The sequence below is a fragment of the Ambystoma mexicanum genome, chromosome 9 (genome assembly GCF_040938575.1).
Source record: "Ambystoma mexicanum isolate Mex_15411 chromosome 9, UKY_AmexF1_1, whole genome shotgun sequence".
In the NCBI taxonomy this organism is placed as follows: Eukaryota; Metazoa; Chordata; class Amphibia; order Caudata; family Ambystomatidae; genus Ambystoma; species Ambystoma mexicanum.
In genome coordinates, this window is record NC_090931.1 from 777767506 (window position 1) to 777911684 (window position 144179).

Below are 144179 nucleotides of genomic sequence, written 5' to 3' on the forward strand. Positions count from 1 at the left end.
ATACAGTGCCATTTACAAATTTAAAATCCATATGGCTGCTGTAAAGACCATTTGTCCATGTGTTTTTGGAATCTCCAATCACTGGGTTTAGTAAACAAAGATCACATTCTACCAACACCTCCCTCCATTTGTGGCCCTCAATGGTATTTTTTTGCCTCTCGTGGTCCTTGTGTGTCCTTATTATGTTTTCTCTACAATCTGTATTGAAATCCCCAAAACTATGATTCCGCCCTTAGGATGTCAGATTTGCCATGTACGAATTGTGTCACTCAAGCTGTTTTGTAGTGCAGAGGTTATGTTCCCTCCCGGTGGATCATACAGTGTAATGACCAGGATAATACCTTTATCAAAGGGAGAATTCCTCAGTACAGCACCTAGTGAATTATTATTGTGAGGGCTTATTGTGGGCAATTCTATCAGATCATAAACCGATATGGCTCAGATACAATGGCTATCCTTCGGACGGCCCGCCTTGGGGACGGCGATAAACGAAACACCAGAGAGTAGCCATCCAGGGCAAAACAGGGAGTCAGACACGTTTTCTGAAGAACAAACATCTGTGCATTCAATAATTTGTCTACAGCGTAGTTGCTGTTCAATAAGGACTGATGGCCATGTGAATTCCATCAAATCACATGAAAGATATTTCTTGTCTCTAAACAATCTTGTCGTTGGGGCATTTCCATCACCCTTGACCATTGCCATGGGATCCGCTGAATTTCCTGTTTAGTTTAATCATTCATATCTGTAATTGTAAGGTAATTGTTCTTCGGATTCCTTGACCTTTGTTTTTTTTTATTTTTTTTTTTATTTTTTTTATTTTTGTTTATGACTCAATGCGTCTTTACAAAATGTTCATACAGATTCCTTGACCTTTGACTATTGCTCAAGTACCTATTATCCGAGGGATGGAAAACATAAAGTTCAAAACCCAAATCCCAGAAAGCTCCGGCATTGTTACAAATGTGCTCCACCACCACAGGGGAGACAAAAGAGGCTAGCACGCAATTCGTAACACTGTGCATGGGGGCATCTCCAACCCATCAATGTCCTTGGTAGTGACTGTGCATAAATCAGGGGTTAGGTTACACAGTTGTAATAGCCATGTCCGATTTAAGAAGGGATTATGACCGTTGGGTTTGTCTCTACAAACTGAATATACTTAGCACTTGCACACCATGCCGAGTCGATTGTGGCTCGAAAATAGTCTTGCCTATGGATTTGGTGAGATTCCGCATAATGTGACAAAGTCTCTTGACCGACATTACTGCGTGGTCCCCTACGCGTAGTCTGCCAGTGCTCGGAGTTGGTAGCACCGCTCTGTGGTTGCTTACACACTGATTGCCGCTGGCCCTCTGGGTGTGCTCCCTTGGCTAGTGCGAGTCGATTTACAAAACCCACTCATCTTTGTCCTGAGTATCAGATGAAGTTGTCACCGAATGAGGCTGTAATGCTTATCCTTAGGTCTGTGCAATAGATCTTGCCGGACCATGCCATCACCAGTTTTATTAGTGATGGTGTAAAAACCAGTAGCTGAAGGCAACATGCCCTTAGTAGGATGGCCCGTCCCCGATTTCTTGTTTGCTTTTTTGGTATTTCCTGCATGTGTGGCAGGCCAAGTGGCTTTTTGCCGCTGGGATCTTTCCTTCTTGAACTTGGGGGTGGAGGGAGGGCAACAGGTGACTGTTGAGCATGGAAGTTCCAAGCACAGGGCTTCCAATGCACACCCCCTTGTGGAAGCGATGACGTTAACAGCACCCTGCTGGTCTACAACTATATTCGGGGGCCTTCCCCTGCCACCTTTGTCGATTCCATCACATTGGTCAATTGCCTGTAAGAAGCGTACTTCTGCGTGAGATGTTGCCATGTTAGCCGAACTGGTATGATTTATGCTCATAATCTTAGATGCCGTTTTCCCGATAGGAGAACTGTTTTTCAAAATGTAATATCGACTGCTTTTGCCAGAATCGTATTAATTTCCAGCTGTTCAGCCGCTACATTAATGCACAGATGAAAAAGGGCTTCCAATTTGGATTCGATCAAGTTCAGCGCTGGCATATGGCACCATGTCGACCTTTCCAGGGGGAGCATATGAGGTAGTGTTTGGGTTATATACCTATGTTTCTTCTTCTGGATCACTGTCGCTAAAGGAGGTCTCGATCACAGAGCCGATGTTGTCGAGATCTGGAGATGGCGATAGGTTAGTGCCAATGATCTTCTTATAGCTCGAGTTGATAGGTCCTAAGGAGTTGCGTTTGAAATTCAGACAGAGTTTTAATAGTATTCCATTATTGTCTATAGAGGGGGAAGTATTAAGCGAGTTGGCATTAGAGAAAGAGATTGTTCCCCGGGGATGAATTTCCCCAGATTCCCCAATTACTACAACAGTGTCACCTGGAATCCCATCCACATTAGTTTCCACCTGTTTATCCAGATAGCCAGTAATCTTCGGTTGGGTCCCATTTCCCTTGTTGCTTTTTTCCCTTTTGTCTTTTTTTGTGCACGGAAAAAGCATTTTGTTGCGCATGCTCTGTGCTCTCTCTTCCCCATCTGGTTGACCATACTGCGTAGCCCGTAGCAATGTTGTTTATATGTATTCATGAGATGTTGCGACCGCAGTATGTAATGTTTGGGACCCAGGAAGGAATAATGATTTTCCCAATAGACATGTTAGGGAGAGGCACATAAGAGAGAGCAGCGTACCTTTACAATGTCTGCCGTTTCCAACCCTTCTTCACTGAGATGGGCCAGATGTAGTAGAGCTCACGCTCTTGCCGATTGCTAATCTGCCATTCTGCACTCTGCCAAAAGTGTGCACGCAAATGCGTGTGCTCGATCTTTTTATGCTGCTTCCTGGCAATGGGGCGGAACTTCCTCCAAGCCAACCAATGGAAAGAATGGATGTAATAGCTGGTATTTTATGCAGAGATTTGAAATGGGGATCGGACCAGCGCTGCCAAAACAGGCCAATCTGCACTATCCCAATCTGCACTCCGCCAAATGCGTGCGCGCAAATGCATGTGCTCAATCTTTTTATGGTGCTTCCTGGAAATGGGGCGTGACTTCCTCCAAGCCGACCAATGGAATGAATGGATGTCGTAGCCACGCTGCTGACACAGGCCAATCTGCACTTTGCCAATGTGAACTCTGCCAAATGTGCACGCGCAAATGCGTGCGCTCAATCTTTTTATGGTGCTTCCTGGCAATGTGGCGGGACTTTTTCTAAGCCGACCAATGGAATGAATGGATGTCGTAGCCAGTATTTCACGCAGAGTTTAGATAGGGGGATCGGACCAGCACTGCCAACACAGGCCAATCTGCACTCTGACAATCTGCACTACACCAAATGCTTTGTAGGCAAAAGGTGTAAAATAGATTTAATCAGACTGTAGGGCCACAAAAGGTGTACCATGAGTACGGGTTCTTTTCAGAGTACCTGATCTCAATCTGAGCTGGTTTGATGGTGTCAAACCTGGCTACATACTGTTGTGCTTGTGGGTCAAAATGGGTTCAGAGGCGGTGAGACACTTTGATCCCAGGCAGCAAGTCAGTGTTGAGTTAGGTTTGAGAGGGTGCGTCGTGCAGTTTGAGGCAGGATCAAGTGATGCAATCTGAATTGATTACCAGGAGTGGTTCAACGATAGAGCGTGGTGGTCGATTATGAGCACAGCTAGATCAGGTTGCCAAGTGACACGATGTTCCAGCAGTACGAGTCAAGCTGTGATGTTCTGGTGGTTCGATGCAGCCATTTGTAGTTGTCTGCACAGGGTGCTGGTGCTGAAGTCAGAAAGGTGAAGAGGCATTGCTGGGGTGATGCTAAGTCTAGCCGGTTTCATGTGGTTGGCACAGTGGTTAAAAAATCGAGTGGCTGGCAAAGACAGTACTGGTGCATCTTTCTGGTTCGAATGCAGCATGCAAGCTCAAATGTGGCTCGTTCGTTTTGATGCCATGAAGAAAATGATCCTAGCTTTTTCTGGCCCTCAGGATGCTGTGAGACCCTCAGCAGGGGGCTCTTGGACAGGGGAGTCCTTTCAGGTCCTGCACTGCCAGCCTAGGGAGGTATACAGGCAGAGTGGCAGGTCCTTGTCCTCAGCATAAGTCATCCCAACCTTGCCCTAGGAGTGGGTAGGAAGCAGAGCATATTCCACGGTACTACAATTTGCGGAAGATGCTGATGATCTGTCGAAACGGTTGGAACATTAGGGATATCCACGTAGGTCAGTCAAGAATGCACGAAAAAGAGCAAGCAATACCCCACGGGAAGTCTGTCTCACGAAACAAACAAAAGCGATCCAAGCCAGGATGACCCGTGTAACAATATATATTCCAATTAGCAATACAATTAAGAAAAGTATCCTGAAACATTGGCCTCTGGTTAGCACACCAGACTTCAACCCACCAAGACCAAGGTTTGCTTTCAAGAAAACAAGAAATTTGAAAGAAATGCTAGTGCATACCTCTGAAGAGCGGACTGAAAACAGGGCAAAACAGACCAACCTGTGGGGGTTTCTGCCCGTGGTGGGTCATTTCAAATGCGGGCAATGCTCAGTGTGTTCCCTCACCAAGAATATGAAAACCATTGCTCTTAAAAATATAAAGTGGGACATCAAAGAATTTACCAACTGTAAGACCACTTTGGTAGTGTATGGAATAAAATGCCTGTGAAACCTTCTACATATAGGCAAGACAAAGAGAAAAGTTTGCCAACGGATCTGCGAGCACAGATCCTGCTTGCAAAAAGAAATTGGCAGACAAGCCTTTGCTAGAACACTATGTAAATGAAAAACACACCCATACAGATCTACAGTGGTTTGTGATACAGACTGTGAAAGCCACAAAAAGAGGGGGCAACAGAGATCTGGCACTCAAAAAGCTAGAACAAAAATGGATCCAAAAGCTAGACAGTGTAAAAGATGGCCTTGACAACGGTATTGAATGGAGCCTGTTGCTTTGAATACAAACAAGAAGGCAACCATCTGATGAACAACAGCTGCCATGCAATATGCCAGATGGATAACCATGGATAGATGAGTGGTCTACATATGGGATCTTGTGCGACACTAAGTAGACAATGAGACTAATTTCCAAATTAAGCCTTAGGCAGATATATATTGTCTCAAAAAGTATGTTTCAGCATCATCTAGACAGATGACCTGTTCTGACATTAACCAAAATGCGAAACATGCGGATTTATGTGATAGTTTCACTATGTGTTAAACAATGAAAATCATGAGCAAAAGTGTTTACCCTGTATTGGCTTTGCCTTGCTGTGTTTTTTGCTTCTATCTCCCTTTGAATTGTCAGCACGACGACCATCAGTGTTGAATTAGTTTTGAAATAACATAAGGAAGGTGCATGTTATTAGCATGATAAACCAATGTACTGTGGAATGCATTCCATGAGCACACCTGATGAAATGGCATTATGTAGGAGACGGTGGACTATATATTAAAAACCTGTGGTCACAAGAAACTGCATAAAAAGCTTTTGCAAATAGGGGAGTTAGATCCCAATTGTCCCTCATGATATGGTCCTGTGGCTCACTGTGATAGAGAAATACACCTTTAATAAGCAACCTAAAAGAAACTGTGGTAGTAATGACAGTAAGACACAAAAGGTAGTCTATATCTAAGAAATCTGTGTTGAGTAAAAGAATCACAAGAATACAATAAAATAAAAATAAAGAATACAGACAATCATTTGTGTATTTCACAATGGCATATGTAAACAATAGGCATCCAGTTAGTAAAAAACACTAAACTGGACCTGTAGTAAACCAATGTGAACACGGTCATTAAAATATTACACACAACGTTACATCGTGGTGTGATTTGCAACATCGAATATATGACAGAGGCACATATCGATAAGAGAGGTATTAAATGTGACAATCACATAACCTGCCGTAGAACTGATTGCTCCAGCTATGTTTTGAAACCAAGGGAAACACAGTCCCCTTTCTATGCCCATGGTAGATTCACTGCCGATGGGACCCGGCGTATTTAAAAACACATGATGCAGATGTTCCATACATTTGTTACAGAAAGTCATGATTCTATTAAAGACTCGGAGGCGAAAGATTATGCTCAAACTTCTCTTTACTCACTCGAGCAGCATCAATAAAACAATCATGAAAAACAATAATCAATAAACTACAAATCCCAACAAAAACCAACACATTTGTAGTCCGTTTTTCATAGGTTGTTATGAACACGTGACTTAATTCCCCAATCACGATCACTTCTCCTCTATAATATGCTCTGATTCCATAGTGCTTCCTCTTTCTTTCGCTGAACTAATTCAAACTTGCGCCCCAACCGGTAGACGACTTAACTCTCCCTTATATCCTTCTCAAGGTATCGTTTTCTGTTACGTCCCTGAAACAAATATAAACTATTACCAATCTCATTAGGAATGGGTGGGCAATCGCATAACAATAACATTATCATACCAAATACAACATTGCATTCTTTTTCAAATATCACATTTATCTACTTCTATAGCAGCAATTGAAATTGGGTGGAATGATCTTTCGCCTCTGAGTCTTTAATAGAATCATGACTTTCTGTAACGAATGTATGGAAAATCTGTATTCTATGTCAAGATTCGGAGGCTCAGATTATGCTTGTTTAAAGCTTACTTACCACCAACGACGCTACTTGCTCCACTGGTCTAAAATAAAAATTCTTAAACGTCTCCTCATTAGACCAGTCTGCCGCCTTCAGAATATCTTTCAGACGGGCTGCTGCCATAAAAGCAGATGATGCCGTAGCACCTCATGTGGAATGTGCCCCGAACTGACTTACGTCTACACCTGCTTCAGCCATACACCACCTGACCCATCTAGACAAAGTGGCTGATGCTACTGCTCTAAAAGGTTTTCTCATAGCTATCAGCAATTGCTACTCACCCACAGGTCTCACTCTATTTGTTCTTTCTTCATACACTTTCAAGCATCTAACTGGAAACAGTTTAGGTTTCCCCGGAAAAGCCACATGCTCGACCAAATTAATGTTTGTCTTTGTTCTCTTTTCTAAATAAAATACTAACCCTGATGGTGAACAGGATTTCCTATTTACTTCTAAAGCCTTCATATCGGAAACTCTCTTACAGGAAATCAGGCATAATAGGGTAGTTAACGTAGCCCACAAAGCTTTCCTAGATAAAAACTCATTATCTGGCCAAGTCTCAAACATCTTTAATACTATACTCACATCCCATAAATCAGAATATCTAGGTGCAGGTGGTCTCATGCATCTGATGCCTTTCAGAAGCCTACATACCAGAGGATGTTCGCCTACCGGCTTACTCTCAATGTACACATGACCTGCCGAAATCGCTGATCTATAATTATTAATGGTCCTGTAAGCCTTCACCTGCGCCGCCTGCGCTGCCAAGAAATTCACTATATGAACTACATCTGTACGTACGGGATCAAACTTTCTCTCCATACACCAATCACTCCATTTACTCCATGCCACTCTATTGGCCTTCCCTGTAGCCGGTGCCCATGATTCTCTAATAAATTCTTGAGCTGTCCCTGAAAGCCCTGGCTTAGACCAATTTTTCCTGAAATCGCCCAAGCTATGAGACTCAAGTTCCCTGACCTCACCAATGGGTGAATATCTCCTGCTGGGTTTAACAATATATCCTCTCTGTCTGGTAACCGAATTGGAGCCTCGTAAGACAACTCCAGAAGATCCAGAAACCAAGCCTGACATCTCCAGTCTGGTGTTATTAAAATCACAGTGGCTTGTTGTCGCCTGACTTGTGCCACTGTGCGCGCTATCATGGCGAAAGGAGGGAAAGCGTATTCTCTTGCTGGTCCCCAAACCTGGAGAAATGCATCTGTCGCTGTCGCTTCCGGATCTGGTCTCCAGCTGTAAAACCTGGAGATCTTCCTGTTCAGTCTGGAGGCGAACAGATCTGTCTGACACGGACCCCTGTGATGCATTATCTCCTGAAACACTTAGTCGTCCAGCCGCCAATCGCTGGAGTCCCTCAAGTATCTCGAATTCCAATCTGCTACCAGATTGAGATCCCCTCGCAGATGCTCCGCTCTCACGCTTATTGCCTTCTGGAGACATATCTGCCAAAACTCTTTGGCCATCTCCGTCAGCCTCTTCGATCTCGTTCCGCCCAGTCGATTTATATATCTGACCGCCGAAACATTGTCCATCTTCAACAGAATGGCAGCTTTCACTCCTTCCCGGGTCTAACACCGAACTGCGAAGGAGGCCGCCAGAAGTTCCAGGCAATTGATGTGGAGACCCAGCTCTTCGCTCGATCACCTCCCTCCTGTCGATTGGTCTCCACATCTGGCTCCCCATCCCCATCGGCTGGCGTCGGACTCTATCACCAGGTCCGGGGATGAGCCAAATATTGCCCTGCCATTCCATGCCTCCATGTGGTAGTACCACCATTCCAGTTCCAATCTCGCTTCCCGTGTTACCCTCACTTTCTGTTTGTAAGATAGACCTCTCCTGAGATGATCTATCTTCAGCCTCTGCAACTCTCTGTAATGCAGAGACCCTGAATTGATGATGACAGACGGCCTACCAGTCTCGCTATTTCCCTCAATGAAACCTCTTGCTTCGTCATCATACTCTTGATCTCTTTCTTTACTGAGTTCAATTTGTCCAACTGAAGCTTGAGAACACCCTTTGTCGTCTCTAAGCTGAACCCCAGGAATTCCATTTCCTGCGCTGGCTCTAGTTCCGACTTCTCCCAGTTTATCAAAAATCCCAGCTGTTGTAGCAAACCCATAGTTATCCGAACCTATTCTACTAGAATCTCCTTGTCCTGACACATTAGATAGATATCATCCAGGTAAATGATCAGCCTGATCCCTTGCTCTTTCAGGTATGCTACCACAGGTCTCAATAGCTTGGTGAAACACCATGGCGCTGAAGCCGACCCAAATGGAAGGCATTTGAACTCCCACTTCTGTCCTTTCCATAGAAACTGCAAAAGTTTTGTCTGCTCTGTCTGAATTGGAATCGTTAAGTATGCACCTCTGAGATCTATCCTTGTCAACCAATCTCCCAGCTGGAGAACATCTCTTAAAAGATGAATCCCTTCCATCTTGAAGTGCTTGTACACTAGGAAGTAATTCAAACCCCTGAGGTTTATCACTGGCCTTACCTTGCTTTTCCTTTTCACTAAAAACAAATTGCTTACGAAACCTCCCGGACCATTTGAGGCTGGGCCTATTGTGTTCTTTACCCTGAGTAACTCTAGCTCCTTGTCTAGAAGTTCCTTGTATTCTCTGCTGAAGTTTATCTGCCTCGGCAACACCTCCTGATATGGCTCTTACCAAAATTCCAACTGAAAACATTGCACAGTCTGCCTTATCCATGCATCTGAGGACAACTCCTCCCATTTTTCAACATGCAACTTCACTCTCCCTCCTACTGGAGGAATACTCACATCCAACCTTCCTGTGCATTCTACAACTCTCACCTGAATTATTCTGGTGCTGGTGTCTGCCATTGTTCCTCCAACCTTTACCTCTGCCTCTTCCCCTTGAAGGGAACAAGGGGTTGGATCTCCGATCTTCCTGTTTACAAGAAGCTCTGTCTCTATAGGGGCCTCTATACTGGCCACGGCTGGACGAGCGGCCCTTTCCTCCTCCAGCCCGGTCGAAAACCTTTTCGGCTGAATATTTTCTTCAGAGAAGATTGGGCCCTATCCATTGAGACATACGTACTGGCGAATTTCGCCGTGTCCTTAGTGAACAGGTCCCCAAACTGCTTGCCTTTTTCTGCCATTGCCTGCTCCGATGTTGCCATCTCACCCAGCCTGGTATCCAGTTTCATTAGGATGGACCTTCTCCTCTCTGTGGCTAACGCCGTATTAGCGTTCCCTAGCAGACAGAGGGTCCTCTGAGCCCAGCCAGCTACAATGTCCGGGTCCATGGGCTCTTTCTTGGCCTTAGCCTCTTCCGCCATCTGCCAGATTCTCGTAATTGGCCCTAGCATGTCCAGAAACATATCCTGGCAGGTCCTCCAGGACCTATCGATGTCCCTCTTCACATCCCTGCCATATCTGCCCAGGAACGTAAGGATTCTGTCATTGATTTCAGGGGTCTCCGCTACCCCGTCCGGAACCCTCCATCTCGGGCACTCCGCTTTCAGTTTAGCTCTTGCCTGCTTGCTCAGCGGCACCCTCAACCGTCTTCGGATGTACTCCACAATCTTCTCCGGAGGGTCCCACTCATTGGACCTTGGATGCACAAGGTTGTCAGGATCGAACTCGTCTCTGAGAGGTTCCTCCTCTTCCCTCCTGCCTCTTTTACTCTTAGGCTGACTTCCATCCTCTTCTGAGGTGGTCTGAGATTCTGATGAGGCGAATTCCTCAGATCTAGAACTGCTCCTGCAATAGTCGTCATCAGACTTGCTTGAGTTTGTGGCTTGCCTCTCACGAGACCTCCCTTTCCTTTTCGCCGGGCTGGATCTGCAGAGTGAACCCAGGAGTGTCTGGGCGCTACGGTCCTGCAGGTTTTATGTTTGCTTCCCCCTTTCTTCCTGTGTGCCTTGCCTTGCGACAAGGCAGCCAGGCCTCGCAAAATGCCCCTCTCTCCGCGGGGCCTCTCGGCACTCTCCATTCTCTGGACTGCCTTACACATGCGCAGGCCGCTGATGTGAGGACCTTCAGATTCGTCTGAGTAATCACTCATATTAATAGTGCCTTAATAGATTTATTTGCAGTTTACCTGGCTGCCCCCGTCAAAATGTATATATTGTATATTGTAGCTTAGCGACTCTCGGTATCAATTAGCAGTTTTGCCTGGGACTGAGCCCGTCGATGATATCTTTCACAATCTCTTAATGCCTCCTCCCCAGCAAGCAGAACAATGAGGGGTCTGTATGAATTTACCTGGTTGAACCAGTCTTGTAGGCTTCAAATTAAATGTCTTCTTGCCTGTGGTACCTTTTTACGCCACCAGATGGCGCCTGCAGCTTGCAGAAACAAGCTGCTGCTCTTCTGCCGAAGCTACAGCAACACAACACTGTCAAAGATAGCTTTGTATAATGTAAATTCCCTGGAAGGCTCCCCCATACACAAACGACCTGCTTTCCACAAGAACGTAAATTCGTAATGGCGCCGGAACCCAAAAAGTCCTGTTGCACCGTTGCGAACTTCCGTGATCACAGTGCCTCCTAACGAGGCAAAGCCGACGCCGAAACGAAAAGTTCTGTTGCGTCTTCCCCTGCGGATATGCTCCGCCAGTCAACACCACGTGCCGCGTACCAACATGCTTCTCTATGCGCGCGCGCCTACTAAAGCGGAATCATAAATATAATCATTGTCAATCCAACAACAACCACAGAAAGTAAACATATATCACTTATCTCAGGCTGCTCGAGCAGCAAAGAAAGAGGAAAGACTATGGAATCAGAGCATATTATAGAGGAGAAGTGATCGTGATTGGGGAATGAAGTCACCTGTTCATAACAACCTATGAAAAACAGACTACAAATGTGTTGGTTTTTGTTGGGATTTGAAGTTTATTATTCTTTTTCATGATTGTTGTTTTATTGATGCTGCTCGAGTGAGTAAAGAGAAGTTTGAGCATAATCTGAGCCTCTGAGTCTTGACATAGAATCAGGAGAGATGCAAAGGGCTTTTTTCTCGCGTTTGGCATCCACAAAATGGAACCACGCCATTCATTGAAACGGTAAGAGAAATAGCCCAATGTTTGGACATCTTACAAAACGGCGGCAATTGCTGCCTCTTTAAGCATTCACTCTAACACTACACAACGAGAGCATGTCTGGGGAGGATAGTTCAGCGGCAACGTGCTCGCCTTGGTAAAAAGACAACACGGAGCAACACAGGTTCGTTTCCCGGGTCCGCGCTTACAAACCTCTCGGTAATTAAGCGAGTTATAAATAACCTATCATATCATATTATTTAGCTAATATGCACGAATGGGCACACCATCGGTGCATTTTGCCGTTTCATTTATTCTTGCTAATGTGAATTCTAACTGTAAATGGACTCCATGGACAAAAGTGGGGGTCAGTTCAGAGAACATTCCTCAGCCACGGCACAAAGATATGCAGAGACCACCATATTATGCTGAAATGAACTATGCCACACATGGTGAATAAATTGGCACACTAACAGCTAGATTTGTACCTGACAAGCCCATCCCATGCAGGATTATATGTGCCTGTGATTGAGTGAATCCAGGTACACCAGCTCTCCATCCAGGAGACCTGTATACCGCTAGAGGAAACCAAACAGATGACCACAGTGCATACAAGATTGAGGTACATGGCCCAACATGTGTTTTTTGACACAAATTGTCATCTGTGTTGCACAGGATGTATTAACATATACGCCGGGGAAATAATTCTCTTAATAAATATATCCCCTTGATGTGATTAATTTCGCAGGGAGAAACAGCTGTCTGAGAAAGTGGCTGACAAATGAGAAGTCTGTACCTGTATTGTCTACTGAACAAGTTCAGTAGAAAAGGCCCCTAAGTTGTTAGATGCACAGTAAATATGAAGGAATAGAAATACGGGCCATAATACCTGTGATGTTTTATTACATTTTTTAGATTGTCCGAATGAATGTGAGGTCAGAAGATTGAGGACCCTTGAAACAAACAGCTATTTTCTGTCCTGACGAAGGCCTCGTGAAATGTTCAGGGGAACCTACTTGGGATAGGGTCCGCCTTCAGATTGATAGGCCAAAATCCTGTGCGTCGACACACCTTTTCAAACATCCTTTGGTAAAAAGGTATTGGGATAATGGATATTAGGTATTGCTCAGAGATTAACAAGGGCAGGGAAGAGATTGAAACATAGGACAGTAGAAGTGTTTGTTCCCTATAAGAACATATATGAGTGGATGTTTTGTACTGATATATACTGTCCATGATTGTAAGAACCTAGAGGGAAGAATATTGAGTGTGCTTTCTCTTCCAATTCTTTTGATGCTCTGACTGAAGGAGTTCTGAAATTAATTGAACATCTGTAATTATTGTTCGATAGTCAACCAAGGAACCCGTGGTACAGGAAATGTGCCATCTTTGTATACTAACCCGTGAAGAATGTAAACAATTGATGTATGTGATTATGAAATATATGATGTGATATATGCTTTTAGCAATGAAACATTTTCTATAAAAGAAGCATTTATGAAATTAATAAATAATTGATATTTTGCTACATAAAAAACATCAAGGTATGGGATTGGGTTTGGCCTGTTGATATGAGTGTCAGCAGATACTATCTCATGTTGGTCTAAAGCACTAAAACAAAGAAGAAGGAGGTAGTCTGTGATTCCTGTATATGATTTTGTATTGACCCTATTATAGCACAGACCCCCAATAATAAAAAACGTAGGGTTTGACCTATTGAATACACAACACTTTACAGTGGCATAAGATTGTTCAACATCTAAAAATGCTGATTGACTATGCTTTTTTGCAGGAACCTAAACCCCTTTATGGAACCACTTAGAAACCCCAATGTCTGGGTTAAATTCTATAATGCACCATATACTTCACACAAATGAAGGGTACCTATTCTAACGACAAAAACGATGCCTTGTACATGTGAAACCGTAACATCAGACTCAGAATATTTATATGTATTAACATATACATCAGTTTACACTTATTGATTCGCGTTGAACCTACTAGGAACGGTCTTTCCCATAGATGGGATAAGAGGTCCTATGAATGACTCGCAGGTCACTTGATGCAGGTCTGTAAGACTAGGGATAACAACTCCCTGGGCTATTACTCGCTATGGACTACTGGCGAGAGACCCCTGAATGAATGCATTGCTGAGGGCATTAATTTGTCCTCCACTGGCAGGATCCTTCCATCTTTGATCCCACATACTCATCATTCTGATCCCAGTATTAGGGAGTCCAAGAGACACAAGAGACAGGCTATAAGGCATCTTAGGGGCTTGGATATATCTGATTGTGAATATCACAGACCTAGGATTAAGGAGGTTACTAGACATAGGAATCTGGTCAAAGTACTTAAATGTGATCTTTATCGACACAATAACCAGTTCATGATGAAGACACTTCTTTAATCTGATAGTAGACACATTTTGGCTTGTATAAATAAAATACAGGATTCCCCCTATGACTCTAGAGGAGAATCCATAAAAGAAAGCATCTGGGTCTCGTATTATGCTAATACATTTGGTACATTTCCACTTATAGCTGTTGGCCCATGTGTGAGGCACCCTGCCCTTGGGAAACAGTGAATATAGTATGGCCCATATATAAACTTGAAAATCTGGTCCTGATGGCCTTCCACCTTTTCTTTTAAAATAGGACCCAGAATTCTGGGATGGTTTCCTTAAGCACACTTTTGACGAGATACATGCTACCAACAAGGTTCCCTTGTATTGGAATGTATTGGAATGAGTCTATTGTGATTCCCATGTACAAAAAGGAAATTCATGGACCCTAGGAATTATAGGCCCATTGCTCTTACCGACTCCACCAGCAAAAAATGTTCTATTCTACTTTTAAGGGATCTTAACATCTCCCAGAATCAAAATACTACTCTTTCACGCTTTCAGGGGGGCTTTCATCAACATCAAGAAATTAGCACACCCTTCAATGCCACATTGCTAAAATATCTATTGCAAAAAGCCAAAGCTACCTAGGGTATGGAAATCTATATGGCCTCGCTGGACTTGTCATCAGCTTTTGACTGCGTAGTCCGTGAATGTCTGTGGGCCAAATTAACAAGGCTCCCATGAAAATTATTCAGCTGATTGCCTAGCTCCATCGTGACTCAAAACTTTGAGTATGCTTTAGTAAGGATGGTGTAGTAACTGGTCATATATTGGTTAAGTTGGGGCTTAAGCAGGGCAGTACCCTGGCTCCAACCCTCTTCAATGCATACCTTAGTGATATTGAGGAGATTTGGCACGTCCAGGGCCTGATTCTTGTTAGGTTGGGCCATCTTGACATTCATAGGTTGTGTTTTGCTGATGACATTGGGCCTCATTACACGGTAGGCGGTAAGGGTTTACTGGTACCGCTAAGGGCACCGGTACCGGTAAACCCTTACCGCCTTACTACGAGATCCCTTTGTGAGACCCGCCCTTAACGGCTGGTTTTACCAGCCGTTAAGGAACGGGCCCGCTAAGGGACCTTGGTGCTAATTACGGTACCGCAATTTGCGGTACCGTAATTAGCGTCTTCCCCATTCCCATTGAGCCCTATGGGGGCAAAAATGGGAATCGGGAAGTGCCTTGGTGAATGGGGAATTACCGCCCCCGCTCACCTTGGAGTAGGGCGGTAATTCCGCCATCCACCAAGGCGGACACGGTAAAATCCCGGCGGCAACCATGGCGCTAATAGCGCCATGGTTACCGCCTACCATGTAATGAGGCCCATTGTCATCTTTGACAGAACAGTTCAAGGTCTTCAACATAAGCTCAATATTTTTATGAGTCCGCCCAGTCTAACAATCTAGTGGTGAATGTGACAAATACAAGATGGTAGTTTCTCGTGTGGAAGAAAGTCTGTGGTCAAGTGGTGGGTATTGGGCACTGGACAGGTGGAGAGGGTGGCCTCTATCCGTTACTTGGGGTCTAACTTGACTTATGCATCCTCAGTCAAGTTGTAGAAAGAATTACTTAAGGCCAAATTATATCCATTGAGATCCAAAATGAAATGCATATTTTGGAGACTTTGTGGCTTTTCACTTTTACCACCAGTCAAATTCTATCTGGGCAAGGTAGAACCAGTCCTGTTACATGGCATCTGTTGATGTCCAACCACTTCTTGATAGCCTGCAAGCACTTATGCGGAAGAACTTATTGGTCCTAGCATCATCAGTCCCTAATGTGATAATTCGCCATCAACTAGATCTCATTTCTCTCGATGCTCGCTATCAATGGAAACAACTCTAGATATAGTACAAGTTCTTGAGACAGCCAGTACGTTCTCTATTTTTGGATTTTCAATTCATGACTGAAAAGGGAACAGTTCCCTCCATGAGTAAATTTAGGACATGTTTGAGGGAACTATTGGAAGAAATTGGCTCCTCAGACATGGAACTTAGTTTGAATCAAGAACAAGTAAAATTCAAACTATTGCAGGACGATTGGAGGCGGACCATTGAGGCTTTGTTCAAGTATTCACTCTCCGGAGAATATGCTAAATTCCCCCAAAAAAGGGGAGACCTACTTATATACCTGAAGTGTTTTCCTTGCCAAAAGACCCGGCAGATTTTTCTATGTTTCAAACTCAATCAATTCTACTCTAAAGAGTGAAGTGGGCACTGGTCTACGCCTACTCATGGTACGGGGACCCCCCTAAATGGGTGTTTCTGTAAATTTCACAAGGTCACTAAAACTCTTATGCACTGGATATTAGATTGTGAAGCACTCAGTAGAATCAGACAGACTGCTTTTATTAAGGTACAGGAGTTTATTTCTTCTGAGTATTCTAAAGAACTGTTTTGGTGTAGACTGATGTGGGGAAGTAATATCTCTTTGATTATTGCGCTTGTTCGTTTTCCGATTGGAATCGATTTTAATTGGTAACTGCAATTATTTCTTTTTTTCTTTTTATGGACTTTGAAAATGAATTTTTGGGTTTGACATCTGTATTTAATTTTAATTTCTTTGTACAAATCAAGATTGGTTTTATTCCTTTTATGCGTATTATCAGATGTTTTGTATTTTGTGGAAGTTTTCTTGTAAACCAAAACACAATAAAGAGAAAAATATATATATATATATATATATATATATATATATATATTAATAATGTGCAGGCCTAACTTTAACAGTCATTCTTCTCAAAGTGTATCCACCGGTGGGAGATAAGTCTAACTTTCTTCTTTACATTTCTAAAGGCACCTCATATTTTACATATATAACAGTCAATAGTGGGGACTTAATTTTAACCTCACAATCATCTCCTCCTTAGACAGACCAACCCAGACATGTGCTACACCAACACACTCAGTAAAAGCTCTTGTTAGAACTTAAACAATAACTTTATATGACAGGGGTTTGGTGGGAAAAGCACTCCAGAGAAGTAGATGATACATATTACTCTCTGCCACATGCCCAATACCCCAGGCTAGACCTTTGATTCACATGCAAGAAGTGGTTTTCAAACTTGACTATCTGTTCCATCCATCCGATAGTGCAGTCAGACCACGCACCATGCCCTAATGGTGCTCAGGTTACCTCCTACACCTAGAACACCCCGAAGAAGGTGCTCAATTTGGCCAAGCTCCAAGATGAGGATATCAAGCTAGCCATTTTGCAAGCCATCTAATGTTTTTGGTCTCTTAAGCATATTTATATTGTTGGGGGCACAAGGGGATTAGGTATCGCAATAATGACTGGTGACCAAAGCATAAATGTACAGTTTGTTCAGTTGTACAGTTATACAAAGCCCCTCCAGATGAGGTGAAAACCACTCCTCTGGCCGCCAGTCTTGAAGGGGGAACCTTCCAATCCTGATGGAACTATATTTAGAAATCTGGAATACTCCACAATAAAGAGGTTCAAGCTACACACTTGGCTCTCCCCAAAGGGAGGCCTGTTGGTCTATCAATAGATATGAACAAAATGTTTAGAAAAGAACTGGACCCCACAGTTTTTTTTAGGTTTTCCCGAAGGCCGTAACAATAGAGAAACTCCCACATACATTTCACTATGAAACTGTAGGGTTGTTTTTTCAAACAAAGATAAAGAACCACTCACCTGTGTCCCGTATAGACACATATAATTACTTAGTACCGACATCAATATTCTGTCAAAATGTTCATTAATTCACCGGTAAAGATTCCTACATAGGTTAGATCACTGAAACCGAATGGGTTTCATTCAGGAGAGGCATTCAACAGACAATATTTGATGGCTTGTTAAGAGTAGCTGAACACAGAAGAGGGTCTCACACAATACTGTGCTTTGATGCCAAAAGGTTTTTGACAGACTCAGACGGGATTTTTTAATTTTATTTCCTCAAAGAAAATTGGGCTGCAGGGATCATTTAATAACCTCCTGAAAATCAAAAAAGTGTTGATACATACTAATGGACGATTCTCTTATCCCTTTTGTTGTTTTCTGTGATGGTTCATGGTTGGCCAATTTCCCCTGTTTTGCCCATGCTTATCATTGAACCCTGGCTACAATGCTCAGACAATCACAGTTAATGAAAGGCATTGTGGTCGGTGGTACCGGAATGCAACATCAGCATATGTGGAAAACCTTCTCATTTACATGTCACAATTAGAGAACTCTATTCCAGACCGTCTAGATATTCTTCACCTCTATGGGAATGCTAAAGGAGACAGAACAAATTGCAGAAAATCTGAAGTTATGGTCCTCCTTGAAGGACACTAACTGGATATGCAATTATTTTGCCCTTTCTGGCTGCAAGTGAATAAGGTAAACTACCTAGGACTATGGTTTTCCAAATACTTCAAAAAACTACTTTTATTAAAATATGTTCCAGCCATGTAAGAAATGAGCCAGACCTAAGAAAATGAAACAGCCTTGAATTCTCCCAGAAGTGAAGAGTCAATGCAATAAAATATAACTTGTTGCCCAAATTAATTTATGTGCTTCATACCGCTTAATACTGCGGGAAACTTCATTGTCTTGCTTCCAAGCCGAAGACGTTGCCCCAGAGCTACCCCGCCAGCCAAATGGTGTATATCTCATAGATGTTACCCATTCTGATTCCAAAATTGTTGATAAAGGGCTTGACTCAAATGTGATTAGGGTCTTATGGCAGGGTAAGAATCTGAGGCTGAAGCTAAATATACTAAAAGCAAGTAAACCTAATGGGTGCCTATTGTGCCCTGACTGGGCTATGTACAACAGGTTAGGCAAGTTAGTTTTGATTAAGAGGTGGGTTAACCCCCTGGATGACCCACTGGAAGAGAACAAAGAAAGTAGCACCTACACCTTACTAGTACCCGGTGAGGGGGTGTGGCGCCCCCCAGCCAATGAGGAGGCATGTAACAGGGTCCTTACCACACAGGGAAAGACCCCGCCCCAAGCCTCCTTGGAGCAGGAGGCCACCATCTTCCCTCGCTGGGACTGAGGGTAAGTGCGCTCCCATGTCCCCTTTCCCTTCCTCCCACCCCCACCCCCATTTTCCACATATCTGGTCCCCTCCCTACCCAAACCCCACTTACCTGCACTCCTCTGTGCCTCGTTGGCGCCGGGAACAAGAATGTTCCCGGCGCATCTCCATCGCGCAATTAGAAGCCATGGAAAGGGAGACAGGACTACATGTAGTCCCTTCACCGCCACTCACCATAAGAAACAAAACCTCCCACCCTGCATTCCACAAAGCACTCAAAGCCTGGCTGTTTTGCTAACCTCTGCACCCCTGCTTTGTGACTTACTCTTGCGTACTCATATTCCCTGTAACCAAATGACGAACTGTGTATACTTCATATGTTATGTCCTGTAACACTGTAATTAATTCCTGTACCACTGTAACCAATTCACCTACCATTGTTATATCTTTATGCTCATTGTATGTACCACTGTAACTAAGGAGCCTACTTACCTCTGTAACAGCGCCACGATGCCCGTGTGCTGTTTGTGCGCTATATAAATAGAAAAATAAAAAGATTGAGGCAATTTTGTTTGTTTACTTTTTTAAATTAACCCCTTAAGCACCAAGGACGAGTATGCTCGTCCTTTTTGCATAGACTTGCATAATAGCCTGGCAGTTATGGCTGCCAAGGGAGGGAGAAGGGACTACATGCCTGGCAGGCATTTTCTTTTGCCTTTTTTTTTCTCGATTTGAGAAACAGTTTCAATGTCGTTTCTCAACTCAGGAAATATTGCTATTAGTACCCCGCTACGATGTGCTCGGGTACTAATAGCAATTGAACCCAAGGAGGGGGGAATTACTGGTAGGGTAATGCCCAGGGGTTATGTTCTAAGTATCACGCTGGGGGCATTACCCTTCTGGTAATGCCCCCCTCCTCGGGTTCTATTCCTTAATTCTTTAAAACATCTTTTGATATTTCCATGCGAATACCACAACAAATAGAAATGGATCCCAAAGTTAGGTACAGCCTGACGTGTTTGAGATTCACTCAAAGTAAATGGGAGATCCCATTCAATGAACTTCCCCCTTTCTTGCACATTAGGCATCTAATGGAACCTTGGAGTCTTGGGATGATAAGGTAAAGGTACTGCCTGACAGAGTAGGGCAATACCCATTTAACATGTTATATATGAATCAAGTCCTAATTCCATCCTCCACCCTGTGAGAGTGGTATCTAAAGACCTGGGGCTGGCTACACTATAGTAGAATCCAAGATACACCTAGGAAAACATTAGATCCTGCTGCTCCCATTCCTACATTGAACTGCTGGTTGTGCAATAGCTTTTGGGAACCTGCCCACCCTGAGCACTTCCAATATTTATTTATTTATTGTGCCTTTGTAAGGTGCTTATACGGCAAGTTAATTGGGTTTCAAAGGACCCACAGGACAACAGGGAGGGAGCATGGGAATTAAATCAAATATAGCAATGAGAGATAGATGCGGACCTGCTAGACCTCATGAGCATTCACAACGTGCAAGTGCAGAGAGACGGAGAGGGATGAGGGATGGTGGATAAGTGCAAGGGGTAACCAGGAGGGAAGTGCTAGGTAGTGAGCAGCTGTAAGTGCCTAGGTGATTGCTCAGCTGCCTATAAATAAAATAAGCATAGGTAAATGGTAAATGCTGGGAGTGAGCAGAGGCTCAAGGTGATTGGGTGTGAGAGGCAAGGACCCAAGCAGATACATAAGGGCCCTGGTCACCAATCTCAGCAACTGAGAGGATTTTAGTAGAGGAGGGGTGAAGGGAAGGAGGAAGTTAAAAGAAAAGTCTTGAGGATCTTCTGGGATTTGAGGAGATCTGGCTCAAGATGAAGAGTAGAGGGGGCTGTTCCATTGGAAGGAGCCTGCTGAGGAACGAGATCAGCCACCCGCTCGCTGCTTAGCGAAGCGCATAACACACAGCGAGTTGGTGCGGGGGGAACGTAGAGAGCTGGAGGGAGCGTATTTAGTGAGAGAAAGTTGTGAATAGCAAGATCCCTGGCCCCAGATAGCCTTATGGATGATGCAGAGGGATTTTAATTAGATCCTTGCAGCAACTGGGAGCCAGTGGAAAGTTTTTAGGGCTGAGGATAAGTCTCAAAGCCCTATTCTGGATTAGCTGGAGCAGTCGAAGAGATGAAGCGGGTAGATTAAGGAAAAGGCTTTTGCAGAAGTCTAGCCTAGAGGGAACCAGAGCTCTGGAGACATTGAGATTCTGGGGATAAGTGAGGAAAGTAAGAATTCCATTGTGGAGGTAGAGTTGAAGGTGTGACTTCTTTGCAAGGTCCAGAATGTGAGAGAGGAAGGAGAGAGAGAGGAGTCGAAGATGACTCCAAGGTTTCAGACTTCAGATGAAGGAGAAGGGGGAGAGTCTATAGAAGTTGGTCAGAGTGAGGGGGACAAAGTGCCAGTAGAAAGGCTCTCATTCTTGCTGGCATTGAGGCAGAAATCATTGGAAGTGCACCAGGACTTGGTGGCAGATAGGCAGTAAGGAATGATGGAGGAAGAAAGGAGAGGGTCAGAGGGAAGTTTGAAAAAGTGCTGTGTGTTATCAGTGTAAGACTGGAAGTTAGGGGAGAAGGTGGAGATGAGGTATGCAAGCGGGGCAAGGTAGTTGTTAAAGAGCCAGGGAGAGAGGTTGGAGCCCTGGGGGACACCGCAGGTGGAGATAGAGATGGGGGAAAGAGCCCAGAATAACCTGGGATAGATGGTCAGTGAAGAAGGAGGTCAGCCAGTCCAGTGCCTGCTTCAAGATACCTAGGGTGTTGTGTAGCCGTTTATGAGGATGGAATGGGTGACCGTATCAAATGCAGAGGAGAAATCAAGTAGAATGAGAACAGCTGGAGAGTAGGAGTCAAGAGATGCGTACAGTTCCTCACAGGTGTTCAGAAGAACAGTTTCTGTGCCTCTTGATGCTCGGAATCCAGATTGATGGTCTCGGAGGCAACCAACAAGTTCAGCATGCTGGGTATGTTGGTGGAAGACCAGCTTCTCTAAATATTTCCCAAGGAAGGGGGTGATAGATATGGGGCAGTAGTTGGCTGGGAAGGAGCGTCTGCAAATATGACTGAAAATCAATATCGTTAATATCGCTCCCAATATCGGCTGCTCAACTGTGTAGCAGTGTTTTGGTTCTGCAACAGCTGTTGGGAGCAACAAGATTACATATATATTTTAAACATGGTTATGTTTCGTTTGGGTCCTCTACTCAGCTGTTGCAGAACCAAGACACTGGTACATAGTTGAGCAGCCGATATTGGGAGCGAAATGAACTATACCGATTTTCAGTCACATTGGCAATGCTAAGGGCGTGTATGTTCATCCTGAATTCCCATAAGGAATGATTGTAGGCTCCGCCCACTCCAGCATTTAAGAGGAGTGCAACTGAGAAATTTAGCTCAAAATACTACATCGTATTTATTGCACCCCACGTAGATTATTTACCGTGGGTCTGAGAAACTCTCTGAAGTGCTTGAGCACGTGTGGAATTAAGTTTGGTGAGTCATATAATCTGGGTGTGCCCAAAAGTAAGCACACTATGGTTAAGGGCTCACACGACGCTTGAGATTGTGTGTAAACGTATGCTGACGTAATCAGTGGCCTTTTGGTTAGTTGGAGAACGTACACTTCTCCTTGACATTCCAGCTGCCGAGAAACAGGTGTTGCAGGCAATACTCTTTTCTGCGGGGAAAACAATAATTTAGTCTGATGGAGGACCTACTGTGCGAAAGTGGCACGCTCATATGTCCCAGCTGGTGGTAGCAGCGGAGAGAAATGATTTATACAAGAGGCTCTCACCACAGAGAGCACAGACGATATATGCTGTATTTGATCGCTTCTTTTAACCGTATAATAAAATTATTGTCTGGCAGTCGAGATAATGATACCTTCTAGAATGTGAACGTCTTACCTTGCTGCTATGGACTCTGTGGAAATTAGAGCTTGTGACGTTATAGGAAGGCCTTGTAGGCTGTATTTGTAATGAGTAAAAGAAGCTGGATCACAATCGGGATACATACATATGTTGTTTCACTTATTTTGTTCTCTCTAAATTTTGACACAATGCAGTTGGATGCATTTTGGAGATCGTGCAGGAGAATACGTTCTCCTTTGTTTGTCTCAAATTCTTGTTCATTCTTTCAGTCATTTTACTAAGAATTAAATGTTTGACCAATTGCACTTGCTCAGACCCTGTTACAGAGCTACCCAAAAAGTAGTCCTATTGTATAAATGAGCTATCATTGATATTGTCTGTTGACTGCAGAATTGACCAGTTAAGCTACTCATGAAATGATGTTTACTTTTACAAAGAACCACGTGATGTTTGGTTATTAATGAAAGTCTTATGTTATGTTATTGAGATTTATACCACGCACCGCTGACGTTTTGGTTTTTAAATAACTTTTTCACTTGACCTGGATTCAGTTATTAGTGTGGTATTTATTGAGCGCAGACCTGGCCTGGAGAAGCAACGGAGCTCTTTACAAAGGTATACAACAGTACAGATGCATAGCAGAGTGCTTTTCAAAGTTAACAAGAGAACAGATATACAGCGGGGGAAGGATACAGAAGGACACAGAGGAAGGGTACAGCTGCAATGGTTGATGGGGAGGAGAGGTGTGAGCTGTGTCTCACGATATCCTTCTATCTGTAAAACCCAAGATGTATTTGTTACTGTACTGATCATTCTCATACCATGTTATTCCAGTTGAACATTGTATTGCTTTCTCCCCCTCATGAACTTCATGCACTTGATATATTATGCACTTACTTTGCCTGTTGGCACTTGTCCTCCCTGCTCATTCTTGCACTTTACTGGTCCGGAATGTTCCAAGGCTGTTAACAATCAGATTCTGTATCCTTCCCTTTTTCTTTCTCGTTGGGGCACCGCAAAGCAACTGTGTTCTCAGATGGTGTCCTACAAAGTGCCAATAAATAAATAACAGCTGCTGTAGCTACGCAAAACAAGAAGTACCCCAAACATCCCTTCACAGATGAATTGTAGATAAGGTTTGGAATTGTGCTGCAAAAACAATAACGAATAAGTATCAGGCTCGGTTCCGCAGCATGCATTGACCACCTGAAGCGAAAATGATTCAAAGCAATTCTGCATGAAATATATTGCATGTCTTTCCTGGTATGTAAACATTGTTACTCTTATTGAACTTGGGTGACGCGTTAGGTCGAGACGCAGAGTCCTGTGAGTGCAGGTTATTTATTTATTTATTTATTCGTTTATTCACATTTGTTGAGCGCACAGCAGACCGAAGGCATCGTGGCGCTAGTTACAGTGTTGCTTATACTTGGTTACATACAATTCATGTCCGTACGGTTACATTGGACGATCTATTCTTTTTTTTTTTACATATATGCAATGAGCAGCAGGAGAGAACATGAGAACAAGGTTAGTTGAAGAGGGCGGTTTTGAGTTTTTTTCGGAAGGAGAAGAGAGATGTTTCAGCTCTGAGGTCAGTGGGCAGAGAGTTCCAGAGCTTCGGTGCGAGGAAGGGAGAAGCCTATACCTCCTGCCTTGGTTCTGTTGATGCAAGGTATCGTTAGTTGATTGGTGTATTGTGATCTTCTCGGTCTCGTGGATTGAGATCTACCTATCCTGTCAGATAGGTAGGAGAGAGCTGAGAGGTTGATGCATTTATGCGTGGTTGTGAGAATTCTGGAGGAGATAGGGTCCTTGACTGGGAGCCAATGAGCTGTATTTCTGGCTTGTGTGATGTGTTCTCTTTTCGGTATGCTGAGGGCTGCTCTGAGAGTGTTGTTTTGGGTTGTTTGGAGCCTAGATAGGTTTTTTTTGGAGGTGCCGGCTAGGAGCGCAATACAATAGTCTAGTTTGGCTCCTATAGTTGCTCGGGCGATGGAGAGGCAGTTGTCCTTGGTTAAGAATGCTTTTATTGCATTAATAAGTTTAGTGCTCAGTGCTGAGGCCAAGACTATGGCGCTGACTTGTTTGTCCATAGATAGGGTAGAGTCTATGTGAACCCCCAGTGTTTTGACTGAGGATAGGACTGGGATGATATAATTATCTATGTTGAAGTTTGTGTACAGAGGGTTTAGGTTGGAGAGGGTGGATTTCCTGCCTAGAATGAGGATTTCGGTCTTGTCCCCGTTCAAGCAGAGGCCGTTAGTAGCCATCCAAGCTTGTATGGTAGAGTAGATTTGCTGTAAGGTAGTGGCATCTTGGTGATAATTCCCTGTCAGGGGAAGGAGAACCTGCGTGTCATCGGGGTAATTTGTGTAGGTGATCCCCAGCGCATCTAGTTTATCAAAGAGAGGCTTGGTAAAAGGATTATAGAGCCTGGGGGCAGTACAGGAACCTTGTGGGACACCACAGTTGATGATAAAGGGGGGTGCTACATGTGCTGTGTTAGAGAACACTTTCATAGCTCTACCCTCTAGGAATGATGTTACCCAGGATGCTGCATCCTTAGAGAAGTGTGCAGCATGCGTCAGGTGACTGGTAAGTGTAGTGTGATCTACCAAATCAAACACAGCTGAAAGGTGAAGGAGAAGGAGGAGAGCGGGCTTGCCTTTGTCTAGGATGTTGGTGATTTCATTTTTTAGGTCTAGAAGGGCAGTTTCAGTTCCGTGTCCCTTGCAGAACCCAGATTGTCTTTTTCCTAGGATTGCGTTCGATTCAAGGTATAGTTGAATCTGTTTGTGGGCGGTCTTATCAAGTATTTTCCGGAGGAATGGGACTGTAGTTATGGGTAATTAGTTGTTAGGGTTAGCAGGGTCTAGAGTCGTTTTTTTTAAGAGTGGGCATATCCAGGCCTCTTTGAGGATATCTGCGACTATGCCCGTTTTGAAAGATGCACTTATGAAAGCTGTGAGAAGAGGTGCGAGTGGTTCTGCGCAGTCTTTTATGATTTTAGGGGGGCATACATCACCCTTACATAGTGAAGGTTTGAGGTGTCTGAGGATGTCAGTGACCTCAGCTTCGGAGATTTCGGTAAATACAAATTTGTACATGTTTCTTGCTTTTACATTTGGTTTTGTCTGTGCATGTGTGCTTTGCTTAGATAGAGTATTGAAGTGGTGGGATATCCTATTTTGGAGGAGGTATTTTGCAAGCATGGCTGATTGAATGCCTGTACACCATGCCTCGTCTTTGACGATCTCACCAGGGCCTGTAGGTGGTACGGTTAGTTCTTTGAAGATATTGAAGAGTTCTTTAGAGTGGGAGTTGGCAGTGGAGATGTGGTGGTTGTAGGCTTCAGATTTAGCAAGGAAGATGGCGTCTTTGTATTTTTTGCTATGCATTTGAAGTTAGCTTTTGTGGTATCACAGGGGTTACTCTGCCAATTGTTGAGCGCCATGCGTTTGTCTTTATGCAGAGTCTGGAGTTCCTCTGTGAACCAGGAATTGGAGTGGAAGGATTTTTTCTCTTTTTTGTTTTCAAATGGGGCAACGGTGTTGACAGCCATTGTAATGGTGTCTTTGAATAATTCTGCAAGGATGTTAGGGTCTGCGGAGAACGGGGGTGCTAGGCATGGCAGATTTATCTCATGATTGACTGTAACCCTAGCGATTAAATAGTCACACCACTCTACACAAAGGCCTGGGATTTTTACTTGACTTAACATAAGAAAAATGTGACTTCCTTAAAGAAATATAAAGTTTGCAAAACATACCACTATCTGGAGGGTTCGCTTTCCACCCTTTATGCTGCCCACCCCGCTCCTGTCGTGAGAGGTTGTCCGGCATTGCCTGACCACCGTTACTAATAGGTAAGAAAATGGCAGCCAAAGGAGACTTGACTGCGAACAGTGCCCAGAATCGAATCAGGAGCTTTGAGAACCATCATTGCCAACATCATAGTGACAATAAACACCAAACACGTGACATGGAAATGAAACAATTAGCCCAATGTACAGGACAGTGCGGAGTACAACCCACACATAATTCTTGGCATTCACCTCTGTTATTCTGGCGTGAATCAATACATTTAGAAAAGGAATATTGAGGTTTTCCCGCTTAAAACATTTTTTTTCCTGAGATAGTCCTGTACAATATTCCAAGAACAGCAGAAGAGGGGCAGAGAGTCACAGAAAAAGAGACTGGTGCCAAGAAAAGGGGAGACTAGAAGGTAGATGGTAAGGAGGTGTGGGCAAGAATCCCGGTTTGCTTTTGTTAGTCACATTATCAAACACGATACCTATGTATGATATATCTCCAGAAATCAGTCCATGTGTGATTGTATCTCTCTCTCTCTCTCTCTCTCTCTCTCTCGCTCTCTCTCTGAGCTTCCTCTTGTCCGGTTTAGTGATTTCATTCAGTGTCTCAATTTTATTCTTTTAGTACCTGGCGGTGAACTTAAAATGTAGGTTGTCCTCAGCAGATCCCACTGCCTTCTGATGCCTAGGTCTTTTCTAGAGGTGTGTGACCTCTTATCATGACTAAATCATGCAGTGGTGGATAGCCTGGAGGGTGGAATAATACCAGCAGGCATCATTACCTTTTATGCCTGCATTAAATCGTTTCATTGATGTCCAGTACCCTCTAAACAGTGTATTTGGCTGCACAAGAGTCATTTTGAAGACCCACTTTTTATATCATCTAGTATGTTCATCATTTTCCACAATGATGACACCAAATACACACTCACTTGTCAGTAGCAATAAATCGGTTCCATGTGACAATGTCCCCGCAAAAAAGTTGCCTGACCAAAAAGCCGCCGAAACAAATGGCTGACACATTATTATATGGAACATGCGGGAGACACCTCTGCAACCCCCAAACCTTTTTTGGGGGGTTATTACCTGATACCAATACATCTTCCTCTTCTTGTTCTGAGATTTGCCTGTAGAACCAGGTGGCTTGGTGTCTATTACTAGCGACCTGCCTCATCCATGTTCTGGCACAACCGTGTTAGCATACTTTCTCAATGACTGCTGTTCCATACCATCCACAGGTTTGCTGTGCCTTTGGTCCTCTCCTAGGGTTGGGTGGTATGTCTCTCTGACGGTTTCTGAGGAGATGAGACTTGGATAAGATCCCCATGATCGAGGGGCAGCCGCTCTGACCTTCTCTCATAGCTGAGTTTTATTTTTGGATAATCTGGGTTTCGATTCCACTTGTGCAAGAGCCTAATTTTCCATAAGAGGCTTCTGATTTTTTGGTTCATTGCCTACATATCATTTTAGACTTTTCCAGAGCGTGGCTCTACCTTACAGTCCCTTTCAAAATAACTTGCCTGTATCAGATGTGGTTATTTTGGTAAATGTGCTACTACTTAGAGCGTGTTATTCCTAGCGGCTTCCTGGTGTGGACTTTTGGCAGGTTTCCCAGCGGCTTTCTGGTGTGGACTTTTGGCAAGTTTCCCAGGGGCTTTCTGGTGTGGACTTTTGGCAGGTTTCCCAGTGGCTTTCTGGTGTAGACTTTTGGCAGGTTTCCCAGGGGCTTTCTGGTGTAGACTTTTGGCAGGTTTCCCAGCGGCTTTCTGGTGTGGACTTTTGGGAGGTTTCCCAGCGGCTTTCTGGTGTGGACTTTTGGCAGGTTTCCCAGCGGCTTTCTGGTGTAGACTTTTGGCAGGTTTCCCAGGGGCTTTCTGGTGTGGACTTTTGGCAGGTTTCCCAGTGGATTTCTGGTGTAGACTTTTGGCAGGTTTCCCAGCGGCTTTCTGGTGTGGACTTTTGGCAGGTTTTCCAGGGGCTTTCTGGTGTAGACTTTTGGCAGGTTTCCCAGCGGCTTTCTGGTGTGGACTTTTGGCAGGTTTCCCAGCGGCTTTCTGGTGTGGACGTTTTGCAGGTTTCCCAGTGGCTTTCTGGTGTAGACTTTTGGCAGGTTTCCCAGGGGCTTTCTGGTGTAGACTTTTGGCAGGTTTCCCAGCGGCTTTCTGGTGTAGACTTTTGGGAGGTTTCCCAGCAGCTTTCTGGTGTGGACTTTTGGCAGGTTTCCCAGCGGCTTTCTGGTGTAGACGTTTGGCAGGTTTCCCAGGGGCTTTCTGGTGTGGACTTTTGGCAGGTTTCCCAGTGGATTTCTGGTGTAGACTTTTGGCAGGTTTCCCAGCGGCTTTCTGGTGTAGACTTTTGGCAGGTTTCCCAGCGGCTTTCTGGTGTAGACTTTTGGCAGGTTTCCCAGGGGCTTTCTGGTGTGGACATTTGGCAGGTTTCCCAGCGGCTTTCTGGTGTGGACTTTTGGCAGGTTTCCCAGCGGCTTTCTGGTGTGGACTTTTGGCAGGTTTCCCAGCGGCTTTCTGGTGTAGACTTTTGGCAGGTTTGCACAATGCCCTAATTCTAGCGATGATCAGATACTTACTCCCTATTTCCACTTCGACTCAGTGCCGTGTTGCTCTATTGTTATTACTTACTGGATTTTTTACTAAACTCACTTGCTGGATTTTGTGATATTATTACTTCTTCTTAATTGTGTATAAATATTCTTGTTTTATTGTATGTTGCCATTTATTCAATTTTTACAATTAGTGTATATGTATTGTGAAAGGTTTTTATACCAAGCCAAAGCACAGTTACATTATTTTTTTATTTGTTATGTAATAGCTGGCCTCTTTTCTAACTGTGGACATATCCTCAGACTGTGGAGTTGAAAGCTGTCTTTCTATCAAGGAAGCCATATATTTAGGATGCGTGAGGCGTGTGATTGCAAAGGCTGCATGAAGGTGCAATCATCTTAATGGTGCTCACCCTCCCCTAGAGTGTGATTCCCAGTTATTCCCACCTGTCGCACATTGTTCCCATTTCATTGGTAAATTATATAATTGTGCCTTGAAGCATTCCCTAGACAGAGAAGGACTAGTGACTTCATCTGGTTCACTCTAAAGCCCGCAATTTCGCTGAAAGTGTCTTACCTCAACAACAGCGTTGGAATCGATTTTTAATTTCAGAGGTCATGTGGGCAGAGTCTTATTTCATATTCATTGAGACCCGCCTTACCACCGCTGAGCTTTGAATGTGCATTCTCGTGGCTGCAAGTGGTTTCAATGCCAAGACAAAGAGCAGAGGTGATAAGGGAACATCCTTGTTCCAGGGTACCAGTTGCAGAAGCCTGACTGGCATCCAATGACCTAAATGCATGCTTTAGGCCTCATTTACGGTCATGTTAATTGTCAACATTTTAGGCTCCAAACCATACCTGGGCTGGGTTGCAAACAATAACCTTCAGCATGATTGGAAGCCTTTCTATCATTCATTGAGACGCTACAGTGGGGACAGGGTGTTGCAGCAGAGATGTTGCATGCCGAGGTGGGTTATTTAATTCCTTCTCTCACTTGCACAAACTCTACCCGCTCTGGCATAACCAGCTCCTCCACCACTGGGCTCAGGTGGTTGGCAATCACGTTTGCCTACAGATGTGCATCTAAACCTAGAAGTGAAATTGGTCTAAACTTTCCACAGCTGATTCGTCTCTACTCTCTTTGTGTATGACTGCCATCTTGGCTCACCATTGAGTTGCCGATATTCTCCATGTCAGGGCATTGTTTTAGAATACTTTCACTATAGTAACAAACAATATACCGCTGAAGTATCTGAAACATTCTACTGCAAAGCAGTCAAGCTGTTAACAGTTTTCATTGCTTTCAAGGTTGTTTTCACTTCACATATAAGGATTGGGGCATCTAATTAGTATCTAAGGTCTTCTCCTATTTTAGGGGGGTAGAAGCTATGAAGATGTCCCACCATCTCGCCTTCTACCTCCTTACAATCCTCTGTTAGCAACAGGGTGTAAAATGTGCAGAGGTTTTTTACCAATGCCACCTGAATGTTCTCCCTACTTTTCTGGTGAGTGGCATAGACAACGATTCTCGCGAGAGGTTTGACTTAAACGAGTTCCAGTGGATTCTGTGAGAGGACATACTGCCCTCCTTCCCTGGAACCAAAGTATGACGTGGCTATTTTAGTCCCGATGTTAAGTCCTTGGGCCTCATTCTGAGTCCAGCGGTAACACGGCCGGTGCTATCGGCGGGTTGCCACCTAACTCGGAATAGTTTACTGGCGCCTGACTTCCCGGTAACACCAGGGCATTACAACCCCAGCGGTCCGGGAAGTCAGGCGCCGGCAAATTGTAAGTCCCCATTCCCATAGAGTCCCGTCGGACTCTATGGGAAAGGGGACCACGCAAGCAACAGCACCGTTAGCAGTCTGCCTATCGTGGCTGCTGTGCCCGGCAGGGTCAGACCTGTCGGGCACAACGGTTCCGGCAGGCAGACTTATACTTTGCCAGTCCGGAAACAACTGTGCCGGTAAGCTTACGGGCATCGTTGTTTCCGGACCGGCAAAGTCAAGCAGAAGGTATCTTGTGAATTCAGGGTTGGGGACACAGGTCATATGGACAGCTGCTTGCAAGCATGGCCTGAAATTATTCTGTTGCTGATATTGCATTGATACTGCATTGATACTCCATTGATACTGCATTGATGGACTGAGGGGCCCAGATTCTTGCTGATTAAAATGTGTATGTCCTGGGAAGATAGCTCAGCCAACGTGCTTGCCTTGGAAGCAAGACAACACAAAGCAACACAGGTTCGATCCCCGGTCTGGGCTTAGAAACCTCTGGGTATTCAAGCGCGTTATAAATACGCAATTAAGATAAAATAAAATAAAACAATTACGAAACTAAAAAACAAACAATTCCTGTAACAGCGCCTCGATGCCTGCCGGCTGTGTGAGCGCTTTAAAAATACAAAAATGATAAAATGATGATTTTTGGTTAGGCGAAGAATGTGTATTCTCTTACTTTTAGGTGTTTGAGCCTCAAAATGCCGGACAGGTATAGGCATTCTATCATTTGCTGTTCTACTGCTCTAACAGGTGACTGTGAAAATCTACCATTCAGTGACGTGTGTAAGATCGGATCCAGCGGTGTATTGAGATCAACAGCTATTGCCACTTTGGTCCGGGAAGGGGAGGGAGGGGGATATCTCTGGGGCAACGAGTTATCACAGAGCATACCCATCTATAGAAAACATCACTGTCACTGCCATTCAGTGCATCCACACTTGCCGCTGTGAATTCAGACACTTCTATCAATAATTTAAACATCGCAATTCTACCCTCCTCCTCACAGTGCTGGGCTAGTACTTTATGTATAAAACTCGTATTCATAAGCAACGATTCTCCACTTGAGGTACTAATATATGCGCCGTGTATGTTATTCATTACCCAATTACCCATCCCTTAATGAATTTTTCATTTAATTCTGCAGTGAGGTATATACATCGCGTTATGTCCAAATTTTCTTTTAGATGTATGAAGTGCTCTTGCTTTTCTTAAACGGGTTGTTCAGTCCATAATTATTCCGTGATAGGTTTACCTGCTATGCCCAGTGACTCACGGCCACTTCAGGTACCCACTATGCCCGTACAGAAGAGCAGGTCCTGGCCCACATTTTCCTCTTAAAGAAATGGCGTGTGGTCTTTGCAAAAAAGGTCACACCTGAAAGATAGGCAAAGAGAAGAGTGAAACCGAGAGGGAAATTAACAATATCGCCACTACGAACCATGTTCTGCCCAAAGGCAGTTACCTGAACGCAATGCACCTCCACCCGCCCGCTCAATGTGCTTATTTACATTGAACAGCACTGTTCACCTTCCATGTTAGCAAAGGGCGAGGCAATACCCATCGCCAGAGCCCAGAAACTAATGAACCATGCTACTTTATCTCTCTAGATATAAAATGGAAATGTGTGGATATGTGTGTGTGTCTGTTCGAAATGTTCAGAATACTTCCCAGCATGCTACAAACCTGAAATGAGGCATGTGGGCAGGTTCCATGGCGTAGACAATGTAACAAGTATAAAATACAGATTTTTCGTTTTTTTTTACGTGGTCAGAAATGCTTACCCCTGCCATATGGCTCTTCATGCCATAGTTCTGTCGTAGTTCTACGTTAATTGTTCCTAAAGTTCAGCATTTCATTGTTCCTAAACTTTCCACACTATCAGTATTCTAGCTGACTTTAGCGGCACTCACTTTTGAAGTTTTGCAGGTGACACAATACAGTGCTTTTGTAGTAATGCAGGTGACAGGAAATGGTGTATAATGTAAGTGTAATGGGTTATTTATAACGTGCTTAATACCCAGAGGTTTCTAAGTGTAGACCCTGGGAATTGAACCTGTGTTGCTCAGCGCTGTCTTTCTTCCAAGGCGAGCGTGTTGCCCCTGAGCTATCCCCCCAAGACGATGGTGCATGTCTCTTCAATAGTGTCCGCAATGACGTTGTCCGTCACATTGTGCAAATCTCTCATGAAAATTACAGAAACTTTATTTCCCACAGAAGTTGATGGATGTCTGTCATCTCAACAGTAGCAAGCTTACATGCTTCACCCGTCCACGTACAGGTACGGCACTTCAAGCTTACATTCTTCAGCCCTACACGTAAGGCCCTTATGTTCATGTCACTGCTCCCTCAGCTGTAGATTGGGACACCAATAATATTGCTGCGCAATCTCAACGCTCCGACTCAAAGTAGCTGGAAACGATTAACAGGATTTATCCTTTTCTCATGGTCACCTTTATGTGACTTGCTCCAGAGTTGGAAACAAACACAATTTGTTCACCCTAGCTCCTACAGAAAAGACTTGCAATAATGTCTACAAAAGAAGCATTTGTTTAGTTAATTAAATAAACTTCAAACTAGGACTGAAGTAGGAATTACCGTGCGAAGCACAGCTACACCTGCTCGTTTTTTGATAAAACAAACAAAAGTACCCCACATTTGACTGGGTGCTACTCCTGAGTTGATAGCTGTACCCTTTCCCGCCAGTTCACACCCCATCCATGGTGCCCATGTCTCTATACTGAATGTGAGATGTCTGGCCTCTTCTATAGCATTGCCCTGCCAAAAGACAATGACCTTTACTCCCTTAAAGATTATTTAACAGTAGGTAAGCCACCTTAAGCTTGCCATGGCCTCCACAGCAAAGCCTCACTACCAGTCCTTACCTCCAATTTAAATGTTCTTTGACTGCATTGCGAATTTTCGTTTTTTTATTCATTGAATAAGAAGGGTGGTGGGTATCTGTTATGGTAATACATGCACAGGTCTCCTTAGAACCTTGTGCATGTAGATTCCATTTGAGAGTGCCTCGCCAGTTGATGCTTCCACTGCAGCTACCTGGGGGCCTCAAATAAAGCTCTTCTCTTCTCCCATACTTTGTGCCTCTTTATTTCATATGGCGACGAGGATGGGATATTTGTAGTGAAGCCTTATGTTAGACATTCAGTGTGCACTACTGAATCACAGACCAGCTGCTGAGTCTAAGTTAGTTCCAGGCAAGGCTTTATTCATATATGTACAAATCTGTACATTACTCCAGTTACTCTTATTATAGTTACAGCACGCGTAGACATTGACATGGACATGGGAAGGTATAAACATCACTAACAAAGGAGCTGACCCACCGGCCATCCATTCAACCCAGCTCAGGGCCCCAACTCTTGAGCTGTGGCCCACCGAGTCCGCAGTATTCCCTTTGGAACAAAAGAGGCGTTGAAGAAAGAACTTAAGCGCCTCTGCGATGAAAATATCATACAGCCCATCGAAAGTTCAGAATGGCTTGCCCCAATTGTCTTAGTAAAAAAACCGGACGATTCCATAAGAATGTGCGTCGACTTGAGAGACCTAAACAAAAACATATGGGTTGACAGACACCCACTTCCCAATATATCTGAACTCCTATCGACCATGAAACCTGCAAAATACTTTACAACTCTGGACCTCTCCTCAGCCTATCACCAGATTGCTTTGGAAGAGAGCTCAAAGAACCTAACATCTTTTGTCACACCTCTCGGTGCATTCATGTTTAACAGAATGCCATTCGGACTCGCTTCAGCCGCAGCAGTCTTTCAGAGACTCATGTCACATCTATTTGGAGGACTTGATGGCATACACTGCTTCCAAGATGATATCCTCATATCAGCCAGTACAGAAGAAGAGCACAACGCAAAACTTGTGGGTGTCCTACAGGTCATACAAAAAAGTGGGCTCACACTCAAATTAGAGAAATGCAACATAAAGTGCGACCGAGTTTCATACCTGGGCCATTCCATTGACGCCAACGGCATCAGCCCCAAGAGGAAACTCATGGACACCATAATGAATATCGCCGAGCCTCAAAATAAAGACCAATTAAGGAGTTTCCTCGGGATGACAGAATACTACTCCAAGTTTATAAGCAACTATGCTGATAAGACCAAAAACATGAGAAACATCTTGAAGAAGGCAACCAAATTCATATGGTCCACTGAATGCAAGAACGAATTCGAAGAAATCAAATTTCAAATTAACCAAGCCCCAGCCTTAGGAATGTTCGATTGTAAAGCTAAAACCATCATATCCGTAGATGCAAGTAAAACTGGACTGGGTGGTGTCCTAGAACAGCAACAAGATAAGGACATCGTGACGATCGCATTCGCATCGAGAGTACTGAGGGGAGCCGAACTAAACTATTCCACCATTGAGAGAGAAGCTCTGGGTCTGAGGTGGATTCTTCAGCATTTCAGGAACCTAATTTGGGGCTTACCCGTCATACTGAAAACAGACCATAAACCTCTAGTAAATGTCCTTCAGTCCAAAACTCCTCACCTTATATCACCGAGAATAAGACGTTGGTTCCTCGACATCATGCAATACAACCTCCAACTATGCTATACTCCTGGTCCACAAAACCAAGTAGCAGATTGTCTTTCCAGATTATCGACCAACATCGACACTGAGATTGCATCTCCAGATGAGGACATCATAGCTGTCGTAAACCCTGCCATCTCGAGAGATGAATGGAAAATTAATGCCAATACTGATCCGGAACAGCGAGAAATCAGGGAAGCGATAGCTAATGACTGGGTGGAAACGGGAGAGGCTTTAACAACCTTCATTCCCTTCAAGGAAGAATTATCCATGGACGATGAGCATATCTTCAGAGGCGATCGAGTAATCCCACCCACCCAACTCAGAAAAAAAGTACTCCAACTGGCACACGAAGGTCACCTAGGAAGAAGCTTGACGAAAAACAAGTTGAGAAACAACTATTGATGGCCAGGAATGTGGAAAGAAGCAGAAGAACTGGTCAAAAATTGCTCCACGTGTGCCATGAGTGACAAGTCCAAGATCTTAAGAAAGACCCCCTTACAGCCTATTGAACCTCCCAAACATGTGTGGTCTAAACTGGCAATCGACATCATGGGTCCATTCGAGAGCCTCAAAACAGTCAAAGTATATATCATAGTACTTGTTGATTACACCTCTAAATGGACAGAATGGGGAATAGCTGAGGACAATGTGACCTCAAAGAAAGTCATAGATTTCCTGACAGAGATCTTCAGCAGGGAGGGAGACCCCAAGGAATTGGTTTCGGACAACGGGTCTCAGTTCATATCTATGGAATTTGCTGATTTCCTCAAGAAAAGGTCCATCAGCCACATAACAACATCTTTGTACCATCCAATTTCCAACGGACTTGTGGAACGCATGAACAGGCTTGTGAAGAGCGTAGTCCAACTGGCCACGTCCAACAACCTCCTGTGGAGAGAAACCCTCAAAGAAGCTTTGCATGTGTATAGAACTACCCCACACACCACCACGAACATAGAGCCCTTCACCCTCATGCGAGGTAGGGTTGCAACTAATCGATTTAGACCGGCGTGGATGTTCTTATACACGGGAGAAGCAAGGGTGAACATGGATCTACTTCAAAAGACAGTAAGAGAAAAACAAGCAAAATACAAAAGACAATACGACTCCAGACATGGAGTAAAAGAGATGATGGTTCGTGAAGGAGACTGGGTACGTGTCAAAGAACCGAAGAAAACTCTCAAGGGTGAATCCATCTTCAGACCTCCACAGAGAGTTGTGACTTGTCATGGGAAGTCTGTCATCCTTGATGATGGAAAGAGATGGTCTGGAGATTATCTCATAAAAGTAACAAAAGACATCCAAGAGACCAGCATATCTAAGGACAACAGTCCTGACAAACCATCACAACACACCTCACATTCACCAAGAGAATCCCTCTGTGAACATGTGGACAATGACAGACCTCACTCCATGCATCAAGGAGTCCTCACTGGAAGAATGTCCAGAAGGAACCGCAAAATCATCCAAAACTTCAACAATGACTATGTTTATTACTAATGTACCCCAGTTTACCCATCTTCCCTCGCCTCTCCCACTTTACACCCTTTTTTTTTCCCTTTCACTTTCCCGCTTTTCCCCCACCTGTTTTTCCTTTTTCTTTTGCCTCACGTGGGGGAGATGTTATGGTAATACATGCACAGGTCTCCTTAGAACCTTGTGCATGTAGATTCCATTTGAGAGTGCCTCGCCAGTTGATGCTTCCACTGCAGCTACCTGGGGGCCTCAAATAAAGCTCTTCTCTTCTCCCATACTTTGTGCCTCTTTATTTCAGTATCCCAGTCTGCCAAGAGGTACATGCTGACATTCGTATGCTTTTGCATTAAAACTTGAGAGGGCGAGTGAGTGAGTGAGTGAGTGAGTGAGTGAGTGAGTGAGTGAGCGAGTGAGTGAGTGAATGAATGAATGAATGAATGAATGATTGGGGGAACCTGAGACGTGCCCAACCACAGAATTTGTCATGAGGACTAGCTCAATTTCCAACCTTTCCAGTAGACACCAACGTAACAAAGGGAGGTGAGAAGTTTACTCAGGGGTGCTTCTACAGCCAACCCAGGTAGTACCTCACCTGAAGAGGTTATAATTTAGCAATAATTACCTGTTTCACAGTCTGGAATTGGTGGTAATGTCCTGGGTCCCGAATTAAAGGCCTGAGCGTAGCAAGAGACTTTAACGGGGGTCCCCAGTGCTGATACCATCAGTTCCAGCCCATTGAACAGGTGATTATTGCTATTAGCACCCCGGGTTGTCAATCCGCTAGCCCATTGTACTGCTAGCTATACCTTTTGGATGAATCACTGGGGCGCCTTGCGGGGTCCCGTTGATTCATTCAAAAGACTGTTTCAAAATGGCCACCACAAAGCTTGAAGACCGGAGCAGAGCCCTCTTCCATTTCCATGGCAGCCAGAAGGACAGAGCAGCACCAGCGGCGGCACAGCCGCTAAAGCCATCTGGTAAGTGGGGGTGGGAGGGATGATGAAATTAAGGAAAAGGGAAGGGAGGGTCGGGGAAGATGGCAGGGTGGGGGAAGCAGCCGGCATGTTGCTCAGAACGTGGGCTTTGAAGGTGGGTTTCAGCCTGTGATCCAAACAACCTGATTGTTTTCTCCCCCTACCCTGGGTGATAATATTGTTTTAATACTCTTTTTCCCCCCTCTGGGTATATCAGTGTATGTCGATAAGCTGCTTCATAAATGAGGCATGCCTTAAGAGCAATTCCTAGGTGGCCACGAGTAGCCAGTGTAAATTGTACAGGCAGGCTCATTCGTCAAAGCACAGATTATTCGTGAATTTCCTGACAGACATGCGGACACTGCCACTTTTTTGTACCTCATACAGGGCAAGCCATTTTAATTCCCCACTGTCTTCAGAATTTTCCTGAAGTGTTTAAGCATTGCCTAGATACTTCTTCGTCTTGTCAATGTGTCCTCAGTTGTGGTGTCCAGTCCAACCCCAAATTAAATTCATGCTGTTCTCTTCCCTCCACATTTGCACCTACCAGACCGGCACTATTATTGAGCTCTGTGGCACCCACTGGAAGTCTCGGCGTAGGCCACTCCCCCATTGCATTGTGCAGGCCTGGCTATACTCGTGCTCCTCACACCCCTGGAAAACAATGAGGGCACCAAGGATGAGACTGTTGACCATTCCCAACCTTGAACCCCACTCGGCACCATTTTCACCAATACGCTTCAACTGTTAAAGAATGCTGACGTTTTAAAAAAGCATGAATTGTGTCATGTGTATGTTCCTTCCACGTCCATGCCAGGCCAGGCACAACACAGCATACCAGCCACCCTTCTTGTGGTGTCCACTGGTCTGTATCAAGGCTAGAAAGAGCAGAGCACCACTGTAACATCCAATGGGGTGGATGAATGGGCCTACCCAGACTGTCAAAGAGGTTGTAAACAGACAGGAGTTGACAAAGAGGTTGGTTTAGGTTAACATTCAGATGGGAGAAACAGATGCAGATGCAGCTCAGCCTCGCCTGCAGGGCAAGCTCAAAAGGCTGGCTCAATCTGCCCAGTGTGTGCCAGTTTCTAGAGTTTAGAGCCAGAAGTTGGTAGCTTTGATCAATGTTGCTGGCACAAAGTGCTTTAAACGTCATACTGCTATATATTTCCCAACAAGTGTGCTCTTTAGTGCCACTTGATTTGTTAAAAAGTCCTTGAATTGCAATTGGCAAACATGGGCCACTTTTGTTTGGTGCCCAGGCCTATTCTATATCCTAGTCCTTCCCTGAGCAGATGTACCCTGCACAGGTCTCCCCCACAGAACGTTTGGATGTCCAAGCATCCTAAGAAAATAGTACTACAGTAAGCACAATGCACCATATTCTAAACACTATAAATGAAATATACCTTCTGAGGCAATATAGACTCATCGTGGCAACTCAACACCCATTCATCATGTCACAGGCAATCATCCGGTTTACTTAGGAAGGTTATGGCATGCTCAGCTTCTTTAAAGGTCCGGATTTTGTCACCTATTTGGATGTTCAGGATATCTGGGTAGCTCATAAAGGAAACCAGGCATTTTCCCTAGCCAGTATCTTTGCCTTATTAAATCTGATTCTGCCTCCTGCCAGATATTTGCTAGAATCGCAAGAGATGAAGATTGTATAGCGTTATTTATCAAAAAAACACATTGTTTGTCCCTGGCCATTTTAACATGTTACATTGCATGGTATGCCATATTGACTTAATCATAAATAGCCTCGGTGTATTCGCCTTAACACTGCCAGTCTAGTGAGCCTTTTCAAGTAGGATTGAATTTGAGTTGGGGAAAGAGCTAATAACTTAGCAAATTCCCTTCAAAGACATTCTAATCGGTTGCTTTCCACAGGTTATGTCTCCTACTTTTCCCCAGAGTTGAAACTTGCTTATCCCATGAGGTTTCGGACTAACGCTCAGGATGTGTGACACATTTTTGGACTGCACACCGTGTGACGAAGCAAGTATTGCCCATCAATATTACAGGTTAGAACAGTGGTTTCTAATCTTAATAATCCACCCAGCACCCCTACTAGCCCAGAAGTGATCTGGTCATAAAGGTGAAAGCGGCACCCCACCCACATGAATATTATACCCTCTTTACTTCTTAAGGGAGCATGGGCCAAGGGCAGGTTATACTCTCCGGGGAAGTTTGAACCAGTGCAGAAACATCCAAGCAAAAAAAGCATTGTCATACCAATTTTTATTTTTTTTAACATTGTAATTTTGGTTAATATCAAACCTTACACATTTATAAACAAATGTCCACATAATTTCATCCAATCAATATAACATGATTAAACATTTAGACAATAAAATCCTGTCTTACAATTTATAATTTATCCAAGCAGCATAATCACATTACTAAAATATACTTAGATAGTTCCCCCTAATTTCATAAAACTTTCTTTTAAAAATGCCACTACAGCCACAATCACTGATACCCAACTTCCTTCTGTTATTCTCGACCATGCATTGCTGGGGATTACTGCTGCAACAGAGTGCACAAATGTACCTACATTGAAAATTCTCCTCTCCCTAAGTAAGGAGCGTTCCATCGCGAGGTGCTAGAGAGACCCCACACAATTTGTTTTGCAGAATCTGCATTTGCGTTTATCTCTAGATATACCTATTCTGAGGCCAATCACCTGCAAAGCGTGGAGACAATTTAAGCAAAGCCTTAAATACCCCAAGTTCTTATTTCTTCTGAGGAAAATATCATAAGGTATGACCTCAAGCCTGCTTGATTATTGTACGGTGTTATGGAGTCCTTGTAGAGCTTAAGCCTGGACAAATCAGACTCGTCTTATGATATGATATGATAGTTTATTTATATAGTGCCTATACACAATGTGTTTCAAAGCGCTTCAAGGCAAGTGAGGGAACAAGGGAAATACAATGACATTCTTACAGGCCAGGAACAGTAAGGATGTGAAATTAACTATCGTACTTGGCCTGACCACATTTCAGATAGTGCAAGAGCTAAGACATAGAGAAGGAAGGGAGGGGGAGAGTAGGAAGGAAATGGAAACAGCCATGCGACTACCGTACAAGGCCTGACGACATTTCTGGTAGAGCCGGAGAAAAACAAAAGGTGAGGGAGAGGGGAGAGGGTTGCAGAAAGGTAGGGGAGGAACAAAACACGCGACTATCATACTTGGCCTGACGACATTTCAGATAGTGCTGGAGGGGGTTGGGGAGGAAAAACCAGTAAGGGGAGAGGGGAAGGAAACAAACGAGGTTGCTATCATACTAGGTCCAGGGAAATTTTGATAGAGTAAGTGCATAGAAGAAAGTAAGGGGAGGAGAAAGGAAAAGAGAGAATGGAAAGGAGGAGAGAACAGAGAGTTAGCAGTCAAAATAGTGGAGAAGCAAGAGGGGAGAGTGAATACAATTCCAGAAGTCAGTAGTAACACATAATGTTGCAAGCCAGGATACAAGATGAAGATGGGAACAGCATGATTCAGGGCCACCAGTACAAGATGCAAAGGAAGTTCAGCATGAAAGTTGAGAAAGGGTGACGCACCGTGAATGAATGAAGGCCATAAAAGTCAAATCCAGCATTGGCCACAAGATGGTGATGGCGAAACCAGAATTTATCAGGACAGACTCCTGCAGAAGAAGGCTTGAGTGGGCAAAGGGGGGACAGGGTAGAAGTATCAAGAAAAACAGGCAACACCTGTGTGCGAGAATGGTGGGGGCACAAGGGAACATCACGGGGGACCAGAGGGGCAGGAGATGGCCTGTAGGGCCAGAGCGAGTAACACATGTTGGTGCATGCTTACCTGCTGTCTGAGCAGGGGGTCGAGCCCTGGGTCCTCCTGGTCTGAACAGGCCCAAACAGGAATTGCCCTTTTCTTCATTTGCCCTTCGCTTAGGGCGCCCGGGCGAGAGACACCCTTGATCTAATAGTTAAGAGCAGGAAGGAAGAGGCAGGGCTAAGAAGGTGGGTGGTGCTTAGGCCAGGTGACCTAGATCCACTTGCACCTGCTCCCCATCTGCAAAGGAAGAGGCTGGAGGGCCCCTTAAGTAGAGAAAAAGGGAGGCAGGCAGGAAGGCACCAGGTGGGCGGGGCTTAGGCCAGGTGACCTAGATCCACTTGCACCTGCTCCCCATCTGCAAAGGAAAAGAGGCTGGAGGGCTCCTTAAGTAGGGAAAAAGAGCGGCAGGCAGGAAGGCACCAGGTGGGCGGGGCTTATGCCAGGTGACCTAGATCCACTTGCACCTGCTCCCCATCTGCCATCTTCAATTCTGTCCCAGAACCTCATGCTAGATTTAATCCTATCCTTGGACAGACCATCTGCTATGTTTGCCTCTGACAGATATCCTTCACATATTTTACTTAAGTCTACTAACAACCTCTCTGACTTCGTACGCATCAACTCCCCCAATTTATCATACAAAGAGCCTTCCATCCCATCTCTAATTTTCAAATAGAGGCCTAATCTATTACACTTATATTGTGCCCGTCATGAATGGAGACACAGCTCCAACCTGATAACATTAATAGGCACAGACATAGGGACACCCAATACAGCCCTGCAGATTTTTCCCTCCTGCACATCAAACCATCTTCTGTTCTGAAAATGAATACGTTGTAAGCCACACATCACAGCGAGTTTCAGTTTTGTCCTAAAAATCTCTATGAAGGCCACAATGAATGTGCACACTTCTTTATTTTTAATAATCTTCATAAGGAAGGTGAAGGCTAGTACCTTTGTTCCTGCTCTATTCGTGATAACATTTTTGTGTGACCTATTGGTAAAGACAAAGCCTAAGTAAATAAACTGGTCTTCTTCCTCTACCTTCTGACCATTAATTACCCAATGGAATATCTTGGCCTTTCTGTTTTCCTTAGCCAACAATATTCTGGATTTTTTAGCATTAATGACCAACCCATTGTCTGTGGTCTATTCCACAACCCCATGCAATCGACGCTGCAACCATATTGGGGTTTGATCCAAGAGGATAATATAATTGGAATACACAATGCATTCCACCTTCAGAGCCCCCAATCTACGGGGGTATACCACAGATGACATTTTCTTGGACCACAAATCCAATATATACAAATTAAAAAGGGTTGGGGCCAAAACACAGCCATGTCTCAGGTCCCTTCTTACCCTCATGGCCCTCGAAAGGTCCCCCTTGACATTCAGATGCAGTCTAATTTTATTATCCAAGTGGAATAAAAGCAGCATCTTCAGTAAGCCAGTAAGCCAGACTCAATACCCCAGTCAACCAGCTTTCTCCATAAGCGAGCTCAGTCTACTCGGTCGAAGGCCGAGAATAAATCCAAACCGGCAATATACAAGGAGCCAGCAGAAAACCCAGCCGCCGTAGCCATACTCGGAGACAAAGCATACCACTGGCTACAGTTCCCAACCCTTTCCTAAAGTAGTCTGAAATATGCCCAGCCTATCATCACAGTCAATCCAGTTAACCGTGTCACTCAGGACCAACCCTGCTAGTAATTTGGACAAGGTGTCAATTGGAATAATAGGCCTATAACTCAAAGGGGAGACCCTCTCCCCTTTGTTGTAAAAAGGCACAATAATCGCCTCTGACCTAGGCATAATTCCTCATCACGAGTTTGACGGTAACCCTTAAATGCAGCGGTAACGCTATTACTACCGCATTTAAGGGTCCGCCAAACCACGGGCTTGGCGGATTTACCCCCAGCTGTGAGCTGAGGGCAAATCCACTGCAATTTTGCCAATTTTCAGCAATATTACTGCAGGCGGTAATAGCACCGAACATTCCCCAATGGGGAATGGGAAATTCCCGAATGAACCCAATGCGCAATGGGGAGTTACCATTCTGCCAAACCCTTGATCTGGCGCTAATAGCACCGGGGGGTTTGGCGGTAGGGCTAATAGCCCCGGCGGTTAACGCCCAACTCGTGATGAGGCCATTGCACTGCGACTTGTACAAAGAGTATAAAGAATATCTGCCCAGAGACCCGCATCACCCTTTAAGGAGGATATTAGGGACTCTGTCCAGTTTACTTGGCCGGGAGCTGTTCAATTTTAGCAGTGCAGGATCTACGTCCTCCCTAACAAAATTCACTTTCCAAGCCTCAAGCACCCCACTCAGTGAGCGTGTAAAGTTCTCTTTAGCATTTTTACAACTAGACATAAAGTCATCCACCCAAGATATTTCCGAGACACAACTGGTTTGATTCCTAATCTGCTTATTATCATTATTTAATATTCGCCAGTTATCCCTAGCATTCTTCAGCACTAGTGTACTCAGGACATACCAAGTTGTTTCTCAGGGTGAATCCCCTATGAAAAGCTCATTCGCTTTGCACAAATTCCCTCGAGCTTCCTTCTTATTCCTTACCCCAACACCAGGAAAAACACTCTCATTCCTATAACAGCAGGTGCAGTTAGGTCACCACCTACAATAATAATACGATGCAGATAAATTGTTGTCCACCACAACAAAACCTCTTCTATGTTCAAAATAATCTTTTCCACATCCTCTAACACGGGATTAATATACACATGAACCAAAAACATGTTTCTTGCATTTTCCCCAATAGCAATAGTCAATTCAGAAATCAAAAAAGATTCTGAGGAAGCAATAGGGGACCACTTCGATCCAACACTTTTCTTTACTGCCGTTAGGAGGCCCCCAGAAGGGTGCCCATACCTTCCCTTCCCAGCTTTCCTAGTCTCTATCAAGTAACGATCAACAGTTGGATAGACCATCAACCACGTTTCTTGGAGTAATATTATTTCATATTTTTTTTATAAGTGCCCACGTTCACTGATTCAAAAAGCTATTGAATTTCCTGTAGTTCCAACAGAGGAGTATAAGAGACATATTAAAATTCTGGCCTTTGCCTCATAGTTGACCCGAGGTTAGAGGCAAACCACGACAAGTCTACACAGTCCTTTGTTATCTGATCAGCAGTGACCCGCCTCCACCCCCTGGCACGGGCCCTACAGCATAGGTTAGGACCACCCTCACGCACATAAACCTCTTTTCCTTTCATCACTCTATTATCCAATGTGCTCAATGTCCCTGGCTTATACATCTCAAACCCCTCTGCAAGCAGATACAGTCAATCCAAATATTAACTGTGAGTAAAAATGCACTTTACATTTCCCCAAGTAGGTATCATCAAAGAGATCTATCAGCCTAATATCACCAGTAGAGACTGTACTTAAGGCAGCAATTGCCATTAACAGTACCAGAATTCACGACCTAGTCAATGGAATGCCAAACTCTTCCTTGAAGATGGATTCAAAGCACAAAACTCTAGGGGGCTCATTCCCCTCCCTCCTCCACAAACGTGATATTCCATTTCTTCACACCAACCCTCATTTCCTCCTTCCACTCTGAAATGTCTGCATCCTGACCCCTTACCACACAAGTCTTCCATTCCCTACACATCAGGGATGCTACCACCATTTGAGTTAATTGATTCTCCTCCACTACATCGTTAGCTTTCAAGGCAGAATTTCCCACCAAATGATCACGTGACAAATCAGTTATAGCCCCCAAAATGGGTTGAAAGAATTGTGTGATATCCTTATTTTTCTTCGCCCTTCTTTTTTTCCTCATAGTACACTTCCTCTTGAGCTTTCGTGCCCCACCCTTCCCTCTCGCCACTCTCCTCCCCCGCCCCATCCTTCTCTTGGATAACCTCCAAGTTACTTTCCATCACATCCACTACAGGTTGGGAGTCGGGTATAATTATAGTCCTTTTCTTTCATTCCCCACTTCACAGGCTAAGTCACACTTCTCACTCCTCATAGTCGCCCTGGGAATGTTCCATAAGAATTTCCTTGAGCCATTCTGAGACGCTTTGGGGCCCAATGTTTGATGTTTTGTCTTTTTTCTGTGCAAGGCATACATTCTTATTAGACTTGCCATTGTTAACCTGAAGCTTGCTGAACATATTCTCAGACACGTGTGCCTCCAAAACATCAACCCCCCTAAAAACCAGAATTTCACCATCCCCCTCTCCTCTCCGTACTGACTGCCCCCTTAAGGAGCTGACCATTGGTCTCAACTCTACTAACGCCCCAGAATTAGATCTTATTTCCATACTGATGTTGTCATACAAGTGGACCAATGGTTGCAGAACTAAGTTCAATGCAACCTGAGAGCTCCCTCCCATTGATAGCTCCGGTTGAAAAGAGCCGTCCCCCTGGAAGAGTAGTGAGGCATGGGAGCCCTCACATAACCTTTCTATACTACTGTTGTGGCCTCTTCATCCCTCACCCTCAGCTGAGAACAATACATCGGGGGAGGCATTTAGGCAAGCCTGTGGTATTTCCAAGCCTTGAATGTCCTCCTCCAGGCTAATGCAGACATCCAGCAATTATGTGTTATTTAAATCCAGAGCATTTTTAGAGTAATTCCCGTCCGCAATTACTATTGATTCCATATTTATTACCAACTCAGTTACAGCAAAGAACGCTAGGATCCAATTACAGCTCCCAACTTCAGATCCCACGTTTCAAACGTTCTAAAGTGGGAGGATCAAGTTTCCAGGTCTTAGCCCCGAAAACCTGGAACTCCCTCCCAGTGCCACTGAGAGAGGAAACTGTGCATTCAATCTTTAAAAAATCACTAAAGACATGGCTCTTTAACAAAGACTAGGGAAATATCGCTCACCTACCTGACACCACTACAGAGACTACCCATTTACGGCAGAGCTCCATAGAACAGTTCTCCCCAGATCACTGCTTTGATCAGTGTATATGTATCCCAGCTTAGTTTTGAAACTGTTCTTTGAATATCTGTAGTCCTGATTTCATGTGTGTAACTTTGCCTCCTATGCAACCAGAAATGTTTTCATCACTGTAACTCACACGGTGGTACCCAAGGTGTTAAACGGGAATTCATATTGTACCTCCTTTCTAATGTTTATTGGCCTAAGCACAGTCGCTCTGCGAAGAAAACCGTGTTTCAAATGTTGCGATTTTAGATTGATTTCCCCGCCATTTTGGGATCATCCGCCATTTTGATTTCTGTTCAAATGTAACTCTGTGTTCTAAAATGGTGGACTGTGTTCCCAACTTGTAACCAAGCCTTCCTGACACTTGCACCTTAAGTTAATGTTTAGGCTGGCCGCGAGCCGAATGTTTAGACTGGGTAAAGAGACCTTGTCCCATGCCTGACTTGTGGTCCAAGGATTGTCTGCACCAATAAGCCTCATCCACGAACACACATCAAAACAATGTAAAGTAAATGTCGAACATGGACACTGGCTGAACTGCATTGTGAAGCGACATGCGCTAAGGCTTACTGCTAAACCTGGGAATACACTGTCGCCATTGTAACTTGTTTGTATGTAAACTGAAGATAATCTGTGTACATATTGTTGAATAAGCCATAAGTGAACTCGGTACGAACTCTAGACCATGGATTATTAACTTGCAGAGGGGCTGGACATTGTTACTAAAATTGTATAAATGTGTGAATGTCCAGATGTCCAGTACCTCTCACTTCTCACACTGTAGGGCTGGTATAAACTGTGATGTACTGAGGGCCAGATAGCTATCTGATTTGTTTCTTTGTAAACTGTGCAGTCGAATAAAGATCTGTGAATCTTTATAAGCCCGTGTTTGGTGTATTTCCTTTTCTGGTACTCAGCCTCGATATTTCCTCTTGCTTTTACAGATGGCGCCCTAATAGGGACCCTCAAGATTGATGCCATTTCCTTGAAGGTTGACGTGGCTATCGGACCAGGATTGGACGGTGAAAAAAGGGCGCCCCTTTCTTGGATGAGAAGCGATACCTCAACAGTACTGCACGACCCGATCCCTGGACGGTGAGCCCGCGGTCCGAGAAGGCATCTTTACGAGGGTCCATATATCAAGGTGGGCAGTTTTGCCGAAATCACCAACCACGTGGGTCCTTTGTGTCCTTAGAAATTCGATCGGACCTCCTTAGTTCTTTGATCAGGTGAGTCGTGACCCGATTCTTAAGTATCCTGATAATTTGTTTTGGGGTATTGCACTCGCAAGTACAATTATTGACCAGGTAACACCAGTAATCTGACATGCCTGAGATTTTGTCTGCCTGCTTCAGGGTATTATTCCGCAGTGACAGACAATCTTTGGAATTTGGCCAACCGGCGCCACAGGAGGGGTCTCCGGCATATACTATGTACTGTAAGCACAGCATTGGTAGTATAGCGTTTAATGATATTTGGCACAGACAAACTGGACATGCTTCCGAACTTCAGTGGCCAACCAATGGTAGTTTTGAAATTCCTTGTATAGAATATTTAGAGTCTATATTATTAAAGAAAAAGGCTAGACCTGCAGCATTTGATGTATTACAAAATTGGAAGAAAGAGCTATGCAGCAACTTAAAAGTAGGGGAAAACATGCGTGCCGTCATATGTCCAACGCCGAAAAAGCATTGTTGTATGATCAAAATAAACAATCAGTTAGGAATATGGATAGGGCTTTTTCACTTGGTATTCAGAAAATGTATCCGTCTAAAGACTTTCATGTGTCTGATGAGCTAATTGACAAACTTCTAAATGAACGAAGGCCTGGTGCCACTGTGCCACCTCCATATGTTCCTATAGTTTTGCCTCTTCCTGTTGTTGTTCCTCCTCCCGTAGTTGTTCCTGCTCCTCCTATCGTTCCTTTTACTCTGGCTGTTGTCCCTCCTCCTATCGTTGCTCCTCCACTTGTTCCTCCGCCTTCGCCTACTGTTACGGGTTTGGTAGATTTGGTTTCTGCACCAGTGACAGCACCTTTGTTACCGATTGTACAATAACTGTCTACTCTTCCTCTTCCGAGTGGTTCTGTTCCGCTTGTAGTTGACAAGGGGGCGGAATGAAAGATTGTAACTAGTAATACTGTACCTAAAGAGAGAAAGCGCGACTTGACTGCATGGGCTAGACAGTGCATGGAGAAGGGTGAACAAGCTGTTGTTTTTGCCACACTCTCTAATCTAGCAAGTTTTCCTGAGAAAAACGTTTTTATTGAAGGGTTGGGAATTCATTTATGTGTAATTTGGAACAGACTAGATGATATAGATCTCCCACAAGGGTTGAGGGATCTGAATGTTTTAGCATATTCAAGAGATACTGCAGAGAAGTACATAAGCACGTCGAGAGGGTTTTTGAGTATAGAAGTGAGTTGGAAAGGTTACGAAATTAAGAAATTGATGGTGGTAGTTTGGACACTATGTTTGTACAGAAACGGTTCCTCCTTTTTTGTAAGTCGATAAGTGAGGAAACACGAATTTGCACAAAGGATGCGATTAGGTGGATTTCAGACATGTCGATATCTACCGTAGAATTATATGACACATATAATCAGTATACGCCAGAAATGCAGAGGTGATACAGGTAATGGTGGAATACCTGCAAGATGAATGTATAAAAAGAAAGATTTGTTTTCCCGCAGAGTTATTGAATATCTACAAGAGAACCTTTTCGTCTGACACTCCTTCAGCTGCTTTAGCGCTCGATTTAGCTCTGTTGCTCAGGAAGCGTTCGGAGTTTCCTATCTCTCAGTTGCCTATGAGTGAAGTGCCTCCGACATTTGTCCCAAAAGTTGAGATTCCAGTGGATCCTTCAACCGGCGCAGCTGCTCAGGATATTCCTGCATATTATGTGTCGCAGTTTGTTCACGTCCCGTTTTCAAGACAGGAAGTGAACACCATTAAACAATCCATTCCCGATATTAGAAAGAATCTGACAGGGTTCTATAAAGAGAAAGAATCTGTCTTGCAGTCATCAGTATTTACCTTGAGCGATATAGATTTGTTATTTCCCATGCTCTTACCTGTTGATTTGTGGAAACAGATTAGGACTGTAGACAATGTACTAGGGTTAGGAGACACATGGGTTAATATAGTTTCGATTAGATAGAGAAAGGCCAGCTGGCGAGAGACCGCCATATGTAATACTGACTCTGCCTGATAGAATAGTCACGAAACTAAAAGCTATAAATCCTGAAAGAAGGATTATTTGGGACAAACCTACTGCCTGTGTCCAAGGGAAGTCTGAGGGTGCTACCAAATTCTTTAATCGGTTCGAACAAGTGTTTTCAGATTACAGTGGACAAGATTTGAGCACAGAGTCTGGAAAATGACTATTTGTAGATAAATTTGTGCGTGGATTGTTGCCTGACATCCAGTCGCTAATTATTTCTTCTTAGAGCGCTTGGCAAGCTAAGTCTCAGTCTGAAGTATTGCATATGGCTCAGTACTATGAGAACCGTGTCAATAACAAAAAGGAGAGAATCAAAAAGAGAAAAGGAGACCTGAAAACTAAGGTTCTACTACAACAAATTGTTAGAGGCCCTAGTGGGGGTACTTCACAATTTAGGGGACAATATGCTCCACAGGGGAATGTGCCGTTGGGTCCTGTAAACGTGAACGAGTGTGCTTATTGCAGACAAGAGGGTCATTGGCGTGCACAATGCCCGATCCTCCGGCAGAGGTTGAATAACGCATTTGGTAACATGGGTAGACGATCCAGAGGCCGCCCTGGAGCAGGGTTTCCAGGTAGCAGTCAGTTTTCTCAAAATTCGCAACCTTTTTCGCAGGATAATCAGGCACCGAGTGTGAATAATAGAAACATTTTTGACCATCCTTCTGCTGCATATCTCTCTGAAAAACCTCCTTTTGATGACATTCTGTTTCACTAGGATTGCCCGAAGCAGGGTTTGGAACTGACACCTATTCCCGTTAATCAGAAAGGTCCCTACGTTGAAATGATAGTGGGAAATAGGAAACATCTATTCTTGATAGATACAGGAGCACAGAAGTGTTCCATTGACCATTCACGAGTTCCAAACATTCCACTGTCAGGGCAAACCAATGTTTCTGTAGGGTTTTCTGGTACGCCAGTAGTTTGTCCGTTTTCTTCGCCGGTACCGATTAGCAACTTTCTGCCTCTAAGTTCTTGACTAGACCTTTGCCGCTGGATTTTAATGATGATCTGGAGTGTTTGTGGGCAATTGATGACAATGATCTCAGTGTTCTACAAATGGAGCCTGTTAAGATCATTTTGAAACATGGAGTAAAGTCGGCACGTATTCCTCAGTATAAGATTTCGGTTGATGGTGAGCAAGCTTTGAAATGCATAGTCTCCGATTTTGTACATCGTGGGGTAATTGAGGAAATTGCAGGTAGTTTGTGCAATAGTCCGATTTTGCTTGTGTACAAAAAAGGCGATAATGCAATTCCTTTTCGTTTTATCATTGATTTACGTGCCATCAACAAGATTGTTGCTCCACAATTTCCTATTGTGTCCGATGTGATGATAATATTAACCATAATTTTGGCTTTTGCTACTCACTTTAGTGTTGTAGATCTTAAGAATGCTTTCTTTAGCATCCCTGTACACAAGGATAGCAGATATCTGTTCGCGTTCAACTTAGGGGGACGCTCCTTTACATTTACCCGTGCGCCGCAAGGTTACACGGAAAGTCCGAGTATCTATAGTAGGGCTTTGAAAGAGCAGCTTGTCACGCTCGAGTTGCCCACCACTTGTACACTGCTTCAATATGTAGACGATCTACTTTTAGCTGCTGACTCAGAGAGTGCCTGTAAAGAGGGCACCGTGTTGTTGCTTATTCACCTAGCAAAACATGGACACAAAGCTTCACTCAAAAAGTTTCAGTATTGTCGACAGGAGGTCACCTATTTAGGCTATGTCCTGTCAAAGGAGGGAAGAAGGTTGACGCCTGAGCGGATAAAAATAATTTCTAGCATGTCTGTCCCAAATACACAGAAGCAAGTCAGAACCTTGATAGGAATGGCTTCTTACTGTAGACAGTGGATCCCGAACTTCTCCTTAACGATTAAACCAATGTTGGCTTTCACAAATAAGGGCATTTCTTCGCCATTGCCGTGGAACTTGGAACACCAGCAAGCGTTTGATCTGCTCAAGACTGCACTGTGTTCAGTACCAAATTATGAAAAGGCCTTTGTGTTGTATGTGCATGAACGTGATGGATGTGCTTTAGCTGTATTAACGCAGGAACGTGGAGGGAAGAATAGGCCGTGCGGCTACCTTTCTTCCGCCTTGATCCTGTTGCATATGCTTTTCCAAGATGTTTGAGAGCTGTCACTGCTTCTGCTGCGTCTGTAAAACAGAGCGAGGGTATGGTCCTAGGCCATGCTTTAACCCTGATGGTACCTCACTCTGTAGATGTTCTATTAAACAGAACACAAACACAACACCTCACCTCTGCACGATTAACGAGATAGAAATTGATCTTGTTTGCTCCGCACATTAAAATTCAGAGGTGTTGCATTCTGAATCCGTCTGAACTTTTACCTTTCCCGCAAGGTACTGCTTGCAGTGACGAAGCATCACATGACTGCCTCTACACCACAGAGCAAGTAACTAAAGGCAGAATCAATTTGAAAGATACTCCTTTGAATAATCCACAAGGGGAGCTGTTTTGTGATGGCTCCTGTTTCAAACTTCTGGATGGTACATCCACAGCTGCTTACGCAATCACCACATTGAGCACGATTGTGGAGACCAAAAGAATCACGCATAACTCTGCACAGGCCGCAGAGCTATATCATTGAGCCGAGCTTGTGAACTTTCCGAAGGGCTTAGAATAAATATATATACTGATGGTCAGTATGCTTTTGGGGTGGTTCACAACTTCGGTAGACTTAGGGCAGAACGAGGTTTCTTGACCTCACATGGAACAAAGATCCAGTATGGCTCCTTGACAGTACGGTTACTCTCAGCGCTTGCACTCCCTACTCAGTTAGCAATCATGAAATGCGCAGAGCATCAGAAAATCATAGCTAATTTGGGAAAAGGGAACGCTTTCACTGACCAGAGAGCCAAACAGACTGCCACTGATCTCTATTCATAAATGTATACTTCAAGGGAAGCCACAAATGTTTGTACTTTGGATGAGGATATCGAATCTGTAAAGAGGACTCAAGCTGATGCCACATTAGAAGAATCTAAACAATGGGCTGAGGGTTTGGCAAGATTGGATGATGATGGGTGTTCGGTGGACAAGTTAGAAGGAAAATGGATGCTGCCAGATGCATACATTACAATGATGGTCGCTATGGCTCATGGCCCCACCCACATCTGTGGACGGAAGGTTTCCATAATGTTACAAAATATCTGTGTGAATGATAAAATCTCCAAAGTAGCTGAACGTTTTGTTCAGAGTTGCATGATTTGCCTACAGCATAATATGGGAAAGGGCACCTCGACTCCAAGGGGTAGTTTTGGTCCACCTTCTGTCCCCTTTGAGGTCATACATTTTGATTTCATTGAAATGGAGCGTTGTAATAACTACAAGTATGTATTAGTTGTTATCTGCGCCTTTAGTAAATGGGTTGAAGCCTTTCCTGTTAAAGATGCCACAGCAATGACAACGGGGAAGACCATGCTTGAGGAATATTTTCCTAGGTTTGGTTTGCCAAGGGTCATCTGGTCGGACAATGGTCCACATTTTATTGCTGCTGCAATTCTCTAGATATGCGCGGGATTACAGATCGATAAATGGTTCCATTCGACTAGACATGCTCAGAGTGCTGGTTTGGTAGAGAGACATAATGGCATCATAAAGAACAAGCTCGCTAAAACGTGTGCCAGCACAAAACTGAAATGGCCGGACGCCTTACCGATCGTGTTGTTATCAATGAGAACGACCCCACAGACTAAGACTGGGCTCTCCCCATTTGAGGTGGTAATGGGTAGGCCAGCTAACATTTGGAACCTGCCTAAGCCCTGATCTTTGTGTGACATTGAACATGTACTTCTTCCTGACTACTGTGACCGATTAACTAAAAATCTGTATTTGATTTATCAACAAGTGCGAGAAGCCCTCCCTGTAAAGTACGAGGGCCCAGGTCACAGCATACGGCCTGGGAGCTGGGTGTTGCTTAAATCATTTGAAAGAGCATCCTGCCTCACACCGCATTGTTGGGGCCCGCATCATGTTCTATTGGCCACACAGACCGCAATACGAGTTTAGGGGTGAAAGCATTGGATCCACGCGTCACACATCAAGAGGATTCCCTTCCCTTTGCCACACGATACAAAAGACACAGAAATCCTTACCAGCGCTGCTCCCAACGATCACGTAGCATCGAGCAGCATCAAGAGTGCTTTAGAGACTCTCCCTGAGCCCGTGGGGCCTGGGGAAACAGCCGTTTTATCTCCACACTCTCCTACAGATCCTTTTTCGTCATTGTCAGGGTCTGTCACGGATCCGCCACTTCCATCAGGAAGCAACGAACGTTGTTCGCAGATCACGCGGTACCAGGAGTCACCAGGTACGATCTGCGTCAATGGAGCTAGACTTACTGCACGGTTCGGCTGTGCCAACAGGAAAAATCATCGAAGGGCTTGTCTTTTGGCCCCTGTTCCTTTTTGTACGTGAGGAATTCTGTTGGCTGGAGTTAGGGAAGGACTAAGAAAACGCACGATCAGGAGATCGCCAGCAAACAAACTTTGGAGTGTTCGTTTGAAGAAACAATGCCTGCAACCGCTCCCACTCGTACGGAACAAATAAGAGACTGTGTGCCCGATTGTAACAATGAACAATTGAATGCGTGGTCCCCGAAAATGTATAGTTGTTTTGTGATTATGTTAACCGGCTTCACAATAGTAATTGCCTTAGGATTTTGGTATTTGGAAGAAGTACATCCGCTTGAAATTCTTTTGCCCACTGAAAATGTACCTACTGCTTCTACATCGTTCGTGCATCTGCATACTCTATCACCCTAGAGACTCTCAGCACAGACAGAGTTACCACAATAACACTTTATTACTCATCATGATTGTCACACATGCCATTTTTAACAAGTCTAATTGTTGGGTCTGCTCACATTTACCGCAACACGGAGACAAGGGGTTGGGCTGGTGTATTCATCCTTTACCTTTAACTACTGCATGCTATACTTCTTTTAGGGAACTATTCTTCGGCCGACGGAACCATAGCATCTCGGGGAACTTTGATGGAATGAATTTGAACGATTTTGAGAGACGAGTGCTAACGCCCCTGGGATGCTCACTCTTTGTGAATAGGAGCAAGCTTAACGTTGCTTCTATTAGGCCTTCTGATAGACTGTCTCGTCCTTTTCAATCATTGATCTCTTTCAAGATGGCTCCTATAGGCAATAGGGATGCCACGCCACCTTCCTGCACTGTTAACCACAGCCCGATTAAGTTTCTTTCTGCATACAGAAGAATGGTACTCAGTCAATGGGTGATTTCAAAGGCTGCACCAACGTTGCGAACTTGACCAATGAGGAGAGACCTTTGTATGTAGGCAAACCTGTCTACTTTGTTTGCGGTAATGAAGCTTTCCCATGGTTACCTAAGGATTGGCAGGGAACCTGTTATTTAGGAATTCTGTTGCCTGGGGTATTCATAGCAAACACCATAGAAAACTCCAAGGCTCATCCAAGGCGGGACGAGAATGGCGATATTTCAGCACAAGTTCTGGGTGATGTAGCTAAATCCTTTGTACCATTTTGGGGGCAAATATTAAATTCTGAGGATATCAGAAGACTAGCGAGAGTACTGGAGAGGACCATCAACCGGACCACTGACATACTCTATAACATGACTTTAGAACAGAAAGCGATAAGGTTAGTGGCATTTCAGAACCGGATGTCCTTAGACGTCATCCTGGCTGAGCATGGTGGAGTATGTAAATTAATGGGGTTCACTTGTTGCGTTTTCGTGCCAGATTCCTCCCCAACCATCTTTAAGGCAATACAAAAGCTGCAGTTCCTTAGTTCAGAAGTGCATGTTCCCGAGGGAAACTGGGATCTTAGCGCTTGGTTCTGGGACTTCTTACGATCTTGGGGATGGAAGCTACTTTCAGTCTTGCTGATTATTTTGGGTATTCTGTTGTTTTTCTGTTGCTGTATACAGTGTCTTCCTGGCATATGTTAGGTGTTAGGAGGATGTTGTGCACAAGCGATGGGAACATTGGGACAAAAGGTACTGGCCCCAAAGAAAATGACAAATGAATTTGTGTTGAAAGAAATATCTGTTTCTGACCTTATGGCAATCGATATCTCTGATGATTGTGATTCAGGGTGTAAGGACATTGAAACATGGAGTTACTCGTAAAGTGACTAGAAGTAGTTTAGCGCTTGGCTTAGGCCAAAAGGAGGGTTTGTTAAACGGGAAATCATATTGTACCTCCTTTATAATGTATATTGGCCTAAGCCCAGTCGCTCTGCGAACAAAACCGCGTTTCAAATGTTACGATTTTAGATTGACTTTGCCGCCATTTTGGGATCATCCGCCATTTTGATTTCTGTTCAAATGTAACTCTGTGTTCTAAAATGGTGGACTGTGTTTCCAACTTGTAACCGAGCCTTCCTGACCCTAGCACCTTAAGTTAATGTTTAGGCTGTCCGCGGGCCGAATGTTTAGACTGGGTAAAGAGACCTTGTCCCATGCCTGACTTGTGGTCCTAGGATTGTCTGCACCAATAAGCCTCATCCACGAACATACATCGAAACAATGTAAAGTAAATGTCGAACGTGGACACTGGCTGAACTGCATTGTGAAGGGACATGTGCTAAGGCTTACTGCTAAACCTGGGAATACACTGTCGCCATTGTAACTTGTTTGAATGTAAACTGAGGATAATCCGTGTGCATATTGTTGTATAAGCCATAAGTGAACTCGGCACGAACTCTAGACCATGGATTATTAACTTGCAGAGGGGCTGGACATTGTTACTAAAATTGTATAAATGCGTGAATGTCCAGATGTCCAGTACCTCTCACTTCTCACACTGAAGGGCTGGTATTCACTGTGATGTACTGAGGGCCAGATAGCTATCTGATTTGTTTCTTTGTAAACTGTGCAGTCGAATAAAGATCTGTGAATCTTTATAAGCCTGTGTTTGGTGTATTTTCTTTTGTGGTACTCAGCCTCAATATTTCCTCTTGCTTTTACAAAGGGTTTGGGCATATAACAAATGTCATAAATAAATAAATACAGGTTCTTCCTGATTTAAAGTGTCCGGGACCCTCTTGCGAGGATTGTACTGCTTCTCTGTAAGTCTTGGCTACAGCATGGGGAACAAGGCTGTCATTTTCTTAAGAGCAACCGGAGTAATTCTTCCTTCCCCATTATGCAGGACATTACGAATTTCTTTGTCCTATGGTGTCTCCCCACTGCTCCTGAGATGGTATCTCTTCCCAAGCCCACGCATCTTAATGTTCGCTATCCAAATAAGGGTTGTAAAATACTGAGCAACATTGCAGCTTTACATTTGGGAACAGGTGCAGTTTGATATGAGGCAATACAGCTTCTGCAAACAGTGAACAACTTAGTGATCAGAGCAGAGTCCAGCCCCACTGTCACAACAGGGTATCAGGTAATATTATCCCCACCAAAAATATTGCCGTATATATGGTTGTTGGGAACGGCCATAGGCGATATTTCTAGTGGGGATAATATTAGGGTTTTTTGGGAGCGGGGGTTGCAGGGATGTCCCCCGCTCCTTTTAAAATAATATGTCCACCGCAGGTTCCATGCCTTTGCCACAAAAATATGGCAATATTTTTGTATGGCGATATTTTTGCGGGGATAGTAACACATGGAACCCACAACAGACAGTTGGATTAGCAGCTCCCAACTTAGCTATGTTTGGTGACGGCTCCCACAACCTCCCAATCAAATCTCTGCCAATGGCTGGGATAGAGCCAATAAAAACAGCAGTTAGTTAATCCGGCAGCGCACACTGCAGCAGTGTCTGGCAGCAGCTCCCACCCCCTCACCTCCTCCAACTCCGCTCTCATACCAAATGACCTCTCTTAGCAAATTACATCTCGTACCAAATTAGAATGAGCGTCCACACAGGGTTCTTAGAAAATATGCATACGTTACTCGAACATAAACAAGAAGTCAAAAACACTAGTATATCCCTGAAAAGCAAATATACAGATCAAGGCAAATTTATATGTAAGTGCTAATGAGGCTTGTTATGATACGAGGGAGAAAAAACAAGCACAATTTCAAAATGTTTACTTCCAGGGTACCTTTTAAGGTAGGGAATGGTGTTGTAACTGTCTCTAAGGCCCAGGGTATAAAGGCCGGGGGGTTGTGGGGGGCGGAATGTACGAAAGCCTTTTTAGGGCATCTAGTCCATTCAAACACTACCTTAGGCTGTTGTAGCACTTTGAAGTGATGTGCCTCCCAGTCGAGCAATGGCCAATACACCAAATGGTAAGGTTATGCTGCTTTATTTCTTAGGTCCCTGTTCACAAATGGCATGCCACAGCAAGATAAATGGTAGCAAGGCACATTGGCACCCCACACTCTGATCAGCTCTTCAACCAACTGGAAGCACCAACCGCCTCCCACAGAACACAGAATCAGAACCCACACACAGTCATACCAACCTTCCATGTATGTCATACAGCCAGGCCCATATTCTGAGACCCAGACACTGCAACCCTGTAACCAATACTCTCAACCCAAGTTAAAACACACTTCAAAAGTGTTGTGCCAGTTTTCTTGCTACTTTTCAATGGCAAGAGTCATTGTTCAAAGAGGCAAGTGGCTTGACAGGATTTGAGCACCCTTGCATGTGGCGCCTTTCATGAGCGGCTCAAAGAGCTTGTCTGTGTTCAGTTGCAGGTGCCAGTAGTCTCAGTTTTAATGGTTAGATCGCTCAAAGGGTGTTTTCTAGTTGAACAAGCAGGAGATTTGGTCTTGACAGTTTAATCCTGTGAATCAGTCTTGAACGCACAGGATATGGGGTGAATGGCAAATACTCCTCATTTTGACTGGATTCTCTGTATGACTCGATGAGACAAAGCGTTGTTCGAATGAGTCCAAAAGATGATTCACCAAATTGGGGGGTTTCACACTTGTGTGTAATCATATCCTAACAGGGGAATTGGTCCTTTTTCTAGCCTTCTGTTGAAGGCTAAATCTCTTTCCTGTTAAGAGATTATACCGCCTTTGTAGTGTCATACCCAGTGCTTTAAGTGGCCTGGGGCCAGCCAGGGCTGAGTCCCAGCAATCTCCAAAAAGTGGGGCTGAGCCAGGGCCCTGCCGGGGCCCCCCGATCCCACCACACTACGGTGGGACACGTTGTCCTGCAACGGCCACAGCCATGACAGGAGATGCCTCCATTATCAAGTCAGGCAACTGTGACTGATAGAAGTCTCAGACAGCCACAGCATCGCTCAAACTGACACTGAGGTTGGCAGGCACTTATGTTAGTCACAGCTGCAGCCTGTGTCCCCAAACTGTAACTTCCTCTTGTGACCCCACACAAGGCTTACAAACCTTGCATGAGGGTCATGAGAGGGAGTTGCTGTCTAAGGTGAACCTGGAGAGTCTGTGATCTATTAAATCACTGAGCCTCCAGCTTCGCCGATCGACAAAGATGCCTCGGGCTCAGTGCACTAATCTGCTCTGCAGCGCACAGATCACTGAGCCCAGGGCATCTTTGTCCGTTGGCGAAGCGGGCGAGTCGGTGATCTATGTGCTGCTCAACTAAAGCAGTGGTGAAATGCACATAATTCAGAAAACGTTGGCAAATATTTCCACTTTCTGGCACATTTACAAATTTCCAGAATGCATTTCAGAGTCTCAAAAGAGGGTCTCAAATTGCAGAAGTTCATCTGAAAATGTTGGTCTTTCCTCTGAAATGTTCGGAAGATAACATATCGTGAAAAGGGGCAAATCCACTTTTGAGATTGTTGTGTCCCGGGGCACTCCACTAGTGGGACACTGTCCAAATTCGAATGATGGTGAAAAGTGTTGCCCACTCCCTGTCCTTCTCTTGTTCCTTTGTGCTTCAAACTCTATACTTAATGTCCCCTTCACAATATCCAACTGGGCTACAGCCCGCAAACACCCCTCTCTGATACTTCCCTCATTGCGGGCTCTTCCTTCTGGGGGATGTGAGGGAACTCAAATGAGCACCACCGTGTGCCGATCAAAACAAATCTCAGGGCCAGGAAGCTTGTATGATGTGAAGGTGCAAAAGAATGGAATAGTTTCACGAAGAGCAGGTTTCATCCAAAGTTGTTATTATATAGGGAGCAACTCTATTCTCATAATTTTTTTTTATAATAGCATGATATATTAACATAAACTATGAAGTGAATCAGAATCACTTACAGAGCTGCAGATAAGACACAGTGCAATTAAATGATGTGCCCAGGATCACACACTTTGTACCAAGCAGACAGTATTGCGATATGCACCTAGTCATGTAGGCCAGACCATCCCTGTGCATTTTTACATGTTTTTCTTTAGGCCACACCCATCTTTAGACGAGGCCCACCAAGCCTTAGACCACGCCCAGTAGGGAAGCTGCACACCCAAATGAGGATCGCCCCCCCTCAATTTCTTACCTCACTTAAAGCACTGGTCGTACACAAACCTGCCCCCTCCACTGTCTGTCCCACATCAAAGGGTCTCCTATGCTAATTATCTCTATGTTCCCTTTTGGCCTGCTGCTTCCCCCGAGTGCCAGTTCACAGCCCTATCCCTGAGGAACCTAACCTTTCTACCTGGGAGAGGTGTCAGAATTCTTACCAAGAACACAATATGATTCTTAGGTGTAACTGGGCGCATGTGTTATGGGAGCAGCTTCAAAGGCAGAAGCCTGCAGCATATGTCTCTTTCATCTTTAGGCTGAAATGGAAAGCCACAGGGGAAGATAAGGGCATGTCAGAAAATGTGGTTTTGATGCTATAATTTAATCCCCTCTTGAATCATTATATCTGTCTTTAATAGCTGCCTGGCAACCCAAGTTATCGGCCCGAGTGATGCGAGTGTGGATAACGCAGGCACCGGTCTGTTCCCCCCATTCCAGCCCTTGGAAAGGGGGATTAAGGCTAATAGCACCCCTGGTTGCCACAGCAGTAACCTGGGGTGCTAAAAAAAGTATTCTCCAAGATGGCCACCATGGAAAAGGAAGTGGGGCTCCAAATGGAGCCCCACTTCCTTTTCCATGGTGGCCTGCAGGACCGGAGAGGAAGGAGCAGTGGCGGTGGGGAGTGCAGAAATAAGGTAAATTGGTGGTGGCAATGGGCAAAAAACACAAAAGAAACGGTACAGGGGTGGGGGAAGATGGCGGTGGGGGGAGCCGCCCATCAGGCTGGATGGAATGTGGGCTTTAACCCGCAGTTCAAGCTGGTATTCCTAGCTACCTGATTGACTGGCTAATAACATGTAATGTTGTCCTTACATTGACACTGCCCCTATGTTAAGGCGACAGTAGCTCTGGCAATAGATTCATTAAGGTAATATTTAACAGTTGAAGCCTTGTTCTTTAACATCAAATTGATGCCCGTTTGCCAACCAAAAACTGGTCTCCACTTTTTAAGTTAACTATCGGCTGCGGCAGTTTTTAACGTGAAGCCCCGTTGCTGTTAAAATGCATTTAGTTCCAGCAGGCGGTTTATAATTCCACACTGTACTTAATACTGGATTAATAAGGTGACGTGCGTCAATACATTTGTTCATAACAAATCATGCCTTTAAAAGGAAACCTACACGAGAAACTGTTGCTCTGTTTCTGCAAGTGCACATTTCTTTGCTGTGCATGGTTTTATGTTAGGCACTGTGTGGCCTAATAGCTGCTGGCACCGCATTTCCTGAGAAACAGCAGAAAGTAAACACGGAGTGTCTTATACATGGATATTGATACTTTTGATTATACACCCAATGGCTGGCATTGGGTGTATGATCAAATACACCCAATGCCCCTCCCACACCAGTTTTTAAAGCTTGGAGCGCTGTCTAAAAGTGAGGCTATTTTTAGAAGATCTGACTTTCGTGGAAAAATCCATTTACAGTAATTTCCAAAATCCAGGAGTTGCCCCTAGCAGATGGAACTCTGTCACACCCCACATACACGTATTCAGCAGTTGGTAAAGTGTGGTTGATGTGTTGGCCATATGCTGCACAACAGGGAGGATAATGTAAAATATGCACAGACATTTACATTATAAACAATAGAGGTGCAATCTGCCCTATGATTTCTCTCATAGTATTGTGATGCATTTACTGACAACTGCACAAGATGGATAAGTTGCATTAAAAACATGTGCTACGTTGATCATAAAGATGTCAATAAATCTGTATGCCTCGAAGCCAAAGATCATACCTATAAGCCGGTGACTGCTTTCCAGATGTCGGGTTGCACACAGAAGCCATTGTCAACAAAAAACGTAATTGTGTCTCTGCCCTACTTGGTAAATTCTTTTAATAGCCCTTTTTTACCAAACGGCCCTGCCAATCCACAAACCTACCCCTGCCCCCCTTTTCCCTAACCTTCTACTCTACATACCTACACCTGGACATACTGCATCATCCATCTCCCCTGCAGAGACCTTCCCCCTCCTGACCTCTCTCTGAGGCCTCTGTGCCACAGAATCCTGCTGCTATTGCTACATGCCCGCGATATGCTTGCCAATGGGAAGCTGGCTGCGGAAACTTGACCCGCCTCCTGCTACATTTCTGGCTATACTTTGGCCAGATGGGCAATGTGGAGCTGGTGTTTGTGACACTGCCACAGTTAATCAAGTAGATAAACGGCATACTAGCCAATTTTTCTCCCTAAAAGCAGGAACATGCTAAAAATAGGTTTTCAAATATTCCCAACTAAAATAGAAAGCATTGAGACATAGGAGCCCACCCTCCGCTTCCAATCACAGCTCCATAGTTGTTTGGATCAAAGTTCACAGCAGAGCAGTGACACATGAAGGAGTTCTACTATTATCACTGTCTGATCTGAGGAGAAACTTCCAGATAAAATGCATGCTTAAAGTATGAGGTCCAATGAAGTAGAGATTACAAAAACATATGTTAGCAATCCATAGAGACAACACCATGTCCAGACCTATCACCAGAACCACACTCTGTGAAACATGCACCCATGAAGTAGTACTGGTGTCCCCCAAGACCAGTCAATCCAAAGTAATTGTGGGATGTATTGACCCACTTTGCTGTGCTATGCAGCATCACCCTGCCAGTTATGTTGAGAGGAACTGCAACAATGACGGCAAAACCCTTGTGCCCGCCAAAAACCTACAAAAACCTACAAAACCCATGTGCTTCAGCACACAAAAAGAGGGATGCACAATCTGCCACCCATGGTGCATGCTTGGTGGAATAGAGCACACCCTGCGGAAAATGTGCCAGTGAGCTCCATGACCAGCAAACAGAGTGCAGAGAGAGAAGCAGCGCTTTGCAAATGAAACTTCAAAAGGTGCCTATAAATGACATTTGCTTTGTGCTAAAAACTCCAAAATGCCTTTAACACAACACTTCTCAACATCCAAAATCCTGCTCGGTGCTAAAAATCATGCAATCTAATGAAGCATTGCTAACATACAAAGTCCTAATGAGAAGAGCAAAACATTCTTCAGAAAAACAGGATTGTCTGTAAACTGACAGCCCCTGTCAGAATCTGGGTGCAGTACCCTGGGCTACCTGAATGACAGCTGTCAGATGAGTTACTGATGACACTTTAAAGTGATCTAAACTAAAAAGTCTGCCGGTTCAGCAAACATAAAAAGGATTGTGGCTAAAAAGAATACAGATCTCAGTTGCTTTTTATCCCACAGAGTTAAAGCTGAGAAAGTAATGTATTTAGGTTTGATGCAACAAGTTTGGTTTTTCCTGGATTTTTAATTAAGAATAAATTAGCTTGGCTGAGCTCCAACCCTTTGGAAGTGGACAAACAGGTTTCTCCCAGGGGGAGGGATATCCTCTCAGCTGAAACTCGCGGGGAGATGATAATTGTGGGGTAACCCAGACTCTTGTCTACAGAAAGAGAATGAACAATAGCAGGCCCTTCAGCCCAGGAAACAGGGGTGTGAGAGGGTCATAAATGGCTCCTGGAAGGAACAAACAGGGATGGGGATGCTCCTGGATGCAAGGGCGAGAAAAAGAGGCATACTATTTGCTGTTAAGCATGAACAAAGAACAATTTTTAAAGACTCATAACTTGTGATTCAAAATGGTGAAAAATATACCAAGGACATATCTGTTAGTCTAATTTTTGGCTGCACGTTTTAAGAGGTGGCAGCACCGTGTAACATGTTCAGGACAGAAATAGCAATATATTTGGTTTTATGTGAAATGTATTAATCCTAGAATTGTGAAAATGTACACACACATTCCTATGTTAAACACACACATTTGTGGAAATTTGCATAAAGTTTGGAAATTGTGTTCATAGCAAAAAGGACAGAATTCTGAGACAAGACCCCACAGCTACGGGATTTTGAGGAACAGATGCTACATAAAATATGTGTGTGATTTGTGTAAAAGTGACTAATGTAGAAATGTATATTTAGTATAAAATCCGATTTTGGGACCAGTAGCTAAAGGGAGGTTTCTAAGAACTATAAAGCAAACCATAAAATGTGACATCATCCGGCCTTGATCCAATAACTCAAATGTAAGGCAGAGATGAAGTTTTGATCCAATCCCAGCTCACAGGGGCAAGCTAATCTAAGCCAGCCCATACACCCATTCTGTGATGTCATTTGAAAGGATAAATAGAGACAGCTGACAACACATAGGGACTCACAGATCCACTCACTTTCCTGATTCCAGCGAAGCACTCTGATCCAGCATTCTACATCCAGCTTTAACATCCTTCCAGATCCAAATGCCAAGACTCTTGCAAGCAGTAGAGAATTATTGACTTTCTGCAAATCTTCAAACTTATTCTTACAACCCAGTGAAGCGCTGTGGTGTGAGAAGGCCTTTTCAATTAGTATCCTGAAATTCTCTGGTTTGCTACCGCTAGGCTTGACTGAGGAACTCGCTATCTAGCTGATTGAAATATCCACAAATAAGAAGGACAGATCCTGTGCAAATCCGGTGACCGGCCTAGCTGATCCAATCCTGTGCCTGATGTGCTGTTCTTCCTAGACCAGATCCAATCCCTGACCAGAACTGACGGTCCATTTTAATAACTTATCCTGTGAGTATTACTAGGAAGAACTGTGACCCATAGTAGATTTGCATTGTTTTATCCCTATCTCAAACCCATCCTATCTTTCATTCAGAACCATAGTGTTGCTAGAACTATCTTTGCGCTGACTCTTTTCACATCTGAAGAAGTAGAGTTTCCACAACAGGCGGGTTACGCTGATCACGTGACTGTAAAATCCATCTGTGGCATTCGCTTTTTCATAGTCATAATCTATTGTAATCAACCCATCTGTAATTTCCAAAGTGCATTTCTGTTTTCCATTCTCGCGCCTATTTTAAAAAACGACCTTTACTAAAACCTCTATAACTCCCTCAGTGTTTATGATAGAAACGTAATTTCAACTCCTACTTGCACCTAACATCCCTAGCTATCCATAGAACCCAAAACCGATTCTCCCATTATAGCGAATATTGCATATGGAAAAGTTTGCCACGATTTTACATTCTGAGAAATATTACACGTGTGAAATAGCTTTAAATTGTTTCCGAATTGGACTTTGAGATTTCCATTGTTTTCTTTTCACTAAACCATTGCTTGTGATTGTGTGCAACTGTTCAAAGTGGCTACCATAGGAATTTATAACAATGTAAGTATTTCTGACCACATTTGGTGGTTTTGCTCAGTCAATTCCAAAGACAATTTAAAAGCCATCCTGACAGCTGAAAAGTCAATTACGTTTTCTCTTGTGTTTGAAGGGGGAAGGTGGGAATGATAATCTGTTTGATTTGTGCTATTGCTGAATACCTGCTCTCTCCTCCCATCTCTTTACATTGCCTATTGGGGGGTTTGAAGGGTGTTGCAGGGGGAACGCCTAACCATAGTGCCATCTGTTCTACACCAATTAAAATTATTCTTTTCTGTGCATCATTTGTTTTGGTGCTCATTACTTGATTCATAGGGCCTCATCACGACTTCGGCGGTAACCCATCAAATCCGGCGGTAGCGCTATTACCGCCAGATTTAAAGGTCTGCCAAATCAGGACTTTGGCAGATTTCGCCCCAGCTCTGAGCTGGGGGGAAATCCACCGAAAATTCGCACTCATACCGCCGGCGGGAAATCCGCCGGCGGTATTAGCGCGAAATTTCCCCATTGAGCCCAATGGGGAATGGGGATTAACATTACCGCCGAACTCGTGATCCGGCGCTATTAGCGCCAGGGAATGCGGCGGTAGGGCAGATAGCGCCGGCGCTAATAGCGCCGGCGTTACCGTCCAAGTCGTGATGAGGCAGTGTATTAAAGATATCATTCAGTGTTCTGTCACCCCATTGGTGTTTGTTGTTTACCTATTAAAATATATTGTGATAAAATTTTAAATACATAAATAAATATTTCCATTTGAAAACTAGCCTAATTCCTGGTTCAGTGTGTCCGGGGGGTTCCAGGAGAAGGGTGTGATACGAGTGGTATGCCATTTAGAATATTGAACTTATAGATTAAAAAAAAAGGGGGTTCAATTGCGCACTACATGCTGGGCTTGACTTGGGTGTGTGCCGGATTGAAATCACTTACATAATCACACACAGTGCAAGACTCCCAGCCAAACACCACACAAGCGTCTGCAAATGCCCTTCACTTACCTGCACATGGTACCCACCTGCCTTGCATACAATGCAACCCATCTAGAGACTCATCCCCTAAATGGATAGACATGCATAGTAATAAAAGAAAAAACATGCACATCCATGACAGCGCATGAATGGATCCTGAAAATATGCAAAGCGCACACACTGCAGAAGCACCATAGGCTGCCAGAGGGTGAAGGGACATAGATTGTGATCTGCCCATGAGTGCAGCGTAGCACAACAGAGAGAGGGAGAGAGAGTGAGAGGGAAGACCAAGTTAAACGCACATCAAGGAGTACACTGCCTGGATTGGAGATGGCCAATGACATGCACTACACCACAGTAGGTGTGGACATACATGAGTTCACTGAGGGAGGTAACACAGTGACATGAGTACCACTTAAAAAAACATCCTGGCATGATAGCATGCAAAGCACATATAAGTCAACTTCCACATGCAGCAAACATGGGGAACAATTACACATGCCCAACATGCAAGACATTGCTCATGCTTACCCGCTGACTGCGCTGGCATGGTGTGAATCCTGCATTACCTTCACCAGGAACTTTGTCTCCAAATTAGTGACCGAAGGGCCAGTGCCTGGTGGAGGGCATGGGGAGCATGGGCGTCAAAGGGTGCAGGGTGTCTCTCCCCGGACAGCAGTCACTGTCACATAACAGATTACTGAAACAACTGGGAGAAGGCATTATAACAGGCATAGTGAAGTCGCATTCACACATCACACATGTGCAAGGATAAACTGAACCCATGTTTTTTTTGTTTGTTTTATTATTTATAATGCGCACCAGACCCAAGGGTATCAGGGTGCAGAAAGCATCAAGAAAGTGTTTAGCTGTGGTTACAATACTGTACAGTTATATACAAATATACACATATTATGATATACACATATTATATACAGAAAGCACAATAAAATGTTCAGCTTTGGTTACAGTGCTGTACAGTTATGAACAGATGTACACAGATTGAGTGCATAGGTAGTTTAAGGTGGCTATCTTAATAGAAGTAAGCGGCCAAAGATTAGATGAAGCGATAGGAGGCAGTATGCAAGTAAGAAGATGCAGGCAAAGGTGGAATAGTGCTGTCGGTGTAGGGGAGATTATGTATTAGCGGTCATTTTCCTTAATCCAGTGAATGAAGCTGTGTCTGAAGTGAGGGTATGTTTTCTCTACCCTTAAGGCTGGAGGAAGGGAGTTCCACAGCTGGGCAGCTTTCACCGGGAAGCTGCTTCCTCCAATTTTGGATTGTTTGAATCTGGGCACCGTGAGGAGGTTGGAATTGGCAGTTCTAGTAGAGCAGTGGGAGGAGTGTTTCTTGAATCTGTCTATGAGGTATCTTGGGGCAACGTTGTTAAGGCACTTGTCTGTAAGTGAGGCTACTTTTAGTGAAATTATGTCCATTGTGGTGAGCCAATTGTTCGATCTCCTTATGTCAGAGATGTGATCTTTTTTGGGGATACTCAGTGCTGCTCTGAGAGCATTATTTTGAGGAATCTGGGTTTTGTTTGTGATATATTTGTTAGTCCCCAGATATAAGGCATTGCAATAATCCAGCTTTGACAAAACAAGGGCTCCCGCCAGTGTAGTACAACTGTTGGTGGAAAGGAAGGGCTTGGCTGCTCTAATTAACCTACATGTGTAGGTGGTCGAAGAGGCCAAGGAATTGACCTGTCTGTTGAAGGAGAGGGTGGTGTCTAGGTAGAAACCTAAAGTTTTGACTTCTTTGCCTACTTTGATGGAGTTACCATCTATGATAAAGCTTATGTAGTTTTGGCCAAGGTTGTTAATGTTGGAGGTGTTGCTGAGGGTTACAAGCTCAGTCATCATTCAGGCATAGTCCGTGGGATGCCATCCATGCCTGGATGATGAAGTACACTCTATTCACCAAGGCCAAATCCTTGTTGTAATCTTCCGACAACGGTATGAGGATCTGGGTGTCATCGGCATAATTAGGGTAGGTGAAACCAAGACCATCAAGATCATCGAAAAGGGGTTTTGTGAATATATTGCACATGGTGGCGGAGACACATGATCCCTGGTGCACCCCGCAGGTAATGGGGATAGGGTCGGCAGAAGCAGAGGGTGAGAAGACGCGCATGGTCCTGTTGTTGAGGAATGACTGTATCCAGCCTATCGCTTCTCGCGAGAAGTGGGTGGCCAAGTCCAGATGATTGCATAAGATTTTATGGTCTACTAAGTCAAACACTGCTGATAGGTTGAGGAGTAGTAGCAGGGCAGTTTTGTCATTGTCTCTAAGTGTGTCAATTTGAGCCTTAAAATCGATCAATGCTGTTTCAGTCCCATTTTGGGGTCTGAAGCCAGACTGGCGGACTCCTAAGCGGTGGTTTTGTTTTAAGTATTGCTGTATTTGGAGGTATGCTACCTCATCTAGGATCTTAAACAGGAAGGGGACTGTAGTGATGGGTCAGTAATTAGTGGGTATAGAAGGGTCCAATGATTGTTTTTTGAGCAGTGGGAGCACCCAAGACTCTTTGAGGTTGTTATGGATGATGCCAGTGGAGAAGGAGGAGTTAATGAGTTTCGAGATAAAGGGTGATACGTCTCTGGCTGTGTCTTTAATGATTTGGGAAGGGCAAGCATTGTCTCATACAGTTTGACAGTTTGAGAGTGAGAATGACTTTTTCATCCTCTAAGATTGAAACTTTAGAGAAGCTGAAGCGGTGTGAGTGCTTTTGTGTGGGTTTTTGTGTAGATGTGGACATGCTGGCCAACAGGGTTGAGTCATGAAGGGTTTGTTTTTTATTGGCAATCGTAATCTGCAGGGATGCTACTTTGTTGGAGAGGGCATTTTGGATACTGGTGCACCAGTCTTTATCCTTCAAGCAAGTGTCTGGGACTGGGATGGGCGTTTCCAGTTCTTTTAGGATTGTGAACAGTTCTTTTATGCTTGCATTCGCTTGAGAGCTTCTCTGATTATATGAGTCTTGTTTAGCTAGTAGAATGTCGTTCTTGTAATGGGATGTTATATTGCTGATGTTAATCTTGTTGTCATCTGAGAGTGATTGTCGCCATATCTGTTCACTTTTACGTTTTTCAAGTCTGAGTGATTTCAGGTATGGGGAAAACCAGGTGTTCAGATGTCTTTTAGGTTTGCTCTTTCTTAGTTTAAGTGGGGCGATAGAGTCTAGGGCTGCGGTCATTATTTTATTGTATTCATTGACAAGGGTGTGGGGGTCAGTAGACTGTTAGAGAGTTTAATGTCGGTTGAATGAGAGGGACAAGTTTTTCGGCCGTAATGTTTCTTTTGTTCCTGGTGGGAATGGCGGGGGCTAAGGGGTTGTTGGGGGGAGATGGTGTTAGGGCTTCAAGTGAGAAGGTTAGTAGGAAGTGGTTAGAGCATAGCTGTGGAGTGATGGAGGTAATGGTGGCATAGCAGTTATAGTCAGCCACCCAGTCAAGGGTTCTCCACTTGTTGTGGGTTGGAAGGGTCACCTTTTTATTGAAATCTAGTTCTGCCAGGGTACCAGCAATAAGTGCTACATGTTGGTCTTTGGGGTCTTTGAACCCCAGGTTGAAATCACCTAGAAGAAGGCTTTGGGGTGTGTTTTTTAAGTTATCAGAGAGTATGGATGGTAGGTCCTCTTCGAATGACCCTAGGGGACTGGGGGATCTGTAAAGAAGATGGATTGTAAGAGTTTGTGAGTCGACTATAGGTAGTTTGGAGGTGAGGAATTCACAGGAATCAGAGTTGTGTAATGGGGCGAGTCTCATGGCTAGATTAGTTTTAGCAATTATAGTGAGGCCTCCGCCTCGGGTCTCGGTTCTATCCACTGTAGTAATGTGTAGTCCTCTGGGACTGCTAGCATGAGGGCTGTATTAGCTGCAGTGTTGAGCCAGGATTCAGTAATGGCTAAGAATTAAAGTTTTTCTAGCTGTAAGAGGTCAGCTATTTCTGTGGCGTGTGCTACTATAGAACAGGCATTTATTATGACGCCTCTGATGTGTGGGATAATAGTCTCAGCAGGTGTTTTTAGAGGGGCCTGATTGTTTGGACTGTGCATGGGAGGAGCATTGGTTTGTTTGTTCTGTTGGGGGTTCTTTGGTGGTAGTGTACGGGTGTTGGGGTGGGGAGTGGTAGGTTTGGCTCATAGCCATAGTTTCCTCATATTTCCTGTTTTGGTTAGGCATGTGGACCTGGCGAGGGTTTCCAACAATTTGGGTAGCCTAACATGGAGTTTGAGGTTTCTGGAGGTGGGGCTACACAGGCTGTCACTTTTGGGTAAGTTCAGATTTAGGGCGTTGGGGGTTAGTAAGTGAACAGGAGTCATGTTGTTGGGTAGTAGTGTTACTGTGCTGGTGTGCGGGCAATGCCAGCGGGTGTGAAGGGGTTGGCAGTTAGATTGCAGATTAGACTGGACAGGCTTGGCAAACAGGTGTGGCAGGTTGTGATTTCCGTTCAAGACTGGTAAACACAGTTACTGTGGTAAGCTGATATGAAGGTTCACTAGGTGATTGCAATACTACAATGTGGGATAGTAGTTGGCTGTACTGGAGGGTAGTCCTCGAGGGATCTAACAACAGTAGCAATAACAAAAATAATATGTGATGTGCTGAGCCGTTGTAGTGGCTAGGTAAGTTTACTGATGTACATGTGGTACCCTCTAACTTTTGCACACAATAGGCTAGTAAGCTGGTAAAGCAGTAGGCAGAGTTACCTGCACATGCCATCCTGCGCACCACCATGCAAACATACAAGTTGACCTCACTATGCATGCCTGCATGTCCACCACTGCAAACGTCATGGCCTTGAGAGGGCAACTGCACAACTCAAGGTAAAAATAAAACAACAAACAAAAAAACCTGGAAAGGGCAACTCAAAAATAAGATGCCAACATCCGGGCCTGGGGTCTACAAAAGTATAAAAAAATTAAAAATAATAATCCAAAATGTGCATCATGGACCGGGGGGAGGGTTCTACCCTGAAGGGGGAAGGGCAGGCTACCAAAAACAAACCTCCATGGGCTCACAGACTGAACGGCTATGGTGGACCGAGAGGCATGTCTGTGCTGGCACCCACATCCTGCATTGACTCTGAAGGGGGAGGTGGTGCTGAAGGCTCACCATGCAGTGCCCTGGCCTGGTCCTCAGTTGCAGCCGCCATGCGCGACACTCATGAATGCACCAGCAGACTGAGGGCTTGGTAGTCACTATAGAAAACCTCAAAAACTCGTGCAAACCTATGGGTTGCACAAGTTCCTCAGAGATTGTCTGCCGCAATACTACCATCTCCTAGCGGAACAGTCATCTGGTGGCTGCATGTTCCTCACGGATTGCAGCCCTGTTGACCAACAACTCACATCTCATGGCATGAAACACTTGTGTACGAGCGCAATGGAAATAAAATATCAATATCCCTGTGTGCCTGACCCTCTGCAAGCAGGAATGCGTGCAGACACTGCAGATCTGCCCGTCGGCCGCTGATGTTGGCCTCCATGCACAGCCTGTGGCAGCGATATGTGGACCTCATGACCTGCAGCTGTTGCTCCACCAGTGTTGCTGAGGAGATCATGGAAGTGGCCACCCTGACCAGGCCTTCAGCCAAACTCTCAAAGGCAGCACCCTGTTGGTGTGCGGAATGCAGCATCTGCTGCTCCCACTCTGAATGCCCAGCCTGTACATGTCCCCGATGTGTGCGGGGGCCCACTCCTGCCTGATGCAAGGGAGCATGGCCCTTGCTGTGATACCCCTGTCCCTGGCTGCAGGACTGCAACACTCCCTTGGACATCTGTCCCAGTACCAGAATACATGGGAGCGTGGCCTTGCAGCTGTAAGCACCACAGACAGGCATGCCACCACTGACTGGCCTTGTGAAGGCACCTGACCCCCTGCAGACTCATGGGCCCCAACTGCTCCACCCATTGGTGCACTCACCTCTGCCAGCATTGAGGACTACACATCCAGTTCAGCATCAGAGACAGTTGTGTCCAAAGAGTCAGAAGTATCTACAGCATGGCTCAGGATGGTCTGTAGCACCAATGTATTCTCACGGCCTGCCACGCCACGCTTCCTCTGGTGGTCAGTGTCCTGTGCCATGTCATGGGGTTGAGACTTTACCTGCTGTGCAGGCTTTGCCTTCTTGCACAAGGTGTTGGTGCCACCCTGTGTGGCTGGGACTACTCTGGGGTCCAGATGCCAGACTACAAGTGGCCTGGGGCATTTCACTACACCCTGGAGCTGAGGCAGCTGCCTCCACAGCACGTCCCTTAACCTTTCAGGCTTGGACAACTGCTTCGACAGCACGTCCAGGAACTCTTAGGGCTGGGACAGCTGCTTCCACAGCACGTCCCTGTAACGCTCACCTGATTCCCGCAGAGGCGCCGGTCTTGACTGGGCGACTACCGTATCTTCAAAGGTGATGTGCAGCACCCAGTTGGCTCTTTGGGCTGGACCTCTGTGCCCTGTATGCCTGACGTGCAGAGTAAGATGTCTGCAGATAGAAAATACGGGGTTAATGAACTGGGGTTATTGGGGTGTCCCTATCTCTTTCCTCTTCTCCTCTCCTGTAGACCCCCACAGGTTAACGCTCTCACCTTAGGTAAGTGAATGCCGAGCTCTCCATCTGCCTCGGGGCAGGGTGCTGTAACCAGTTTCTTCACCGGATAGGTAGCGCAGGCCTCTTGACTTCAGAGGACTGCTGTCCGTCGTTTACTGCACGAACGGTAAGTTTCGAGTAACTCAAATGTCTTTAAAGTCTTTAATAATGATGTCTCTTGTTTTGCAGGGTTACGGCGATGGCGGATGACGGGCTGAAGTGCCTTGAAGATGGAGCCCGTGTGATGAATAGAAGCGCCTGGAAGCACGTAAGTAAGCGCTTGTTGCCAGCTTCACAATGCGCTCTAACTGTCTTTTTATTTTGCAGGTACAAGTTCGGAGCGGCTGCAGGGTGCCGGGATACCCACTGGGTTAGATGTGGAAAGGAGTAATGGCACGTGAGTATTAAAGTTCCCCAATGTCTTTAAACGCACCTTGTTTTGTCTTTCAGATGCGGGATGCAGCGCCGACGGCCTCCGGAGCGTGCGAAGAGTTGGTAAGCTTTTGTCTTTCAGATGCCGGAATACAGTGTGAAGACCTCCGGAGCGCACGAAGAGTAGGTAAACCTTTGCCTTTCAGATGCCGGAATGCTAACCTGTTCTTTCTTGTCTTTATAGGTGTTGCTGAAGACTGGATTCAGGATGGTAAGCCTTTTTCCTTAGGCCCAGGATCAGATGCAGAAGACACGATGAGCGTTCTGCTGCAGAGGATGCAGAATAACGCAAAGCAAGATTCATCCACCGGGTGTGGTTTAAATAGCCTCCTGTAGTGCTTAGGTGTCTCCTTCCACAGCCACGCCTAAGTAAGAAAAGAGTTCCTGGTAAGAAAAGAGTTCCTGCCTTCCAGAAGAGTTCCAGTGTTCTGCATCTAGGGAGTGGCTCCAGCCCCACCCAACAGGAAAAGTAGTTCCAAACAGAAGAGGATCAGAGGCTCAACTGGCAGGCAAGTAAGCAGCATGGTCTGCTGCAGGTAAGTCCACCCAAGCATTATGAGCCCGGCGCTTCCAGCGCTGGGACTGGGCATATTTATGAGCCTGGTGCCACTGGCGCCAGGACTGGGTCCAAAAGGTCCCCATTGGGACTGGTTGGCACTCGGAACCTGGGTTATGGATCTGCTTCCAAGGGAGTTGGGAAAACCCTGACCTTTTGGAAGCAGAGATCATGACAGTACCCCCCCTCAAGGCCCCTCCCAAACCGGGCTTCTCCGGGGGTTTTGGCTTGTCAGGAAATGTTCGGTGAAATCTTTTGATTAGGCGAGGAGCGTGGACATATTCAGCAGGTTCCCAGGATCTCTCTTGGGGGCCGTAGCCTTTCCAGTCAATTAGGTAGAATAGTTTAGATTTGGAGATCTTGGAGTCCAGAATGCTTTTGACTTCAAACTCGAGTTCTCCATCAACTAGGATAGGTTTTGGAGATTTGGTTAGTCGGGTTTGAGGTTGCACGGGTTTTAATAGAGAGACGTGGAAGACTGGATGTATCTTCATGTGCGGGGGCAAGTCCAACTTGACCGCTACTGGGTTTACTATGGTAGTGATGGAATAGGGACCAAGGTATCTTGGGTTGAATGTGCGTGGCCCTTTTAGAGATAGATATTTGGTGGATAACCAGACTTGATCCCCTACTTGATAGTGAGGGGCTTCCTTCCGATGTTGATCTGCTCCTTTCTTGTATTGTTCTTTAGCCCTTTGAAGGTGAGAAACAGCTTCCTTAAAGGCTTGGGTAATTGTAGAATGCAGGTAGTCTACTGCTGGTGTTTCAAGATCTTGGAGGGGATCCAACTCCGAGGTTCGAGGGTGACTGCCGTACAAAAGAAAAAACGGGGTTTTCCCAGTTCCCGAATGGACAGAGTTATTGTAGGCATACTCGGCTATCCAAAGGATATCTTTCCAAGTTTTTTCAGTTTGTTGCAGCATGCAGCGTAAATACTGTTCCAGAGTTTGATTGGTCCTCTCGGTTTGTCCGTCGGTCTGAGGGTGGTGACTGGTCGATAGTCTCACATCAATTTGAGCCGACCGACAGCAACTTCGCCAAAAATGAGAAATAAATTGACTACCTCGATCCGAAATTAGAACCGAAGGAAAACCGTGCAGTCGGACGATGTTTTCGAGAAATTCTCGGGCCAGAGTTGCTGCTGTTGGCAAGCCTTTGAGCGGAATGAAATGCGCCATCTTGGAGAATAAGTCCACGATTACTAGAATCGTATTGTATCCGGAGCATGGAGGTAGATCGGTGATGAAGTCCATAGAAAGCGTATGCCAAGGGCGAGGTGGGATGTCAATAGGGCGTAAGAGGCCTGCTGGTCTTTCCTTTTGACTCTTGTTTTGGGCGCATACTCCACAGGACATTATAAAGTCTCTGATATCTTTTTTCCAAGAGGGCCACCAGAAGTAGCGCTTGATCTTTTCTGAGGTCTTGGCTATACCGGGATGACCTTCCATTAAAGAGTCGTGATAACAAGAGATTACTTTTTTCTGTAAATCTGTGCTTGGTAGGTATAATCGTTCTTGGAAATACAATAAGTTGTCCTTTACTGCAAAGTCCTTTCCCTGCAGATGCCAATTCTGTATGTCTGCTGGAGTTACAAGTTGCCTGGCTTTATCCTTAACTTCCTCTATGGATTCTGTGGCGATTACACCCAGAATTCTTTGTTCGGGAATGATTGGTACAGGTTTAGGGTTGATCAAGTGTTCTTCCACTCCCATCCGAGAAAGGGCATCGGCTTTACCGTTTTTTGTACCAGGTCGATAGGTAATTATGAAGTCAAACTCGGCAAAGAATAATGCCCAACGGAGTTGTCTAGAGGATTGGGCTTTTGCGGTTTTCAAATATTGCAGGTTTCGGTGATCCGTAATCACAGTAACGGTGTGTCGGGCCCCCAGCAGATAATGCCGCCAAGCCTTAAAGGCAGACTTGATAGCCAGAAGTTCCTTGTCAGTAATCGTGTAATTGACTTCAGGAGGCGAGAATTTGCGGGACCAAAATGCCACGGGATGCAACTGATTGGTTACCGGGTCCTTTTGTGATAGAACTGCCCCCATGGCAAGGCTTGAAGCATCAGTTTCCACGATGTAGGGGAGTTCGGGGCGAGGGTGTTTTAAGATTGGTGCAGAGATAAATTTAGTCTTCAAATCCTGGAAAGCTTGTTCCGCCTCGGTAGACCATTCAAAACGTTTGTTTTTCTTTAACAAGGCAGTGATGGGCTGGACTATTCGAGAGAACTCGGGGATAAACCTGCGGTAAAAGTTAGCGAAGCCCAACATGCTTTGCACACCTTTTACGGAAGATGGTGATGGCCATTTGAGAACTGCATCGACCTTCTTTGAATCCATACGCACTCCGCCAGGCGATAATATGAATCCCAAGAATTCAACTTCAGTCACATTGAAAACACATTTTTCCAACTTAGCGAAAAGTTTGTGTTGACGCAATCTTTCGAGGACCATTTTCACGTGTTTCCGATGTTCAGATTCCGATGAAGAATAAACGAGAATGTCGTCGATGTAAACAACAACACACACATCTATGAGCTCTCTGAGGACATCGTTCATAAAATATTGAAAGGCGGCCGGGGCATTGCAAAGTCCGAAGGGCATGACCTGATATTCAAATAGCCCATACTTGGTGCGGAAGGCCGTCTTCCATTCATCGCCCTCTTTTACTCGTACCAAGTGGTAAGCTCCTCTAAGATCCAGCTTTGTATATATGCATGCTTTTCTGACTTGGTCCAGGAGTTCAGGGATCAAAGGTAATGGATATCTATTCTTAACGGTGATCTGGTTCAGGGAGCGATAATCGATACAAGTTCTAAGGTCTCCTTCCTTTTTTGGAACGAAGAACAAAGCTGAAGAGGCAGGGGACTTGGAAGGACGAATAAACCCATTTGCCAGGTATTGATCCAGGTATTGTCGAAGGTGAAGGTTCTCAGGCTCGGTGAGGGCATAAATTCTACTACAAGGAGGAGTAGATCCAGGTATCAGGTCTATCTGGCAGTCATAAGACCTATGAGGAGGTAGAGAGTTAGCCTGCTCCTTCCGGAAAACATCTTGGTATTCTAGGTATTCGGGAGGTAACTGGGGAGTCTCTGAAGAAATTGCTGCCAGTGCAACACCAGGTGGAGGGTGACAAGTAGAGACACATTCTGGAAACTGGACCGTTCTTGCTCGCCAATCGATCAGAGGATTGTGTTTCTCTAACCAAGGTATTCCTAGAATAATCTGGAACTGAGGGGCCTTGATCACATCGAACACGATCTTCTCATGGTGTCCATCTTGGCTTACTAGCGTCACCTCTTGAGTGGTATGCGTTACTGGCCCGGAGGCTATCTCCGTACCATCCACCGTAGTAATGACGTCCTTTACAGCCTTGGGACAAAGAGTTAGATTCATCCTCAAAACCATTTCATGATCCACATAATTGCCGATGGCACCGCTGTCGACGTAAGCTTCAATTGCATGTAATCGATCCGGATTATCAGGGCTAATGAGGACCATAGGTATCACGAAATGCGAGGTCACGGAACTGGTTTTCACGCTCGGCAAGAGGACCTCTATTCTTGTCGGGCGAGGTCGTTTCCCTGCTCAGAGTTTGTAACTGTGGTAACTGCAGCTCCTACTGCCTTCTTGGCAGGTTTCACCGGACAGTCTCGAAGAAAGTGCCCTGAGTTTCCGCAATATAGGCATAATTGCAACTGTTTTCTCCTTTCCCGCTCCCTTTGTGTTAGAGGACCTTTCAGACCCCCTATTTGCATGGGTTCCCCGGAGTCTACTCCTTTGGAAGGAGTTGGCGGTTTGGAAAATACTCGGGCATCAAACTTGGAATGATCGGCCTTCCTGTTCTGCAGTCTGTGATCTATTTGAACGACCAAGTCTATATAATCCGAACAGTCTTGTGGGGGATTCACTACTTGGGCTAAAACGTCTTTGAGCTCTCCACGTAGACCTCTATAAAACAGCGTAATCCTTTTGTCCTCAGGCCATTGAGTTTCCACTATTAGTCTATTGAAAGATGCAATATAAGCCAAAAGGTCTTGATTACCCTGTCGCAACGAAAGAAGCTCATTGTCCAAGGCCTACCCCTGTGCATGTCTTGCGAACAGTTTTTCCATACTAAGCTGAAAGGCTTGAAAATCATGGAGAACCGGATCATCTTGATTAACTAGAGGGATCGACCAGTCTGCCGCATTGCCACTAAGGTACGAAAGTACAAAAGCTACTTTAGCTTGATCAGTTGGAAAGGCTGCTGGCCGGCATAAGAAGTGCAACCGGCACTGATTGATAAATACCGCAAACCTCTTTGGGTCACCAGAAAATCGTTCGGGCGGAGCCAGAGGTACATTCCCTGGTAGGTTGATCTGCACTGGATTCATAGAGGATGTTGAAGGAAGATTTGCCCCTGATGCGGTTAGCGGGGTCTGTCCGGCTTGTGACTGTAGCAATTGTCTAGCAAGATCATCTGTTCTCTCCTTGGAAATAATTAGTTCCCTTCTTAGAGCGTTCGTTTCCTGGCGAGCTGCATGCACTTCTGCCCTTAGTTCCCCAAGTAACCGGGCTAGGTGGTCAGTATCCGAGGTTTCCATAGCGCCTGGGCGAGAGTTTTGCGGTAGGCTTTGCGTTCTGTAACGCTCACCTGATTCCCGCAGAGGCGCCGGTCTTGACTGGGCGACTACCGTATCTTCAAAGGTGATGTGCAGCACCCGGTTGGCTCTTTGGGCTGGACCTCTGTGCCCTGTATGCCTGACGTGCAGAGTAAGATGTCTGCAGATAGAAAATACGGGGTTAATGAACTGGGGTTATTGGGGTGTCCCTATCTCTTTCCTCTTCTCCTCTCCTGTAGACCCCCACAGGTTAACGCTCTCACCTTAGGTAAGTGAATGCCGAGCTCTCCATCTGCCTCGGGGCAGGGTGCTGTAACCAGTTTCTTCACCGGATAGGTAGCGCAGGCCTCTTGACTTCAGAGGACTGCTGTCCGTCGTTTACTGCACGAACGGTAAGTTTCGAGTAACTCAAATGTCTTTAAAGTCTTTAATAATGATGTCTCTTGTTTTGCAGGGTTCCGGCGATGGCGGATGACGGGCTGAAGTGCCTTGAAGATGGAGCCCGTGTGATGAATAGAAGCGCCTGGAAGCACGTAAGTAAGCGCTTGTTGCCAGCTTCACAATGCGCTCTAACTGTCTTTTTATTTTGCAGGTACAAGTTCGGAGCGGCTGCAGGGTGCCGGGATACCCACTGGGTTAGATGTGGAAAGGAGTAATGGCACGTGAGTATTAAAGTTCCCCAATGTCTTTAAACGCACCTTGTTTTGTCTTTCAGATGCGGGATGCAGCGCCGACGGCCTCCGGAGCGTGCGAAGAGTTGGTAAGCTTTTGTCTTTCAGATGTCGGAATACAGTGTGAAGACCTCCGGAGCGCACGAAGAGTAAGTAAGCCTTTGCCTTTCAGATGCCGGAATGCTAACCTGTTCTTTCTTGTCTTTATAGGTGTTGCTGAAGACTGGATTCAGGATGGTAAGCCTTTTTCCTTAGGCCCAGGATCAGATGCAGAAGACACGATGAGCGTTCTGCTGCAGAGGATGCAGAATAACGCAAAGCAAGATTCATCCACCGGGTGTGGTTTAAATAGCCTCCTGTAGTGCTTAGGTGTCTCCTTCCACAGCCACGCCTAAGTAAGAAAAGAGTTCCTGGTAAGAAAAGAGTTCCTGCCTTCCAGAAGAGTTCCAGTGTTCTGCATCTAGGGAGTGGCTCCAGCCCCACCCAACAGGAAAAGTAGTTCCAAACAGAAGAGGATCAGAGGCTCAACTGGTAGGCAAGTAAGCAGCATGGTCTGCTGCAGGTAAGTCCACCCAAGCATTATGAGCCCGGCGCTTCCAGCGCTGGGACTGGGCATATTTATGAGCCTGGTGCCACTGGCGCCAGGACTGGGTCCAAAAGGTCCCCATTGGGACTGGTTGGCACTCGGAACCTGGGTTATGGATCTGCTTCCAAGGGAGTTGGGAAAACCCTGACCTTTTGGAAGCAGAGATCATGACAGTCCCTGACCCCAGCCATGCCTGCCCCCTTTCCCTCTTGGGGCCTTTCCACTCATGTTCCAGGTGTAACGGAAATATGGATGGCACACCAAGTAATTGTCCTGGGTAATTTGAGTGAGGGAGCAGTCTACGTGATGGAAGACACAGTTCTGTGGTCCAGCAAGGCTCAAATGTACTCCAGGTGTGGAAAACACAGTATGCGTAACGACAGGCACCACAAAATAAAAATTAATGTGTACCAGGATAGCTTCCAAAATAAGAAAAAAGCGGTACACAATACATAGGGGCACCCAGAGTTGAAAAAATGCATACACGACTCACTAATAGCCTCGCAAAAATCAAAAGTAGATGCGTGTATGCGCTGAGGCAAATCCCACACCAAAATAAGAAGTTTGTACAGTGCCTGAAGTGAACGGATTAGGTGGCACCCCAAAATAAGCAGTACTCCACTCGTCTGTCTCCTCCCCTTCGCATGCACGATCAGAGTTGCTTCTATACATACTAATGTATCCCCGAATATGGCATACATAATGCCTGCACATAGCGCGTGTCACATAAGTTACGCGCTGAAGGCCTTTCGTCTGATTTCACATGTCCACGCATTTCTCATTTTTACGTGCAAAGTCCCTTCACTCTGTTCTCAGGTGCCATCATTGCGGGAGCATGGAAGACCCACGCTCCTGCCTCCGTGCCATTTTACCTGACTCTACCTGCCCTGTGCTGCCTCTAACTTTTCAATCTGCTGCTGCATGTACTATGTGTGTGCCTGCTGCCCAAATGCACTGAGTTTGGAATGCCTGCTGTCCAGCCATTGCCTGTGCTCCTGTCTCTGGCCCTGTGAACACATCATTGGACTTTCACCGTGCCATTCCACCACCATCACTCCACAGCCCAGCTCCAAGACCACCTTGCCACCTGCCTCGGGAGTTGCCATGTCTGCACCATTATCCTCAGACCAGAGGGGCAACCCCACAGAAGCGAGGCAGAGGGCTGTCAACTTCAGCGCCAGGGAAGTTGACATCCTGGTGGGAAAGGTCCTGGAGCATTATGATGGCCTTGTCAACCCTGTGATGCAACGCTGCACGGAAGGACGTCAGTAGATCTGGGATGGGATCACGGATGCCATCAACACGGATGGGGTGGCAGTCCGCTCCTTCAAGATCGTGCACAAGCGATGGGAGGATCTTAAATCCAGGACCCACAGCAAGGCCATGCAATTCATCTAGGCTGGTGCTACTGCAGAGGTGCACTGTCCGCACAGGTGCCAGATGTCGGGGAACAACATGTGGGTCCTGTAGAGGTTTTACCCGGCACTGCACACCCAGGTCTACCAATTACGCCAAAGTCTGCAGTCGACTGGTGAGTAGCCATGTGGTGCACTGCTCTCCGGTGCATGTGTGTTATGCATGTACCAGCATGCTGGCAGTGACCCTCTTAGGCTTGCAGCAAGTATGCTTCTGAGATGAATTTCTGCATGCATGCCCCAGACATTGCTCTCCATGTGTGCATTGAGACATGTTTGGATTTTAAATGTGCTCTTCCTTGCATTGTGTGTTGTAGTGCTGTCTTGCAGATCATGCACATCTAATGTTACTTGTGTCTGCATTGTTCCAGGATGGCAAGTGTGCCAGTTGAGGCAGTGTTGCCCATGTCATGTGCATGCATGATGCTCATGTGAATGTGCCCAAAATGAAAATGTGTGACTGTGCATCACTCACACCTGGATGCAACACATGCATTCAGATGTCTGGCTTCGTCACGGTGAGCCATTGTAGTTCACGGGACACTGTGATTGGTCATAGCACTGCTTTGGCCCTCTAAATTGGTGTGTGTGCATGACATGTGTATGTGATTGTTGATATGGCATGCTCACATGTCCATGTCCAATTGATCATGTGTGCATGGCACACGCAATAGATTGGTTGTGACAGTGGCATGAAGTTTGATGTGATCATGTGGAATGATGGCCAGGCAGGTGTCTGCATGGATGTGGAGTGCATGTCCATGTGCATGGGTGTGGAGGTTTATGGTTGTTACCTTGACAAGTCATGTTCCTGTGAATGTTGGTGATGCCATGCTGGCTTTGGTGCAGTACACTGATGTTGCTGTTCTGTGTCTCTTTTTCCACAGTTGCATTTTATGAAGGGGGCGGAAGCAGTGCTGTGGAGCAGGGATGCAGGGATGCCTTCACCAGGCAGAGGCACAGGCCACAGCCATGCACCCGTGACAGCTCGTCTTCAGGGAGCGATGTGGCTGGGGCAGCGCTGGTTACATCGGGCATGGCTGCTGGGGGTAAGTCCAAGAAGGTGAAGGTGGGAGTGGACTCCTCAGCAGTGGTGGGGCCAGTTGATGCCACACAGGGGCCATCCATGGTGGAAGATGCCCCAGAATCATCCAGGTTGATGGAGGTCAGGTGGAGGTGGCAGTTGAAGCCAAGTCCATGGGGCAGGTGGAGGTGTTGATGTGGGCATGTGTACTGCAGTCCTGCCCCAGGGGCATGGGGCTGAGCAGGCTACCGTGGAGGCATCTTTGCAAAATCCTGTCCCTGGGCCATCGAATGCAGCAGTGTGCGCCTGCTGGGATGCCTCCACCCAGACCCATCCACCGTTGTCTGCTGGTGTGTCCACCCAGACCGACAACCCCTTACCATGTGATGTGTACATCCGGGATTATGTGCTGCCCCTGCGGGCCTGGTTGACGAGGTGGGCAGGTGTCATTTGTGATGATCTGCAGGCTACCCGTAGTCTGCTTGAACATCATTACAGTGAGCTATACCGCCTTGTGTCCTGGCTTGTAACATGCCTGTTCCGTGTTGTACTCCATGGGATGTTCCCTGCTGCGACCACCTCCTTGTCTTCCTCCTCTGTGCACCAGTTATCATCCAGGGTGCCTTCCGGCACAGATACCAGCAGGACCCCCTGTGCTCCAGTCCCACTCACAATGCCCCATCTGGTGGAGAGCACATCACTGCCCATATTGGGATTCCAAATTTCAAGGCACAGCAGCTGAGGTGACCACCATGCCTACCCAGGTCACCAACAGGGGCATAGGCAATGAAGGGACAGCAGGCATCTATGAGCAGTGCAGGTGCTGTACGCCCCCAGGTATCGTCATCAGCTCAGAGGGCATACCAATGTAGCAGGCACCGGGCACTGGAGCAGCAGGAGGCAATAAGGAGGATCCAATTATTCCCAGGGCAGACCACCAGAAATAGGCAGGTAGCAAGAGTGAGGCAGGGGGCACGCATGAGGCACAGAATGTCTTCTGTGTTCCAGCATTATGAAGATCGTGGCAGAGAGGCAGCGGGCACAGGAAACAGGAGTGGTGATGTCCAGGGCTGGGATTGCGCAGTGTCGTGCAAGGCGGCGGGCTGCCATCCTGGAGGCCACTTGCAGGGAGGCACAAGTGATAGACACAGATGCTGGATGACCTGCAAGACCTCCAGGCAACAACGAATTCCCATCTGAGGGGGGAGGGGGGGTGCGCGGCATGGGACCCAGCCCTGGGTTTAAGGCTGATTGAGATCTGAGAGGAGGATTAGCCTGCTGTCTTTATAAATATTTATTTAGATGTAGGTTTCCTTTTTTATTTTTTATTTTCCCCAGACTTGGCAGACTTTCCTTCCCAGTTTTTCCTGTATATAATTTGTTAGGCATAGGGTTTTTATATATTTTCTTTTTTCCCCTGGACTGCTTTCACCTTCATTCCCTGTTTTCATTGTAAATATATGCAATACATATTTGATTTTGTTACATTCCACGTTTCATGCAGTTCATTTGTGTGTAGGCAACTTTGATAGTTCACTTTTCTGCAAGTGCATCTTTCCATTGCAAGTCATGTGTCTTGTGGTATGCATGCACGTGTGTTATTGTTGCTGTGATGGTTGTGACTGGTAGGATGCACATGTGCTTGACATGTGGGGGTGGGTCCATCCGACGGCTGGGTCTGCACTGTATGTTTTCATTTGCTTTTATCTGTGCAGCATCAGTGTGTGTTTGCCATCAGTGTGGTTCGGGAGGTGGGCTCACTATGGAGGTGTTCCTTGGTCCCGTTAATGGCAGTTTTGTTTGACATTGCTGTGTTAAACCCATGTCATGCAGACCCTCCCACCAGCATTTACAGTCACACACTGCCTTCTCTCATGTGTTGCTCGACCTCAGACACTGGAATGCTGTAGTGAGCCATGTTTGCTCTTTCTGAGGGACAGCACGATTCTCTGGTCTCTGTGACCCATGCACTCTCTGACTGCCCTCTCCCATCACCCATGCATGGCCCTGTCATGTTATTGGTCCCTGTCAGGTAATTTGCCACCCCTTCCACCCAGGTCACTGATGCTCAGGCAGTGATGCGCCTGCCCATTGTTTGTGTATATTTCATATTTATTAGTAGTTTTACTTCTGTTGTGGGTGCAAATTCAGTTAGTGTGCTTTGATGCCTTGGCATTGCATTCACTTGTCACAGATGTATGGGGTGGGCTGGTTAATGTCTTTAGGGGTGTGTCAGTAGATGCTCCAGTCCTGGATGGATCTCCGGTGCTTCATGTTGATCGTGTTTGCGGTCGACATATTGTTGTTCCACTTCATGGTGCTGGCAGACCACAGGGGTTCAGGTAAGTTGCAGACATGCTTTGCACAGGTATTGTGGGAGACTGTTGGTATGCCTGGGGTGGGTGTCCAGTCTGGAGTGGGCTGTCTTGGGGGGGTTGTCACAGGTGAGGGGGACTGGAGGGTGGTGTCCAGTCTGAAGGGGGCTGCCTGGGGGGGTGTCCAGTCTGGAGTGGGCTGCCTGGGGGGGTGTCACAAGTGAGGGTGGCTGGAGGGTGTTGTCCAGTCTGGAGTGGGCTGTCTTGGGGGGCTTGTCACAGGTGAGGGGGACTGGCGGGTGGTGTCCAGTCTGAAGGGGGCTGCCTGGGGGGTGTCCAGTCTGGAGTGGGCTGCCTGGGGGGGTGTCACAGGTGAGGGTGGCTGGAGGTTGTTGTCCAGTCTGGAGTGGGCTGCCTGGGGTGGTGTCACAGGTGAGGGGGTCTGGGGGCGGTGTCCAGTCTGGAGGGGGCTGCCTGGGGGGTGTCCAGTCTGGAGTGGGCTGTCTGGGGGTGTCAAGTCTGGAGGGGGTGTCCAGTCTGGAGGGTGTAGCCTGGGCTTGCGAGGGAGGGCCTGTGTTTTCACACGTGTGCAGCCTGGGCTCACGAGGTGAGGCTCGCAATTTCACTGGGGTGCAGTTTGGCTTTGCGAGGGAGGGCCAGCTTTTTCGCTGGGGTGCAACCTGGGCTTGCGATGTGAGGCGTGCGATTTTGCAGGGGTGAAGTCTGGGCTTGCGAGGGAGGGCCCATGTTTTCGCTGGATGGCAGCCTGGGCTTGTGAGGGGAGGCACACATTTTCACTGGGGTTAAGTCTGGCTTTGCAAGGGAGGGCCTGCGATTTTCAGGGCCTGTGTTTTTGCAGGGGTGCAGCCTGGGCTTGCGAGGGAGGACCCGTGTTTTTGCTGAAGTGCAGGTGAGACACTCAATTTCACTTGGTGCAGTCTGGCTTTGTGAGGGAAGGCATGTGTTTTTGCAGGGGTGCAGCCTGGCCTTGCGAGGGAGGACCTAGATTTTCGCTGGGGTGCTGCCTGGACTTGCGAGGTGAGGCGCGCGCTTACACTGGGATGTAGTCTGGCTTTGCAATGGATGGCCCGCATTTTCCCTGGGGTGCAGCCTGGGCTTCCGAGGTGAGGCGTGCGATTTCACTGGGGTGCAGCCTGGGTTTGCGGGGGAGGGCACCCCTTCTCAGAGCGGTACTGGATGGTGTTTCAGGGGTGGACGTGGAGGCTTGCGCCTCGTTTAGCCTTTAGCTTATTTTTTGGTGTGTATGGGGGCGTGTTATGGGCATTCCTCACGCAGCTTGTTTTTACTTGTGTGACGGCTAGTAATGCAACTTTGAATCCATTAATACGCGGAGAGCACAAATTTGCTTCTGCGCTACGGCTCATGCAGGGTTCTTCTCGGCATGCAGCCCTTGCAGCATTTCTGCGCCCGTTTTAATGAATCGGGCCCAATATGTTTTGGGGCATGCTTGATTCACTTTCTCCCAGATGGTCTATACCTCCCAGGTTCATGCCTCTGTTATCTGCTCAAGGCACCTGAAAAGTTGCTGTGGGACCCTATGGACCTATGTCCCTTTCTAAGCAGCCCTTCTTGGAGGGGAAGGCGTTCTATCTGGATTCCTGTGACTGATCGCAGCCTTGGGATGGAAGTCCTTGTGTGTGAGCAGGGACTCTTCCCCACACCACGTCTAGGCCCATCGTCTTCTAGCTTGGGAAGGTAGCTGGCCCCCTTGGCCACCCCACCTGTCACCACCAGAAAAAGATATAAATAGATGGAGGGCTTTGCCACACCACATACCGAACATCATCTGCTTGATGTGTGTGACAAAGGGCCTAAAGTTTGGCAGAATGGTGTTTGTATCCCACATGAAATTTCCAGGATGGCAATGAGTACTAACCAATTCCAGAGATCTGTGTCCTTGTTAAGGGGGAATCATGGTGTATTTAAATGTATGTTTCCCACATTTAGAATATACCAATGTTTTTTTTCACAGCTTTTCAATTTTGGTGGTCTTCTAAGGAGCTTCTTAAGGTGTTTTCTTTATCTCAAATGCTCAGTCAAATCAAAAGATTGGTGCCATATACTGTGATTGTGGAACAGTTCCTCCGGTACCTCAATAATTGTCTGAATTACACTTTTTCAAACTTTTTTCAATTTAACAACACATCTACATACCTTTTCCAATGATCAGTAAAGGATTTGAGGTATTTTGGCTCTCTCAAAAAGTCAACAAACAAATCAGCTAGACATGGCTAAAACTTTGCCCTGATGGTGGTTAAGATGTTTTCATATATTTTGTGCCTTTATTTACAAAAGTGCTCTTGGCAAAAGTTATACTGAAGGGTGACTGATGTCTGCATCTCTGAGTATGTCTCCCTGCATTACACAATAGTGCAATGACCACAATGGGCTCCCTGTCTCAATATCAAATATGGGCAATAATTAATTTTCTTCATAATATGTGTAATAAGCCAGAATGTTTCAAACAGGTGCAGCGTCTTTTATGTATGTCTCTGTCTTAGTCAAATTGTCCCCCAAGTCGAAAACCATGTATTGAGGGACGTTTTCCAATAGTGAACTAATTCCATAACTATTTTCTAGATAGTCTTGGTAGGGTACTTTGCTCTCCATTTGGTAAGGCATACAAATCTGAATTTCTTTTATATTTGTGCTGTAGAAATTCTACTTCTTTTGCAAAGATGTATTCTTCTACAAAAACGTCCTTGAATATTTAACTATACCTTGAATTTCTTTTGTAGGATCCGTAGCGAGGAGACAGTAAGAGTTATAGCCAATTATGTATTTAGGTATGTATTACTTATAACACGTAACTCGCCAAATGTCCTAAGTGCACATATACAACAAGACAGAACCAGACAAGCAATCAAAAAGGGAAACCAGCAGAGAGAAAAAGTTGAGGAACCAGCAAATCAGAGAGCACATCTAGATTGCTAGCTTACTCATTAGAGTTAAACAAAAGTGTCATGATAGCTTTCTTGACGCTGAAGGGATTTGACAACTCCTGTAATGTATCAGTTAGCTTGATCCAGAGTTCTGGGGCACAATGATGGAAACTTGTTTGACCAAATTTCTTAAGCTTACACTGTGTCTGATGGAGTTTATTGTTTCCATTAGACCTGAGCACTCTAGATATAGGGGCCTCTTGAAAGCGACCCAGAAGATATTTGGGGGAAATACCTGTTCTGCATTTGCATTTCTGATCTTATGGGTCACTCTATGGCTCACAGGTAGCCAATGGAGTGATCTTCTGGCCTCTGACACATGTGCAATTTTCTTCAGATCTTTCACTTTTCTAACAGCGCCGTTTTGAATGAGCTGTAAAGATGGCTGGTTGGTTTTAGAAGTACCAAATAACAGGCCATTAAAATAGTCAATGTTAGTGTTGATGAGGGCTACCGCAAGATAGGCCAGATTCTTTGAAGACAAATAAAGCTTGATCTGCTTAAACAGTTTGGTAGAGTAAGCACAAGTAGATCAAACGTGCGAAACATGATATTTCATGGTCAGATTAGAGTAAAAAATGTCCCCCATTGTTTTTACTGTTTGAACCACTGGAATCTCAAAGCCTGCCATTTTAAATTGGTGGTAAACTTAGTTTTAGATGCTGGGCCAATCCCACTAGTAGCAGCTCTGTCTTGCTGGCATTCAGAGCCAGCAAATTAACTGCCATCCATGTTAGTACCAGAGTATAGGCATGATTGATGGCAGGGGATTCGGAGTCATAGTTTCCAGGCAGCTCAAAGACAAGCAGGGTATTGTCCGCATAATTGGTGTATTTCAGCCCAGCTAAATCCAAAAGATTGAATAATTGACCAATACATATGTTGAACAATATGGTGGATAAGCATGATCCCTGCAGTACTCCACATGAAAGCGGGACTGGGGATGCTTCAAAGTCTCCGGAAGATACCCACAAAAATCTAGGACCGAGGAAAGACCTGATCCATGTCATCGCTGAATAAGAGCAGTTGGTAAGCTCTGTAAGCCTCTTAAGTAGTAGTGAGTGGCCCACAAGATTCATTTTGACCTATGTGTAACTACCAGATTTGACTCTGCAGCCTGCGCTGCACATGCATTTTTACCTCTGTGTAATTACCAGATTTGACTCTGCAGCCTGCGCTGCACATGCATTTTTACCTCTGTGTAACTACCAGATTTGACTCTACAGCCTGCGCTGCACATGCATTTTGACCTCTGTGTAACTACCAGATTTTACTCTTTGCAACCTGCGCTACACATGTATTTTTGCCTATGTGTAACTACCGGATTTGACTCTGCAGCCTGCGATGCTCATGCATTTTTAAATATGTGTAACTACCAGATTTGACTCTTTTTAGCCTGCGCTGCACATGCATTTTTACCTATGTGTAACTACCGCATTTGACTCTTTGCAGCCTGCGCTGCTCCTGCACTTAACATATTTGTAACTACTGGATTTGACTCACACTGTACCTGTTTTCCCAACTGTAACACGCTTACCTTTACTTCGACAGTTGCCCCTGCACCATGAGGTGTAGCTCTGCCATAACAGTAACCTAAGCACTAAGAGTAACAAGTATGTAACAGAGCCCTGATGCCTAAGGGTTTGGTGCTCTTTATAAATGCAAAAATAAATAAATAAATGCTACAAGCAAGTAAAGCAGCATAAGCATGGCAGTATGACCTCTGTCTATAAACTTTTAACTTGTCGCCCCTTTGTATTGACCACATCGAATGTCGTTGTTGTATATATGGCTCTACAGTTTCCTTCCTATTTCTCCCGATATCTCTACTCCTGTACCCGGGTGCAGTAAACATTTCGGCATAATCATTATCTAATTCAACTTTAAGCTCAAAATGTCTATACACAGGTTCTCTCACTTCTTCATCCCTCTCCCTACAGCGTGCTAATGCATTCAAATCTAACAATCGCTGCGGTGGTAATTTCCCAATTAGCTGTTTCCATTTTTCCACCAAATATTCAGCCATGCATTCCAACACTACCTGTCTTTCGTTGCCTCTACGGAAGTCATATATCGAAGCCAATGTTGCCGTCCCATCATTCCCATCTATATACATCTCTGCCTGTTGCTGCAATTCCACCTTCCTTTCTTTGCTGATTGCGCTGCGGGTTACCCTCGTGCACCCCCGTTGGTCAGTCCTGCCTCTTGCCCCCGCGGTTTCAACTTCAACCCCGGGAGGAACGGACAGTACCGAGTCTGTGTCTAAGGCGGGAGGTGCGGATGGGAAAATGGGAACAGGGAGTGTCTGTTGTGGGCCTGGTTAGCTAATAGGAAGTGTTACGTGCGCGGTCTGTGGCTGTGGGAGGGCTTGAGCTACCGGAGGGGGAGCTTGAGCTACGGGCGGGGTCTGGGCAATAGCTACTGACGTGTCTGGTCTTACTTCTGATCTTGGGCCTTGTTTTGTACGGGTCAATATATTTTCTATTAATTCATCTACTATGCGTAATTCTCGTTGTCGGTATATCTTTTCTATATTCAACTGGTCACGCCTGCCTGCCCTTCTTAGACTCTCAGTCCACTCCTCCTCTTCTTTTTCTTCCGCTACCTCACCTTTTGATTTATGCCTGCGCGCATGCTTTGCTCTGCTTTTAAATCGGAGCATTGCTTCCTTTCTCCAGTCTTTAATAGTCTCAAATGCTGCAAGACGTGCTTTCTTTCTTATCAAAACCCTTTCCAGGTTGTCCATCCTCGCTATCTCAAAACTACCATTAATCGGCCACTGATGGTCTTGTTTCTTTCTGGTTTGCCTATGCCAAGTCTCACAGAATATTATCGCACCCAGTCCATACTTCACATACATCTCATACGCCGGCGTTCCCCCAGGTGGTACAATTTGGCCATCTTCCAAAGATTGTCTACCACAGCGGAAAAACCCCGCTAGGGTGGACAATACCCCAGGCATGTTTCAACCTTCCCCCTGGTTAATCAACCTTACCTAGGGTGTTTGATTTTGCAAAGTCAACTCTCAACCAATATCAGGATGCTTTGAATCGGGGAATGACTCACCTGATAAATCAAGTCGTCTGTATACTGACGCACCAAAGGACGTCGTGTCTGCGTTTCTTGGCTTCCGCCTCGTTTCGGGACCCTCTCCTCCTTGTTCTCTAGCCTGGCACGTCGATCAGGGATCAGATGTGTGCAGATCTGCAAAGGAGTCTCTCATCACTTTTACAGGGCGCCCCGAACACCTCTTGATCCCGGCTCGATCGCCCCGTCCTCGCCGTTCTCTGCCTTTCTCAATTACAACGTTACGCGATAGAACAAGTGAGGGAGGGTCCCTATTCGGGTGCCATCTTGAAAGGGGGCCCTGGGGGACCCTGACGTCTATGGAAACAAGGCGAGTCACCACACACGATAGAGACGCCAGACACGAGGTTGTATTCCCAAAGCTAGGGTTTTATTGCAAAGCAAAAGTCTCAGTTGGCCAACTCGGTCTCACGCCCCGCAACGTGTATCTCTAGACCTCGAGGGACGCAAGAGAGTGAATTACGTACATCAGTTACATATATACAAAATGCATATCAAACAATCAGCTATGACATGTTTAACACCCCCCTTTATTGGGTTTCTTTGAACTTGGTGTGATGATGGACATCTACGACCACTATGACACCTTCAAACATGTATTCTAGTAACAATTTGCAATTTGTGAGTGCAAAGGCATCTTTCGGTTGTTGTATAGAACACAGCGCTTCTGTTCTTGGAAGCGAACTACATACGTGGGGGAGTTGCATTCCGGACCTTGCTATCTATCAGGTGCTATTCGACTCCTGGGAGCCGACATGCTCTAGCGGGCTCAGCAAAAGGGGGCCATAAGAAAAGCATAATTCAAGCCTTTAGTGGTATTATTCTAACATATTCTACCATATAACAAGACTGGCTGGCAGCTGTGAAATGATTAAATGCCCTGCAGCTCTGCTTCAAGGCTACATTCGGGAGGGAGCCGGGCATTCTTCCTGGCGCTGCCTACGTTTGTGTTTCAGCGAACTCTTGTTATCCTCACGGCCCTGCGGCCTTGTCCTTTTCACATACAGACAACAATGTTTCACAGTCGAGCAGTGTAAGCGGAAAATATACTGCGAAGCAATAGAAACAGAAAGCAATGAACAATGGTTAGAAAACAAAATGGTGATTCTTGTTACATCAAAATGGCCGTTCATTGGCAAACTCGAAAACCTATATTCTGTCATATCGTGCATGAGACGGTTTGCCCACGGCCACCAAAATGCGTTTGCGGTCTCAAAGTAGAGGTATCCGTATTTCTAGACTGACAGCATGTGCATCGTATATGCATGCATCAGTGTTGTACTGCAATAATTGATGTGTTGTGTTCTGTGAGATTTGCTAGTAGGGAGTGTTGGCTGAAGTCAGTAGCATATTCGTCATTCTGCACTGATCAGTAGCATGGTGACTTGCAGCCCTCCTATGGGTGTGCGGAACCAGTGACACGCTGTGGTATCCCTGTTAGGCTCACTTCAATGCACTCCCAGGGATGACTGTCCTGTATGGTGAAATGCTGGAGGCAGCGGCATAGTGCATATGCAGTGCATAGTGTAGGATGGCCTTACGGTGTGTGAGAGCCACCGAAGAGTGGTGCATGTGTTGTGGGATGTGACCTTGTTACCTGTTAGTCATGTAGTGTTGGGTGTCAGCCTTACTTCATCACTGTGTGATTTGGTAGTCATGTGCCGTTTCACTTGCTTTGGGGCACAGTGTTTGGTGAGGTGCACATCGTGCACTGCCGTCACCATTTCCACCCAGGTGGAGTATGCATCTCCCCCCCCTTCCCAACCAGGTGGGGTATGCAGGCACCCACCTCACAACCCAGATGCACTGCCATGGCCCAGTCAGGCAACTCAGCAAGCAGCCAGGCACGTCGTCCAGCATGTCGCTCCATATAGCGTGGTAGTGTGGAGTTCCGCAAGACCAAAGAGTCATGAGTTGATCCTGGATATCGGGCACAGCAATGTCTGATGATCTTGCTGGCGTTGCATACCATCTGCACGTTGATGGAGTGGTATTGCTTGCGGTAGCGATATGCCATCTCCATGGCATGCGGGACCACCAACTCCACGTGGGTGCAGTTGAGGGCACCTATGCAATTTGGCATGCCTGCCGGTGCATGGAAGACAACTTTTGTATCGGATATCTCCTGGGGAGACCGTGGTAGGGATATGTAGTCCCATGTGTGCTTGAGGAGGGCATCCAGCACTTGGTTCAGTATCCGGGAAAATAAGGGTTGTGATATGCCATGCATGTGTCCCACTGTGTGCTGGTAGGTGCCTGTGGCAATTAAGTGGAGCACAGACACTGCCTTCAGTAGAGGGGGGATGGTGGTGCATATTTCTATGAGGCTCACTATGTCATCATGTATCAGGTCCACTATGGTGGTGATGGTGTCACGGTCAAGCCGGTACAGGGTGTGGATCTGCTCTAGTGTTAGGTTGAAGGGGGTGGCTCTGATGCGAGGGATTGGTGGCTGCCGGCGTGGTAACGCTGGCTGCACTGGTGGGGCATGCTGGGCCTGTCTCACCCTCCTTCTCCTCCTGTGTATCCTCTGTGGTGGGGGCTGTGGTTGTTGTTGTTGATGCCTTGCAAGCAGGGCCTCCAGCTCCAGTATTGGTACTACTATTGGTATCATCTTGGTGTGGGAGGGGGTGTGGTGTGTGGATGTGCTCCTTTTGTGCTGTGCCAGACTCCATTGCCTCCACCTGTGCTAATTGTGTGCACCTGTGGCTCTTGGTATCACTTCTCAGGGTTCTTAACACCTTCTTGGAGATGCCGGTATTTACTCCATGCTCGTAAGCTACTTTTCGGGCTTCAGTAGGCTGTTATTTGCATGTCCGCATAGCTTGTGATCAGCTCCGGTTTACGGCATGCCGGTAATGCCGGCTTGTTGTGTCTCACGTGCGTGCCTGGACCGCTATTTACGGCATCGTAAATTACGATGCCGTAAATAGCGGTCTGGTTGCTCAGAATAGCCAGTAGCGGTAAGCGATGCCGGTAATCCATTACCAGCATTTTTACCTTACCTCCAACCTCAGAATGACCCCCATTGTGTCTGTGTCGATTTTGTACAAAATGCACGACCATCGGCGCACACACATTCCCAATGTGTACACTACTATATTCTACAATTCACTTCTTAACTTTCCTGCCTGATATGCCAATATATTTTAGTGAACACGACATGGGAGCACATTGGTGGATCTCTCTAAATTCGAAGACTATAGCCAAGGATATACCCTTTCACATCTGATGCGTATTATGAAGAACAAAGCATACAGGGGAGTAGCTATCAGCAACATTATAATAAATCTATTTGAGTGGGGCGTTGCTATGCTGCCATGCAAGATGGCTACTTAATTTAGTTGCTCTGTTCACTGCAGCGTCTCCTTGCATATTTAATCATGTTGCTGCTTCATATTCACTGTCATATCTGGTCCTTTGGTGCTCTGTGGGTCTCTTTGCTTCAGCAATCAACTCACACTGACGTTTATCCTCTTCCATGGCCCTCACTCCCTGCCAGCCTTGTCACCAACACTAGAGCATGAACTAAGCTGGGCACAGTCTCGGCCATCTGTGCTCTCCCAAAAGCAAGCCTGAGACCCCCTGGGTGAGCCAGGAACCCCTACCAGATCTTAAAGTGCCCATGAAATGCTGCTTTTGTGGATGGCTGTGCCTATGTATATTGTAAATGGGAGGGGACACATTCTGAAGAAGTTTGCATTGCTGCTGCCAGAAGCTGCTGTGCAGTGTTGCCTGCCGGGCTGCATGCAGCCTACACAATGCTGGCGTTGATCACCGACAGAGAGCTGGCCACACAGACATCCATCAACATATCTATTTTATTAGCTAAGGAAGCCTTCTGTGTTCCAAATCTGCCAAGGGGTGCACATTTATATTTAAAAAGATCACTGGGCCTCATTACACGGACGGTGGTAACCATGGCGCTAATAGCGCTATGGTTGCCGCCGGTATATTACCGATTCCGCCTTGGTGAATTGTGGAATTACCGCCCCATTCCAAGGTTGGCGGGGCGGTAATTACCCATTCACCGAGGCCCTTCCCCATTCCCATTTGAGCCCCCATAGGGATCAATGGGAATGGGGAAGGCGGCAATTACGGTGCCGCAAATTGCAGTATCGTAATTGCCCCCAAGGTCCCTTTGCGGGCCTGTTCCTTAACGGCTGGTAAAACCTTGTAGGGACCTCGTAGTAAGGCGATAAGGGTTTACTGGTACCGGTACCCTTACCGGTCAACCCTTACCGCATTCCGTGTAATGAGGGCCATTATGTTTTGTACTAGTGTGAGGGTGGCACCATTGTGCAATCTCCCCTAGCTTTTTATGACATTAGGCCTCATTACGCGGTAGGAGGTAGCCATGGTGCTATTAGCACCATGGCTACCCCCTTACCGCATTCCGGGTCCGGGTTCCCGAAATAGGGACTTACCGGGTCATTCCAACCTTGGAGGACCCGGTAAATCCCCATTCTGGGAACCATTTCCCATTCCCATTCGAGCCCCCATAGGGCTCAATGGAAATGGGGATGGATCTAATAACGGTACCGCACTTTGCGGTACCGTTATTAGCTCTGAAGTCCCTTAACGGGTCCCATCCATAACGCCTGGTAAAACCAGGCATTGAGGAAGGGACCCACTAAGGGACCTCGGAATAGGGTGGTAAGGGATTACCGGCACCAGTGACCTTACTGGTACCAGTAATCCCTTACCACCTACTGCATAATAAGGCCCATTGTCCTTATAATCTAAAGACTGTGATGCCAACACTGGTATCCATGTATGGAACATTCGTTTTAGTAGTGTCAACAGTGGTCTTGACACACATAACAAAATAGTATTCTCTGGACAGTTTTGTGTCAAGACTAATGGAAGTAACAAAAGGAAGTACAGTATGGATGCCTACATGAAGCCCATGCCCAGGCTTGGTGAATTATCAGTGGCTCCATCTGAGGAAGAAATACTGCCATCACATGTTACACCACAAGCCACCATGGACATTCAGTGCATTCTTCATAGTATCCAGGAGGGATTTATTTCATTTAATACAATACTGTGGCAATAAGCCCTGATACGGCAGGCCAATACCGCCCAAGATAATGCCCCTGGGGCCCATAGTTACTAGTTTTCCTGTGTTTGCAGCCCTGGAACACTAATGGCTGACAAAATCTTTTCAAGCAGCATTTCTTTTGCTGTTTGAAAACATTTCGTCGCAGTACGCGTTAGTTCTAGGAACACTACAACGTGCGTACTGCTTCAATATTATGGAGCAACAGGGCACCATTTTGGGCCAACTTGCTCCATACTAATGAATGGGAGGAAACTGGCCACCTTGGAAAAGGGAGAAAGGACTATGTGTGGTCCCTTCTCCCTTTCCATGGTCGCCAGGAAAAAAATAAATAAAGAGAGTGTACCCGGCGCACGATGCATGTAAGTGCGTCCACGGGATTACACTGTGGTATGGCTCGGAAACTAGCCAATCCACGTTAAGTGTATCCGGTGGAATGTCGCCGCCGGGTACTAATTGTTGGTATAATAGCTAGTATAGGCTCCCAGAGCACGAAGATGGTGAAGGAGAATGCACACATTTCCTCAGATTGGTGCTGTGGAGAGGACGGTGTCACTTCACTTTAGAACTGTGTGGGGGCCTCATTAAGGAGCTGAAGCAATATAAATCCGAAAGTAAAGATTTGGAATCGCTATCCCCGCATAAGAGCATCCGCACTAAAAACTGAAAAAACCTGAAAACGTGGTCAAGAGCAGTATGGAATAATTTGCAGAGGATATATGCTTAAATGAATACTAGGCAGTCGGACGAAGATCCCCCATTTCACAATTGATCTGGCCCGTCACTCCATAGGACCTGAACTGAGATGCACACCACTTCCAATAATTGCCTTCATCCTGAAATACAGGGATGATGATCTCCTCTACAAATTGTCAAGGAAAACGGGTAAAGTTTGCTTTAACTCTAGTAGGATCTTTTTGCACCTGGATGTCTCCCCTTCTGTCCATGCTCAATGAGAAACATTTTCAAGAGCCAACAAACTTCTAAATGAATTTTTCCTATGCCATGCTGCTTCTCGCTAAATCATTATAACAGCAGAACGTACTTATTTATTGTATGAGAAGATGCAGTCACCTATATAGATTCCAACATGTTGTTAATTTTCCTGGATCCATGTCCTTCATCTCCAATCTTCTGGCATGGCGGCTTTATGTACTTTCTGCAAGAGCTGCAAGAGCTACAGCGTATCCTAGCATGCAATTGTTCATGATTAGTTATGTCTTTTATGCACCATTTATAGTAGAAGTTTAATATGGCTTGATGGTTAGCCTGCATGGAGCCTCTTTGCAAATGTGTATTAGCCGAATTATTATTATTTATTATTATGATGGTATTTATTGAGCTCAGACCTAGCTTTAAGAAGCAATAGAGAGCTTTATAGATGTATACAACATTACAGATACACAACGGTGCGCTTTTCAGGGGTAACAACAGAACAGATATATAGCAAGGGTAGGATACAGAGGGGGCACAGAGGAGGGGTACAGCCTTACAGGGTGGTGGGGAGCAGGGGTGTGGACATCGTCTAGTGAATCAGGTGGCACGCAGAGGGGTGAAGTGATGGCCTAGGTGTTGAGGATGAGCGACTCCTTGAAGAGGTGGGTCTTGAGTTCTTTTTTGAATTGTGTCAGCATGGACGAGTCTGATGCTGACGGGGCGCTGGCAGAGAATGCTTGTTATCCGGTCCTTTCCTTTTTGCAGCAGCACATTTCAAGTCTGCACGTGTCCTGGCTTCTGGTGGTGCACTGTCCGCCAAAGATGATGAGTTTCTTTGAGAGGTAGCTGAGTGACTTGAGGGCGGCTGCAAGACTTGAAGGTGATTTGTGCATGGAGTGGGACCCAGTGAAGGTCGATGAGGGTCGGGGTTATGTGGTCGTAACTGACTACAACCTTGATGAGGCGTGCGGCCGTGTGGAGGACACTTCTCAGGGGAACAAGGGAAGACGATGGGAGGCCTTTGAGGAGGGCATTGCCCCCATCCAGGTGGAATAGGACCAGTGCTTGAACTGTGGATCTAAAGCTGGTTCATGGTTTATAGCCAGGTCTGTATGTTTTGGTGTTCAATGTTGTCAATGAGGAGTAGGAATTCGGACTTGGAGGGGTTGAGCTTCAAGTATGCACTGGACATCCAAGACTGGATCAGCAAGAGGCAGGTTTGGAGCCTGTGGATATCCTTGATGGAGTCGAAATTGAGGTATAACTGTGTGTCATCTGCGTATTGGTGGATGTGGATATTGTGTGTGCCTAAGAGGGCTCACAGAGGCTCCATGTATAGATTGAAAATCACTGGAGAGAAGATGGAACCCTGTGGGACTCCACAGCTGATGGTTAGCATTGTCAATTTAGAGGAGTCCATCTGAACAGACTGCTGGCGTTTGGCGAGGTAGGACTTGAACCAGTGTAGGACAAGGTCGCTGATCCCTATGTGCCAATGTAGGGTGTCCATGAGCACCTGGTGGTCTCCTGTGTCAAAAGCGGCAGAGTGGTCGAGCAGAACCAGGACGTCGTCGTCGACCACCTATATGGTGGCCATCTCCGTGCCGCATCTGGGTCTGAACCCAGATTGGTAGGGTTGGAAGAGATTGTTGGTGTCGATGTGTTACTGCAGTTGGGCAGCTACCGCTTTATAGATTATCTTACCTAGGATGGGAAGATGGGTGATGGGGTGATAGTTACTTAGGCCAAATGTATTCTCATGGGATTTTTAAGGTGCTGTATGCCAGAAATAAATGTTTGAGAATAAGGGGGAAGGAGACGATAGTTTGGGGTTTCAATACTTAAAATGTACTTGGCAGTGTAACCTCACTAATCAGTTCACAGTGCAGTGGTTGTAATGAATCTCGATAAAAGTGTCCTTCCTGATTTGACTGCAACAGTGAATAGGCCCTGTACTGGGGGATACTCATTGGAATTACAATGGCAGGCTCAAAGGGGTGTTTTTGGGTAAAACCATCAAACCGTGCACACTGGTTTCATATATTGAGCGACATAGGGCTAAAGTCATGTTCTTATAGGGGACTCATACTGTGGGTAATGTGAGTGCGGGATTCACTAGGCTTTGGGAATCGTATATATATATATATATATATATATATATATATATATTACATCTCAGTCTTCTCAATCTAGGGGATGTCTTGCTTGGATCATTGTTCCCTGAATGTTCAATGCATTAATTCTGATGTTGGACCACCGGGGTGTTATATAATACTACTTGGGTATCTACAGGATCAGGAATTCTGGCTTATCAACTTGTGTGGCACAAATATAGATGACCCACACTTGCACTCTTTTCACCTTCATATTTCAGCAGCACTACCGGGTGTCCTGCTGATTTAGGAGGAGATGTAAACATCCCCCAAAAATAACGTAAACACGATACTTGACGATGTTCTTGGTTGCATCAGTACTGTGTTCAAGTCATTTCAGGTTTGGTGGTACTTGAGGGTATGTAGGAACATAAAATGGTGGATGAGTGGAGCAAGACACACCCTTACAGTTGTGATTACGTGTACTCCTCCTCCAGGCACAATATGCCTCTCGCTTAAACCTCTGGATGATACCTTGCATATTGCTACTCACTGCTGACTAATGCTTTATACTCCCACATAATTAATTAGATCATTCTCCTGTTGTGCTGAAAATATATTAAGACCTGACCTTTGTCCCAGAATCCCCTGGCGATTTAAGCCTGTGACACTACTAGACACAGGCTTTCATTCTAAAACATTGACAATTTAAACTTGTTCTTTGAGACCAATAAAGGCACTGTCTTATCAATTGGCACAGTCTTGTAGGCATATAGAGCTTTCATCTGGGCGATGCCTACGTCAACAGAATTTGGCATCCTTTAGACAATATGAAAGAACATAGCTATTGATGAGAGAAAAACAACATCATTACAACAGCAACATATGGAGCATCATAGAAGGGCTAGGATTAAGTCTGCTCTGGATACATCTGCAGCATCAGAGAGGGAGATTACATTTTTCACAGTCCATGCCAAGGCTAGGCACTGTAAAAGGATGAACAGATCTGGAAGGCCATTTGTGCCCTTGATACAATAGGAAAGGGTAGAATATCTTAATTGTATTTTTCTTTTATTAATTTATAAAGCTCCCAGTAGCCCAAGGTCATCATGGCGCTGTTACAGAAATCATATACATATTTTACATGTGGAGGGCGTATACATACAGTTTCAGTTGACATAGAATAGTTCACGCTTGCCTTATTCGAACAGCCACGTTTTTTGAGGGCTTTGTGGAATGCCCAGTAGGAAGGTTCTGCTCTAAGCGTGGGGGGCAGCGAGTTCCATTGTTTAGCTGCAATGTAGGGGAAGCTTACACCACCCACGTTGGCACATCTGACTTTGGGAAGTAGGACTCTGTGAGTATACAGTGTTCTGGTAGGTCTGGATGAGTGGGCTTTGACTATTTTCTAGGAAGAAATGACTGAATTGGCGAGGCACTTGTGTGAGTGTTGGCCAATCTTTTGAACAGGATCCGCTCTGTGATGGGCAACCAGTGGACTTCCCTTCTTGCTGCCGTGATGTTTTCCTCTTTTTGGGATGTTGAAGGCTGCTTGGAGCGCATTATTTTGGATAACCTGCAATTTTTGTAGGTTTTTGGATGCTGTTCAAGCAAATAGGGCATTACAATCGTCCAGCCTTGAGCCTATGATGGATCTGACGATGGTGAGGCAGCTCGCAGTGGACAAGAACACTTTGGCTGCGGTCAGTAGTTTCTCCCAGATTTGTAAATCTAATTGGACTGTTTCCGTGCTGTGCTTGGGGCGGAATTCAGATTGCCTTTTGCTGAGCAGTTGGTTAGTCTCCAGGAATTGCTGGACTCGAATATTGGCAAGATGGTCTAGTATTTTCAGAAGGAAGGGAACAGTGGTGATGGGGCGGTTATTAGTGGGGGTGCCCAGGTGTTGAGAAGTTTTTTTTTTAAGAGGGGTAAGACCCAAGCTAATTTGATAGAGGATGGCACAGAGCTGGAGGCATTGGCAAAGTCTGTAATGATGGGAGTGAGTGACGGTGCACAGAGTTTAACTATGTGGGACGGACATGCGACCCCTTTGCAATGAGAAGGTTTAAGCATCCTGATGGTGTCTTCCACTAGCTCGTCGGAGACTTGAGAGAAGGTAAAATGTGGGGTAGTCTTAGTGGGGGTCCTTGTAGGGAGGTCATGAGAATCAGGCAAGGGTGCTTTGCTGGCTAGTAAGGTTTTTTTGTGCTCATTTTGGTAAGCAGAAAGTCGATTTTATGTGTGAGGGCATTTTGGTAGTGGTACACCAAGCTTTATCAGTATGTGTACCCACAGTAGGAGGGGTGGGGTTTCAAGCTCTCTAGGAAGGTGTCTAGTCAAAGGATCGAATCAAAAGGGTCGACAGGACAAAGGATCGACACTAAAGGGTCGACAGGACAAAGGATCGAATTTCTTTTTTATTATATATATTTTTTAGGTTTTCGTTTTGGAAAAAAAAGTGTTTTTTATCCTTTGTCCTGTCGACCCTTTGGTGTCGATCCTTTGACCTGTCGACCCTTTCACTGTTGATCCTTTGACTGGCAACCCTCTAGGAATAGTAATAATTCTTTACTATTGGAACTGCCATTGGCAATTCGGTCATTTATTTATTAGATTTACAGGTCATGATTGCTTTCTTGTAGTGTGATGCTACTGTGGCGTGTGCCTGGCAGTTTGTATTAATAGGGTGTCTTTTGCACAGATGTTACACAGCTCGGGTGTCTCTGCGAAGCAGAACCAACTTGTCTGAGAATCAGATGTTTTTGGTTTTGTGAGGTTTGGGGATCTTGGATTTTATTGGCGCAATCTGGTCAAGGGCATGGAGCAGGCCAGAGTGATGAGATTGGCCAGGTCCTGTGCAGATTGTAGATGAGGTGCAATGTTCGAGTAGAGTGAGGTAAGGAGAGCGGGTTTGAGGTCATTGTGCTTAAGGTTGCGTGTGTTATGGACAAGAATGTCGACAGGACAAAGGATCGACACTAAAGGGTCGACAGGACAAAGGATCGAATTTCTTTTTTATTATATATATTTTTTAGGTTTTCGTTTTGGAAAAAAAAGTGTTTTTTATCCTTTGTCCTGTCGACCCTTTGGTGTCGATCCTTTGACCTGTCGACCCTTTCACTGTCGATCCTTTGACTGGCAACCCTCTAGGAATAGTAATAATTCTTTACTATTGGAACTGCCATTGGCAATTCGGTCATTTATTTATTAGATTTACAGGTCATGATTGCTTTCTTGTAGTGTGATGCTACTGTGGCGTGTGCCTGGCAGTTTGTATTAATAGGGTGTCTTTTGCACAGATGTTACACAGCTCGGGTGTCTCTGCGAAGCAGAACCAACTTGTCTGAGAATCAGATGTTTTTGGTTTTGTGAGGTTTGGGGATCTTGGATTTTATTGGCGCAATCTGGTCAAGGGCATGGAGCAGGCCAGAGTGATGAGATTGGCCAGGTCCTGTGCAGATTGTAGATGAGGTGCAATGTTCGAGTAGAGTGAGGTAAGGAGAGCGGGTTTGAGGTCATTGTGCTTAAGGTTGCGTGTGTTATGGACAAGAATGGGGTTGAGTGGTAAGGTGGGAGTTTTGTGGGACTTATGTAGTGAGAGGTCCAATCTAATTAGGAAGCGATCAGAACAGGCGACTGGATCAACGGACAATATGGAGATTTTACCATTTGCAGTGAGTATCCAATCTAGGATATGCCCATTTGCATGGGTGGAGGCTGAGATCAGTTGGGAGAAACTCAAGTCACCGAGTGTAACTGCTAATGCAGTAGCTTTGGTATTGTTGGCATCATTAAAGCGAAGCTTGAGGTCTCATAAAATAAATCATTTAGTGAGCGGTTTTGTGAAGAGGCGTAATGAGTAGTCGGGCACACTTGAGCAATTCGATATGCTGGAGTGAGGTTACTTGGCTAGTGGGTGGAGCAAAAAAAGTGTGATGGCTTATGGAGTTGTGGTGGGGGGCTTGGGCCTTGAGTTGGTAATGGGGCACCCATCGTTGGGAAATTTGTTAGTAAAGCCAGCGGTTCTTGATCTAAGTCTGTGTACACGTGCTGAGCCTAGGCATGGGACCGAGTGTGCATGGGGGAAGCAAGTGCAAATGGGGGCTCTGTGGAAGGGGTGTGAGGGGTAGTGGGGATAGTTGTTCTAGATCTGAGTCTGTGTAGGCTTGCTGTGCCAAGATGAGCAATGGTAAGTGCATTAATGGCTCCGGGTGACAGTCAAATCAAGTTGGTGTTGGTAGCTGATGAGGATGGGATAAAAGACAGTGAGTGAAAGTGTAGGAGGTGTGAAGGGTGGTGGATAGACAAGGCTGGGGCTTGAGTGGGTTTGGTAGGTAGGAGGACCAGGTGCTCCAGTGGAACAGGCTGGTGCTTAAGGGTAGACACCAGGCTAGCCAAGTAGGAGGGTATGCCAAACCAGCTAAGAGCGGGCAAAGAGGGGGAAGGAGTTTTGGGGGGAGCTTTTAGGAGGCATGCATTAGGTAGGTCCAAGATGGGGTTTGGTGTTGAAGGAGTGTGCGTGGGTGGAGTGGTGACACCATACGTATAGTCAGGAGCAAAGCGGTGCAAGCCATGAAAAGCAACACAGAGCTTAGCAGCGCATGGTACAGGAGTAGGGCCAGATGGGTTATAGACGAGAACACAGCTGCTGGGAGCATTATAGGTAAAACAGTCGGGATCACCAATAGAAATACAATTTAGCACGGTAGCTGCCTGGGCTAACGGCGAGACATTCAAGTATTGCAATTAACAATTACAGGCACAGTAATCAGGGCGGCAAGGAGTGAGCACATTTGGAAAGGCAACATTAGTAGTACAAAACAAGGGCAACAGTGAGGACGAACATGAGCTAGTGAAAGGCTTACAGTAACCCGAGCTATCCATAGACTTGGGCCTGTTTGCCTTATCTTTGCTAATCAGATTCCTCTAGGCAGCTAGAAGATTTGATCAAATGTATTTCTCTATTTTGTCATCTCAAACTGCAGTCAGTGGCTGTCCCTTTCTTAGTGGGTGCATTCCTCTGTTGCATTGATGGTTGTTGGTTGCATCTCCATGTTGTTACAACCTTTCTGTCTTTCAGCTTTTCATGTTCTTGCTTTCCATCACATTTATATAGCTATTGCAAGATATATATGTGAGGCAAAAGGTTACATATCTCCATCTTGCAGCCCTGGATTAGGCATAATTTGCACTTTTCATGAGGTTACAATTCTTAAAAGGGCTAACATTTGTAGATTGAGGCCCCTCACTTCATGTCGAAGGAGCAACTTGGGGCATGAAACTCATTTCTGTGTTTGAAAAGACATCCACTATAGGTTAGTGACACTGTGAATCAATAGACAGCGACCACATTTAGAGTATAATGATTTGGTAGTCAAGGTGCTTTCTAAAAATCTCCAAAGTGTTCTTAATGTGACAGGCCCCCTTTTATTTGCGTATTGTTTACATTTCTGATTATTGCGTAAATAAAGACCTTTTTGGACATTTTTAAAAGCCCCAAAACTTTGGACAAAAGAAGTTAAAAAACCTGAGTGCATTTTCACAAATGCCATAGCTACTTAATCGCCAATTTTGTTCTTAGGCTTCATAAATAGAACGAAGGCGAATTCATCGTATATTTTTTAATTGAACAGCTTTTCTTACATTTGTTAGTCATGGCCGTTGTTTACTCCCAAAATGTTAAGGCTCGGAAGTGTTATTACTCCAAAAATGGTCAATTACTTTAATGACTTTAATGAGAGAGCTTCAAAGAAAGGAGGGGGGTAGTGTCATGACCGCTGTCTCCAAGGAGTCAGACTCAGCCCAACATCCTTGGAAGCAGGGTCACAACTTCCATTCCAGGCACCAGCCGGTCCCCACAGGGGCCTTTTGGACCTTGTCCTGGGGCCAGTGGCGCCAGGCTCATAAGGGAACCCAGTCCCGGCACAGGAAGCGCCGGGCTCATATTGAGAGGAATGGTGCTTGGGTGGACCTACCTGCTGCAGACCCTGCTGCTCACTTACCTGTAGGATGATATCCTCATCCATTCCTGGCTGGAACTACTTTACCTTCTGGGTGTGGCCAGCACCACTCCCTGGGACTGGATACTGGAACTGTTCTAGAAGCTGGAACTTCTTTCTTGTCTGGGCGAGGCTGTGGAAGGAGACACCTAAGCACTCCAGTGGCCTATTTAAACCACACCCGATCAGTGCAACGTGCTTTGCGTTATTCTGCACTAGCAGCAGGACGCTCACCGTGTCAGCTCCAGAGAATCTTCAGCTTCTGCATCTGTGAATAAGAAATCTTCAGTCTTACCTCCCGGAAGATCAGTCTTCAGTCTTCAGCAGCGTCTGAAAGAGAACAAGGACACCAGGTTAGGACAAGACAAAACCAGCGCAGCACTTACCTCGTCCATCGGAGCATCCCGAGGCCGCGTGCCGCACTCTTCATACTCCGGCAATCCTGCGGAAACAAAGGACATTGGTTAGTGAACCTCCGTGATTATTCTGCTTACCTGTGCCACGTACGCCTCGATCTTCGTCAGGCGCTGTTTGTCCGCACCTGCTAAAACAAGAAGGACATCACTAGGGGCACAGTACGCCATCACTACTCACGTGCCTTCTAGCTGTCATCGGCTTGCCCATTCTCCGGCACGTACCTCGGCGTCCATCTCCACGCCGACTGCTACGGCTACCTGAAAAAGGGAAACGAGACATTAAGAAGTGCATTTAACTTCGAAAGGGAAAAGAGACATTAAGAAGTGCATTTAACTTCGAATAACATTCTTTTACTTAAGTGCCTTCACGAGCTCCGGCATTCTTCTCGCTTACCTTATCTACATACCGGACCTGCAATGGCGAGAGACATTTAAGGGGTCATATAAATAAAACTCCATATTCAAGCAATCACCGTTCGTGAAGCTAACGACGGCCTTGCTCCCTGACTTCATCCTCTGCAATCAAGAGGCTGGGCAATTAACCAGTGAAGCAACTGGCATCAGCACCCCTGCACAGACGCAGGATGGAGAGCTCCGCTTTCACCTATATAAGGTGAGCATATTCAGGCTACGAGTAACGTGGGGAGTCCAGAAAAGGGGAAGGTCAGATTGGCCAACCGGACATACATTAACCCCTTGTTCTCCTGCTTGCAGACACCTCACCCTTCAGGTCAAAATTACGGTGAGGAGAGGGTCTATCCAGGGTGTTACCAGAGGCCTGCGCATGACCCTAGAAGACACTGAAATCTCCAAGCCCGGACCTGCGCCTCCGAGGGATTCAGGTGAGCGTTACAGAACGCGAAGCCTACCGCAAAATTCCCACCCAGGTGCAATGGAAACCTCGGACACAGATCAGTTGGCCCAATTGCTTGGGGCACTGAGAGCTGAAGTACAGGCATCCCGCCAAGAGACAAATGCTTTACGAAGGGAGTTGATCGTTTCAAAAGAACGAACGGATGATCTGGCCAGACAGTTGTTACACACACAAGCGGGACAGACGCCTCTGCCTGCCTCGGGAGGGAGCTAAACTCCTACAACCTCAAATAATCCGGTGCAAATTAATCTGCCAGGGAATGTGCCTTTGGCCCCGCCCGAACGTTTTTCAGGTGATCCAAAACGGTTTGCAGTATTCATCAATCAATGGCGCTTGCACTTTCTGTGTAGACCCGCCGCATTCCCAACTGACCAAACCAAAGTAGAGTTCGTACTTTCCTATCTTAGCGGTAGTGCTGCAGATTGGTCCGTTCCTCTTGTGACACAAGATGATCCGATCCTCCATAACTTTCAAGATTTCCAGACCAGTATGGAAAGGTTGTTCGCAAGACACTCACAGGGGCAGGCCTTGGACAATGAACTCCTATCACTAAGACAAGGGAATCAGGATCTCCTAGCATACATAGCATCTTTTAACAGACTGGTGGTTGAGACTAGGTGGCCTGAGGATAAGAGAATCACGCTTTTCTACAGAGGGCGGCGTGGAGAACTTAATGATGTCTTAGCACAGGTGGTGAATCCCCCGCAAGATTGTTCCGATTATATCGACCTAGTAGTCCAATTAGATCACCGGCTACAGAACAGGAAGACCGATCGTTCCAGATTTGAAACCCAAAAATGTTCAAGACCTCAGAGCTCCGCTAAAGGAACTGATTCCGTGGAGCCCATGCAGATAGGGGTTGGTAAAGGACCATTAACCCAAAAGGAACGGGAAAGGAGAAGACAATTACGGCTGTGCCTCTACTGTGGGAATTCCGGACATTTCCTTTGTGATTGTTCAGTGAAACCGGTCAAGAAGGCTGTAGGAGCTTCCGATAAGAATGCTGAAAAACTAGAATCGGGAAACAACCTCGCCCGACAAGTGTAGAGGTCCGCTTGCCGAGCGTTAAAACCAGTTCCTTGACCTCGCATTTGGTAATGCCTATGGTCCTCATAAGTCCAGATCGACCAGATCGCATGCATGCAATTAAAGCATACATTGATAGCGGAGCGATCGGTAACTATGTAGATCAAGATATGGCAACCAGGATGAATCTTCCTCTATGTTCTAAGATGGTTAAAGACATAATCACTACAGTGGATGGTACAGAAATAGCTTCCGGACCGGTTTCTCACACCACCATGGAATTGATGTTGCTATGCCAAGATGGACATCGGGAGAAGATCATGTTTGATGTAATCAATGCCCCGCAGTTTCAAGTAATCCTGGGTATTCCTTTGTTGGAAAAGCACAATCCTCAGATAGACTGGCGAGCCAAGGTAATCCGGTTTCCAGAATGCGCCCCAACTTGCTACCCTCGACCCGATATCAGGCTAGCAGCCATCGCTTCCGAGAGCCCCCAATTGCCTCCAGAATACCAAGAGTTTCGCGACGTCTTCCAGAAAGATCAGGCCAATACCTTGCCCCCGCATCGGTCATACGACTGCCAGATAGACCTAATACCTGGATCTACTCCTCCGTGCAGTAGAATATATGCTCTCACTGAGCCAGAAAATCTCCATCTCAGGCAATACCTGGACCAGTACCTGGCTAACGGATTCATTCGTCCCTCGAAATCTCCAGTTTCTTCAGCTTTGTTCTTCGTTCCGAAAAAAGAAGGTTACCTGAGAACATGTATCGATTATCGCGCCCTGAACCAGATTACAGTCAAAAATAGATATCCTTTGCCTCTGATTCCCGAATTATTGGACCAAGTTAAAGGAGCCTGTATATATACAAAGCTAGATCTCAGAGGAGCTTACCACTTGGTACGCATTAAGGAGGGTGACGAATGGAAGACGGCCTTTCGCACTAAATACGGATTGTTTGAGTATCAAGTAATGCCCTTTGGACTATGTAACGCACCGGCCGCCTTTCAGTTCTTTATGAATGACGTTTTCCGAGAACTTATTGATGTATGCGTAATTGTTTATATCGATGATATCCTGGTATACTCATCCTCAGAAGCTGAGCACCGAAGACATGTCACAGCGGTTCTACAGAGACTTCGCCAACACCGTTTGTTTGCTAAATTGGAGAAGTGTACTTTTCATGTAAAGGAAGTCGAATTCTTGGGGTTCATCTTGTCACCCAATGGAGTTCACATGGACTCAAGAAAGGTGGACGCTATCACCAAATGGCCGTCCCCAACTTCCGTGAAAGGAGTACAGAGCATGTTGGGCTTCGCTAATTTTTACCGGAGATTCATTCCAGAATTTTCTCGAATAGTTCAACCCATCACGGCCCTTCTGAAAAAGAATAAAAAATTCGAGTGGACTCCAGAGGCCGAACAAGCCTTCCAAGAATTGAAAGCTAAATTTGTCTCCGCTCCAGTCTTAAAGCATCCTCGTCCAGAACTTCCGTATATCGTCGAGACAGACGCATCCAGCCTCGCAATGGGAGCTGTGCTATCACAAAGAGATCCCGAAACACACCAATTACACCCTGTGGCATTTTGGTCCCGCAAATTTTCGGCCCCCGAAATCAACTATACAATTACGGACAAAGAACTTCTGGCAATTAAGTCCGCCTTTAAGGCCTGGCGGCATTATCTCCTGGGAGCCCGGCACACAGTCACTGTAATCACTGATCATGGCAACCTCCAGTATCTGAAGTCAGCCAAGGCCCAATCTTCGAGACAACTCCGCTGGGCATTATTCTTCACGGAATTTGATTTTGTGATCACGTATCGGCCAGGGAATAAGAACGGAAAAGCAGATGCCCTCTCCCGAATAGGGGTAGACGAACACACAGCTAATTCAGAGCCGGTACCAATAATCCCCGAACAAAAGATAATGGGAGTGATCAACACGCTATCCCTTGAAGATATCGAAGCAAAAGTCAGTCAACTAATAACTCCTGAAGATTCATTCAATTGGCAACTGAAAGGGAAAGATTTTACGATAGATCAGAATCTATTGTATTTCCAAGGAAGACTATATTTGCCATGTGTTGACTTACAGAAGCAGGTCATCACCTGCTACCATGATTCTCTAATAGAAGGACATCCTGGGGTGGGCAAAACCCTAGAGAAAATCAAAAGACATTTTTGGTGGCCGACTTGGAGAAAAGACATTAAAGATTTTGTGGCTTCTTGCGGCATCTGCGCACAAAACAAGAGTCAAAAGGAAAGACCAGCAGGTCTGCTACATCCAATAGACATTCCACCATGCCCTTGGCATACTCTCTCAATGGATTTTATCACGGATTTACCCTCCTGCTCCGGATACAACACAATTCTAGTAATCGTGGACCTTTTTTCAAAAATGGCTCATTTTATTCCACTGAAAGGTTTACCCACAGCTCCCATTTTGGCCCGAGAATTCCTTGAAAACATCGTCCGGTTGCACGGTTTCCCTTCAGTGTTAATCTCCGATCGAGGGAGCCAATTTATTTCCCATTTTTGGCGAAGTTGTTGTCGTTTAGCGCAAATTGATGTACGACTTTCCACCAGCCATCACCCCCAAACTGACGGGCAGACTGAGAGGACTAACCAAACTCTGGAACAATATCTACGCTCTATGTTGCAACAATCGGAGGGCACTTGGAAGGATGTCCTTTGGATTGCTGAATACGCCTACAACAATTCAATCCATTCAGGAACTGGAAAAACCCCTTTCTTTCTGTTGTATGGAAGTCATCCTCGAACCTCTAATTTGGATCCACCTCAAGCTCTCGGAACGCCCGCTGTAGACCATCTGCATGCGACAATAACTCAAGCATTTAAGGAAGCCACAGCTCACCTTCAACGAGCCAAGGAAATGTATAAGAAAGGAGCGGATCAACATCGAAAAGAGGCCCCTCAATACCAAATAGGAGATCAAGTCTGGCTGTCCACAAAGCATTTATCCCTAAAAGGACCACGCTCCTTCAACCCAAGATATTTAGGACCCTACACGATCACGGCTGTGATAAATCCGGTGGCTGTGAAATTGGAGCTACCTACTCGGATGAAGATACATCCCGTTTTCCATGTTTCTCTCCTTAAACCTATGCAACCCGGAACCCATTTGACTAATCCTCCAGAGCCAATCCAGGTGGATGGAGAACTCGAATTTGAAATTCGAAACATCTTGGATTCCAAAATTTCCAAATCGAAACTGTACTACCTGATTGATTGGAAGGGATTTGGCCCCCAGGAGAGATCTTGGGAGCCTTCAGAATATGTCCATGCACCTTGTCTAGTCAGGAAGTTTCATCGAACTTTTCCCAACAAGCCAAAGCCTCCGGAGAAGACAAGCTTGGGAGGGGCCTTGAAGGGGGGTGCTGTCATGACCGCTGTCTCCAAGGAGTCAGACCCAGCCCAACATCCTTGGAAGCAGGGTCACAACTTCCATTCCAGGCACCAGCCGGTCCCCACAGGGGCCTTTTGGACCTTGTCCTGGCGCCAGTGGTGCCAGGCTCATAAGGGAACCCAGTCCCGGCACAGGAAGCGCCGGGCTCATATTGAGAGGAATGGTGCTTGGGTGGACCTACCTGCTGCAGACCATGCTGCTCACTTACCTGTAGGATGATATCCTCATCCATTCCTGGCTGGAACTACTTTACCTTCTGGGTGTGGCCAGCACCACTCCCTGGGAGTGGATACTGGAACTGTTCTAGAAGCTGGAACTTCTTTCTTGTCTGGGCGAGGCTGTGGAAGGAGACACCTAAGCACTCCAGTGGCCTATTTAAACCACACCCGATCAGTGCAACGTGATTCGCGTTATTCTGCACTAGCAGCAGGATGCTCACCGTGTCAGCTCCAGAGAATCTTCAGCTTCTGCATCTGTGAATAAGAAATCTTCAGTCTTACTTCCCGGAAGATCAGTCTTCAGTCTTCAGCAGCGTCTGAAAGAGAACAAGGACACCAGGTTAGGACAAGACAAAACCAGCGCAGCACTTACCTCGTCCATCGGAGCATCCCGAGGCCGCGTGCCGCACTCTTCATACTCCGGCAATCCTGCGGAAACAAAGGACATTGGTTAGTGAACCTCCGTGATTATTCTGCTTACCTGTGCCACGTACGCCTCGATCTTCGTCAGGCGCTGTTTGTCCGCACCTGCTAAAACAAGAAGGACATCACTAGGGGCACAGTACGCCATCACTACTCACGTGCCTTCTAGCTGTCATCGGCTTGCCCATTCTCCGGCACGTACCTCGGCGTCCATCTCCACGCCGACTGCTACGGCTACCTGAAAAAGGGAAACGAGACATTAAGAAGTGCATTTAACTTCGAAAGGGAAAAGAGACATTAAGAAGTGCATTTAACTTCGAATAACATTCTTTTACTTACGTGCCTTCACGAGCTCTGGCATTCTTCTCGCTTACCTTATCTACATACCGGACCTGCAATGGCGAGAGACATTTAAGGGGTCATATAAATAAAACTCCATATTCAAGCAATCACCGTTCGTGCAGCTAACGACGGCCTTGCTCCCTGACTTCATCCTCTGCAATCAAGAGGCTGGGCAATTAACCAGTGAAGCAACTGGCATCAGCACCCCTGCACAGACGCAGGATGGAGAGCTCCGCTTTCACCTATATAAGGTGAGCATATTCAGCCTACGAGTAACGTGGGGAGTCCAGAAAAGGGGAAGGTCAGATTGGCCAACCGGACATACCTTAACCCCTTGTTCTCCTGCTTGCAGACACCTCACCCTCCAGGTCAAAATTACGGTGAGGAGAGGGTCTATCCAGGGTGTTACCAGAGGCCTGCGCGTGACCCTAGAAGACACTGAAATCTCCAAGCCCGGACCTGCGCCTCCGAGGGATTCAGGTGAGCGTTACAGGTAGCCCTCATCTACAGAAATATCCTCCCACTCTACACCCTCAACCTCGCCTGTCTCCCCAATTGTGAATCTATTTTGGCCAAGATCAAAGGCACGCCCAACGCCTACAACACCCTTCACCTTGTCTACCTACCCCCCGCCCCCTCTCCACCTTTGAGGATGACCTCACCCAACTTACTCTAACTAACCTCAAACCTACATCCCAAATCTTAATCCTGGCACACATCACAACAACATATTAGATACAGAAGCCAGCACTTCTGCTGGTTCCATGGCAGCCCTAGACTTCTCGCAACTGGTTACCCTCCCCACTCACGACCATGGCCGCACACTATACTGGATCACAAATGTAACAACACTATCCATTCTAACACTCAGTGCCCATGGTCTGACCACAATACCATCACCTTTGCCATCTCAGCCCCCACTGAACACAAACCACCTCCTTCTCAACCCACCCCCACACCGCGCCTCATCATAGCCCGAAACCACAACCTCACCACTGTCAACATTATTCCACTGCTGCAGCACCCCTCCTGCTCACCAGGGACACCACCGCCCTGGTAGACCACTACAACAACTTGCTTCTCAACACTCTGGACCACCTGGCACCGCTCAAAGCTAAGAAACACAAAAACCCACAACACTTCAACCCGTACTGCCAAAAGAGCAGCTGAAGCCGCCTCGTGCAAAGACCCCTCTACCACTAATAAAGACTGCTTCACCAAAGTTTCCTGTAACTACAGACCGGTTATTCATACTGCCAAAGCACTGTCCTACAATGAAAGGATCTCAAAAGCATCCCCCCCGCCCCAATTAACTATTTAGCTTCCTTCGATAGCTTGAAACCCCATCCACTCCCCTTACTACTATTCTCAAAGACAACTCCTGGTGCAACACTGTCCAGTCCAAGATACCCTCACCAACAAAATCATACTACTACAAAAGAAGATTGCGACTAAACAGTCCAGCATTCCAGCAGTCTTACCTCTCGCCCCACAACCAGAGGTACACACGAAGCACCCACTCTTCAAGTTTCAACCCACCAATATGCCCACGCTTGACAGAATAATCAAGGGCCTAAAACCCTTGCTGTGTAAAGGCGACATCTGCCCAGCTCCCATCATAGACAATTGTGCCAAACCACTACTTCCTCTCATTGCAGCGATCATCAACTCCTCATTTGCGTTTTGCTCCATCCCTCTTGCCCTCAAGGAATCCTGGATCCCCCTGCTACTAAAAAAAAGTCCCTCGACCCTTCCACCCCCACTAACTGCCGCCCCATCACCACTGTCCCATTCCTGTTAAAAATCATAGACAGAGTCACTTACCTACAAATACAGGAATTCCTAGAATCCCATCACATCTTGGGCACTCGTCAATCTGGCTTCCTACACAAACTATGCCAACGACACACTGATCCTTGTCCCCCTCACCAGCAACTACACACTAGACTTGTGCAGTATAAACTAAGTCTACGAAACCATTTAAACGTGGATGGCCACACATAGTCTCCGTCTGAAAGATGATAAGACAGAGGTTCTCCTCACCGGTCCCCTCTCACGCTTAGCAAAGCTTGCCAAGGAGTATGAATCATTCACCATCAATGGCCACAGTATTCCAGTCACCACCACAGTAAAAACCCTTGCATTCTATCTGGATGTCTACCTTAGCATGACCTGCCACATTAACCATATTGCATCCACATCGGCATACGTCACAAAACTGATTACCGCCAGCCGGCCCTTTCTCTCCACCAAAAACTGATTAGAAGTAGCATGCACACTTGACTTCTCAAGGCCTTACTATTAATAAAGGACTGTATCAATTTCAAAGTCCTCTCCATCACTCACCATTGCCTCTACAACAATGCCCCAGCTCATCTCGCAACCAAGCTCAAAAGTCATTCACCGGCGAGGCCCCTGAGATGCGCTTACAGGCACTCTCTCGCCATGCCCAAGTTCCACTGCAAGAGGGCAGGTGGCTCCAGCTTCCCACTGCGTGCCTCCACTCTTTGGAACGAGCTGCCCATTCACCTGCAAAGCAAACCATTGTACCACATCTTCACAAAAAAGCTCAAAACTCATCTCTTCTACTGACATCTTGTCCTTTGCCCCTGTTCTTTTCCCCACGTTTCTCTACTGCCTTTTCTCTTTCTTACTGTAACTAGCGCCCAGATGCCTGCGGGCTAGGTGCACTTCTACAAATGCCAAAATAAATTAATTTTAGGCTTGGACTTGTACAACTTCAGCTGCCAAAACGTTAACTGAAAAACTATTTCTGACTGCAAACTATAACAAAATGAACCCATACCTTTGTGTAGAAATGTTTCACAAAAACACCCTTTGAATGCGCAGCATAGAGGTTCATTAAAGTGGACCACATCAGGCTCGATAAACAGCTCTCTGCAAAAGCCACCTCCGGTTTCATGCACAAATGCAAGAGCCACACAGAGGATTTAATCAAAGCTGCATTCAGCATCATTAACTGCAAGATGAGTGGGAAGGGAGTGGGAAGTAAAAAGACCATTTTCATCAAGAAATGAACTTGGGAAATAGACAATATTCTATGCAAATTATGTAAACTAATTCTGATTATACAGGACAGGGCAGTGGAGAATGAGCCTGAACATGTGAACAAACGAAAGAAATGTAAATGATGAGAATATATATACCTGTGACTCAGAATGGGGGTGGAAATTCTGCCTCTTTGAAGAGTCTAATTAAAATGAAAACTTGATCAATTTTCGGAAGTATGGGTCTGGTTAATCAGAATAGGAAACAAGGCTGCTCCCTCTTGAGGATTTGCCTTCCACTGCCACAAACCAGAGGACTCTGACAAATTGATATTGTGTGAAAAGCAGAGCTCTGGCTCCCAGCAGTTTCTGACGGCTAGTAAAATTGATACAATTCAGCAATTAATGTACTTATCTACCTCAGATATGTTATGTTATGTTATGTTGTGTTATGTTATGTTATATGGCATTTGTATAGCACTTAGTGCCATTTGTATGGCCTCAAGGCACTGTTGTGTGAAGGCCCTTGGAGGACTGAAGGCCGAGGCATGACAATTGATAAGAGGATTTTAGAGTGTGAGTGTGCATTATAACCAGTACAAAGGTAGGCAGGGGTGGCTAAGACCCTGCTAGCAACACATGGAGATTTGGCTAGTGGATGGGTGCCCTGAAAGGCTGTCAGGAGGATATGTAAGTCAAGGTGACTGATTATGTGCCCAGCTAGACCGATATTTTTCATGGGACTCAGTTGCATTCTGATGGCAGAGGTGATGTGCGTTATGGATTCGAGTGGTGGATTCTTGCAGATGTATATGAATGGGTGGGTATGCCCTGGGAGGGATACGGCTATCTTTCATTGGTATGGAGTGTGAAACGTACCTTTCCGACATGGCTGATAGGTAGTTGCAATGAGGGAGTGCAGATCATAACTGCGGATTGTCTGGAATCCTTCTGTGCGTTCTTGGTGCTGTCTAGTTGTCTCCTCACATGACACCTCGATTCCACATACCTACCTGTCAGGGGGTGATCTTTCACCCATGAGGAGGACTCCATTAGTCAATATGCTGAAGGGAAGAGCCATGTCTTGAGCACCTTCCAGAAGGCAGGGTGATCCTCCATGTGGGGGAAGCTAAAAGGCATAGAGTTCCATATGGTGGGAGTTTGGATGGAGAAGGAGGATACCCCTATTCTGGTCGATTTTTCGTTTGGGATGAAACGCAGGAGAGCTGTGCCTGATGTCAGGTTTCTGTTGGGTCTGTAGGGTGTGAGCCTGGGTTGTGCAGAGCATGGTGGGTGATGCACATAGCCTTGAAGGTAGACCATCGTTCAATCGGTAAACATTGAAGGACATGGAGGGTGTGTTTGATGTAGGGAAAGAAAGAGCCTTGCTGCAGTATTTTGGACCTCTTGGAGTTCTATAAGAGAAAATGCATGGGCACCCAGGTATAGGGCGTTAGCATAGTCCAGGCATGAGAGGACGAATGCTCTGATTATGGCAAAGGTCAGGTAGGGGAAGATGCATCGAAGAATGCACAGGTGTATATAGCAGGATTTTGACACTGAGTTGATGTGATGTGATAGTGTCAGATCTGAGTTCATGGTGCATCCAAGGTTCTTTACTGTGTTGGAGGTAGAGAGGGGTGGGCCCAGTGAGGGCAGCTACGGGATGGGGTGGGGAAGAGGGCATTCTTCACTTAGATCATGATTTTTGATTTTTCGGGGTCAGGAAGGATGTGGCTATTCGTCAGCCAGTGGTCGATTTCTGTGAGGCATGAAGCGAGGTCAGGGGTGGTGTTGGAGAGGTCCTTTGGGATCATGAAGATGATTTGGGTGTCATCTGCGTAGTTGTAGCAGGACAAGCCATGTGAGCGGGTGATAGTGGGCAGAGGGCTCAGATAGAGGTTAAAGGGCAGGGGTGAGAGAGAGAGGCACCCTGTTGTACTCTGTTGGTGAGAGAATCGAGAAAAAGGGAGGCATGTGTATTATTTGGGGACATGTTCAAGAGGAAGAAGGTGATTCACTTCAATGCTGCATCCCTGATGCCGACGGAGTGGAGTTTGTGAGGGTGCAGTGGTCAATGGTGTCGAAGGCCGCAGAGAGGTCGAGAAGGATTTTTGCGGCACAACCTTCTGAGTCTGAGGTTCTCCCGAGATAATCCCAGAAGGAGACTAGGCATAATTCCATTCCTTGGAGGGGTCTTAAACTGGATTGGGTGGGGTCGATGAGGGGGTTTGTTTCTGTGAAAAGGCATAGCTGGGCGGAGGCTGTTCAGTCAATTAGTTTGGCTATGAAACAGTTCTTTGAGATAAGTCTGTAGTTGGCCGGTAGAAAGGGGTCAAGGGAGCAATTTTTGAGCAGGGGTTTGATGTAGGATATAAATATAGTAAGGCTGGAGTGCTAAAACAAATCAAACGGTACGAGTACAAGATTGAGGGGATGCAAGCAAAATAGAAAAAGTGGATGTTTATCAAAGCATCACAATGAGCCTTACACAGGTCACAAGGGGGTTGTGTGAACCATCCTGATCAAAACAAGCATTGGCAAAGCCAATAGTCGTAGCTCTTGAGTAGGCATGAGAGGAGGCAGGCACTGTCATAATGGACATCACATGTAATTCCTTTTACCTCTCTCCTTATGATGACCCCATGAGAAGTTCTTGCCTATAACAAAACCGTGAGCGCTGCCACTGCTTGTTTTTAACATGAACTCCAGGCAGGTAATAGATGCATGGGCACACATATTATAGCACCCAAAGAGTACCCCAAATAATCCCAAAATCCAGCTACTGAACACATTGTTTTTCACAACAGATTAGAATTTGATGTAGCCCAATTCTGTATATGTCCCTATTATTCAAGGCAATTAAATTCAAGGTTTCCCCCTGCCACACACAGAAGACATCAATCAAAGGTAAAATGTTCAGGTGCACACAGATCTCAGCAGTAGGTTCATTAACCCAAGTTAAGAGCATTATAATTATAATGAGGATAGCAAACTGTTAAGAGCTGTTGTACGAAACCGCAGAACTGGCTCAGGGTATAATAAGTTATATCATAAAACTGATCTTTCCATTTCTGTGATAATATAAAACAGGCATTTGAATATAAATATAATTATCAGGTTAGTAAAGTAAATACGAGAATATATGTTCAGGAGCCATGAGCAGTTGCATTGAAACAGTTAAGATAACAGGTGAAATAGTACCATTTAGCATGGTATTTAGGAATTGTATTTTGATTATTGGCCATACACATTTCCAATTTATGAGTATGACAAATAGCATTCCACCATGCTCTAGTAGAGAGCGATCGAACGTCTTTCCAGTTAGCTGTGATACATTTTAAGGCTATACAGATAAATAGGTCATATAATCTGGTTGAGTCTGGTGAAATATATGTTGTAATGGCCAGACGTCCTAAAAATATATTCACAGAAGAAAACGGAACATCTACAGAGAAGATACGCTTAATGAACTTCCAGATGTCATGCCAGAATTTGACAATATATGAACATTCAAAGAACATATGCATATATGTAGCAGGAGATAAGCCACATGACCAACATTTAGCATCATAATTCGGGTTAGCCTTAGCTAATTTAGCCGGAGTAAAAAATGCTCTATGAATGAAGAAGAAATAATGTTGTGTAATGTTTGCTGAGACTGATAATTGTTTAATTCTAGAAAACAGGCAGAGCCATATATGATCTTCAAACATACATCCTAAGTCAAATTCCCACTTCAGACGAATTGGGCAAACATTAAATGTTGAGGTGAGCATATTATATATTTTTGAGGCACTAATCTCACTGGTCATGGTTAGCTGTAGTAGTCTGAGGGCGTATGGAGAAAGACTCTCATAGGAAAAGTGATTAAGTGCATCAAAACAGGAGTTGATTAATTTATTGTAAAAGTGAAAGTCAGTTTTGGGTATGGTAAATATGGTAGTAAATTGCTGGAAGGAGAGAATAGAAGGACCATCTATAATGTGTTGGATGAATCTGATTCCTTTTTTGATCCATGCTTTGCGATTAAGGATCTTTTTATTTATTACTATATTCTTGTTATGCCATAGTAAAGGGGAAAGGTACATATTGGGAGTTTTGGTATGGGAGAAGGGAAAGGTTTTTAGGGCTAACACAGATGCTTTAATAGGTTCCAAGATGTTCTTTGAGGTATGTTTAAATATGTATATATGATCAGTAATGTTGTGTGGATGAACTGTGTGTTTTTCTAATGTACACCATGTAGGGGTATCAGCGAATCTGGGGTCTGTGAACCATTGGCGAGACTGTTTTATGAGAAATGCAGAGTGATATAGCTTAAAGTCAGGGAATCTAATACCTCCCATTTCATAAGGTGCTTTGAGTTTAGTTACCACAATTCTTTTGCTTTTTCCTACTCCCCAAAGAAAATGTAGTAGTATGCAATATATAGATTTGAAAAAGGAAAGGGATAATGGAATGGAGAGAAGCTGAAGATAATATGGTACAATAGGGGATAGCATCATTTTAATTGTATCCAAACGCCCCCACCAGGAGAGGTAAAGGGGGGGCCATCTGGATCTAAGGTTCTTAAGAGTGTACAGTAACGTTTTAGTGTTGTAAGAGGATTCAATTCAGCACTACAGCTAAGTTAACGCCTAGTCTAGAATACTGAATGAAAACCCTTATTGATATATCTTTATGTCCAGTTCATGCGTTCTGGATGACTACCCCTATATAACACCCCTCTCTTGAAATCCCCCTGACCCCACTGAGCCAAGAAGTAGTTCTGTTTTGCAAGTTTAAAAGGTTTATTTGATAATTTAAAATATATATATATCACACTTTATAATAAATTAATAATTGAATAGCACACTTAATCTGATATGATAAAGATCAACAACGGAGAATCTGGCACTAGCACACTTCTTATAATCACTAATGAGTTGACATGAAATGGATAAGGTAGCACACTGGTAAATAGGAACAAAAGTATAATGTGGTAGAGGATGCTTTATGTAAGCTCAGGTGGATGCAATATTCAATGAATGCAGTACAGAAAATACTCAATATGATTTCAACCAAACAATGTAATCACTTTTCTCTGGCAATCCCCTCCCCCCCTTGATGCAAGGCAAGGAAATGGAAGGAAAACACACAGTTCTCAGAAATGCAATCAATGTAAATCAGTTCACCCCAGCAAGCTTACACTACAGAAAACAGATAGGAGTTTTGAAAACACAGGCAAAATGCTTTGATATGTGCTAGCAATGGATGAGAAATATGCTGGAAATGCTTTTAATTCCCTTTCAGAGGTTCAGGGTGAGTGGTATCTAGTTAATATTAGTCCAGGCTCACACTAGCAATGAGGCAGGGATAGTTAGCAGGTTAAACGAATTTCTGGCAAATGGAAGGCAAGCAGCAGCAGTTTTTACATGTGAAGAAATTTGCAAATCGCGGTAAAATTCGCGAATGCGTGTTCCGCGATTGCGGTAAAACTATAAGGGGTAGGAATGCGGTTCTAGGTTCGTAGGAAAGCCACGATTCTAACCTTTCAGATGAAAGTTATTGCAAGTCTCTAGCACAAACGGTTGCGGAGATATGAGCGATTTTGTGAAGGTCGTTTTTCAGATTTGAAATTTTAAAGTTCAAAAAAGACAAGTGCAGCTTGCAACTAGAAAATGACAAGTGACAGCTTTACAAATGACAGGTGACAGATTTGGAGCTATCAGGCAGTTCTACTTAGGTTAAATAGATTGAATTAGATGAATTTAAACTAAGAGATTGGTTCTACACAGTTTTCTAGGTACTCACACTATATTCTTGAGTGAAATGGGCCTCGCCATGGATCTGGTCAGGTTTTAAACTCGCCTCTGGTCTCTGCACTTCACAGTGATCTGGGTCAGCTCTCTCTGGTTCTCTGGTCTGGGTCTCTAGTTCTGGATAGATTGAAGTCTCTAGTTTGGCTCTCTGGAGGTTTGATGGAGGTAAAGTATGGATCTCTGGATGTTGTATGGTCCGGCAGAGTGCGTTGCAGCAAATGGAATTGAAGGTCCCTATCTGTCCTGTCTGTCTGCTTTTATGTGTTTAGAATGTGGGTGTGTTCTAGCATCACTGACCCTACCTCTCTCTCAGCTTCTAATTGGTCAAACTTCCATTTATCATTTGATTGGGGAATGAACTGTGAGTCAGAGGGATGTCATTTTATGGCTTGCAGATAGGACACTCCTCTGTCAGATTGCACACATTCTATATTTGATAATAAAAGACATATTTCACAGTTACACAGTTGCTTGAAATTACATATACATGGTGTGGCTGAATTTAGCCATGTCTCTGTCCAAATCTGCTGTTTCTAAGAGCTTGCATTCAGAAATGGCACATAATTGACTTTTTAACTGATTTTTCACTTTCTGACATTGACCCAACTTTACATACATGTGTGCAGGGAGTATGGACATTAACTGATGAAGTTTCAGATTTTTAACATGCATACATTTAGAGTAATATCCACTTTTCCGCTAAAACCCCCCTGAACACGCCACCGGGTCGAAAAACCTCTTAAAATGTGGGCAGAAAAATCACAAGAATTATGGTATCATTTATAAAATTTTCACATGTCCGCTCTATGAATGATCCATCTTTTTAGAGTTATGTTCTGGCTCCAAAGGGGTGTGGTTTCCTCTCAGCACAAGGTAGAAATACTGGTTTATCCAGTTCTGCCAAGCCAGCTTGCTCTCACAGGCAGTGCTCCTCCCAGCTTCTGCCAAGAGGAAGCTACATTTTACGACCGCTGTAATAAAACCTTTGCCTGAGTCAGGAGAGGCTCATTGTTCAAGAGGAAGCCATTTATGATCCTCTCAATAAACCCTCTGCCTGGGTGAAGGGAGTTGCATTGTTCACTCTCCTGCAGAGCACAGGTAATTCAATTATCAGATAGATGGCATATCCTTAGTGTGAGCAGCAAAAGGGCAGCTAGGCCTGGGAACACAGCTGTGACTCAAGTTTCACTCCTGATGGGGGTAGTTGCCAGGCAAATTGGAATCTCTTTAAGCTGTCATTTCTGTTCCCCAGTTTCTGCATTCAAATAAACTAAACATTTTCACATATGCAGCTAGAAGGCTGATTCTAAGTTTAAAACTATGACATTTAAACAGTTACAAAGGCATGTGACACCAAACATAGGTCACTCATTTAATCTAAACATTTTCGATTTTAGTGTCTTTAAATCCAGTGCAACTTAAACTGCTGACTCCATAGCGCAGCCAGTCTTGTTATAAACCTTCAAGTCACTTCAGAATATAACTTTACATTGGATCCACCTCTCAGTAAGTCTTTCTTTAGCCTGCTTTGGGTTCATTCAGTTTTACACAAAAAAGTAAAATCTGGTGTGGTTTTAAAATGCCGGTTTTTGGATAGTGGTGAGTACTGGTACTGCACCCATTTTTGAGATTTAAGAAATGAATTCCCCACCATTCTAGGTTGCATTTGGCAATCAGCATTTCCATTCCCAATGGTTTCAGACTACTGTGCGGGTAGTCCAATGGTGGTTTTAAAGCGCTTTGAAGCTAACCGGCGCTACTGTTTTTCCTTTGGCAACCCATTTCCCTCATGGCAACCCGGCCTTTCATTCTCGCACTGGTGGGTGGCAAGTGAGGCAACCATTTTGGTGGGCGCACAAACTGCGCAGCTTTCCTGGATTTCGGCGCACATGTGGGTTTTCCGCCATCTTGAATTTTCTAGGCCCACAGCACCAAATGTTGTGGCATGATAGCTTAAACGTGGGTCAGGACACCCAACAAGCCCCCCCACGCGACTGCACTTTGAATTTGAGTCGATGGGGAGTCGCGTGCCCAAGGGTTTTGACCCACGCACCGGTCTGTCCGCATAATCTTCTTCCTCTTCTGTAGATGGCATAGTTCAGCATCTTCTCCTCCATCCGGTACTGATCGATCAGTTCTCCTCGCCGGTCCTGATGGGAATATTGGGCGGTCCACTGGGCCCATTGGATCTTCGTTCCCGGTCTCCGTATCATCCTCCTTGGCCCGTCTTCAGGTTTTCTTTCTCCTAGGACGACAAAGGAAGAGCGGCAATACCTACTCATAGACTTTTTCCACCACTGTTGAGATAGTGGGGCAGCATATGCATTTCATCATCACGAAACATTACATTCTTATTTTGAAAAAATAAAAACAGTATAACTAAGAGACAGTTTCATGCAAATCACAATATTTTAGAGACTAGATGTGGTATGTTTTATGGTTGGAACTGAATTAGTCTGAGACAGTACCCGCTAGGATTCCAGAGGATTCCTCCAGTTGTTGCAGAGTGTGCCTGGGATGGCAACATTTCAACTGGTTTATGTGGACCCACTTGTCTTCCCCCTCTGCCGAACCGCCTTTGGGGATGTGGATTTTGTAGGCCACAGGTGAGATCTTGTCGATGATCTCAAAGGGTCCTTTCCATGTAGGCAAAAATTTGCGCTGCTTGGCCTGGTTCCTTTGGAAGTTGTATAGATAGACCCGGTCTCCCACCTGATATTCCTTCCTGGAAGTTTTCAGGTCATAATGGGTCTTCATGCTATCAGCTGATCTTTCTAGATTCCGCTGAGCATAAGCAAAAGCATGTTGGAGGTGTTTCCTTAAATTCTCTACATACTCATGAGTAGTGGAGGCATTTATCAGTGTCTGCTCTTGGGTCCTGTAGAGCAAATGCTGAGGAAGCACCATCTTGCGCCCAGTCATCAACTCAAATGGTGACATTTTGGTTGCAGATGAAGGGGTAGATCTGATAGCCATTAGGACCAGAGGTAATCGGATATCCCAACTTGGCCCAGAATCTGCCACAAACTTCTTTAATATGCTCACAATGGTTCGGTTATATCTCTCTACTGCCCCAGAAGAAGCTGGCCGATAAGCAATATGCAACTTCCTTTTGACCCCCAGTATCTCCCACATCTTTGTCATTACTTCACTGGTGAAGTGGCTACCTCTGTCTGACTCAATCCTTTGAGGTAGACCAAAACGGGAAAAGATGTGGTTAATCATCAAGGCAGCTGCAGTTTCTGCCTTGCAATTTGGGGCTGGGAGACATTCCACCCACTTGGTAAACAAGCATGTCACAGTCAACATGTACTTATTCCCCCTAGCCGAGCGAATCACAGGGCCTACAAAGTCGATTTGTAAATCTGACCATGGCAGTGTCATTCCCCTCTTTTGTAAAGGCGCCCGGTGCATAAGGGATGATGGTTGAAATTGTGCACACACAAGACACCCCTTCAAGTATTGGTCGAGGTCCTGCCCCATGTGTGGCCAGTATGCAACCTCTCTTAAGATTTCCAATGTTGTGTGAAACCCCCTATGACCGGCGGTGGCCGCATCATGGGCGTGACTTAACATCAGGCTTCGGAATGAGGTAGGAACCACCCACTGATCGTGGCCAGCTTTGGATTTCCTTACCAACAAACCGTCTTGGATTCGGAACATTTTTGGACATTTCATCAACACTCTTAGGTCCTCTTTCCCAATGTAATCGGTATCCGTCAGGGGAAAGTTCTCAGGGTCCTCAAGGTGCTGGTAAAATTTACCAATTATTGGATCCCCCTTCTGAGCAGTAATCAAATCAGCATCAGGGGTCTCCTTACTCCATTGTGCAATTGAAAGGTCGTTGTGAGCATTTGTCTGGGACCTAGTGATGGCAGTGACCTGGATTTCCCCCAACAGGGACTCAATCTCAATTAGATCCCCTTGGATGGCCCCGGTTTTGGCCAGCTGATCAGCTAAGTCATTTCCAGTTTTGTCTGGTCCCTCTACTTTGGAATGACCCTTGATCTTTTTCCAATAGATGGTCATCTCATTCGAGGTGACCAGATCATCAATGTTTTGGATCAACTTCCCATGTTTCAAGGGTTTGTTGTTAGCACATAACATGCCTCTGGTTTTCCAATTAATCAGGTGCTCCACGAACCCGTTCCGTACATAATCCGAATCTGTGATTATGACCAGTTTGCGGAGTTGATGCTGGACAGCAGTGAGGATGGCCTGATGCACAGCCATCAATTCTGCCACCTGACTACTTCGGGGACCAATTTTGTATCCAGCGGAGGGTTCTGGGGACTCATTCACCCATGCATTCCCTACGCCAGCCACCAGTTCTTTTTCCCCGTTGTTGTCAACATGGTAAGAGCATCCATCCACATAGACAGTGGGCATTCCCTCACACTTGTCCTCTTCAAAGACTTTGTGTGGGGAATTAAGGTATGCTTCCGTATTGTCCTTGATTTTTAGACTTTCGTCCTCGAGACAGTTTTCTCTGGCACAATCATGCAAGTCAGCCAGACCTTGCGCGAGGGGACTCTTCTTGTTTTGGCCATATCGGACCTCCACAGGAAAGCCTTGCATTGACAGAATCCAGGAAGTAATTCGGGAGTTACTCACATTTCCGGCCCGGATTCTGTCACTTTGGAGATATTGCAGAGGCTGGTGTGGAGTCTCCACTATGATGTGTTCCCCCTAGATAAACGGGCGGTAATTCTTCAATGCCCACACCGTTGCCAGGAGTGCCTTCTCACAATCGTTGAATTTTTCCTCCACAGAGGATAAAGTTTTGCTCGCATAGGAGATTACTTTATTGACCTTGTCATGCTTTTGGTATAATACGGCCGTCAAGCACGTATTAGAGAACCCTGTCTCCAGGAAGAACTCCTTGTTTCTGACAGGGTAAGCTAGGCAAGGCGCTTGTGAGAGGCTTCTTTTGAGTTGTTTTACTGCCTCGGCTTGTTCTGGACCCCATTCCCACTTGACCCCCCCTTCAGGAGATGAATCAGGGGTCTGGTGATCTCTGCGTAGCCCTCAATGAACTTTCTGCTGTAATTAGTCAGTCCAAGGAGGCTCCTTAGTTCCCGCAGAGTTGTGGGGTCTTTCAGTTTCTGAAGTGCTTCCACTTTCTTTTCCTGGGGACAGAGACCCTGAGGAGTAATCTCATGCCCCAAGAAATTAACACGGGTTCTACACCACTGTGCTTTCTGAAAGGAAAGTTTTGCTCCGGCGGCCCTCAACTGTGTCAGAACATAACGGATCTCCGCTATGTGTTCCTCCACAGATGAACTTTTGATGAGGACATCATCTACATAAGCCAGGTTACCCCTCGCACCCAGGTCGGGCATGGCCTTATGTAGGAAAATGTTGAATTCATTGCCGGAGTTGAGGTATCCGAAGGGAGTCCGGGTCCATGTGTACTGCTGGCCCCCAAAGGTAAAAGCCAGCTTGTATTGGTCCTCCCTACTGACAGGCACAGTCCAGTATCCATTGGTCAGGTCTATTGCAGTGAATACCTGTGACCCCTGAATCTGGGCCAGCCCTTGGTCAATGTAGGGCAGAGGCCATCGGGAAGTATGGACCCGTTTGTTGAGCTCCCTGAGGTCGGCGCAGAGTCTCCACTGGCCGTTTGGCTTCAATATTCCCAGCACCGGATTATTGAAGGTGCTGTGGACTGGACGGATTATTCCCCGGGACTCAAGGTTCTTAATTATTTCTGTAAGGGACTCCATTGATGCGAGAGGCAAGCGATATTGCTTCACAAACACAGGAGTCATGCCAGGGTCCGTGGGGATTGTTGTTGTGTGGATGTCAGTGCGACCACAGTCATATGAGTCTACCGCAAAGAGATCTTGGAAATCCAAGAAAACTTGTTTCAACTTTTGCTTTTGTTCCAGAGTCACACAGGCATCAGCTAGGTTGACTCTCTCTTCCACCATCTGCCTGAAGCCTGGGAAGACTTCTGGTTTGGCTATCTCCGCGGCCTCCTCCAGCTGGGTGGAGAAGTCCCTGGTCAGAGTGCTGATTTGGACCGGAGGCTTCAGGTGGGCAAGGCAGCCTTCATGAACCTGGAAAATCACCTCATCCCTCCTGAAGTCACACGTCACATCTTCCTTACCATAGGGGCAGGAAGTGTACACCAGGAAGTTCCCCCCATGCCGGGTAAAAATCCTGTCTGGTGTCGTATTGTCATCACTGTCACTGTCAAAACAGTCCTTGGGGATTGGTCCTAACAGTTCATTTCTAAGATCAATGGAGAAATGTCGGTCATCAACCGCCATTCCAATAATGGTGCCTGCGGCTAGAGTAATACTCTTTAAGTCGCTGTTATCCACCTCTATTGGAATGGTGTCATGTTCTATGTTGACTAATGGTGTTGGGTTTACCCCCAACCCTTGCTGTTGGAGAGAAGCATTTAGATATATGTAAGCATCAGGGTTTTTCAACTCTTGTCCCCTTTTAGCTTTCACTTCCAGGGAGAATTGTCGGGTCCTTTCTGGGATGGTGACTTCCTCTTTAACCTGAATTTCAACTGCATAGGGTAGCAATTGAGCTGACCTAAATGCTTTTTCTGGATCATCAAAGCCCATGGGATTATCCGCTAATCGGGACCAAGCTTTGAAGTTTATTAGGTCCAAACTAATGGCAAAGCGATTGAGAATGTCACTGCCTAAGTAAAAGGCGGCGGGGACGTCTCGCACGACCCAACAATTGTGGACTATGCTCTTGTTGCCAATGGAGATTTTGAGCATACACCTGCTTGGCAGGAGATGTTTTGAATTGGGTGCTTCCAGGTCCATTTCCCACTTGTCTATCAGTTTGAAGGTGGGAATGGCTGGATCTTTTGGGAGTTGGCGAAACATGGCTTCGCTGATGAAGCTCTTACCGTTGTTCACACACACTCGAGCGAGAACAGAGTCCTTCCCCTCATTTAACTGAACAGGGATGAACAACTGCTCTCCAATTTGCTGAATCTCAGCCAGGCTCTGAGCTGATTTCACATCTTTCTGGACTATAGGAGTGGGAGTTTCTGATTGTGGATTAGTATAGAATTTCAGAGTGTTTCCTTCCAGCGTGGAATACCACCTTAAACTGGAAGGAAGGTTGATTTTCCGAAACAGAGAGGACCCCCCATCACCAGTCTGTTGTCCTACTGCTATTACTGTCACGTCTGGAATTTGGTTGTTCTGGAAGTGAAATTCTACTTGGTCAGATTTTTGTTCAACCATGTGGCAGGTGCCGTTTAAACTAACATGGTTGACACTCTGTTTTAATTTTATTGGTCGGCTAGTCTGAGTCCAGAGGACCTTGTTTACGCAATCTATTAGGGGTGACAACCTTCTCAGGAGGTCATTCCCTAGTAAACAAGGGGTGCCCTCTGGGGTCACAACTATGACCGGGTGTTTCAATTTGTGTCGCCCAATTTTAATGTCCAAGTCTGCCGTCCCCTCGACGGGAATTTCCTTCCCGTCAAAGTTCTGGAGTTGCCCAGGAAGAGAGGTGAGAGGAATTTGGTAATTCCCTCCCCTTCCTGCATTCAGTTCGTCAAAGGCCCTTCTGGACAGAAGGGTAGCTTGAGATCCAGTGTCCACCAGTGCCAAAATGGTACCCTGCCCCTGTACTTGTACCGGGGCATAGTATCTTCCCTCCTTCTCCTCAAGGGGGCACAGATAATGTACATTTTTGGACAACTGGTGGGCTAACTTTCTGGTTTTGGACATTGCAAGAGAAGAAATTTGGGCAGAATTCTGTGGAGAGCCTTGGGAATCTGAAAGAAAAAGTTGGCAACTGGAGATCAGAGCCATTGTGGGTTCCCCTGGTTCCGGTTCTGGGCCGCCCCGCCCTTTTTGGAGGCAGTCACCAGGATGGGTTTGAACCAGGGGATTTTCTTGCTGTTGGTTCTGGGATGAGATGGTGGGCGGCGGTAGCTCAGTCTCCACATCTCCCCAGTCTGGATTTGCATTCCTAGGGACCCATTTTTCTTTGGGAGGAGTTCCCCCCTCTCTGAAGGAGAAGATCCTTTTCTCAGGATCCTCTGAGGATCCCTCTCCCTCAAATTGGAAGATCTGTACCTCCTCCTCAAACTGAGTCTGTTTGGGTCTTTTGTTTCTCCTACCCCCCCTCTGCTCCTTAGGGGGCAGACTTTCAGGGGCAAGAGATTTTGTTTCCGGTTCCTGGCTTTCCAGGGGCTGTTTACAAGTGAGGAAGGAAGCTTCCTCCAAGGCCTTACACCCCCCTTCCCCTTGTGCCTCCTCCCTGGGAACCGGTGAGTTATCGGGGTGCTGCCCCCGTCATTGTTCTGGAGCACCAGGTCCAGAGTTGGGTGCGTTCTGCGCCGGCACGCCCATCTGAGGGTTCTGCTGAGCCCTCAGTATGTGACCCAGGTCCCGCGCCATGTTTTGAACCTGGCGCTCTAACTGGGAAACCCGCTCAGGCTGATACGGGGCCCTGTTTTCTCCCCTGGGCTGATCCCGGGAAGGGTAGCTGTCCCTCCTCTGGTAATACCCCGGGTTGGGAAGATTTGGGTACCCCTCCACCCTTGGCCTCCCCTCTCCCGGATTCAGTGGTCTGGGCTCAGGGAATTGGGGAAAGAAGGATGGATGGTTTTGGGGCTGAAAGTCGGGTGGATATCTGGGGAAAAAGTTCTGCCCAGGGTTTGGTAAATTTCTGCCCTCCTGTGGGAAGTTTGGAGGGAAGTTCCCTGGGTTAGGTGCTTGGCTGGATCCCCCCCCTTGGGCTGGAGGAGTCCACACATAACCCAGGATGGGTCGATTTCCCTTGTAACGGGGACTTACATAATCAGGAGAGCGAGGGACCCCATTTGTGGGGCTGCCTCCCTGGCTCCCTGTCTGTGACTGGCCCGAGGACCTTCTGGGCCTAGCATTATTAGGTGCAGGTAGGTTTTTAGGCCCCCCCATCTCCAAATCCAAAACGGGGGTGACCTTTACCTCTGCCACCTTGGCAGCAGCAGGGGTGCTGTTGGCTTTGGGGTTTTTCTGGGCATTACTTTTGCTATCTACCGGTTTCTGCACCTCATAGATCCGGGTAGCCTGTTCAATGACCCAGTCTAAAGATCTTTTCTCGTGAAAATCCCTCACGAGCTGGGTCATGATATATTTGGGCAAGGCATGGAAAAACGTATTAATAAATTCCCTGCTATCTGTGCGCACCCTTCTTGTGGTCTGTGCAAAAGCACGCTTTAACTCCTGCACAAATTCTTGTGGGGCCTGATCCTCCCCACATTGCAAATTGTAGGCTGCCTTGCGAGCCTCTTGAGGATTTCTGTGAACAGAAAAATGTTTCAAGATGGCCGCCTTATAGGTGGACCATCTTAAATGATTTTGGTCCTCCAGCCCCGCAAAGAAACTGGAGTATTCCGGGGAGAAGGTCCACTTTACATATTGAATACAGCTTTGGCTGTCCTTCAAATGGAAAGTCTCCATCATTTGTTCAAACAACTCTAAGTGCTCCCAAACAGAATACTTAGCGTTCTTATGGTAAGGCGTGATGACGCTCCTGATCGCCTTAATCTGCTTTAAGGGGTCCTTAAGCAAGGCCCTTTTTGCCTTATTGGCCTTTTTGGTTCGGGTAACCCTTGTCCATTCTTCCTCGGACTCAGAGGCACTGCTCCCAGAGGTTCCCGTCTGTTCTTCCAGGTTTTCCCGGATTCTGCGAGCCTGGGAATGGCTGGCAGAATGTGGGGACCTGGTCTCCTGTGTCCTGCGCAGTTCAGAGGAGTCTTCAGATTCCTCCTTGCTGCCAGGATTTGATGGGTACCCCCTCCACTGACCTAACTGGGCAGAGGTTTTCAGGATGCCCTTAATGGGCCTACTCTCCTGGGGTTCCCCATCGAACTGTACTGTACTTGGGTGCCCATACCCGGATGCCCACCCCTCCATTCCTGAGTGGTACTGGCCTATGAGCCCCATACTCTTAGCTGGATAGTAATCTGCCATCCCTGCGGCCCTGTGCTCATGTGCGCCAGGGGACATGGGGGTGGTAGAGTCCAGGGACTGGGGGAGATGAAGGCCCCTGGTGTTAGGGCTCCTGCGGTTATGGTCAGGAGTCTCTCTTTCCCAGCGGACCTCATCTCTATCCGCCCCTGCTCCCTGTTGCAATGCAAGAGCCTGCATTTGTGCTTTCAGTTCCTCTGTTAAGGCCTTACTCGACTCTATCAGTCTCTCCTGCATCGCTACCTGTTGTTGGAGCCTATCATTGTGTTGACAGAGGGCCTCATTTTCCCTCTGTGCTTCCTGGTTGGTCCTGGAGAACTGGGCCAGTCTTTGCTGCAGGAGGGTTACCTCCTGAGCTGTGTCCCTATTGGCCTGCTCCTTTCTTGCTAGAGCATCCTCCACCCTCCTGCTGTGCTCTAGCAAGTTCTGGTGTTCTTTTTGGAGGTCACCCAGTCCCTGGTGGGTCAGGTGATTTTCTTCCATTTTTCTTTTTAAATGGCAGACTTCCTGGCCTAAGGTATCCCTTTCCTGACTGAGAGCCTGCATCTGTGCTGCCAGGTCGTCCCTTTGCCTTTGGAAGGCACCAGCATTCTGACGCTCCTGATCAAACTCTGCCTGGGTATCCAGGTCTTTCAGAATTAGTTTGTTGCTCTCTGCCTTCACTCTATCTAGGTGGCCTTGCAGGGTGACTACCTGCTCAGCACATACCCTGTTGAAGTCCAGTTGTTGCTCCAGCTTTTTCTGGCTTTGCAGTAGGGAGTCCAAACCTTCTTGGTGTTCCTTCTGCAAGGCCAGAAATCTGGTATCCTGTTCTGACTTTTCCTTTTGCAGCACATCCATATCCTCCTTTATTTTAGTGATGTACAGTCTGCTGTCATTTTCTGACTCCTGGCTCCTCTGCAGCCTCTGCTCAGAAGAGACCAGGTCAGATTGGACCTTCTCTAACACCATCTGTTGCCTATTTGCCAGATTTTGGCTTTCAGCACATCTATCCTGCATGTCTCCCATATATAGGTACAGGTATGCTGCTATCCTGGCAATCTTATTGTGTTCCTCTTTGGCTTTAGGAGCCATATATAGTTCACTCAGGGCCACATGTAATGGACCCTGATCTCTCCATAAGTCTGACCCTGTTTCAGTGACCTGTCGTGTGATGGCCTGCAACCAGGCATCCTGGCCCTGCTCAACCCATTCACCTCTCACAAATAGTTTATGTAAGAAGTGCTCTCTGGCTATTTTCATATCTACCAAGGTCGTCATTCTAGAGATTGGTCTCTGTCCTGACTTACAGAAGTTTGTATTTTATTTTTGCAGAACAGAACTTTTCTTGGAGTGTCCCTTTTGAGGAATGCTTCACAGCGTAATGCAGCGTGGTGATCCGACCGGATTTATGTATCCCGTCAGTTAGCACACTGTATTAAGCTGCACAAGTGGTAAATCTAACCCAACGTCTCGGCTCGAGCCCCCAATTTGTAAGAGGATTCAATTCAGCACTACAGCTAAGTTAACGCCTAGTCTAGAATACTGAATGAAAACCCTTATTGATATATCTTTATGTCCAGTTCATGCGTTCTGGATGACTACCCCTATATAACACCCCTCTCTTGGAATCCCCCTGACCCCACTGAGCCAAGAAGTAGTTCTGTTTTGCAAGTTTAAAAGGTTTATTTGATAATTTAAAATATATATATATCACACTTTATAATAAATTAATAATTGAATAGCACACTTAATCTGATATGATGAAGATCAACAACGGAGAATCTGGCACTAGCACACTTCTTATAATCACTAATGAGTTGACATGAAATGGATAAGGTAGCACACTGGTAAATAGGAACAAAAGTATAATGTGGTAGAGGATGCTTTATGTAAGCTCAGGTGGATGCAATATTCAATGAATGCAGTACAGAAAATACTCAATATGATTTCAACCAAACAATGTAATCACTTTTCTCTGGCAATCCCCTCCCCCCCTTGATGCAAGGCAAGGAAATGGAAGGAAAACACACAGTTCTCAGAAATGCAATCAATGTAAATCAGTTCACCCCAGCAAGCTTACACTACAGAAAACAGATAGGAGTTTTGAAAACACAGGCAAAATGCTTTGATATGTGCTAGCAATGGATGAGAAATATGCTGGAAATGCTTTTAATTCCCTTTCAGAGGTTCAGGGTGAGTGGTATCTAGTTAATATTAGTCCAGGCTCACACTAGCAATGAGGCAGGGATAGTTAGCAGGTTAAACGAATTTCTGGCAAATGGAAGGCAAGCAGCAGCAGTTTTTACATGTGAAGAAATTTGCAAATCGCGGTAAAATTCGCGAATGCGTGTTCCGCGATTGCGGTAAAACTATAAGGGGTAGGAATGGTTCGTAGGAAAGCCACGATTCTAACCTTTCAGATGAAAGTTATTGCAAGTCTCTAGCACAAACGGTTGCGGAGATATGAGCGATTTTGTGAAGGTCGTTTTTCAGATTTGAAATTTTAAAGTTCAAAAAAGACAAGTGCAGCTTGCAACTAGAAAATGACAAGTGACAGCTTTACAAATGACAGGTGACAGATTTGGAGCTATCAGGCAGTTCTACTTAGGTTAAATAGATTGAATTAGATGAATTTAAACTAAGAGATTGGTTCTACACAGTTTTCTAGGTACTCACACTATATTCTTGAGTGAAATGGGCCTCGCCATGGATCTGGTCAGGTTTTAAACTCGCCTCTGGTCTCTGCACTTCACAGTGATCTGGGTCAGCTCTCTCTGGTTCTCTGGTCTGGGTCTCTACTTCTGGATAGATTGAAGTCTCTAGTTTGGCTCTCTGGAGGTTTGATGGAGGTAAAGTATGGATCTCTGGATGTTGTATGGTCCGGCAGAGTGCGTTGCAGCAAATGGAATTGAAGGTCCCTATCTGTCCTGTCTGTCTGCTTTTATGTGTTTAGAATGTGGGTGTGTTCTAGCATCACTGACCCTACCTCTCTCTCAGCTTCTAATTGGTCAAACTTCCATTTATCATTTGATTGGGGAATGAACTGTGAGTCAGAGGGATGTCATTTTATGGCTTGCAGATAGGACACTCCTCTGTCAGATTGCACACATTCTATATTTGATAATAAAAGACATATTTCACAGTTACACAGTTGCTTGAAATTACATATACATGGTGTGGCTGAATTTAGCCATGTCTCTGTCCAAATCTGCTGTTTCTAAGAGCTTGCATTCAGAAATGGCACATAATTGACTTTTTAACTGATTTTTCACTTTCTGACATTGACCCAACTTTATATACATGTGTGCAGGGAGTATGGACATTAACTGATGAAGTTTCAGATTTTTAACATGCATACATTTAGAGTAATATCCACTTTTCCGCTAAAACCCCCCTGAACACGCCACCGGGTCGAAAAACCTCTTAAAATGTGGGCAGAAAAATCACAAGAATTATGGTATCATTTATAAAATTTTCACATGTCCGCTCTATGAATGATCCATCTTTTTAGAGTTATGTTCTGGCTCCAAAGGGGTGTGGTTTCCTCTCAGCACAAGGTAGAAATACTGGTTTATCCAGTTCTGCCAAGCCAGCTTGCTCTCACAGGCAGTGCTCCTCCCAGCTTCTGCCAAGAGGAAGCTACATTTTACGACCGCTGTAATAAAACCTTTGCCTGAGTCAGGAGAGGCTCATTGTTCAAGAGGAAGCCATTTATGATCCTCTCAATAAACCCTCTGCCTGGGTGAAGGGAGTTGCATTGTTCACTCTCCTGCAGAGCACAGGTAATTCAATTATCAGATAGATGGCATATCCTTAGTGTGAGCAGCAAAAGGGCAGCTAGGCCTGGGAACACAGCTGTGACTCAAGTTTCACTCCTGATGGGGGTAGTTGCCAGGCAAATTGGAATCTCTTTAAGCTGTCATTTCTGTTCCCCAGTTTCTGCATTCAAATAAACTAAACATTTTCACATATGCAGCTAGAAGGCTGATTCTAAGTTTAAAACTATGACATTTAAACAGTTACAAAGGCATGTGACACCAAACATAGGTCACTCATTTAATCTAAACATTTTCGATTTTAGTGTCTTTAAATCCAGTGCAACTTAAACTGCTGACTCCATAGCGCAGCCAGTCTTGTTATAAACCTTCAAGTCACTTCAGAATATAACTTTACATTGGATCCACCTCTCAGTAAGTCTTTCTTTAGCCTGCTTTGGGTTCATTCAGTTTTACACAAAAAAGTAAAATCTGGTGTGGTTTTAAAATGCCGGCTTTTGGATAGTGGTGAGTACTGGTACTGCACCCATTTTTGAGATTTAAGAAATGAATTCCCCACCATTCTAGGTTGCATTTGGCAATCAGCATTTCCATTCCCAATGGTTTCAGACTACTGTGCGGGTAGTCCAATGGTGGTTTTAAAGCGCTTTGAAGCTAACCGGCGCTACTGTTTTTCCTTTGGCAACCCATTTCCCTCATGGCAACCCGGCCTTTCATTCTCGCACTGGTGGGTGGCAAGTGAGGCAACCATTTTGGTGGGCGCACAAACTGCACAGCTTTCCTGGATTTCGGCGCACATGTGGGTTTTCCGCCATCTTGAATTTTCTAGGCCCACAGCACCAAATGTTGTGGCATGATAGCTTAAACGTGGGTCAGGACACCCAACAGTGTTGAGCTTGATGGTTTCTTGGATTGTAGGGGCAAAACAAAGTCCTAAATATTTGATGGAACCACTGCACCATTTGAGACCAAAAATGTCGATGTCATGCTTGAGGCAGTAGGGATTTAAGGGCATAATTTCTGATTTTTGTCTGTTCCTGACACATGACCGAACTGAGATAGTGCATCCAAGAGGTTAGGTATATGAAGTTTGGGGTTTTTGATTAAGATAAGAATATCGTCAGCATATGCAGCAATTTTGGTAATTGCATCTTCCCCCCCTCACCCTGCTCCCATCTGTCTCTTGTAGGTCTCCTGTTTGTCTCCCAGTATGTCTCCCCATATTTCTATTCTTTTCTCCATATTAGTTACTCTTTACAGACTTGTTTTTATAATAATCCATGTTCAATTGGTACTACCTCTAACTTCTATTCTTGTTCAAATTGGTACAATTAGTTAATTCGATTAATAAATGTCTTGGATAAAGATCATATTTTTGCTTGTTAAGATTGTTAACTCTGTTCATCCTTTATGGTTACCTGTTCCACTCAAAGTCTGTAACTCGCTAACACATGTATCATTATCAGTATCTTGAACAATAAAAAAATCATTAAAATAAAAAAAAAAGAACTGGCTCAGGGTGCAACTGAATGTACGTACATATTTAGAATGCTGCAAAATCTGCACGTGTTTCAAGCTCAGTTTTGGAGCAAAGCTTTAATATGCCTACGTGCGTACAGCAAGTACAGACATTCAGCAAACCGCTACAGGCTCAAATAATGAAGGGTGGAAAATGAACATTTCACAAGCAGTTAGCAGTGATAGTCTTAAGAGGTCCATGTCTTAAAATCGCAGCCAAAAATGGCCGCGATTACAAAATATTGCAGCAAAAAGGCCGTAGTTTTTTGCGCTACAATCATGTAAAAGATGCGGGGGACCCATTATACCATGTAAGGGGAGCGAGGGACACCCCTGCAACCCCCGCTCCCCTTAAATGGTATAATAGGGTACACCTTTACCGGGTCAAACTACAGCATTTCTGCCGCAATTTCTTTTACCAGTGACATTTTTGCTGCAATTTTATTACCTGATACCGTCTTAAATTGCTGCTTCCATCCTTCACTGACGTAGGGAAAGTAGACTTTTTTTTTACTTAAACAGAATTCTCAGCATAATGATAACGGGGAGAAATGCTATAGGCACATAACACATTTCATTGAATCAAAAGAACAATTACGTCTCAGTGATTGGTACATAACACAAACAGGCAGGCAACTTTGAGACAGCAGAAAAGGAAAAGTGCAAGCATTGTAACAATTGGTGGAATGTATAACCTTTAGAGGGACATTTATCTAGGTGCTCAGGTTAAAGAACAGTAGGTAATGTTTTCTCTCTCTCTACAGTTTCGACATAATGTACCATAGAAAAGTGAGTAAAGGGCAGGAGTAAAGGTGGGAGATCTAGTAGGAGGCTGGAAGTCAGAGATGGGAGTTGGCAGCGGAACAGCGGCAGGGATAGGAGGACGAATTTACATGCCAGAGAAAGAAGGCTGCAGAAGAGTTTGGAAAATACATCTATGGGCATGGCAACAGAACACTAGAAGGAATTGTTTAGGAGTGGATTCTTATTACCCTTGAAAAGTGATTCACTGGGTCACCTGATGTAAAGGAAACGGGCCAGGTAACAATGATACAAACACACAGATGTATTCTCTAGTGCTCAAAAGAAAATGCTTATACTGGGCCTCATTACGACCCTTGCGGAAATGGAAAAATGATGGCGGAAATGCAATACCGCCATCGAACACCGCTCGTTGCGATCATGACCCGTCACCGTAAAGTACGATGCCATTAGCGACACCGCAGTGAACGGCAACGCTAACTGCACCAAGTACGCGCACGCGCGCCTTGCAAAACCGGAATCACCGCCATGGCGCAACGGTACGCGAATTCTGACCCTAGCGGACATGTACTGAACGCCATCAAGCACGTCGTAAAGTACCATTCCGCCATGGCGAGAAATACGGCAACGCGAACCAACCGTAAATGGCCCACTGAGTGCCTGTACTCCACTCCCTGGCCTCATTGCACAACTCCTGGCAGGCGCAATGTACTCACACTATGCAACCAGTGAAATCCACAATTCACCCATGCATGCCAACGTAGAAAAGCATGCAGGGGCTCAAAGCGCCCCGTGAGTGGGCATCCATGTACGGCATGTCACCATAGCCGTACTGACGCAGCACAGGCATGTGAAGGTACAATACATCAAAATGAAAATCAAGAACACATGACACAAAACAACAGTAGTCCCCCATCGCTTGCCACCAGCGCAAGGCAACATCCAAAACAGCATCCTGAGGGGGATTGCACCAGCCCTGTACTCATGCCAGTAAACAAACCAACCATCAGCAGAAGCATGTACCACACAAGTCGGCAGAGTGACTGAGCAGCCAGGCTCATCCCAAGAGGGGCCGATGGGAGCTGCAGGGCACAGATGGCATCAATACAGAAGCTATTCCAATGGACATGACCCCAGTCCCCCTCCAACAAACGCACGCAAACACAGTCACCTGTGACCAGCCACATTCTGAACAACCCATCATTCCACCAATCGACCTGGCTGACAGGCACCAGTCGGCCAAAAGCCAATCCCCCGCCCCTGAACAGCACATCATGTAAACAGTCACAATGGCAGCCCCTATCCGTGACCATACTGTGCTACGTAGGCAAACGCGGCCAGTACTGTACCACACAACTCAACTCAGAAGCCGGAACACAATGCAGATCATCACGCAATACATACCGCCACAAAGCGAAAATCGCCACATCACCTGCAAAGAACAACGCAACACGACAAATATCGGAATACAATTTAAATGCACATCCAAATGACAAAGGCCCCACAGCAATTTGCAAAATACCACCAAAACAACCATCATCACCGAGGGCTGCATCTGCAATAATTGACCGGCTTCCACTTGTGTGACGCCCTGTACCATCATGGCACACAGGGCCTACATCAACGTTCCAAAAGGCAACATGGAAGCGGCAAGAACCGCAGGTCCGTCCCATGAGGCAGGCACTAGTCGAGCTGAAAGGCCGAAATGTTGCACCTAGCCACCAGTACAGCGTAAGGGCATGTGGCCCATTGGCGATCGTCCCATATGATCGAAATGGTGCTCCACTGATTCACCCGAAGCTGCAGGAGTCGAGAGTAAAAACCATCTGGAGGAGTGGCGTAGAGATGGCATCTGCAATAGGGCAGGAGATACCTGTCACCCAAAAGAAACACAAATCAACCGATTGCATTACGGGACTCATGATGCATTACAATCTTCATTCAACACACCAAATCCACACCCATATGCATGCTAGCCCACTCCAAAGGAATATACACACCCCTAAATCAGTATCGAATCATAACGAAACCAATCGAGCTAAATACACCATTGTCAACGTCGGTTACTGTGCATGCGTCCGTCAAGATAGAACCCATGACATGGGATTAGTAACGTGCCTAGACACAAGTGTATGAAGGCGCGTCGAGACAGGGAGGATCCGACAAGGGCAGATAGACGTATGTCCCACTATGGCAGCCTTGCATCACATAACGCAGGGGAAGGGGAGTGAATCAAAAAACCCATGTACATGGCAGACCCTAAACGGAATCATCAGTCCATGCATCCACACATCATTCCCTCATCCCGCAATGAAAACGCATGAATATTCACTCACATAATATGTGAAACTTCCATCGCGTCTGTGCGTAATGCAGTCCGCAAAAACCACTGTGCCCCTGGCCGGATCTGTAGTGTTGTGAAGCAAGATGGATTTGGGAACGTCCTGCCTTATCGTCCACTACGCTGTTGCGCATCCCATTCAATTCATATCATTCATTGCCTGCTCGTTATGGGCCATGTCCCAAGGACATTCTACAATAGAACGTTACATTTCCAGCCAGACCTGTGGGCGTATCCTCGCCGCTACTTCAAAACCCAAAATGCTGGCCTTCGAATTCCTCACTTGCAACATTACGTCGAAAAGGCTTCTGTGAACGCTTGCATTCACAATTACATCAATGTAGTGCGGCTGTGTGTCATGATGCTAACTGGCTGCAATCACAAATGGCACGCCACGCCCGTCGGTGAAGTACGTTACTGTGCTGCATGAGGGTCGGCCATCGATCGAGCCCTACATACCACTGACTCTTCACAGGTATGTAAGCGGCTGCAATCATAGCATGTGTAACAATGGGAGCATAGCATGAAGATCAGTCAAAGTACATCACACTGCCATCGGGATTTGATACATGATTCAAATCCCAAGATGCCATGCGGCCAAATGCAGCCTTACGTGCGGGACGTGCTCGGCCAGAAGGGATTGCATCTGCCACAGATTCATTCAATCAGCACAGGTGGAGGCCATACAGGCCGACAGCACATATATTGCAGACCCAAACCCCTCCCACAACCACTCCCACTCCAAAATGCTACCGGCAGGACTAGCGATGTTGGGCCTGGGGTACCAGATAGCACTGCAAGTGCTACAACTACAAGAAGACGACGAACAACAACAGGTACAACAACCGGGCGCACAGGGGAGACGGAGGAGAAGGAGGAGGAGGAGGGCAAGGCAGGGTCAGCAAGGCCCACAAGCACTGCCACTACCACCACGCAGGCGGCCCGCAATCCCACGCCTCCGAGCCGATCCGTTCAACCTCACTGCTGAGCAGATCCACACCCTCTACCGTTTGGACCGGGACACCATAATCGCCATTGTGGACATGACACATGCTGACCTCGTGAGCATGATAGATAGCCCAACCGCCATCCCACCCCTACTGAAGGTGGTGTCTGCACTCCACTTCCTGGCCACAGGCACCTACCAGCACACAGTGGGACAGTTGCATGGCATTTCACAGCCACTGTTCTCACGGACACTCTTCCAAGTGCACGATGCCCTCCTGAAGCACGCCGACGACCACATCACACTACCACGCACGTACCAGGAGATTACCAACGCTAAAGTGGGATTCCATGCACTTGGCGGCATCCCGGGTTGCATTGGTGCCATCGACTGCACCCATGTTGAATTGGTTGTCCCACATGCCATGGAGGTCCAGTACCGCAACCGGAAACAATTTCATTCAATCAATGTGCAAATGGTGTGTGACTCCAACAAGATATTTACGCATTGTTGTGCCAGATTTCCAGGATCTACCCATGATTCTATGGTCCTGAGGAACACAAGAATACCACGCTACATGGAGCGACACGCAGGGCACAGATCCTGGCTACTCGGTGAGTCTCATTCCATGCATGACATCGTGGCCCATTTGATGCGTCAATGACCTTGCAGGGGGGGGGGGGGGCTACTTAGCACTATCATTCCACTGACACCCTTTATTCGTCTCATACAGGTGATGCCGGGTATCCACTGAAGAGATGGCTCCTTACACCAATCCGGAACCCACAGAACGAGCATGAGGAGGACTACAACCATGCCCACTCACGTACCCGTGTGGTCATTGAACAGGCATTCGGCCTACTGAAGGCTCGTTTCCGCAGCCTCAGCAGGTCTGGCGGGGCACTCATGTACAGCCATGAGAAGGTTTCTAAGATGGTCATGGCATGTGTCATGCTGCACAACATGTGCATACGTAGGAATGTGCCCATGCCCCCTGACGCTGTACTGCATGCACCTGAAGATGATGATGATGATGAGGGTGGGGATGTGGAGGCACCTCAAGGAGTCCATGAGGCACAGGATGTACGTGCAATCCGACAGAGCATCATAGATGCATGCTTCTAGCAACCACGCATGGTGCCTATTACACGGAAAGGGGACCTGTGGCACTGTGTGTGTGTAGTACAGGCACATTGTGGACTGTACGCCTATGAAGGCCTCGTACGCAAATATCAATGTCCACACATGTCATTGGATGATAATGAGGTGCTGTATTGTTAATGTGATTTGATTTATACACCCTATGGACCCGCCACCCAGTGAAGCCCAACACACCCCCTCCACCCTACTACCTCCCCCCCCAACACCAGTGTCCAAATATGCATGCTGTCCGTGGGTAGACGCTATTGCAAGCCCCCTCTACGGGTATCAGGGGCACCCCTGCCCGTGGAGCGCAGGTTCCTGCCAGATCTGCGTTGGGGGCTGCCCTGGACGGAACTTGCCACGGATGATGTCTCTGCCTGCTCGCGTCCATGCATGTCTCTGAGGGTTTGTGAGAGCTCCGAGAGCACACGGCGCACAGCAGCAAGTTCAGCACAAACGTCTTTGGACGTCGCATGCAGTTCCCCCCTCAGGCTCTCGGTGCTTTTCTCCATTTGTGCTCTCAGGCTCTCGGTGCTTCTCTCCATTTCTCCCCTGAGGCTCTCACTACTTTTCTCTATTTGTGCCCTGAGTGTCTCGGTGGATGTTTCCATGGCTGCCCTGGAACCCCCGCATTCATTTGCATGGTCCTTGAGTAGCGTGGACGCTTCCTGCTGTTGCTCGATCAGCAGGTCGAGGGACTGTTGCCTCTGCTGGGCCATGGACATTTGCGGTGGTGTGACAGGGGGGCTGCTCAACACATGTTGCCTTGGCACAGGACTTGTGGGGGTTGGCCAGTCGTCGTCTTCAGGGTGCCCCTGCGTGGTTTCGTCATGGTGTAGGGGATGGAACATGCAGGGGGATTGGGAAAGGTCATGGATGGTACCTACGTCGCCAGCACTGTTTTCCGTGTCGGAGCATGCTGGCATGACAGCTGTGTCACCTATGGTGCTGCTACCACCAGAGGCAGTGCCATCAGATACGTTCTTTGGGGGGACCTGTGGTGCTGGGGTTGTGGACTTGCTGGCTGCTGGGGTGCCTGTTGCAGTCCCCTCCAGTGTGCTGCCACTTGATTCCTGCTGCTGCCGTGTCTTGATCCTTGCACCTGAGGTGGAGGCTCTTGGGACGTTGGTCCTGGCCCTCTTTGCAGGCGTGCTGGTAGGGGTGTCCTGCAGCTCGTCGTTGGTATCGGACCCTGTGGTGGAGTAAAGAGGGGCAAGCGTTAGTTATGGGTCTGTCGGATTTGGAATGGCAACGTATCAAATGCATTGGGGTGGTACATGAGGCTGATTTGGGACTGGGCCTTGGAGGTGGTCTCATTTTCGTGTGGATTGAGGATGCATTCATTTGGCTGCCTGCAGTTAGGGGGTGCATGCTGCACATGTAGGGGTTGTTTATGGCTTCTTGATTGATTTGTTTGTTCATTCTGACTTTTAGAGGGCGCTGTCAGGGCAAAGTATGTATTGCACTATGGGGTCACATGGTACTGCACATGTTCGTGGTTTGTGGATTTCGCATTGTTTCTCTTGGCCAACCTACCTGATTCTCCGGATGTCGGCACTCCTTTCTCCATCCCTCCGACTCCCTCTATGCTCTCCATTCCTATGGTGGAGGCGCAGATTTCCTCCCAGGGGGTCAACTTGATGGGCGACTCTGAACCCCCCCCGGTAGCTGTGGCGATGTTCCTGTTCGCAGAAAGTATGCTGCGTACGCGGATCCGCAGGTCGTCCCACCGCTTGCGACATTGCTGTGGCGTGCGGGGTGTTGTCCCCACCGCACTTACGCGCTGTGCCACCAGGGCCCATATGGCCTTCTTGTTGGCAAGGGCCGTCCTGGTCATTTGACTGGAGAAGACGACGGCGGAATTTTCCTGGAGGGTCTCGGTGAGCACGGTCAGTTCCTCTCGGGAGGTGTACCTGCCGCTTGCGGTCACACGCTTTCTTGGCTACCTTTCCCATATTTATTTTTTTAACTGGGGTTGCTAACGGGTTGGGATGTGTGTCAGGGTCGGATTTTTTATGGTTGTGTTGGGATTCGGATTTTATAGTTGTGCGGCGTGCTGTTTCCCGTTCCGGCCACATGCTTTTACTTCCGTTTCCGTATATTTACGGTGGCCGTAATTTGCGGTGCACGCTCGTTACGGTGACCGCTCATTACGGTGACCGCTAAGATGGGTGGCGGTATTGCACCTGGTGCAGCGTACGGCGGCGGTAAGGGCCGTTTTGGGGTCATTTCCGCCATCGCAGCCTTTCGGATTCCGCCATGGCGTAATGCTCGTGCCCGATGGGTCGTGATTGGCCGCACTTTGCTCCTTCGTGCAATGGCGGAAACGCTATTTACGCTGTTGCGGTCCGGTCAGTCACTTTCCGCCAGGGTCGTAATGAGGCCCACTGTGTCAAGAAATAGAATAAACGGAGAACTTTTTAGAACTAAATAATCGATCCCAGTGAGTATTGTTAAATATGAGCTTTTAACAACTTGAATATTCCCAGTTTGGAAAGAATGCAGTGAGCCTGGATTGAAAGGTAATTCAAAATGTAACTACTCAAAATTAACTAGGACAATTCAGAAAATTCCAGCAAGTTGAATTTTAAGGTTCCATGAGTTTAAACAACAGAAAAATGCCAACACGTGTTTCAACCCTAACTGAGCCGTCCTCAGGGCTTAAAAAAGTGTTACTGAAGTATAGGGCACGTTATGCGGTCTGCCAAATATTGAGTGAGAATAAGTGGTTTGGTCATAGGATCTCTGGAAATATTCCATGCGGTGAGTTGTATCAGCGAGTAGCAGGAATACTATTTTTCACGTGCAGTTTTTTAATGCAGCTTAATGTGCTGTTTGGGCTTTCTTAGGAGTCTCATATTGTCTTGTTGCCCTCTATAGCACCATTAGATGCTTGAATGCGTTTGTAATCTTTGCTTTCTGCCGGCTTGCCGGTCCCTGGCTGTGTCGGAATGTAGGTGTTGTCATAGGGCCCAGTTACAAGATTGGCAACATTTATGCAGTAAATCCCCAGAAATACTGACCCACAGAATTACTGTTACCATCACTTGGCCTTGTGGGTTTACCATAGCATTACAGGTGCTGGTAGGTGGTGTAAATCCCCAGTTTCTGGGGTCCATAGGGCTCCATTGGGGATTTTGGCGGAATTACCACTGGCGGAATTACTGAGTGGTAAACTCTCTGGATTTCTAGAGGAAAAGTTGAGGATTCACCTCCAGCATCAAGCAGGTGGTTAATCCTCAACTCTTCC